The 134093-nt window shown below is 38.3% G+C and overlaps 14 protein-coding genes and 1 pseudogene across 20 annotated transcripts; 8 read left to right on the forward strand and 7 right to left on the reverse strand.

Moving 5' to 3' along the window:
• The first annotated feature begins 5673 nt into the window (after positions 1-5673).
• On the forward strand, positions 5674-11705 carry LOC116199574 (autophagy-related protein 18f). Its single transcript, XM_031529977.1, has 8 exons — positions 5674-6537; positions 7606-8070; positions 8401-8823; positions 9299-9517; positions 9709-10533; positions 10816-10979; positions 11068-11349; positions 11474-11705. Exons 1-7 carry the CDS (start codon positions 6268-6270, stop codon positions 11345-11347), a joined length of 2646 nt encoding a protein of 881 aa, XP_031385837.1. The 5' UTR covers positions 5674-6267; the 3' UTR covers positions 11348-11349; positions 11474-11705.
• Positions 11620-15023, reverse strand: LOC116192085 (disease resistance protein At4g27190-like). The gene is made up of 2 exons (XM_031520515.1): positions 12066-15023; positions 11620-11885 (listed from the first exon to the last, which is right to left on the reverse strand). The coding sequence occupies exons 1-2, from the start codon at positions 15021-15023 to the stop codon at positions 11880-11882; spliced, it is 2964 nt and encodes a 987-aa protein (XP_031376375.1). The 3' UTR covers positions 11620-11879.
• Positions 15024-16019: 996 nt separating this feature from the next.
• Positions 16020-18774, reverse strand: LOC116199581 (transcription factor ILR3-like). Of its 2 annotated transcripts, none has more exons than XM_031529991.1 (5): positions 18466-18774; positions 17521-17583; positions 17089-17166; positions 16826-16988; positions 16020-16560 (listed from the first exon to the last, which is right to left on the reverse strand). In XM_031529991.1, the coding sequence occupies exons 1-5, from the start codon at positions 18603-18605 to the stop codon at positions 16276-16278; spliced, it is 729 nt and encodes a 242-aa protein (XP_031385851.1). In that variant the 5' UTR covers positions 18606-18774; the 3' UTR covers positions 16020-16275. The 2 variants fall into 2 exon arrangements, with proteins under 2 accessions (XP_031385851.1, XP_031385860.1); XM_031530000.1 differs by having other exon boundaries at positions 17089-17160; positions 18466-18740.
• Positions 18775-22344: 3570 nt separating this feature from the next.
• On the reverse strand, positions 22345-27802 carry LOC116199592 (kinesin-like protein KIN-14N). The gene is given in 18 exon segments (XM_031530013.1): positions 22345-22794; positions 22994-23098; positions 23193-23244; positions 23246-23295; positions 23387-23468; positions 23754-23971; positions 24062-24223; positions 24345-24454; positions 24561-24696; positions 24783-24929; positions 25010-25084; positions 25200-25409; positions 25699-25902; positions 25982-26101; positions 26196-26305; positions 26406-26550; positions 27074-27399; positions 27583-27802. Coding segments are annotated over 17 exon segments (2301 nt in total). The 5' UTR covers positions 27269-27399; positions 27583-27802; the 3' UTR covers positions 22345-22614.
• Positions 27803-33811: 6009 nt separating this feature from the next.
• On the reverse strand, positions 33812-35196 carry LOC116199613 (probable histone H2A.1). Its single transcript, XM_031530050.1, has 2 exons — positions 34868-35196; positions 33812-34392 (listed from the first exon to the last, which is right to left on the reverse strand). Exons 1-2 carry the CDS (start codon positions 35054-35056, stop codon positions 34177-34179), a joined length of 405 nt encoding a protein of 134 aa, XP_031385910.1. The 5' UTR covers positions 35057-35196; the 3' UTR covers positions 33812-34176.
• Positions 35197-38491: 3295 nt separating this feature from the next.
• LOC116199597 lies at positions 38492-40903 on the forward strand. The gene is made up of 2 exons (XM_031530024.1): positions 38492-39737; positions 39910-40903. Exons 1-2 carry the CDS (start codon positions 39089-39091, stop codon positions 40551-40553), a joined length of 1293 nt encoding a protein of 430 aa, XP_031385884.1. The 5' UTR covers positions 38492-39088; the 3' UTR covers positions 40554-40903.
• A 3076-nt stretch (positions 40904-43979) lies between these two features.
• LOC116199607 (putative anthocyanidin reductase) lies at positions 43980-46693 on the reverse strand. Its single transcript, XM_031530037.1, has 5 exons — positions 46458-46693; positions 45274-45659; positions 44977-45136; positions 44620-44821; positions 43980-44375 (listed from the first exon to the last, which is right to left on the reverse strand). The coding sequence occupies exons 1-5, from the start codon at positions 46585-46587 to the stop codon at positions 44183-44185; spliced, it is 1071 nt and encodes a 356-aa protein (XP_031385897.1). The 5' UTR covers positions 46588-46693; the 3' UTR covers positions 43980-44182.
• Positions 46694-49403: 2710 nt separating this feature from the next.
• Positions 49404-52021, reverse strand: LOC116199621 (50S ribosomal protein L24, chloroplastic). Its single transcript, XM_031530062.1, has 4 exons — positions 51821-52021; positions 50689-50727; positions 50324-50554; positions 49404-49821 (listed from the first exon to the last, which is right to left on the reverse strand). The coding sequence occupies exons 1-4, from the start codon at positions 51923-51925 to the stop codon at positions 49609-49611; spliced, it is 588 nt and encodes a 195-aa protein (XP_031385922.1). The 5' UTR covers positions 51926-52021; the 3' UTR covers positions 49404-49608.
• Positions 52022-52452: 431 nt separating this feature from the next.
• Positions 52453-57324, reverse strand: LOC116192576 (calcium/calmodulin-regulated receptor-like kinase 1). Of its 2 annotated transcripts, none has more exons than XM_031521158.1 (8): positions 57041-57324; positions 55901-56273; positions 55059-55212; positions 54258-54384; positions 54069-54154; positions 53802-53873; positions 53358-53561; positions 52453-53152 (listed from the first exon to the last, which is right to left on the reverse strand). In XM_031521158.1, exons 2-8 carry the CDS (start codon positions 56212-56214, stop codon positions 52796-52798), a joined length of 1314 nt encoding a protein of 437 aa, XP_031377018.1. In that variant the 5' UTR covers positions 56215-56273; positions 57041-57324; the 3' UTR covers positions 52453-52795. The 2 variants fall into 2 exon arrangements, with proteins under 2 accessions (XP_031377018.1, XP_031377019.1); XM_031521159.1 differs by lacking the exon at positions 57041-57324 and adding an exon at positions 56585-56985.
• An 11365-nt stretch (positions 57325-68689) lies between these two features.
• LOC116213207 (scarecrow-like protein 21) lies at positions 68690-72700 on the forward strand. 4 transcript variants are annotated; one of them, XM_031548059.1, is made up of 2 exons: positions 68690-68844; positions 70061-72700. In XM_031548059.1, the coding sequence occupies exon 2, from the start codon at positions 70181-70183 to the stop codon at positions 71801-71803; it is 1623 nt and encodes a 540-aa protein (XP_031403919.1). In that variant the 5' UTR covers positions 68690-68844; positions 70061-70180; the 3' UTR covers positions 71804-72700. The 4 variants fall into 4 exon arrangements, with proteins under 4 accessions (XP_031403919.1, XP_031403929.1, XP_031403934.1 ...); XM_031548069.1 differs by having other exon boundaries at positions 68695-68844; positions 69835-72700; XM_031548074.1 differs by having other exon boundaries at positions 68697-69023.
• Positions 72701-76040: 3340 nt separating this feature from the next.
• LOC116193545 lies at positions 76041-80007 on the forward strand (annotated as a pseudogene).
• Positions 80008-85636: 5629 nt separating this feature from the next.
• LOC116197597 ((-)-germacrene D synthase-like) lies at positions 85637-89752 on the forward strand. Its single transcript, XM_031527777.1, has 7 exons — positions 85637-85802; positions 86337-86628; positions 86872-87256; positions 87376-87597; positions 88707-88845; positions 88934-89182; positions 89351-89752. Exons 1-7 carry the CDS (start codon positions 85665-85667, stop codon positions 89642-89644), a joined length of 1719 nt encoding a protein of 572 aa, XP_031383637.1. The 5' UTR covers positions 85637-85664; the 3' UTR covers positions 89645-89752.
• Positions 89753-107274: 17522 nt separating this feature from the next.
• LOC116192091 ((-)-germacrene D synthase-like) lies at positions 107275-110954 on the forward strand. Its single transcript, XM_031520528.1, has 8 exons — positions 107275-107451; positions 107921-108212; positions 108328-108727; positions 108859-108871; positions 108946-109151; positions 110254-110392; positions 110481-110729; positions 110898-110954. The coding sequence occupies exons 1-8, from the start codon at positions 107332-107334 to the stop codon at positions 110952-110954; spliced, it is 1476 nt and encodes a 491-aa protein (XP_031376388.1). The 5' UTR covers positions 107275-107331.
• A 1837-nt stretch (positions 110955-112791) lies between these two features.
• On the forward strand, positions 112792-117165 carry LOC116195905 ((-)-germacrene D synthase-like). Of its 2 annotated transcripts, none has more exons than XM_031525323.1 (7): positions 112792-112968; positions 113439-113730; positions 113846-114224; positions 114618-114833; positions 114994-115132; positions 115271-115519; positions 116745-117165. In XM_031525323.1, the coding sequence occupies exons 1-7, from the start codon at positions 112849-112851 to the stop codon at positions 117042-117044; spliced, it is 1695 nt and encodes a 564-aa protein (XP_031381183.1). In that variant the 5' UTR covers positions 112792-112848; the 3' UTR covers positions 117045-117165. The 2 variants fall into 2 exon arrangements, with proteins under 2 accessions (XP_031381183.1, XP_031381193.1); XM_031525333.1 differs by having other exon boundaries at positions 115271-115370; positions 116745-116870.
• A 196-nt stretch (positions 117166-117361) lies between these two features.
• On the forward strand, positions 117362-121346 carry LOC116192121 ((-)-germacrene D synthase-like). The gene is made up of 6 exons (XM_031520573.1): positions 117362-117431; positions 117659-117817; positions 117933-118170; positions 119382-119520; positions 119619-119768; positions 121047-121346. The coding sequence occupies exons 1-6, from the start codon at positions 117362-117364 to the stop codon at positions 121344-121346; spliced, it is 1056 nt and encodes a 351-aa protein (XP_031376433.1).
• Positions 121347-134093: the final 12747 nt, after the last annotated feature.

The raw sequence follows: 134093 nt of genomic DNA on the forward strand, positions 1-134093 counted from the left end.
TATTTTGACATTAAATCCTAAAAGTTTCACTTTAATAAATCAAATTTTAAAATGTTTGGAAAAGTGTCAACGATAGTCCTTTCCGTTACATCTCTTCACGGAGCTGCCAACACGGAGTTAACGGCATTGAGTGTGTACAAGTGGCCATTAAATTGCTGACGTGGCACGTCGGAAGTGAACCCAAGTGGAAGACCTGATCTTTCAACCCGGCTCGTGAAACCCGAAAGCTCACTCACAGAATCGGATCGATTCGGGTCCGAATGTCCCTTTTTCACCCAACTCCCTCCCCACGCCCAAAACCCTAGTGTTGCTCTTCTCCTCCACTCAACCCAGTGTTGCTCTTGCAAATTGCCGATCACGGGCTTTGCGATAATATCTCTTATTGATAATATCTCGGTTGCCTCTGCTAGGGGTCGGGCTTCAGAGCAGTAGCAAACAACGAAGCACCAGTTGTGGGAAAGGAAAAAAAGAAAATCTCCCCGATTAGACTAAGCAGCTCCTCCAATGGCAATGGCTGTGGCGGGCCGCTGAGAGTATGTGAACGCAGCTTCAAAGCTTTCTATGTTCTTCACTTCCTCTTCTTGTTCTATGTTTTATTTTTTGTTTTTTTTTTGGGTGGGGGAATTAAATTGTGTCGTGGGGTATTTGAGACGAAGAAGAAGAACAAAGAAGAAGGGTACGAGTGTGTGAACGCAGGGATTGACAAATTGAGGGAAATGGGGAGGATGTTGTTCGATTTCGGAGAATCTGGGAATTTAGGGTTTCAATTGCTTTGTTCAATTTTAGGGAGTTTGGGAATTTACGGTCTAGTCTAAATTGGGGAAAGAGCGGGAATCCGATTTTGTTGTTGGTAAAGTCTCCAGTTCGAATTCGAGGAAACGATGATCTCATCTGTCTGCTCTGTAAATAGATCCCTTTGTTTTTTCTTTTATTTTTTCGGGTGAACTTTTGATTTTATTACGGTGAACTAAAGTTCATCTTCAGTTTTTGCAAAATTGATTCTGTGAATGCTCTGCAACAAAATCTATGACAAGGAAAGAACTTCCTAGAATCAGAATCGTGTATCCCCTTCTGAATCGTAGAATCGTACGATTCCACGATTCTAATCACGATTCCGACAACCATGGTTGCTAGGGATAAAGAAAAAAAAGTTTGGATGCAGAAGTGTGCTTGCATGTCTTGAAAATCCGATTGAAATTTCAAGCCAAGTCTTGAAAATCGGATCTTCTACTCGGGTCTACTCCTGACGTGCCACGTTAACAATTTAATGGCCACCTGTACGCACTTCACGCCGTTAACTCCATGCTAGCAACTCGGTGAAGAGGTGTGACGGAAATGACCACCGTTGACATTTTTCCAAACATTTTAGGACTTGATTTCCCAAAGTGAAACTTTTAGAATTCAATATAAAAAAATGACGAACTTTTAGGACTACTGGTATCATTTTCCAAAAAAAATAATAATAGGGCAAAATGGAAATTGCACTATACCACCCCCAAACTATGGGAAGATTACGTTGAGAACCCATATTCTTTTTCTTTTGACCAGAAAAAAGGCTTAATCAATGATTTTTTTCTTTTTGGTTTTCAATCAATAATAGAAACTTACCCATATATAGCACAGCTTAACCCGTGCATACCATGTTTCGAAGTAGTATAATTTTTTTTTCCAATATAGTCATGGATAGATTCATTTGGAAAAAAATTAAGGGTAAAAAAAAAAAGAAAAAGAAATGGTGAAAATTTTGAAAAATAAATAAAAATAATGTGATAGCATGTAGGATTAGGAGATTGAGAGGAGAGAGGAGAGCAAGATAAGAAGAGGTTGACACGTGAGAGGAAAGATAGAAAAGAGAATAATATTAAATAAACGATATAGTCCTTCAACTCATCTATTTTAATTTAAATTGATTTTTGAACATAAAATAAGGAGTATTTTCGATTTTTCAGCATGTTCCTACAAATAATATGATAGTAACAAATTGATTTTAGTATAAAATGTACAATTGGATAATATGCAGTATGTTTCATGTGGACAATAGTTCATGATCCTTCCTACCAAAGAGTACAATAAAATTTACTTGATCGTAGTCCCTCTGCTTGAGATGGCATGGAATGCATTGAATTCGTCCCAGGATTTCACTTTGTCGATGTACGTGGTACGTTTCATGTGCCTTGAGCATTGAGGAGAACATATCAACCGCCAATGTTATAGCACGCGGAGTATCAAGTAGGAAAAGATATTGTTCAAACGAGTATAAGCTTGAATTTAATATGTCATAAGTCTGCGGTGCGAATGTACAAATTTAGGGCAACTAAATGTGGCATCAAACGAACACGAGGATGAAAATTATCTGAGAAAAATAACCGTAGTTTTTTTTAAGGAGTTTCACATAGAAGTAAAATGATTTTTAAAAAAAAAATTATGTCTGTGCATGTATATATATAAATTCACCGATTATAAATTTCAAATAAGAAAAAAAAGGGAAAAAAGAGAAAATGCTAGGCTGCCATCTTCTATTTCACCGTCAAAAATATTATTTCATGGCAAAAACCCTCTATGGCATGGTTTGTTTACCCATGCGCTGTTGATTTCGTTGGACTCCCCACAGACAGACATATCAACAGAAGGACAGATCAATCTGTAATAATTTTTTTTCAAAAAAAAAGAGAGAGAGAGAGAAGTTTTTTTTTTTGGTTTATCGTGCCGTGTTTGACATGGTAATTATTAAATTTAAAAAGTAATTTCTACAATGAGAATTTCGATTTGTTTTCTTGGGTGGACAGAATTTCGATCTTTTTTTGGGTGAATATAATTTCGGTCTTTTAATTGCTTTACATCTCCCAAGTCAAATCAATCTTATTCTTTTAATTTGGGGATTTTTTGTTGGTCAAATATAATATCTATCCTCCAATTGGGAAAAAGAGTTGCTAATTCTATTGGAAAACAACTTGCAGGAGATTGTTTTTGATGTTTGCGATTTCTGTCGCACAAAAAATTAAAGTACTTTGTTCTTTTCTCGTCATTATCAAAGCCTCTTTTCTTTCTCTAAATGTATCGATCTTGTCATTGTCAAATTTTACAAGAACCATTACCTGATATATCAATAGTTGTGGGTTTTTGTATATACTTACATATTTATACTAATTTATAACTTTGCCTTTGGCCGAAAGCATGCCTTTTTTTCTTTTTTTAACTGAAGTAAAACTACAGTAAAATAATTTTAATTTCTCTTCATTGATTTATTATATGTTATCTATTATATTAAAGTGCTTCGCGCAAAAGCAAACTATCTTTTTTGAATGGATAAAATCTGTTTCGTTAAAATTTTGATTTGTGCTCACAAAAGTTATATAATTAGGAAAATCTTATAGATTTACACAATTTTCTTCACTTTATCAATTGCGATTTCTTCACTTACTTGAAGTTTATGCAAATATCAATCGCCTTTGCAAAGTACTAGATTTCTTTGGAAGAAAAAAAAAATATATATATATATATATAAATTTGGATCATTTCTCGATTTGTGCGTGTCATCCTTGCGCAGGGGCTCGATGGGCGGTTTCCTTCTCATTGGGTTCACATTTCTTAGTTGCTCCCCCAATTGGTATTCGCGCTCTCCTTGAGGGCGATCTTGCAAGAGCTTCATTATCCCGTTTTCGTGTATAGTAGTTTCTTTCTTTGGGCCTTCGCCCTCCACTATTACCGAATGTGTATATATATATATACACACTTAACTTATATTGCCACGATTGCTTAAAATCACAAGACGAGTAAAAGCACCACTCGCCATCATGTCAACATTGTGTGTGTGCAAATTGCAATGGAAAGGAATTTGCATATAATGATTTTCTTCCCCTCCCCCTCCGCAACCAATATATACTGTTGATAAATAAAGGACCATAATTTTGCGATATCATATTTAACCATTGTAATATTACCCAAGTGTGGTTTTATCATCATAATAAAATTGATGAGCTTCTGATTTTTAATTTCTTTTATTTTAGTACGCAAATACAAAATTCGATACCATCGTTTTGGAAAAGAAGAAGAAGAAGAAGAAGAATAAAGAAGCTAGCTGTCAGGAGTGGGTGAAAACAGTTTGACGCCACATCCAAGGGCACGGACCAGACGTGGGGAAGTTCTCTTTTTGGTTCAACGACGACAGGTCGATATATATATATATAGTGCAGAAAATTACATTTATTTTTCTGTTTATATTAATTTAGCAATAAAAAAGTAGAAGAAATATATTTTAAAAGGAAAATCACATCATTGCATTTAAATTGTAATTATTAGATATACGATACAATGTTTGAAGTTTGGATCGAAAGAAATGGCCTGTTTGATTTCACAATATAATTTTAAAATTTTAACTCTAATTTTAACTCTACTCACTATATAACAAAAGTCAACAACATAATTATTATATTTTTATTTTTCTTTAATTTTTTAACTATTCAATTTAATTTTTAATAATAAATTCTCTCAACTATTCATTATTTTTTCCACAATTCAACAATACAATAATTTTTTTTTTACTTTTTCACACTTTTTCTAATAATTTAACATAACAATCATTACAAACCAATTAAAATCAAAACTCAACTCAACTCAACTCAAAAACCAAACACACTAAAGCACAATAATAGTAGTTTGACTCTTAAACACTAATATCATGTCATCTTTTTTTTGGCCATCTATATCACATCATGTTATCAAAATTCAAAAGAAGAATATGATAATGCAATATTGTGATCAATACACGAAATAAAATAGCTTTTTTTTCCTCATTAAAAGAAAAATAATTTCTTTTTTCAGGAAAAAAAAGCTTTCAAGATTACCTTCTCTTCACAAACACCAAAATGGCTCCCCTCTAACCTCAAGGGGTTTGGCCTAGTGGTTAAAGTGCGTATAAGTTTGCATTCGATCCCGGGTTCGAATCCCCTTGGGCCACCGGAGCGTCTTTGGCGTAATTACCCGCTTTGTGAGCCGCCGAGGGTTCACAGAACTCCGGTATTAGTCGGAGGAACCTTGGACACGCCGGGTTAGCAAAAAAAAAAAGAAGCTCCCCTCTTTGCTTACCAATTTCGAGATTATTGATTATGATTGCTTCCGAATAGAATATGTTCATTTTTGTGTAGATGAATATATTTCAGAATCTCGCAATACATCCCAATTTATCAAAGAGAAATTAATGACTTACTTCTTTTAAAAGAATTACACAGTGTCACTGATAATTTCTATCAATTTCCTTAAAAAATGATGTTTATCGATTTCTCTTAAGCAAATATAAGATAATAGTAATGCATATATTCACAAAACAATATATATTTTTTTAGCCAATATAGATTGGTATAAGCGATTCGACACTTGTTTCTCTTAAATAAAATTTCAGATTCGAGTCTTTCGAATAAGAAAAATTTATATTCGGGATAGTTTTATTTTACACGTTTAGAGGGTCCACCAGCTCGAACTGAATTATACCAGGTCGTTAGGCTTTCAGATATAAAAAGCACACAAAAATATAATATTGTAAAAATATATATTTTTGTTAAAAGGAAATATCATGAATCTTGTAAAATAATTTGGTTTGGAAGTGAAGAAGAAAAGTAAGAAAAGAGGAAAGGGATAGAAGAGAGGAGACGCAAACCAAAGAGCCTGTTTCTTGTATGACATCATCACTTCTTCATTCATTATCCTCTCTCTCTCTCTCTAAAATCTCCTCTTGTTTCTCTCTCCTCTCCCTGGGATCTCTCCCTCCCTCCCTCCGCTTCCTTGTTTTCTGTTGAATTGCAACCCCTATATTCTCTCCTTCTGATTCTGTGCCATACTTGGATTCCGAAAAACTAATTCGTTCTACAAATTTTTTTGATTTTTTTGATTAGATTGTACCATAGGAGCCTTAGCTGCGCTACCCATTTATTGGCAGAAGGGTCAAAATTAGATTTTGTAAAAAAAAAAGGGGGGGGTTGTCAGCTCGTGTGTTTTTAGTATTTCTCGAAAAACCCACAAATTAGTTAGCTTTGATTGATTTTGCCTTCTACAGAGGACTGGTGATTGTTAATTTAAGGAGACCCACAACGAGACGACACAAATTAGGAGCAGTTTTTATCATTTCCTTTTGGTCTGATTCAAGTGGAGTTTTATTGTATTTGTTTGCTTCTTGGCGGTAATTTGGTTATGGAGACAATTGGGACCAGAAATTCAGGCGTTTGGGGCTCTTTCTGAATATTGGGTTGGATAATATCAGAGCTTGAGGGGCTTATGATCATAGCTGAATTTAGGGAACCAATCTATTTGGGGTTCTGGGTGCTCAGGGTGTTGGTCTCTTGGGCTTTGGTGGGGATTATGAGGAATAATGATGGGTCGAAGTCGCCTCGATCGGGTCGTGTTAATGGGTTCATACCGAGCTCGTTCCGTGCGATTTCGAGCTATCTGAGGATAGTTTCTTCAGGTGCTTCAACTGTTGCCCGGTCTGCAGCTTCTGTGGCGTCATCTATTGTGGATAAGGATGATGATGGTGCCCATGATCAGGTACGGGGTGTGCTAAGCTTTTCTCTTGCAAGCCTAATTTATTGCATTGCTGATATTGATTTTAGAAGTCTTGTTTTCTAATGTTATTCTGAAGTTCCTTTCCTTGGAGTTGATGTCGAGTCTGGAATTTGTTTGGGGCAAGGCCAAAGTTAGATACTTTTAGCAATATTTGAGCTTCTTACAGTGTGAACTGAAGTAGTTCTAAAAGCTCCTAATAGGTCTACCTGATGAAAGTTCTGTGAGTGATACATATTACTATGTATCACATACATGATTAGAAGAATTTAAGCTGTGTTCATAATTTAATCTGGTTGTCGGGAATCAGCTCTGGAAGGTTGGGAAGATCATGGAATAGTCTGTGCTATTTGGCAAGTGACTTACTAACCGTCTCTGTGTTCCACTAAGGCAGATCCCATAATTTCTTTTTTATATGAACAAGTTTTGAGTATTCTTGAGTTCAAGGAACTGCTTAGATTTGCTTGTAATTGCAGGGATGCAGCTACCATTTTGCTATGCAGTTATAGGTCTTGTTCCATATATGGTTTACAGTCTTTACAGTTAATTTTCTTGTTGGGGCAAACATAAAACTTGTTCTTGTAATGGTCTTCTCCATTATACTGTTGGAATTTGCCTTTTGTGTTGGAAAATTACTTTGGCAATTATTGGAAGAATGAAGACAAAGATCATTCTTATAGGCGTGCTTTGGTTTTTGTTATAAATAAATTGCTTGCTTGACGTAATAATAGTAACAAAATAAAATATTTTTCATCCCAATAGACATGGATACCTTTTTAGTGAGCTGGAGAGGATACACCACAGTCGGGCTTGTATCTGGATTTTCATGAAACATAGCATATTTGAACATTTTGGATCTGATAAATTTAATGACGGTTGGTGCTTCTCTTATTTGTATACATACATGTAAACCTTGACAAGCTATGAGGGGTGTGAACAATGTTTGATAGTTATTAACATTTTGGACTTATTGTGTTGACAAGGTATTCATGTCTTGCTTATTTAATGCATGCTGTTCGACTAATTCAATGTTCTTTCTTCTGACACATGAAGGTACTCTGGGCTGGGTTTGACAAGCTAAAGATCGAGGGAGGCATCAGTAGGAGAGTTCTCCTTCTTGGGTATCGATCAGGGTTCCAAGTTTGGGATGTGGAAGAAGTGGACAATGTCCGAGACCTAGTCTCGAGACACGATGGGCCAGTTTCATTCATGCAAATGGTACCCAATCCCAGCTCTCTGAAGAATGGAGAAGACAAGTATGTAGATAGTCGACCCCTACTTGTGGTTTGTGCTGACAGCTCTGGGGGCACTAATAACTTCCAGGATGGGTTCACGACTCAAACAAATGGGAGCATTCCTGGCGTCCACAATGACCAAGGGAATATCACGTTTTTGCCAACCATTATTCGGTTCTATTCCCTAAGGTCTCAGACCTATGTACATGTGCTGAAGTTCAGATCAGTTATTTACTCAGTGAGATGCAGCGGTCGGGTTGTCGCAATATCTCAAGCAGTTCAGGTACATGTCTACGAGTTAAAGTCACAAGCATTGTTAAGCCTGTTTCATGGGACATTCTTGCCTGGATTAGATAGACGATATCTAGTAAATTGTCACTGGTCAACATTGAATCTCCCGCAATTAGCTGTTGCAAGTGATTTGATATAGGCATGATCATCTTCTTTTGATTGCTAAGAATCATTATTATCTTGTTCACAGAAAAGGGGATTTCCTCGCATTTCTTCTCACATGAAATTTATTTAGAATTTTAAAAAGTGGAAGAGCTTTTCATTATCAAGGTAGGCTGATCAGCCTCACCAGATATGACATAAGAAGGTTCATTTATTGCAGATTCACTGTCTTGATGCTGCGACATTAGAAAGAACATATACTATCATTACGAACCCCATAGTTCCGGGTTATTTGAGCGCTGGTGGCAGCGTGGGCTACGGGCCTCTTGCAGTGGGCCCACGGTGGATGGCTTATAGTGGGATTGCAATATCAGATTCCCACAGTGGACGCGTCATTCCAAAGCATTTTACTTCCTCGGCAAGTTTCTCTGGGTTCCCTTCGCATGGAAGCTTAGTTGCACACTATGCAAAAGAATCAAGCAAGCAACTTGCTGCTGGGATTGTGACCCTTGGAGACATGGGCTATAAACAGTTGTCTCGGTATTGCTCCGAGCTTCTACCTGACAACAGTACTCTTCATTCAGGGGATTCTGGGTGGAAGGTGGTCAATTGTCACGTGCAAGATGGAGATAATGTCGGAATGGTACATTTAATTGGCTTAAATTTACTCTGAATTATGGTACTTACATTCGTTTTTTCTTGCAAAATTTTGCTTGGTTCCTCTGTATTTTCATAGGGAAGATCAACCTTTTGGTTTCTCTTTGTGAAAGGGGATTTGGTAAACATTGTTTATACTGGATGATGCTCCATTAAATCAGCAGACATTTCAAGAGATGTCGTATCAAAGTGCAGGTCTTGATTTTGAGTCTCGTCAACCTCTAAATTCTCATTTTGCCTTTTCTTTTCTGCTTCATTCAGAACAGTACTACTCTGGTTTGTGTTCTGATCTGCATCTTTAAATGAAGTGTTGAAAATGGTAGATTTGGTTTGTTGATCCATTTAACATCTGTGTGAAGTTGTGGAAATAATTTTCCTGTTTGCGCTTGCCCAAATTGTCTCTTCTTTTTACTTTTTTTTTTCTCAATTTTCTATTTAACTAATTGTTTTGTTTTTTTCAGGTGGTTGTCAGAGATATTGTCAGTAGATCCGTGGTTGCCCAGTTTAGGGCACACAAGAGTCCTATCTCTGCATTATGCTTTGATCCTAGCGGGACCCTCCTAGTGACTGCATCCATTCAGGGTCACAATATAAATGTTTTCAAGATAATGCCTGGCTGCTTCGAGGCAGGCAAATCCTATATGCACCTTTACCAGCTCCAACGTGGCTTAACCAATGCTGTAAGAGCAACAAATCTTTCTATCGATTTATGTTTTCTTGCATTAAAATGCATTTTTTTCCCCAAAGTGCATTACTGTTATGTGTAGCATTTTCTTTTCAGAAACCGGAAATTGGAAAACTAGGACGATTCTCCACCGACAGATTGCAATTTAACTTTTTATTGGTTCTGTTTGCCCTATGCCTTTCTCAGGTTATCCGAGATATTAGTTTTAGCAATGATAGCAGATGGATCATGATCAGCTCCTCAAGGGGGACAAGCCATCTCTTCTATATAAACCCACAGGGTGGGCCTGTCAATTTTCATTTGCCCTCTTCTGGAGTTTCAGCCCAAAATAATGGGTTTAGTTATTCTTGGACAACTGCTAACTGGGCTGCTAATCCTGAAACTCAGATCTTGAGCCAAAATTTCCTCTGTGCAGCAGGACCCCCAATCACTCTCTCTGCTGTTAGCCGAATCAGAAATGGGAGTAGCGGGTGGAGGGGTACGGTAAGTGGGGCAGCAGCTGCTGCAACAGGCAGAATGAATTCTTTCTCAGGTGCTATAGCTTCTGTTTTTCATGACTGCAAAGGGACCGAAAACTTTGGAGATCGGAACTCTGAAAGGGCAAAGTTCCAGCTCTTGGTATTCTCTCCTTCAGGTTCTATGATACAGTATGCATTGAGAATCCCCAGTGGTGGTCTAGACCTGATGATGGGATTAGATAATAGTCCATATGAGTCTGCATCAGATTCTGATGGGAAGATGTTGGTAGAGGCAATCCAGAAATGGAATGTCTGTCAGAAGCAGAATCGAAGGGAGCGGGAGGAATCTCTTGATGTTTATGGCGAGAACAATGGAAACATGGACAGCAAGAAAATATATCCTGAAGGTTTAATTAAAGGGAATTCTTTGTTCAATGGAGTAGGAGAACATGCGTCAAAATTTAGGAGTACTGGTGATGAGCACCATCTGTATATTTCTGAGGCTGAATTACTGATGCATCCTGCTCAGATTCCATTGTGGGCAAAGCCCGGGGTGAGTCATTATTATTTATTTATTTTTAACATTGCAGGGATGTACTTCCCTGCAATCATAACTTCTTTGGAGAATTAGTCACTTAACATGGTGACATAAGGGCAAATATGGAAAATACTCTTTCATAAATCTTGATAACCCCTGGCCCAGTTATTTGTGTTATGTGTCAAGCTCGGCGTGCATGTGGAGGAGTGCCAAACAATTTTTAACATGCATGTAATATTGTTGGCATACAAGTTTAAGCTGTTGTAGCAGTTGTTCATGGTTGTCTGTTGTCGACAGATCTACTTTCAGTCAATGACCGTGGAAGGGATTGAATCGGATGATCAAAACACTTTGGGAGGTGAAATTCAGATCGAGAGGATCCCAACACGCACTATAGAAGCCAGGTCGAAGGACCTGGTCCCAGTTTTCGATTATCTTAGAGCGTCCAAGGATCACGCTGGGTAAATCTCTCTCCCTAGAGTTGGTTTGGCCTTTGAAATTGATCAGTTTGGCACCTTTTGGAGTATGATTTTTCTGTTACTTTTCTAGAGTTCCAAAATTGGAAAAAGCAAGGCTCTCATTGGAGATGAGCCCTCGCAATGGCATCGAAGAGGCTACTTTTGATGGTCATCTGATGCCCCCGCCAGAAGAAATCAAGCATGGCGGACTTGTAAATAACAGTGCCACAATGAACTTAGAGGCTCGACTTAATACTGCTGTAAATAATAGAGAAAAGTCGAAGCCAGAGGTTCCACTTAAGACTGTAAATAGCGATGAAGAAAGCTTGGGAATGGAGAATCATTTTGAGGAGAAAGACGAATTCGATTAGAGGTAAAGATCACATTCAAGATTTATTGGACCCTCGCTAAACTACTCCTGATAGTATATCTCCTACCGTTCGAGTGTACTTATGATCTGAGTCTAATGTGTTTTCTCTGGTTTGTGTCTATCACAGGTGTGCAGTATATTCTTTTATTCTCCACGGAGGCTCATTCGATGCGCAAATCTGTTATGGGTCACGAAGATGTAAAGAAGATAGGGAGTAATATAATGAATGTGTTTGGCTTTTTAAGTCTGTAAACATTTGAAAAACTCTGTAAATAACTGATGAATATTCTTCCAGTATAATTGATATGGTAATATGTAAATATTATGATGTCTTTGTATGTATCACAAACGTTACATGATGTCCCCTTTATTGCCCTGTTCTTGCATTCCTATTTGCCTGTTGAAATGTTTCTGACGTGACAATGCTGCTTCCGAGACTGCAGGCACACACTTTTCTAGTTTTGGACAAAAATTTTCAAGACAGCAACATCGTAGCTTCTTGTTCCTGACTTCCAGCAATCGCATCAAACTCTTCAGCCCTTCAATATTAAAAAATATGGACTCTTTTAGAAACAGTTAGAAGCGTTAACTGCATCATGGCACCAGGGCGGCAGGGCCAGTCCACTGATTCCTGGATCCAGGTTTCCACCCGGTGTGCCCGGCGAACAATGATTAGATAAGCGATAGAATTGAAGTTATGGAATTGGAATGTTCTTTACCTGTGTATCTTCTCTTCTGCGAGGAGTGGTTATGAACACTTGGAATCTTTCCTGAAGGCTGGCTTTGGTATCCTCATCTGGCCAAACGAGGTTGTTCCACCACTCCAAGTCTCCTCTGATCTCTCTAATGGCACATCCCCTGCAGAAGGAGAAAGGAAGCTTCTGCAGCTTTGGGCAGTTGCTCACCTCGATCCTACCCAGGCTCGGGAAAGTCGAATTCCCGTGACAAATGGTCCTTAAGCTTTTCAGGTCCCTTATCTCTATGGCCCTCAGCTTGGGCAGGAACCTCCGAGACACTTTCGCGGAGAATATAAACTTCATCTCCTCACACTCGCTGATCTTGACTTCCTGGAGGTTCCTGATCTGCCTCAGAAGAGCATACGAAGAGAGCTTCTTCAGCTTCTGGCAGTTTGAGATTTCGATGGTTTTTAACTTCCCGAAGCAGCCTTTTGGCACCATTCCGTCTAGGATCTTCTCCAGATTCCCCAAGTGGTATAGGCCGAGGTGCTCCAAGTTCGTTAGGACAGGCCTGAGGATCTTCTCCCCGCTCAAGATGTTTCTGATCCAGGGACAGCCCGTTATGGTGATCGACTTCAGGTTCTGCTGCCCATTCAAGCTTGTCCTAGTAACGATCTCTGATAGTTCGCTGATGCCTCCACAGCTTACAAGGTCCAAAGCGGTGCAATGCTGTAGCAGGACCTCCAGGCCTCTATTTTGAACCATAAGATCCACTCCTCGAAGAATGGCACGCTTCTCGTCCTGCTGAATCGGTAAATATCCCGATTCGCAGCTTCTCATACTAACCCATATCCTGAATTTTCGCAGCCGTTCCATCAAACTATTGGCTCTCTCGGGGAGGCAGTCAAAGGTATCTAGTCTCAAGTGAAGGGTGGAGAGCTTCTCTAGGGGCAGCAACTCGTCGAAGGCTGCCCTCTGCTCTCCGAGATTCGACTTCTTATCCCATTTATAGGCACTAAAGGACATGTCTAGGGCCTCGAGACTTGACAAGCATGACAGAGTCCCAAACTCAATGTGCTCTAAATGGTATGTCCGGGACAAGTTTAAGGTTCTCAACCGGGTTAGTTTACCCATTTCCTTTGGGAGCTCTCTCAAGCGAGTCCCCGATAGATCGAGGAATTCAAGACTGTGGAGAGCCCCAAGGGGAGGTAACCTTTCGATGAGCCAACAGTCCCTCAGGAGGAGTGAATGGAGCTTCTTCAATAAGAGGAGAGAGAGAGGCAAGGAAGTTATGTGCGTGCTGCTTAAGTTCACGTACCTCAGCTGCCTCAGTTCCCGGAAGGATGATTCGGGTATTCTCTTGATAGGGTTGCCCTGCAGGAGCAGGACAGTGAGCTCTTGGGACGTCCACCGGGTTGGCAAGTCAGTCGTGTTTGTGCTCACAAGTGAAACTCTTCTCAAGGAAGGCTTCGACACCTTGTGAGGAGTTTCAGGCGTGTCTTCATACAACGAAACAACGCTCGAATGACAATAAAACCCTCGTTCTTGTTCTGTACAGCAAATATAAAGGGCCAAGTCTCTCCACACGTCATGCATCTTCACAGTCCCAGGCCGATCTCCCTGCTCCAGCATGCACGAGTCCTTCAAACTCTCAATCAGGGCAATCCCGTTATTGAAGGACTCGTCCAAATTCTGATGCCTATCTATAAGCCCATCGGCCACCCAGCACTGTACCAGTTCGTCCACGTTGATCGAAGAGTTGGCTAGGTACAGGGAACAGTACAAAAAGCAGTCCTGGTGAATCTTGCTTGGCAAGGAATTGTAACTTACCTTCAGCGGCAAGAAAACCTCCTTCTCGAGCATCCATGAGCGAGGTGATGGGCACTTCAGCTGGTGGAGAGTGTCTCTCCACAGCTCGATCATCTTCTTAGTTCTCATCGACATGGCAACGGTTCTGATAGCTAGTGGCAACCCACAGCACTTCCGACAGATAGCACGCGCCAAGCAATTGATGTCTTCTCTCTCGACCTCCTGCCCTGCCATCTGTGCGAACAGGTTCCAGGATGCGTCATCATTCAGGACATCGACCTTGATGTCTTCATCGGTCATCATGTCCCGACAGACATCGAAAACTCGTGTAGTCATAATGATCTTGCACTTGCCTTGATTATCCCCCTGCGGGACACCCACATCCTCCAAGTCGATCTTCTGCCACACATCGTCAAAGATGAGGAGGGATTTCCTCCTCAACATCAATCTGCGGTGCAGTCTATTAGCCCTTCTATGCATGCTCTCCCCTGCGTAAAACTCGAGGTTGAGCCGCTCGGCGATCTGTGCCTGGACTTGAGCCAGGTCCATGTCCCTCGAGACTGTGACCCAGATGACTATGTCGAACAACTCTGTCAAAAGGAACTCAAACTTGTTGTTGAAGTTCTTCACCAGTGTCGTTTTCCCGACCCCACCCGTTCCCCAGACTGCCACCCTGTTAACTGAGTTGTCCTTCACGAACTCTGCGAGCCGCCTTAGCATCTCTGTAGCCGCTTCCTGGCCATCAAGGGAAGCTGCCTCTCGTGTCTCGACGGCTCTGATTGGGGACCTCTTGTTTTCCAGCATGACCTGGAAGTTGCATGAGTCCACAAGCCTCTTGACCTTCCCAAGTGCCTCTGCCGATGCTTTACTGCTCCGGTATCGGGCGCTGACACTAGAAAGGCCCAAGATCCTCCTCTCAGGGATCTCCTCGAGGATCTGCTGCGCATCATGCTCAGTTTCCGCCACATCCTCGAGCCACTTGTTGGTCTGTGAGCTTATTGACTTGCCTTCCCTGACACCACAATCGATGCTCTCTAATATGCTGCACTTCCGTGCAGCGAGCTTCAGGAGTTCGTCTTCTAGTGAATTTAAGTTGGCATTCGAGTTCAGGAAAGTCCTGGCCTTCGAAACCATGAGGCCGATCAACTGCTTACTGGCCTCAGTGGTGATGGCACCTATGATCCCTTCCATTAGCCAAAAGGTTGGACGAGGAGAGGAGACATTGAAGCCAGAATTGCTTCTTATGGACTTCTGGGCAGAATGTGGCCAAAAGAACAAAGCGGATCGTTAGAGGTAAGGATAGAGAGATCAAAAAACAAGAACAAGGAGGTGTCAGTTCTTTTCTCTTTGTCCCAATTCTAAGGACAAAAGGATGGAAGTTGCCATAGATTTTCAATTTCTTGGCTCATCCTGTTCTGAGTCTGCCTGTTTGTTTTCAAGGTTAAAATTAACTTTAACTCAACACACTATACAACAAAAATACATATTTCCCAAGTTAAAAATTTTAACTTTAACTATAACTCAACACACTACACAATATTTGTCCTTTTCCATAATCAAAATCAAAGTTACTTTTAACTATGAAACCAAACGCATCGTAACCTGCAGTTTGATTTTCAATTGATGAGTGTGATTTCTATCAGCATGACATGGATTAGACCAGTGAACGAGAGACCAAGAGGGCCGTCTAAACTTGACAAAATTTTCAGTTGAACGTTGTCAAGAAATCGTGACTGAAAAACTTGCAAGAGAAGATATCTTTTGGAATATGCCCATAACAAAGAATTTAGACCAATCTCTGGCACAGGACAGTCCTTCCTTTTCTGAGCATAGATTGGAGGAGAATATATAATCAGACCACATGCTCCCATTCGTCAATGTTCACTTGCTGTCTCATGCGTAGTATTTATTTATTTATTTTTCCTTTTGTGTCAGGGCTTGCCCTCGCCCGACTAAACCCACGGACCTGGATAAATGGCAGAAGCCATGCCGGATTGGTCCTTGAACTCGGGACATGATGGATAATTAAGCTCCCTCCTACCACAAATGGATTGTCTCATGCATAGAAGGTTACAAGAAATATGGCCCAGCGGCAATAGCGTGCTTTTCTTCGGAATAGGAATAATATCTTGGAACAAGATCAATCGAAAGCAACATTCTCAGCGAGGATCAAACAAACAAACAGTCTGAGAATGCACCCTGAGATTCTTTTTTAGAACAATAGATAGCTGCTTAAATGATGTAATTCACGAGCATTTACATGGGGGAGAGAATAAAATTGACACGGTTGATGGAAGTTCAGTCGCCATGGATGGCAAATGCAGTCATTTACCAACAAAAATTCAGTCAGAGAGACTTCTTCTGTCAGGAAAAGAAGAAAAATAATAACAGGCAAATGAGAATGAGATTTGCCGATTGATATAGCCCTTTAATGTGTAATAACTCAAGCCACGGGCGGGCGGAGGACATGATCCTGTGAGGTATCCACAGTGGCAGGAGGCATGAACTGCCACATGGCGACTCCTGGGTAGCTGATGAATGGGACCAATTTGTTCCTGGGAGCAGGAACTTGGCCATGAGGCACAGCGGCAAAGGCAGCAGGGATCACAGGAGGTGGAGGAGCAGGCATGAAGCTCGGCTGCGTACTCATGGTCTTCAGCTGCTGCCCCAGTTTCTCCTTCTCCGCCTTCAGCCTCCGTTTCTCATCGTGGAGCTCATTTTTCTCAGCCTAGAAAAGACATGTTAATGGAAAATAAGAATCATTTCTTTTGGTCCCGAAGAATCAAGAAGAGAATTGTAACTTTTCTCCCCACTCAAAGAAACAGAGAAAACCAATGTGAAGAATCACTGAAAGTAGTACCAAAAGCGGCAAAACCAATTCTTTCCTTAGTTTCCTCAATTTTCCAGAAAAGAGAAAAATGGAAAACTAGAAAACTTTTCAGTACCAAAGAGTTAACAGTGAATTGATAACGTTACATTAGTCATAGACTCACTTTCAACTCTTTGATTTTCTCCTGGAGGCTAGAGTTGGACTCCTTCAATTTCTGGGCTTCACCCCGCAACTGAGTCACCATTCGAACAGCGTCAATCAAGATGGCAGCCTTGTCAGTCTTAGGAGGCCTTCCAGGCTCCAGTATGCATCCCAACTCCGTAAACCTACAAATGCTCCCATTGCAACAAGTTTAAATGGCTAATCTTTTAAATGCTGGTGGGAAAAAGAGAGAGAGAGAGAGAGAGAGAGAGAGAGAGAGAGTACTTGTCATTTAGTCTATCTCTCCGCAACTTCTCCCTACAAGCCTTGGAACTAGATGTTCCGCATGGCTCAGATCTGTTCCTGCAAGCCACATTGTTAAAAGGAGAATCGGATATCATTCATACCAACTTGAATGACCTCATTATCGTTTCAAGATTTAGCCAATCAAAGTGCCAATAAAATAATTGTTCTGTGCTTCGGAAATATGTGGTACGCTGACATGGCTCAAAAGTGAATGAGGACACTCCAAAAGCTATGTCTGAGTTGAAGAACTTCTAATGATCCTCAACCTCATAGAAACTTCACATGAATTCTCAGTTAGACAAAATTCAACATAAAAATATTCACCCAAGTAATCTGAACAAAGAAGATTTCAGAAGAGATGTTTCATGGCCTTCGGATGAAATCTGTGGAGAAATGGATGATATACCATACCTCTTTTTTGAGCCAGTCTCCTTAGGGCCATCAGATTCTCCCAAGGATCCATCAATTTTTGAGCTAAGAATAGATCACATGAAGAGAAAAATCATGAGAAACCATACTAAGCAAGCAGACAACTATTTCACCTATTGGTGGGTAAAACATGGTTCTCCACTATCCATGTCTTATCCTTAGAGACAGTAAAATGAAATAAATTGCCCTGATCCCATCTTGAAAAGTATTTAATCAAAGAAGCTCCTCAAATAATCTGTCCGGATAGTGCCATAAAAGCAAACCGACACAATATAAAGCCCAAGCAAAAGCTCAGAAAATGGGAGACATACAAATGAGGAAACTTAAATAACTGTTCCCCTCCAATATCTAACAAACCCAGCTGCCATTAGGGAGGATTATGCAGAGCTCTCTACAAAAGCCTGTCGAATTATCAGTATAGAAGTTCGCTCAACTGCATCCAAGAAGACCCATGGAGAGAAGAAACCAGAAAGCATCATGCTTTGCCCCGTCTTGTTCCAGGCTAAAGTTGTAACCAATACCCAGGCATTCCACTTACATCATCGACGCCCAACCAATGAACTGTCCAAAGCACAAGATGTGCTCAACACAAACTGCTGTACCTCGCGACGAGGTATGCAGGACCATTCCACCGCATCCAACTCACAATTAGATGATAATTCAGATTAAAAGTACATTCTTGTTTCCCAGGAAACCTATTCGCTTCTTCCTGAGCTATACTTCCTCAGTAATACTCATAAAATCGGAGTACTTCACAGTTTACATCCTCATTTATTTCACATTCTTTTGATAGCTAAACAATGAATAAGCTGAAGGCAGGGGACAAAACTTAAGGAATCAATGTGGAAGTACACCAAAGCTGAGAAGGACCGGAGCCCAGAACGTCTGTTCGATGGAAGGGCATGAAAGCGAGAATCTTTCAATTACCTGAAGATGGAAGACTCGTTCACGGCCTGAATGGGCCACGAGAAGCCCGAACCGGAGACCTGGAAACTCCCATCGGGGACGGTGATGTCTTCAATCAACCCGCAGTCAAACAGCCAATTGGTGCTCTCCGGAGAAACCATTCCGACGGGGGAACGATTGCCCGGAGACTTAACAGAGAATTTTCCGGCAGATTTTCGTTTTTCCGAGGAAGCAGACAGACAGAGACACAGAGAAAGAGAGAGAGAGAGGGAGAGAAATGGTGGCTTTAGATTGGCTCGTCATCCGAGCAGAAATGGGTTTGTGGGTTTGGGCCTTCCGAGCCCACTTGCAATTTTTATGTAATATTCAATAAATATTATTTTTTGTCATATTTTATATTTCTGACAATTTTAAAAAATATCCCATCTTAATCTAACAAGTACAAATTATACTCCTTAGAAAAAATGATGTGTTTATATTTATGTAAGAGTCTTAATCAACAGGGACGAAATATATACGTATATATATGTGGGCTGAAAATTAATGCTCGGGATAGGGAATTCACTATGGATAGTAGTTGCCGCGTAGCTAAAAATCAACGTGTCCGACCAGAACAACGGTGCGCATAGGGTCTAAGTGCAATACGTTGTAAGCCTCTCAAGGTGGAGGAAAAGGAGGGAATATGGTCGACCGATGATAATCCATTAATGATGTGGAACACAACAGCAATACATATATATGTATGTATGTATGTATGAACATTTTGAAGTCATCACTTTAAGCTCATGAATCAGATTCCAGCATTTTAGAATCCATATTAAAATAAATAAATAAATAAATACAAAGTAACGTTATGCAACTAGCAATTTTCAAATAATATATTTTCTGATTGCTAATATGAACAGACTTACATTAGAAAAGAAAAATTCTACTTTCTTTCTTGTTATTAGGCTATGTCATGTTCGTTATTGACCATCTGTATTCGAATACAAGCACCCATACAAGTTGTGACTCGGCAAAACACCTTCGATCATAGAATATGGAATAAATTAAAGGTATATGGACGAATTTGATGCAAAACTTTTACGCGTTCAGTTAACGAGATCAAAATTTTAAATTAGTTGATTATGAGTAAATACGTAAAAATCTAACCATAATATAGCTTTTCCATAGAACCAGGAATGGAATGAGGAGGCTTGAGGGAGGCAATCGATCTCGTAAAATTTTGATTTTTTTTTATGAAGAAATTTATATATTATTATTCAATGTTTTATGGGAATCCTTATATTTGTCCCCTAAATCGAAAGTATTGTCATTTTATTTGTCAATCAAATAGTTCGTCCCCTACCTTCAGAGGTGATGGTCTAGTGATTTCAACCTCACTCCCATATGGTTTGGAGACCCTTCGGACTCGAGTTCGAATTCCTCCGAGGACATATGTTAGGGTGGACTCTTTGACTTGGGCCTGGGGTCATCTCCGGTTTCTGTGAACTATATTAGGCCCCCGGTGGTGCTACGCTGACTGAGCCAATACTTACGTTGGTTGTTCAATTCGTCTGATACGTTCGCGGTTAAACACGAGAGCCCGAACATTGCGTAGCGGGAGATCGTAATGTTGCATCACTGCTGCCCACCATATTACTTATCGAAAAAAAGAGTTCGCCCCCCAATTGAAATTCCGGTTCTATCCCTGCATAGGACGACAGTGACCCGTGGGATGGAACTAGCAAGTCAAGTTATTCTTCGCATCCAACACGTGACCTAGCAAACGATAGCTAATTATATGGTCTTGCTCGCTCGATATCGTATCAGTCTTGGTTAAAACCTGCAAACGATAACTAATTACTTTTTCAATTTGGTTAGTCCTACGTGCTTCTGATATATCGAATTTCTCGTCTAAACGTTTTGTCTGCATTTGACGACCAATTATTCATATTTGGAATCTTATCATTATCAAACACAATGGTAGTTTGATAATTTTATAATTCATGTGTATTAGAGATTCTACGGGTTGTTGACCAGCAAAAATAAACATGACGATTTTTTATTTTTATTTTTCTAACCATCAATTCTCTCAAGTCAGATCCTGACCGTACACGTGTATTAAATTTTTATAACTTAAGATTTACCATTCATAGTTTGATTATTGGTATTTTTGGCCACTCATTTTCTCGTTGATGTTCGATCTCCCCTGTGAGTGGGTCGGATCCGCTTTGATATTAAACCTAACTGAAATGCACTGGTTCAATCAAATAAAAAATGAAATAATAAACAAACACTAAACCGCTCGACCGTGTGCGGGATCTTTCATGATCCATAAAATTAAAAGAAAAATTCAATCTCGGCGATGCTCGGCACCACCACTCGACCGTGCACCCTTCCACGGCTCTGCCTCCAGCCCGCTCCGAGCCCAACTCCTCCCCCTTCCCTCCTGGCGTCACAGTTCGGTAAAGTCTACCAGGGAAAGCTTGAGTCAAGCAACTCCACAACCTCGAGGTTGTGAATTATTATTGAATTGGTGTAAACACAAAAAGAGAATTTGTTGTACAGCATATATATTAGTTTTTGCTATGTGAAGATATCGGTGATCTTTTGGTAAACATTGTTCCTGAATTTTCCAGAAAATCCAGATGATTGGAGCCATTCTTTTCTTCAGCGGGGCTTGATTTCTGGGTCAATTTCTAAAATGATGTTTGCTTTCACTTCAGTTTTCGCAATTTTTTTTTTTTCAATCTTAGCCTAACTGGCACCATGAGCTTGGACTAGGCCCAATCTTGGAGGACGGGTGCAAACGAAACAAATCTGGGGTGGAAAAAAAAATGTGAAATTTGATGAATTTTTTTAATGTAATTTGGCCTTCAAATTGAGCTTCATCAGTACTCAAGGTGTTGGAGTTGCTTGACTCTAGCTTTCCTTGGTACACTTACCGCACTGTGAGGCGAGGAGGAAGGGGGAGGAGTGCGGCTCGGAGCGGGCTGGAGGCAGCCACAGAAGCAAGGGCAATCGAGAGATGGTGCCAAGTATCGACGATATTGAATTTTCCTTTCAATTTTTGGAATTTTACGAGATTAATTTTTTTCTTTCAATTTGAGGGATTTGATTCTTGTTCAATCAGGAGAGTATGAACAGGGACAAAAATTTTAGTGTTTATTTAGTCTTTTTTTTAGTAAAAGTATTTTTTATTTGATTAAACTAGTGAATTTCTATTCGATTTATATCGAAGCGGATTTGGCTCGTTCACGGGTGTGACCAAACATCGACGTGAAGATGCATGACCATAAATATCGATAGTCAAATTATGAGGGGTAAATTTTAAAGTATAAAAATCTACGACATATGTACGGTCATGATCTTACATAAAAAAAGATTTAATGATCACAAAAAAAAATCATGATTATTTTTTTTACCAACCGTGATAGCATTACCCTCTATTGACTATTTGAGTTTTATCTTCGGTTCGATATTATCATAGGCTTTTTTGTTATCTTTAGTGGGGGAATAAAAGCTAATAGGTATCTTTTTTTTAACCTATTGTCTTAAAAGACAGTGGAATATTCTTTATTCCTTTTGTATTATAAATTAGCTTTTTAACGATGGTCGTGAGGCCAAAAACTCGATCTTTGTTATCAAAATAAGAGCGAGAGTGAGATTATAGAAAGAATAATTAAAAAAGGACAGATCATGTGACCAAAGCATCATAAAGGTCCAAGACATGGGTCATGGGCCATGCCGGTTCTGATTGCTCTCTGTTCTCAGCAAGTAGATCTATCCAACAATAAATGCAAACAGAAAAAGGTAATTTTAATCTAACCAAAGTCGTGTCGAGTTGAGTCGAACCATCTCATTGATCAGGATGAAGCAAATAAAAAATAACGATAACTCATTATTGAAAAAAGAAAATTAATGATAACTCAAAAGATGTTATTTCATCCTTTTATCACTCCATCGAGTCTCATTCAGTATGTGCACAAAGGCGCCAAATTTAATATATCAGCATGATATTTTCGGAATCAAGTCCGAAAAAGGCTTATGGGTAGATCTTTCAATTTCATGATTCAAACCCCGCAACAAATCTTTTGCTATACAGAGATACAAACGTCCTATGTTAGAAATCAATCCTCACTCCCCTTTTATGTGGGTTCTCGAGTCATCACCTCTTGAAATCAAAGATCACCCGTAGCTCAGGCGAGACTCGAAAGATCTTGTGCCCATGTGGCGCCGTGGAACCCCAATCTCGCACGCATTCACTCTTGCAGCGAACCGTAAGGAGCAGAGTGACTCGCCTGAAGAGCTAGGGTCCGGAGAGATGTTAGCGAACATCAAAGTCTTCGAGTCACCCCCAAGGCAAGGCTGTTTCGAAAGTGAATTTGAAGGTCAGGATGAAAGCCTGATAAAATCTTCCTTACTCTACCACGTTATCAATGGTCTAGTAGAAAACCCAACTTCGCTCACAAATTTTCCAACTTTCCACTTGCCATGCAAAAAAAATTGATAGCAAGTTATCCAAATAAGTTTTTTCATAAAACGGACGGACAATATATTCACTAACCTGAAGGAGATATGTTAGCTTCGAGTTTCGGAACGGTATATGATCCTCTTTTTTTGCCAAAGCAAATATAACATCGCTTAGGGATGATAAACTCTTGTTGATAGCCTGATTTTATTGATGGCAACCAAATGATCAGTCTCAAAAAATCGCATAGCTAAGGGGAATAATAACTGAAAGTGAGAGAAAGGATATGATATACTTGTGTTTCCTTCAAGCGGTCCCCAGTGGACCCACTCTTAGAGAGGCGCTCACCCCGCGAGATCGATGAGATTCAAAACTCCTTGAACTTGTTGCTCGGTGCTCTGTCAAATCAAAGACATATAAGAGTTGCTGGAAGACAAAGAAATCGAGACTAACTTGGAAAATTGATCAATTCGGAAGTGTTGTTTATACCTCATTAACTCCAGAAATTCGCATTGTGAAAACGAAATGACTTCTAGATGATTGCTCATTCATCTGAGTCCTTCCAACAGATCTGAAAAGAATTAAAAGGTATAAGTCAAGTTCTAGTCTATGTTCAGTTCATTGAAACTGGACAAGCATAAAAAGAGCTGACAAATTGTAATTGGTTAAAATTAGAAGTGAGACTATCCCAATTCGGGTACCTCATTTTCATTAAAAATAGAAGGAAAAAAAAGAACCTCATTTACCAAACTTAAAGTGATCACATTTTATGGTGAGGCAGGTGAACCTTCTTTTGTCATTAGATTACATAGCTTACTAGACCTATCATGGGAAGTAAAGGTTCTAAAACAATCACCTGCTATGAGCAGCATGGTTGAGAAGATACGAGACCTCTCTCATGCTGCAGACATCCACAACTGTAAGATCGGAGACGTGAGTATTCCCATTTGCATCGTGTTTGATTGTGTATTGCTTTGAAGCGCTACCATTCTCTATCCGCGCAACGTCATTGTTTGATCGGTTGGAAGGCAATAGGTCGCGGATTGTTTCGTTGTAAATTTCCAACATTGATACCTTAAAATGAGTTCACAATAGCTTTCAGAGTCCAAGTAAATGCAACACATATTTGTGACACCAGAGGAGTGCGAAGGGCAAACATTTTACCTGCATGTCGTATTTCCAGCCCTGTGACAGAAGAGATTGTTTCGTTTGAAATATTTGTTCTAAACAACGAGGTATCAACCCTTTCTCTTCTGGAATTCCTGGCTTACCCATCATTGTATAGGTTTTGCCTGAACCTGTTTGACCATAAGCAAAAATGCATACCTGGGAGTGGAAATTAGAAAGCTTAGGCTCAATGCGCATTAAGAATTGAGAATCAACAACATATACTTTTGGGCTCCATTAAAAACATGTAGCATTCTAATGAAAATAATATGAAATTCACCTTATAACCATCGAGAGCGCTTTGAACAAGCTGTGATATCTCGACAAAAACCTCCTCTTGTGATGCCTCCGGCATAAATACTTTATCAAACATGAAAGAATGTTTCTGCCCTGTTTAATTCATAAAGATGTCTGAGTTCCAGATTAAACAACCCATCATGTTGATCCATAGAAATAAAATTTGGATCTAAGAGTGCTAAATTAAAGGCATAGATACCATTTTGGACCAAATCAATCCCCCTTCCAAGAGCCTCCATTGATGTAGGGTAGGATGTAGATTTCCCTTCTGCACTACTCTCTTCGGGAAGAAGAGGTCGGACTCTGCAGAACACTCGGATATTTCCTTTTAATTCCTGTAGAGATCATTACATAAATATATTACGAACAATGGCCGGAACGAAAAACATTTCAATTAAAGAATGCTGACAAGGTGCAATACCAGAATTGTGTTATGCAATTTTTTACGCAATTTCTCGCCCTCGATGACCTTGAATTCTGCGTCAGCAAGGCGACTTTGTAAATCACCGATAAGTTTTCTTTGCTCTTGACATTCGGCTTGCGTTTCCACAGAAGATATACCGTATTCCTGGAAGAGAGAACAATAATATGAAAAATGACCAAGACTACAACAAGAAGATTGTTATCTATAGGGCATCATTTTCTCACCTGTAATTTTGTCTCTGCTATCAACAACTTATCTTGCAATGTCCTTATCTGCTCGCTTTGGTTCAAACATCTTGCCTGTTAAGAATGAGAACCATCAAAATTGTAAGAATGATAATACAGAGATAAGAGCCCATCATGAAAGTTAACAAACATGGACTGTGTAGTCGACGATAGAAAGGAAGAGGATAACCTCAAGATCATTTGATTTTAAAGTCAAGTTATCCAATTCAGCAATAGACCTCCCAGTGTACTCCTTGTACTTCACAACTTCCACTGTTAAAGCTTCGACTTGCTCCCGATTTTTATCACGCTCGTCCCGAACCTGTTGAAGGTCTCCCCTCAAGCACTGTACTTCATTTGCCAAAACCTCCTTTTGCTTTGAGGCCTCCTCATGAGAAGCCTGACAATAGCATTGACGATCATGTTAGCATCAAGAAAGTGCTAAATAGAGTCACGTAAAAAATTTCTCCTTTTTTGCTTTATCTCTGAAATTGGGAAATGAGCTAAAATTGAGTTTGCTTACCAATTGTTTTCCATCTTTTAATATTAAGTGGAAGAAAATTCCCTATTATATTATTTAATAGAAACAATTTGGTTCCCAAATAAAGCTTATAAAAAGAAAACTCTAAAAATTGAAATATAAGTCGAAGCAAATGGCCGGTAATTTGCAGAATGTACAATTATCTCACTTTGACTGAAGTAAACTGCTCTTGCAATGAGCTGTGTTGACCTCTCAAATGGCTGAGGTTCTCGACAACAGTTGCTTTTTCTTTCTCAACTCGCTTAAGGTTCTCACTAGCAGTGTTAAGGTCCGACTGAAGCTTGCAGTTGTATTGCTGCAGGCTTGTGTTGTACTCTTGCAGCCTCTTGTACATGTCATTAACCGACGCTATCTGCAAAATCATAAAGATGAATTATTTCAAACACTCAAGAAAGTCCAATGTAAGAATTTACACTAGGATAATGAATTACCCTCTGATTAGCACTTGATAGCTCCAGTTGCGCTCTTGCTAGCTCTTCAGAAAGTGAGGCCTGGGATTTTTCGCTGCTAAGTCTGCCTTCCCTCTCTTTTACAAGAGAGTCGACTGCAGCCTAATGATCATATTGAAGGAAAAGAAATTGAAAAATCAGATTTAAAAAGGTGGCAATTTACTAGTAATGACTGCGTCTGAGTTTCTTATCGAACCATCTTATCTGCTTGTTCTTTCGCGAGTTTCTCTTGTACGGATGAGAGATTCTTTCGGAGCTCAACGATTATGGAACTCAGTTCTTCTTCCTTGTTTAATGATGAAACCTCTACATTCAAATACATCACAAGATGATGATCAGGTCCGTTGAATTTTTGAGCAAGTGTCTCAGTCAATCTATTGCACAATCTCCGCTGGCGAAAGCATACCGATTTCAGCAAGCCTTCGTTCCGCGATTTCAAGAGAAATAGTTAACCTCTCGTGCTCGCTAACGTAGCCTGCCTCCACCTCTTGGAACCATCTGAGGCAAAGTCTCAGCCTCTTTATGTACTCCATCATGTTCTCGCACCTCTCCTGAAACACCCACACAGTTAAATCAGCATCACCAAGAAAATGTGTCAGAAATTGGAATAACCCAACAAAACCATCGGGGACATGGCTACAATTCAGCAACTTTATGACCATTAATCCCAAAGAGAGAAGCTATAAAACACCAGCATCTGGAGCTATTGCTGTTATCACCCGAATTCGATCTTGCTGGTCCAATATAAAAAATCTCGGGTTCCAGGACCGCCTATCTGAAAAGCACCTTCCAGCTAACAGGACCAGAAATCAACATCACAAGAACAAAGAAAACCGTCTCTATATTTTTGCTATAATTGTTACTCCAGCAATCCCAGGAGCAGATATATTATTGGCTTTTCGGCAATGGGGGGAATTATAATACATCCCAAAATGGTCCCAGATACACCAGTTTGAATCAATCATCCAATGATATCCCTATATCCAATCAATCCAAAAATTCGCCAACAACCTTAAAAATTTTCCGAACCAACACCCGGACAAAGAAGCAGATATATACACATAAAAATCTGACCTTGTAGTTGAACTTATTCTTGGTCTTGACCTTCTCATTCAGCAAGGCCTCGACATCCTCCCGGGTGAACTCGATCCCCCCGCACTCGGACCCGGCATTGCTCTGAGGAGCGCTGTTCGGGCAGAGATCTTGCCCTCCATTCACCACCGAGAAAGCCTGCCGTGCTCTCAAGGCTGCTGTAGCTGTCCCCACCATCTTCTGCCGATTTCTTAACTCTCGCTCGCTCTCTGAGAAGCTCTACCTCCTCACTGAGCAGCTGCTCTCATCGCCCTTTACTGTCTACTCGTCATAATAAACCAAATCGCTTCGGTCACGATGTTGACCAACTGAGAACCAAAAGAATCAAGAAAACGTCATTCGGTAGCTAAAATACAAACATGACATCGACCCAGAAAACGAAAGCTGCCATTAATCACTTCAAAAGAAGAAAAAAGAAAAAAAAGGAAGGATAGAATGAAGAAGGAACGAAGATGAACGGATGAATTTGAAAACTGGCCAAAATGCAGTACCACTTATCTGAATCCATCTGATTCAACCCACCAACAAAGATGAAGCAGGGTCGGTCAATGGTCTTCAGGGCCTACCGAGATGAAGCTGAATCAGGGTTATTGGGAAGAAGAGCAGAGGGGGGAGAGAGAGAGAGAGAGAGAGAGAGAGAGAGAGAGAAAACACAAGGATATATTTTGTTTTGATGAGGTTTTTGCCGTTTGGTTCTGGTTCTTCTTCATGGGACGCCATTTTCAAGGACTCGTGAGAGCAGCAGAGTAAAAAAAAAAAAATTCAGAGAGGGGGGGTTGAGGTGGTGGGGCCCGTGCCATAGATTGGATTCAAAGGAATCGAGTTTGGGGTTGGATCAGATCAGAGCCGTTGCTTGGAGGAGCAGGAAGGTGGATTCAACTTTAGATTGTGGGGTAAATTATTTAAATTTGTTTTATTATTATCATCATAATGTTTTGGTAAATATATATATATATATATATTTGAAAAATGGAAAAAGGAAAACATAGGAGAATCAGTGGGACGGCGAAATGAATGTTTCCAAATGGAAAACGAAAGGGAGATTCAAATTTAAAAATTGGAAATTTTCATTGTTTATTTGGAGTGTGAAATAAATAAATAATAAATTGGATTTTCTTTTTTTTTCCCCTATGATAATAATAAATATTGGATCTTCAAGTGGGACTGTGGAGTGTGTGGAGTGAGAGTTCAAAATTTTTTAAATTGGAGAGACCTGGCGGTATTAGGGAAGCTTCGTTGGTCTAATCCCTAAAACGCCCCTCTCCTTTGATCTTCTTGGCCTTACATAAGTACTTGAATAAATATCCTTTTGGACGAATACAGGATGTATTTTGGTAACATACCTACGTCGGCGAAGGTAATAACATAACTTTACCATTGCTCACACTGTTAGTAATTTGAACACCATAACACATTATAATGTACGTCTCCTTTATCGCGTTCACTCTAAACGTACCTTCGACGCGGCTTCCTTCTTTAGGATTAAATAATTAGAGCACACATGACAAATATTAGGAATTTGTCTTTTTTTTTTTCGTGTGAAGGGAGCAGCTTTTATCTCAATGGTTCATTTCATTATTCTCATTAACCCATGTGCTCCCTAGCTAGCCCTCAAAACCTATATTTTTTCATGAAATTAATATGTGCAAGTTTCAACATGAAATAAATTCTATTAGATGGCGTTTGGTTTGTTGGAATAGAATTGAAATAAATTCTATTAGATGGCGTTTGGTTTGTTGGAATAGAATTGATGCTGGATATAATGAACATGGATTAGAATTGAGAGGAAATAGAATTGAAATTTTCATAAAATTTTATATGTTTGGTTGAAGGAAATAGGAAAATTGAAAATTAAATTTTATATTTGGTTAATCAAAATACATGAGAAATACAATATAAACAAAACTTAAAGGACTTAAATGCCCCTCTATATTTTTTAAATAATAGTAAAATAATGTAAAATTAATAAAAAAAAAGTAGTTTTTTTATAATATTATTCATCTGCAATCTCAATTGCAGAGAAGAGATCTCGGATTCCAAGTCATGTGGGTGGGTTCTCCAGGGGCTCATGAACACGCCCAAGTGCTTGGGAGCTGTAGGTGGCTCGAGACCCATGGTTAGGAGGTTCGTCGAGTCGCCTTGGAAGCATGTGTGATGGCAGTTTATCTTAGCGAGGTCATTGCCCCCGCGAGACTTGTCGTGAGCTCAAGCGATCTGAGGACGAGCTGGCCCGTTCCCCTGACAACATGGCAAGGCTTGCGGGCTCACTTACGAGGCTCGTCGTGTGTCATAACGCGGCTAGGGTTTCCGCCATGCTCATGACAGCGAGATCTCACCTCGATTTGACATCGCCTCAACATCACCGGCCAGTTTGAGGTGGCTGCAGGGGAGGGCTATAGGCAGTGGTGGTTGCAGTTGTGGCGGCGGTGATGTCTCTGACGTGAGAATGAAGTGGTTGATTTCTCAAATTAGATGAATAATGTGAGAATATATTTGTTTCTTTTTTTGTCAATTGATCTCCTGAGAATTGCAAAACTGAGTTGAATGGGGGAATGAGAAAGCTCGGTTTGTACGAGATTAGAGATTTTGACAGATTTTTAATTCTCACCCAAAAGTGCAACCAAACGTGGGCTTAGCTTTGCAATTCCGCCCAACCAAACGGGCCATTAGAGAGTGAATATTTGGATTTTCAAATAAAACTTTAATATAATTACTGAAGATTATGGATGATCATATAATAATATGTTTGTTAATGATATAAATAGATTGGAAAGCCACCAGCTATACCTATCATGTTGGTCCTTTTTTCCCTTCATTATGAATTAAATACGTACCTAATTATGTACAATTAATGATCAAATTTTGTATTGAAATTATATGAGTTTCTATATGCATGGACCATTTAATCTCCCTAGCTTAATTAATTGGTTTATTCATTTGGTTGCAGATTTCCCACGAATCCCACCTTTAATTTGCTGCCCACTACTTCATCTCGCTCTGAAATTGAAAAGGTCCTGATGATTGGCATCAAAGCCACTCATCTGTTCTTTTGAAACATAAAATAATATCTATTTACTCGAAAAATATATAATATTGTTCAGAAGCTTATATATATATATAGTTTACAAATTATATATATCTACAATCCCTTGCTTCAAATGGGAGATAAGAACTTTTACTTTGTCTTGCTGGAATAAAATTTATTCTTCAATATATTCTCCCTGCCCCTTGGGAGAATCCATAGATTCCACACTCTAAATTTTCATGCATTCCACACAAAAAAAAAAACATGTATCTACAGACGGAAAGCTGCATAATTAATCACTTTTTAAACTGTATCATCAAAATAGAAAATTCTTGCAATATTCCATGAGATCATTTTGTTGTTTTTATACAATAAAAGATTGTATTTCAACTGTATATGCGACTCTCCTATACCTTTATGTGTAACCAACTTCTATTAACATGTAAAATAGTGAAAAGTAATCTATTCCTATGGGCATAATGAAGATTTTTATATGTAACATATACATGTACGAATTTCAACTGATCAATTACGTAGTATCTAATTATTTTTAAGCTGTGAAGTGAATAAGAGATTATTTCTCCCGTTCTCTTTAGACGTCAATATATCAACGTAAAATCACTTGAAAACGAGTTGACAGAAGATTCCATGCATAAAAGAAGTCTAAAATTTATTCCATGGTCGCATCCATATCAAATTAACTTATCTATCACATATGCTTAAATCAAGTCTATATATGTCACCAAATTATGTATATTGAGTATAGAACCAGAAGTTGTTCAAAAAAAGATGTAGTTTTGGTTGGTCCATCTATTTGTTGGTTCCCAGCCACATTTGTGCATGTCTTTTTCTAATAAACTTCTGATTGGAAGCTTATTTTCTCATCAATCTAACTCTCTCTCTCTCTCTCATTATATCCCAAACGTGTGGGATTAGGGTTTCCACAATTAAATTACTTATTATTATTTACTTTTTTGATAAATTCTGATGAAACATTACTTTTTTGATAAATTCCACAATTAAATTACTTTTTTGATAAATTTTTATATATGTCACAGTGATGTGTGATGCCACATCCTTTTCCTTAGCTTGTTGTATGTAACCTTACGAAGCAGCTCTGTCACCTAATGGAATAAAGACCATGCATCTTCCTTTCAAAGCCTGCTGCTGATATAATTAATTGAATAAATAATTAATTAAGCTACAGTAAAACAAATAAAATATTGAGTTAAGCATTTGTCGTGCAAATAATTCCAAAGCTTTAGTTAAAAGCTGAGGTCATTGAATCCTAAATAAACTACCCTGACTGTAAGGAGTGGGGTTAATTGCATAGAAAGTGAACAAAAGTAAATCAACCCATGGTTAAAAAAAAAAAATTCCCACCTAACGCACTCGGTAGTCTGTCCTATTTTCAATGAGATGAAAGAGGAGACAAAATTTACCGCGATGAAATCATTTTTCACAATATTACCATAGAAAAGATGACCGATGATAAGAGTGTTACAATACACTCAATGTTACATTTTGTATTGGTTTAAAACGAATCAGGTTATACTTTATAGCAAGGCATGAATAGTGAACATGACTCGTGCGACTCGTGGACCATAATAGACATGCCTAGCAGAAACTAATATATAAATAAATATACCTAAGCAAATAGAAGTACACGAAAACATAGTTGCGGATTTCTTTTTCTTTTATTTTGATTATTATAATTAGTTATATTTGCTAATTAATCTCTCTCTCTCTCTCTCTCTCTCTCTTTTTTTGTATAAGTTGTCTGTTGCCATGAGATACAATGCTGAGCAGCACACGTGGCAGAATCTAAGAGAGCTACCGAATCTATAATATCAATGAAGTATGCTTTAGGCGTTTACCTGAAAGAAAAAAAGAAAAAAGAAGAAAAAAAAGACTACGATATAGGCCGGTCGGACACGTAGTTGAGTTGACTGCTGACCATCAGCCAGAAAACGCAATAGACATATCAGTTTTCATCCGTTAATTAAATATAAATGTTTTTTTTTCTTTTTTAAAAGAAAAGGTTTTATTTGGTTTTTATATTTAACCTTTGAAATTGACCCCACGACCTGCAACTGCAAGAATATTATCTTTCAAGGACAACGCGGTAGGGGAAATTGACCAAAGAGTCCGCTGGAGCTATTCACCATCATTTATTTTGACTCTTCAAATGTCAGGCATATTACTGTTTCGTCTGATTTGACAGATAAAATTTTTAAAAAAATCTACTTTAACTTTAAATCATAGTACTATATAATAAAAATACATATTTTTAAGTCAAAAATTTTAACTTTAACTTTAATTCAACACACTACATAATTATTTATTTTTTTTTTCACAATTAAAATTAAAATTATTTTAATTCTGAAATCAAACACATCATAAATGATCCACCAAAGAAAGGCTCGTGCATCTTTAGGCCTTTAGATGTCAAGGAGTTTTGAGAACTCGGGCTCAATGTTTCCGGTAAAGAGTCGGAAATGGATGTTGATGAAATTACGATCGACGCGATCGGAAACTTCCTTTCCTCCCCCGCCAAACAGAGAGGGTCTTACAGTTACTGGGTGTTTTCAGACTCGGAGAAGACAAACTGAAAGGACTAAAAAGAAACTTACAGGAAACGCACTAACATTGGAAAGAAGCAAAAGCTCATCCAGATGGTTATTGTAAAGAAGGGCTACTTTAGGTCCATTGGGCCGAAGTAGCAAAATCTATCCAAAAAAGAAAAGCAAAAAATAAAAATAAAAATAAAAATCCCAGCAGTTAAAACTTAAGTGTGAGGCTCAATCAAGCTACTACGACTTTGAAGAACCACCAAAAAAAAATTAAAAAAAAAACCTACGTTAACAAGAATCAACTATCAGCTTATGTCAGACCACCTTCAAGAATTCGAAAACAAGAAACAACCATTGGATTCTTTACACTTTTTTCAGTTGTTTCAGTGGATCTTTACACTTTGTTTGAATTGAGGAAATCCAACTTCATATGAAACTTTATTATGTGTTTAGTTTTAAAATTAAGTAAAATTGAGTTATGATTTTAATTAGGTTATAATGATTGTCTTGTTAAATTATGAGAAAAAGTAATAAATAGTTAAAAAAAAGTAATGATTATATTGTTGAATTGTGGAAAAAGTAATGGATAGTTAAGAGAATTTAATATTTAAAAATTAAATTAAATGATTAAAAAAATAAAGAAAAAGAAAAAAATAATAATTGTATTATTGATTTTCGTTGTATAATAAATAGAGTTAAAATTAGAATTAAAATTTTAAAAATATAATTATAAAACCAAATGGAATCTCCATATAAAATTCCGTCATCCCTATCCTCCATTTTTATCCATTTTCTTAAAATTTCAAACCAAATAAGGTATTGGACTTCTCCAAATTCTTTTCCCTCCATTTTTCTCAATCCATTTTCCCTCCATATTTCTCAATCGAAATCCATACATATTTATTTCTCAATCCAAATCCAATTCCAAAACCATACGTGTTCGAGTCAAGTGCAAGTACCATTTCATCACCAAGTTCCCAGAATACGAATCCAATTTTTATCCGGATACAGGTGCAACTCCAAATTACTAGAGAAAAACATATCGGGACCTGCATTGATATATGAGCCACGGCCCATTCAAAATCAAAATCTATCTTTTAATGTAAAGATAGAGCATCAAAGTTCTCGACCTCAACATCAATCTCATTGCTTTGATGAACTGAAAACTTCCTGACCAATAAAGGTTCCCTCTTGACAACAGAAGGATCATTATCTTGCATAATATACAACCAAAAGGGACAGTTGCAGATGATGGAACTTTAACAATTTCCTGTATCATCAATAAGCAGCGAACACAAAAGCTACGGAGTTCGGACAAATATTCACAACACTATCACCTGAAAAATCAAACGCCCACCTAACCAAACACCCGAAACAACCTAAGACAACACAACCCCAAATCTTGGAGTGAAAAGCAAAAAACTAAGCTAAGACTAACGCTAGAATGTAAACATCTGAGTGGGGTCACAACACGGAGGCCTTGGAACTTAATCTTCGTCAGCAGAGGCCTTGGAGCCTGAGGTTCCTGTCTTCTTGGGCAACAGGAGATTGTGGATGTTGGGCATCACACCTCCGTTGGCAATCGTTACGTCCCCAAGGAGCTTGCTCAGCTCTTCGTCGTTCCTGACTGCGAGCTGGATATGCCGGGGGACGATTCTTGTCTTCTTGTTGTCCCGGGCAGCGTTGCCTGCTAATTCAAGAACCTGGAAGAGCCAAGAGAAAATGAATATGATTGGACTACACAAAAACGATCATAATTCCACACAATAACCGTCAAGATCCATAGAAATTATGAAAGGTAACCGAAAACAATTCAAGTAATCTAGAATGCAATAAAACATTCACTGAAAACAGCAGCGATCACATCGAAATTTAATTTGACATGGCAACGACAAATATAGACAATTGAATTTCAGGAACGATAATTATAGACAACTATGGAAAGGAGTACGAACATCAACATCAACTTGCAAACCCTAGAACTGGAAAGAAACGAGTTTAAGTCCAAATTCAATTCATATAATGTCAGAAGAATATACGATTAACTCGAAATTCGAGAGATGAAGCAAAATTGAAACTTGAATTGATAGTATGGAGGAAGACAAATCGAAACCGAAACCGAAACCCTAGACATAGAGGAGAGGAGGACAAAAGGTTAAATTCAGTAGAGAGACTCACCTCAGCAGCGAGGTACTCGAGGACAGCGGCAAGGTACACCGGAGCACCGGCACCGACGCGCTCAGCATACTTGCCAGCCTTGAGGAAACGAGCTATACGGCCGACCGGGAATTGGAGCCCCGCCTTGCTGCTCCTCGAAGTCGCTTTCTTCGCCGTACCCGAACCCAGCGTCTTTCCTCTGCCTGCCATTGATTCGATGAACTGAGCGGAAACCCCAAGCAGAAAGAAGTAGAACCGACGGGAAATGCAAAGCTTAGAGAGAAGGAGAGGAGTTGCGGGATTGGAAGAGAGGAGGGATGTCTGCGCGGCGAAGGAGGGAATAGGCGAGGACAGTGCGTTGTTAGGCTTAATATATAGGGAGTACGAACTTTGAAAATCTGGCCAATGGGAGTGAGGTACACGGATCGGGAGCCTCCACCGTTGGATCGGGAGATGAGGGAAGGGTGGAGATTCTGCGTCGCAGTGGGTCTCGTTGCGCTGCGAAATGACAATAACGACCTCGTCGCTCTCTGGTCGTGTCTCAGGTTCAGGTTCTATGTTGCTGGATGCTGACACGTGGATCGCTTCTGTCTTCACTGATCTACGGCCATGACGTAATAAATGGAATGATTATTCATTAAATTTTTACTCTCTTTTTTGTTTTTTTGCCCTTTTTGGTAAATAGATTTTACTTTCTCTAAGCAAAATAAGGCCCAATGGGCTTCACGTATATTGGATCTGCTCTGGGCTTGGGCTTCGTAAGACACGCTTGTCTACTTGTCGATTGACATGAAATTGCTAGTGCCATGCAAAAATCAAGCACGAGAAATGGGAGAGGGAAGTTCATTATCCTCTGTTTTCTTCGTTTCTTTAAGTTGGAGATTGAATCGATTACTTAAGAACTTGTGAGGATTTCGGCTATCGAGCACCAAAAATCTTTGGAGAGGCGACGACATGCGCAGCTCCTGCTCGTGGCTTGAATGTCGCAGAGCCCCGGTCCGTGACTTTGCTCCTTCTATTACCTTCGCATTGAAATAAGCATGCATCCCCCATATGCTATATGTACCCCGAATATTGAATGTCTTGAGTCTTGATATGTGCTAGTAAATTATTTTTATTTATGCATTCGCCCTTGTATCCCCCATATGCTACATGTAGCCCGAGATATTGAATGTCATTATATGCGCTTGTAAATTATTTTTATTTATGATTCACCCCAAAAAAATTATTTTTATTTATGCACTTCCTATTTATGACCAAGAAATGAATATGGTAACACATGGAAATCCCATGCAGGTAGCAAATGATTTCCTGTTCCTTTTTCTTTTGTCTTTTTTACTCGAAAGGTTAATTCAGAAATCTATGGAGCAAAATCACTTTGCCAACAGCCATCAAGAATTGTGATCATGTCCGCAAACATTTTAGCCACGTTTTACATCATGAGCGTGACAAATTGAAATTGCCCTTTTCTGTCGGTAAAAATCCAGAAATCACCCTACAAACACTTTTTTTTCCGAACAATTTCTCTGAATATGAGATTTTAATTTCTTATTGATAAATTCCATTAACCAAATGCCTCAATATTCACCCATTCACTTTGTCATAGGCCCATTGCTGGCACTTCCAAATTGCTTTAGTCTGAATATGGCTGAAATCTATACGTAGTATATGATTATGGGATCATTCGAATTCATCGTACCCCGTCATTTGTACTGAAAACTTAAATCCTCAGTTTCTCATCATCCGACTCTTCAATTACCTTAGCTAGCATCAATTTTTAACTAAGAGTATTTAGGACATAATAATGTTTTTAACGTGCTAATCGAATTTTTAGTTTTACGAGTAATTAATGGCATTCTCAAAAATGTAGAAGAGTTTCTAAAATATTAACAGTCGCGTGTGATTCTCGCTTTAATATTAAGCTAGGCTTCTGCGTTTTTTTTTTGATAAGCAAAAGAGTATCATTAATAAAAAGAAATGTTTACAATAGTAGTAAGGTTCGGATATCCATCAAAAGTACAAAGTGATTGGAAATTTGACATTGTGCCGAATTCGCTTAGATCATGAGCGAGAGAATTATCCGACCTAGGAATCCAAGAGCACAACCATTCAGAGAAAAATATTAAAGAATGAAATAATATTCGACACTATACTCCTAATATCCCAAGGAGAAGTATGGGGATGCAAAATCGCTTCAACTAGAAGCAGGGCGTCAGCAACGTATCCAGATCTTCGTGAAACCTCTGTAGCAGCTATGGTCAAGGCAAGAAGCACTGCTCTGGCTTCTGCCTGAAGTGGTGTGCCTTCGTTTGAGATCTGGAACCATGACAATGAGGGCGCGCAGTATGGCTGGTGCAGAACTCCCAAGAGGCAGGATTTGTTACAGTTCTAGGCCGCGTCTGAGCTAATGATGTACCAATCTGGTCCAGTGGGCTTTTTTGATACTTCAAGTTGTATTGAGCTAGGCTTCCGCGTTGCAAAGGCTTGTAAGGGAACCGATTAAAGTAAAATTTATTGGATATTTATTGAGAAAATATATAATTCTATGTGCAGTGACCATTTAAAGTAATTAATATATATCAGGTCCACATATTTTCTTTTTCATTGAGTTAAGTCAAAACCCCCAGCATTTGTTGGATAAAGAATTACTTTATGTAATCAATGAGGAACACCCAAAATGATATGCTTGTGCTCCGATGGTTCTTGCAATTACAGCAATAGGGGCCATTACATAATTATCTTCGTCCTTGCTTTTCTTGGAAACCTTTTCTTAATTTCAGGTACATATTTATCCCCTCTTTATGTCCAAGGTTGTCGAAATTAAATTCGTGCCACTTCAATCGGTGGTAAATCTATTACGATAAATGAAAAACTTATAGTCGAAGAAAGGGGGACCGAATATGGATTTTATGGGTTCATTAAAAGTAAGGGAAGAATCGATAAGATTATTTACGATTTTCGAGCAGTAAAGAAGCGAGATATCCATTCAGTTCGGTTGAATGGATATGTGCTTTAAATATGACGTGAGATATCGGGGGATAGGATTGGGAAAGTCGTGGAGGCTCTTTCTTTTTTTTTTGGTGAATAATCGTGGAGGCTCTTTCGTATGGCCTTGGGTGGGTTGGTCATTTTGTTAGGCTTCCTCATTAACTGCCATTTATTGGCGCCACTTAAAACCGGTCCTTTTTAATGTCCGTCACTTGTCCTTCCTGCCCTCACATACGAAATGGCCAGGACTTAATAGATCAGGCGTGCTTCCCTCACACTCGAGTGATTGCATATTTGAATTATTAATCAGAGACATATATATGTAATTAGTAACCAGATATTGTATATAATTATAATTAAAACCACGGTACAAATCGTAGTATAATATATAGTATGTAGCTTTTTTTCCTTTGGGCCATGCATACTATGTCCTTTTATATCCATTTGAATCATGCAGAACGATTGAGAATGACCCGCCATTTAACTCGCTAGCAGAGATGAACTAAAGAATGAATTTGGGAATCCTCATGAGGGCGAATAAGGAAAGGTTTCCGATTTAGGAAGAAATACATATATACTTTCATCAAAAAATCAACGAACGATTAATTCATATACAAATTTTTCTTGGAGTATATCAAATTTCAGGAGGTAATATTGCTCACTTCAGTCTCTCTCGGTCCATCCATGCTAGCCGAGAAAGGTGAGCCAGTCAAGTCGACGTGTCTTATGAAATGCCATCTTTGGTTTGGTCCCTCACATTTGCTCTCGATTTGAAGACTCTGCTCGTCTGCACCTTATTTCACCTCTCTCTCTCTCTCTCTCTCTCTCTCTCTCTGCAGCTCCAAAAGTGAGTCTTCATGTGAGGGAAGAAGATATAGTTGGGTGGCTTAGCTTAGCTCTTTAGCATTTGCATTTCTTGGCTTCACAAGAATACAACTTTAGCATCCCCCTTTGGTCTTTGGATACCCCCCCGAAATTCCCCAAGGAATCTCTCCACCAAACACACACATACACTCCCTCCTTTTTTTCTATTTTTTTTCTTCACCCGTTTTCCTATCAGATGCATTTTGTGCCCTCTTAGGTTGCTAGAAGTTGGAGGAAGAAGAAGAAGAACAAGAGGAAGTTCCAAACTTTGAGCTGTGTGTACTGTGCTAATGGGATGGCAGCACTGATGAACATCGCGTTTTCTCAGAGTAGTTCAAGCTTTTAGATCAGTTGTGGGAACTCGGCGACATCACAGAGAGAGACAGAGAGATGCCGACGGTGTGGTTTGCCCTTAAGAGGTCACTGCACTGCAAGTCGGAGCCGTCGGACGTCTACGACCCGAAGACGAGGAGGCAGCTAGCGGCGATCTCGACGTCGAGGAAGTCATCGACAAGGTCGGGCTGCTCGAGGTCCATCGCCAACCTCAAGGATGTGATCCACGGGAGCAAGCGTCACATCGAGAAGCCACCGTCCTGCAGCCCCAGGTCGATCGGGAGCAGTGAGTTCCTCAACCCGATAACCCACGAGGTGATCCTCGGGGGGAACTCGAGGTGCGAGCTAAAGATCACGTCCTTCAACGGCGCCGGGCAGCAGGACAGCGGGACTGCCCTGAGCCTGGCCCCCGGGACCCCCATGCACTGCTTCAACAACCCTTCATTCAGGGTCTCCACCGCTACCAATGGCAGCACTCCTCCTAGGAAGTCTCCTGCTTTCGGGCTGTTCGACCGGGAAGGGCATAACAGTAACTCCTCATCGGTGTTAGGGTCCTGGGGGCTCGGCAGCCTGCGGGGCAGCCAGGGCAGGGGGTCTCTTGACGGAGACTGTCACGGCAATGGGGTCTCCGTTACCTGCCACAAGTGTGGAGAGCAGTTCAGCAAATGGGAGGCTGCTGAGGCTCATCATCTCTCAAAGCATGCTGGTAAGGAAAACAGAAAACAGAAGAATGGAAAACGGAAAACAGACATGTTTCTTACTGCTTTTCCCTTTTCTGTTTCCTTTCACTCTTCAATGCTGACGTTTTACTACTTTACTCAGCATATAAGCATAAATGTATGTTGCATATTTTAATTGCAATTGGTTCGTTCCTACAGTAACCGAACTAGTCGAAGGAGACTCGTCCCGGAAGATAGTCGAAATAATATGTCGAACCGGATGGTTAAAGTCTGAGCCCAACTCGGCCCGGATCGACCGAGTCCTCAAGGTCCACAACATGCAGAAGACCCTGGCCCGGTTCGAGGAATACCGGGAGACGGTCAAGATAAAAGCCAGCAAGCTCCCCAAGAAGCACCCAAGGTGCCTGGCGGACGGGAACGAGCTGCTGCGGTTCTACGGGACGACCCTTTCATGCACGCTCGGCCTCAACGGGTCGTCGAGCCTGTGCAGTTTGGACAAGTGCTATGTGTGCCGGATCATAAGGAACGGGTTCTCAGCCAAGAAGGAGCTGAAGGACGGGATCGGGGTGTTCACGACTTCAACGAGCGGGCGGGCCTTCGAGTCGATCGAGGCCGCTGCAGAGGAGGGGGAGGAGGGGCAGCAGCAGGCGAGGAAGGCCCTGATTGTGTGCAGGGTAATAGCAGGTAGGGTCCACAGGCCTCTGGAGAACATCCATGAGATCAATGGGCAGACTGGGTTTGATTCATTAGCTGGGAAAGTTGGGCTCTACTCTCACATTGAAGAGCTCTACCTGCTCAATCCTAGAGCTCTCCTGCCTTGCTTTGTGGTTATCTGCAAGTGAAGTCCAAAATTCTTAACTCGATGTCGTATCCCGGTCAGTCAAGAACCTCCTCACTTCCTCTTCAAATCTTTTGTGGTTCGTCTCGAATTTACGGTCTATCAGGTGGTTTTAGGTTGTCCATGCCATGCTTGGATTTGAATTTCACGATAGAATGTTAGTAAATGTGCCCATCAAGAGAAATGGCCCTTTCCTCTGCAGACTCTGCAGAAACAAACACAGCTATGGTGTAGTAATATCAGCCCATCTGACAAGTTAATTCAGGGTTCAGAAGCAAGCAAGTACAAAATTTTTGCTGTCACACATTCAAAATTGCAATCTAGCTTCAATTATTTCTTTTTTTTCCCCTTCCTTTTGAATGTGCAAATGTGATTTTGACTTTATTGGGATTTGATTTGAGGAAATTGGTGCATGTGACTCCCTATGTATTTAGAAAAATCATGTAGCAATTAATTAAGTGCAGATAACATATTAATTTTGTTTTAGGGTAATTAGGAAAAGATGCTGAAACAGTGCTTCGGGGTTGCTGATTTCCTGATTTCTATGTCGGTGTTTTGAATAAGAGCAATCCTTGACTTATTTGGTTTTAAAGTGTGATTTTAAAATCACACTTTAATTTAATTCTATCCATAATAAAATAAAATAATTCATACAAAGTTAAAGGGTGGATCCCATTTATACCACTCTTTTTTCCACAACAAAATAAAATAACTCATACAAAGTCAAAGAGTGGATCTCATATATAATTATTTATATCAATAATTTTTAAAATCAAAATCTGATTTTAAAATTATATTTTGAAGCCAAACGCAACAAAATCATCCGAATTCGGAAGTGCCGAAAGATTTTATGGAAAAAGGTACACATTTAATACATGGGAGAGATTCAGAGACTCTTCCTCCGAAAATGGTCGGAGAAAAAGTAATTTCCCTTTGAATAATGTTTCATCGTTAAAGCGATCCTTCGAAGCCACCGAAACCGTTTACTAATCCCAAAACTCCCAAACTGAGACCTAGCAAGGGAAGAGTCGAAGAAAATACTGATAGTGTTGTCTTTCCCTGAGCCCCAGCATTTAGACCACCCGATTGATTATCGAACAAAACTGCAATACATACCGTGTTCTTATGCTGTGTGCAGTCATGACAAAAACGGATCAAGATCTGTATCCGAGAATCCAGCCGAGACGGAATCGAATGAGAGCAGAATCATTTCGTATCGACCCGAAAAGTCGCAGTGTGGAAGGTCCACAAATAAAACCATTAGTTTTATGAGAAAGTGAGGACTTTGTGGGATGATTTAAATCTTATTTATTTAAATGTCCACTATAAGTAAGGAGGGGCATGTGGTCCTGCATGTTCAAATAATGAAAGGGTGAGTCCAAATCATAGGACAAAAAATATATAGGGGAAGGATTTATATTCTCCCTTTTGTGACAGAAGAGCACAGTGAATTTTGTTTGCTTCTGTTTCGTAAGTATTCTACTTGAATACATATTCATACACTATATTTACATACATGTGTAAAATATAATATGCTGCAAGTACATACTGCCTGTGACTCTTCAAGCTTCCTCTTCATCTAACATTCAATGTAAGGCAAGAAGGGGAATGCAGTGTAAAGGGAGCGTAGCGTGCAGCGACACACATTATTGTCTGAAGTCAAGAGACTTCAAGTTCGTTTTTATCGATGGGACTTTCCATAGATCCCTGACCTTTTATTTTTTCTTGTACTTCTACGTAGTACATAAACCTCCCTCATAACCGAAGAAATAGATGACGCGAATGAAGAATATCGAACTCTCTCTCTTTGTGAATTTATTGGGCTTTAGCAGTTAATTGCATCCAACATTTTGGGGGAAATTTCTCACATTGTATCAGATTGATTGATGCTTAGTGGCCACATTTAAGACCAGAGGCATGTCTTGGCATAGGCAGCATCCGTGTAAGACCAAGTGGGTATTTTATATGGTATCAAAGCGGGTTATGCTTTCGCGTGCTCATGTGAGCTCACACTACGCCAGATTCGATTTCGAGGTAGTCAAGAGTGCGCCTCATGTTAATCAGGCCCAAGAGTGGTCTAGTCCAGTTCCGAGGTAACTAAAGGTGCACCTCTAGTTAGGCTCGAGTGTGGAACTCGAGGCCAGTTTGGTATTTGTCCCCCTTTGCCCGAGCACGAAAGAGGATGACCGACTCAGGTTAGTTGTTAAGGGCGGGTGTTTAAGGCACGTGACACGTGTTGGACCACACGTTGCCACGTGAGGGCAGGTTGATCTGCAACCCAAAAACTTAAGCTAATAGGTTACTGGACCCAAGCCTCATATAAGCTTGTGGTTTCTTTCTCAATTTTTCGATGTGGGACAACATATCTCAATAGCATCTTCCTCTTTCAGTCTTTTGTTTCTTTCGCAGTTAAAAGAAAAAAAAATTGACCGGTCAGAGTTCACAGATCATAATAACAAGGCAGGCAAACATTAATTCTAAACTATATAAAAATTATGGAACAGAGAGCATAAATAAGGAAGTTAACAGCTAAGCAGGAATTATAATTTGATGTTCCATCAGTGTTCTAACAAATGGAAAACAAAAATTCATGTTTGAACAGTTTTCTCAGAAATTATAGCCCGTTTGGTTTCAGAGTTTGATTTTAAAATCATTATTTTGATTTTAACTCTACTCACTATACAACAAAATACATGTTTCCCAAGTCAAATTTATAATACTATCTCATTTGTCATTTTCCACGATCAAAATCAAAGTTACTTTAACTCTGAAACCACTTTAACTGTTTGTCGACAAGTTTTTGTATGGGGTTTATTCATTTTCATTGGGAGTGAGTATTTAGCTGAAAACAGGTATCGTAGATGGACATATGATCAAGACAAGCAATGGGGAAGCCCCATATATAGCAAAATCAAAGGGCACATGTTCCTCATAAATGTTCCTACTTAACCTCCTGCAAGTTTGCATGATCGCCATTAATGGAGGTTTCGAACAGTATCTGAGCTCCTCATCCCTCCTCCTCGTCCTCAGGGTAGCTGAGCCAGTCTGACTGTATATTTACTGCTTCATTGAGCTCTAGGAATTGTCTAATGGCCAAGGATGTGACCTGGCTGGATAAAAGAGAGCGCACGAGACCAGTTCCGAAGCATTCCACGAGAATGCATGCAATTGCCGATAACATAGCGGGACATGGCCGTGGCTCAAATTTTGTTTAAATAACGAAATGGGGCCGTGAAGTCGTAAACTAGACCAGACTGAACCCAACGATATCGGTTCTCCGAGGTTCCGAATTTATCATACGTCATTTCTGTAGAGGCCATGTTGCAGAATGTTTAATGAGAGGACGTTAAACGTTCCTGAGAAGTATTGAGAAGTAAAGGCAAGAGGGTGTCGGATAGGAAAGTCATTCGTGCAAAAGATTCTCTAAATCTATTGCCCAGTCTGATAATCTGTAACATTAAATTTCCAACTGCGACAATCTCCCACCAACAACTTTAACGTAACACAGCCCTTGCCCCGTCGGCCTTTCTCCCGGGGATGCAACGGAATGCGGCAAGACCATGATACCGAACTTGGATCGGGACAACTAATGAGTCTAAGGGCGAGATCGGGCTTCAACTACAAGATGTTCTATTATTCTCGAAGGCAGAGTTTCCAATCATCATTTCTCTGCAGAGGAGGAAGAAATCCACAGTCAAGACAGGAAGATACGGTTTCATTTACAATGTCATCGGCTCCAAACTTGTACTTGAAGCCCAGGTCCTTCAATTTATTTGAAGAGATCTCACATGGCACCGAACCGTTCTCTTCCTTCTCCACTCCCAATCTGTTAAAAGTACACAAGTCATAAATCCCGGAAACTTTGCCCAACATCCTGTCCCGAGCAGTAAAGATGGATAACTCGGCTATGGATACCCCGGTTTTCATGTCAGCGAGAGGACTTATTACGAGCTACATTTTTGTAACATCATTTATTGGTCCATAGCTCAATATATTTAGAAAAGCAAATCAGCATCTTGCCATGAACCAACCTATAAATCGGTCGGGATTTCACGTAAAGGAATTCGTACCTTGTCAAGGGATACACTTTAGCTAGAATCTCGACCAACTCAGACAAAGTGCAACTCTGTGCACAGCATAGATATCTTCCATGGGCGTTAGGTTGCTCCATCAGGAATATGTGGGACCTGCAGATGTCTTCAGTGTGTGCCAATGCTATAGACCCCATCCTCGATTTCACAGCAGACAATATCTTGAAATATTCAATGTCACCTGCAAACCAGCAGATGATGAGATGATAATGATAATCAAAATTATTTGAATCGACTCGGTTACAGCTTTGATAGTACAGAATTCCCGTGCTTTTTCATAACACATGTCCGCCGTCAATCATGTATGTGGAGATGATAAGTGGTCAAGTAATATGCCTGTTATTGGTGACAAGAGGACTTGGATGCTCGAAGGAACAGTTGAAGTGAGGAATGGACCCGCAACTGTTGGTGCAATAACAGATACCATGTTGATCCCATTTGCTCGTGCAAATTTGAAGGCTGCTTCCTCAGATAGAATCTTAGACAGGACATAAACCTTGCAATAGCCAAAAAGGCAGAATGCCGTGAATCATCCAAACAGAAGAGATCAGAGCAGTAAAGAGATAAACCAGCATCTGCACGAGACTGATGTGATCGAGAAAGAAAACCAAATTCGAATGGTGAAGTAATTACCCATCCACTGGCTTTGTTCTCCCAGACATGTTGAATGGGAGTCTGGCAATTCTCATCGACCAAAGCTCTCCATTTCCCTTCACTATCTTTGGCTGTAACGGTGCTAATGGAGGAAGTGAACACCACCCTCCTCACTGATTTCTTGGACCTCAAGCAACCCCGAAGGAGGTTCAGGGTTCCTCGGACTGCAGGTTCTAGGATGTTTGATTCGACAGAGTCCTCCCCATCCTCGGGAACATTGAAGTGCATCAAGGCTGCCACATGAAAGACCCCGTCGCAGCCCTCCACCGCCTCATCGAAGCTCCCTTCCTCGAGCAGGTCTGCTTGGAATATCCTCAACCGGTCTCCATGGGACTTCCCGAGTGATTGCAGGTGCAAAGATTTAGCTGACCTTGTCACAAAAGAAAAAAAGTCTTTACTCGCTATCCAGGATGTCTTGCACGTAAAAGTGAAAATTCGCGGCGTATAATGTATATAATTTTTTTCTTTTCGGGCGAAATTCAATATCCCTCGTTATTAAAAAAGAAAAATCAAAATCACTTCAATGGGGCTTCTGAGGCCCAACGAAACTATACAAACATTAGCCCCATGTGGCCAATGGAGGTCCTAACAGGCCCATCAGTCTACATTCCTGAAGCTTCTCCATTGATCAATTTAATCTCTTAATCCGTGACAACTCTTAACACCTCTTTTCTGTTTAATGATATGTTTAAGGGCAATTCTTTCAATTTAAATAGGCAAAACTGAAATATTAGAGCAGTTCATGGACTCCAACAGAATTCTGTAATCAGTGCATGCTGTGAGCGCAGTTAAGATCGGTCATAGGATCGAATATATGGTTTGACGTATGTAAACTCAGGTGATGCGAACGACTCACCTCATCTACCAGGACCTCCATCCAGAAATTGGAGGGAATAGACACGTACTAAAAGGCGTGCAATGTCAATTGAGGATGATTCTTGCCTATATATAGTTTCGGTTTTACATGGCACCAAGATCAACGTCGATCAATATCGGTCAACCGTGAGATCATAGAGTAGGTCGTATGAATTAAGTGCACAAGAAGCCAGCCTCGAACAAGATTTAAGCTATTGAAAGAATTGAATCTTTCAAATAAACAACGATGTATCAAAACTCAACGAAAAACATTATTAACTACACAGACTAACGAGCAAGAAACCGACCTGGATCACGAACTGTGGCATGAACCTTGTGGCCTCCATGGAGCAAAGACTTCACGAGCCAGGATCCAATAAACCCACTCGCTCCCGTCACGCAGTAAGTAACCGACATCATAGACGAGTCGTCCTCCATTAATATGCTGCAAGAGATCGCAACTATGAAAAGCCAGGGAAACTCTGCAGATTATCTCTTCATCAAAAGAAGCAGTAATGTGCTGCAGGAACCTCTCCACACACACAATATTTATTACTCATAAAATGAAAGAATAATTCACTTTACATATATATATATATATATACGTAAAGGTACTTTGTGAAATGTATAGTTTATTATGCACTGCATTATTATTACTGTACTTATTATCACTCCCTAAAATTAAAGAAGTTATTAGATGATCCTATCTCACCACGTAACGTGAAAGCATCAATAAAATGCATGAAATTTGGGATTTGGTACTAATTATTCAAATAATTGTCATAATTATTATTTATTAAAGAATTTTTATTGATTTTTTCTTATCACATCAGTTGAGGTAGGATCGGGTAAAATTTTCTCGTAAAATCATGGTTTATGCATTAAGAAAGAATATAAACTATAAATAATTTATATGAGCTTGTATATATGATATATATATATATATGTGTATGTATGTATACATGTCATAATTGTAGAAACTTCTATAAGGAGGTGGGAGTGGTATGGTAAATGCACATCAGGCGCGCAAATTTGCAGGCCAATAATGGCTACCATTAAATATGGGGATTTGCAGGTTACAATTTTCGGTATCTCACGTTTATGATGGAGAATTATGGATAGATTACTATCACTAAAAGTTTATCACGTGATGTGATACTCTTATACGTGTCAATATGCGATTAGAATTAGGATGATAAAAGCTTAATGAGTGTCGTTCGATTTATCATAAATATAATCATCCCTGTAATTATAGTGGCCGGGAAAGTGAAGAAAGCAAGCATGCACGAGATGACCGGAGGCGTAATTCGCCTAGGGGAAAAAGTATAAAAATTCTTTATTGTAATTTGAGGTCGGAATAAATTGCATTATGTGCTTTTACTATGGACAACTAACCTCCCTGTGGTGTACTATGTTGGATATAAAAGATTACGATGTTAGTTTTTTTTTTCTTTTTTAATTCTCAATTTTTAATCTTTTAATCATTTTGATTTTAAATCTTTTTTGTTTTATCATTTCTATCATCAACTTTTCATTTTTTCGTTTTAGTCTTAGAAAGAAAATTGAAAGGGAATGGGGGTCGGGGCCGCCAATCGGCGACCCCGACTCCTCCACTGAGGTCCTGGCGTCATTTGTGGGTACCGTCGACCTTAGAGAAGGGGTTTGGGTTACCGATTGGTGACCCCAGCCCCCGAATTGACCGAGGGATCCCAATCGGAGTTTTCGATTGATTCGTGAGCTAGGACTGCTAATCGACGACCCCAGCCCCTCCACAGAGCCCGTCGGTATCCACGGAGGTCGCCGGCGACCTCGATGAAGGGGTTAGGGTTGCCGATTGGCAGTCCCAGCTAGCGAATGAATCGGGAACTCTGACCCCGACCCCTCCATTGAGGTCACCAGTACACATGAAGGACTCTCGCCACCTCGGTGGAGGGGTCGGGGTCCCCCTCCTTCCCTTTTGATTTTCTTTTTAGGATTAAAATGAAAAAAAATAGAAAGTTAAGGATAAAAATGATAAAATAAAAAATATTTAGAATCGAAATTATTAAAAGGCTAAAGATTGAGGACCAAAAATGAGAAAAAAACTAACGTCGTAATCCATTTTGACTAATGGAGTACATTAAGGGAGCTAATTGTCTCTGACAAAAGCACAATGCAATTTGTTTCGATTTCAAATTACAAGTGATTTTTTTGTACTTTTCTCAAAAATATATATGTAGGAAAACGTCAAAGTTCACGAGATGAGCTCGAAGAATAAGGCCATGCCCGACCACCGAAGACGTTGTCTCGGCTTTTATTTAGTCTTGTGCTTTGTCTGCCCGCCCAAATTAGAGCCAACTCGTGAATTTTCATGGGACAAATTTATTGGGATGTGTTTCATCTTTCATCATCATCCTCCCTTTTTTCTGGCACTACAACATTCAGTTGGGTCATTGAAGAGTCCGCTCAAATCGTGAAATTTCAGTGTTATGAAATCCATGGATAAGTTGAGGTGAAATCCAAACCCTTCGAAGTATTCGTATTGTTCTCGTAAGTGGGCCCCGCCTGAGCCGACCATTCAAGGTCACCTTGAGGCTCACTATTGCCTGAATATGCATCAAAGTCGCATCAGGGTCAAGTCGACAGTGATAGACCAGTCAGGACGCTAATCGACCTCGGTTGATGATTTTCTAAACCAAAAATGAACTTAGGAATGCAAACCCAATCACTCACTGATCGGTTCTCGGATTACCCACATACAATGCAGCACACATAATAAAAGGGTTAATTACACTGGTGGTCCAAAATGTTTCACTAATATATCAAGTTGATCCAAAAAGTTTTTTTTCCTACTTGATGGTACAAAATATTTCAAAAGTGTAACATGATAATACAAACCGTTATCTCACCATTGACACCGTCAAGTGAAGCTAACGTGGCCGAAACGTGATCGACACATGGCTCTAATATATTTTTAGAAATTGGTGGAACGTTATATGATAGTTTAAACTCTTTTGAAGTTATCACTTAATGGTCCAAAATGTTTTACAGATGTAACATAATGATACAAAATATTTCTTTAATTAACTTAAAGGTCGATCCATATCAATGGCGAGATCACGATCATGTTACAACTTGGAAACATTTTGTACCATCAAATAGCAAAAAAACTTTTTGGACCAACTTGATACATTAGTAAAACTTTTTGGACCACCAGTATAATTACCCCCATGAAAAAAACATAAGATAAGTTCATCGAATGCGTAGATTCCATGTTGGTGAAAATTTCAAGATATATATGATGAAGTGAAGCCATTTTTAGTTCAACTCTGCTTAAGATCTGATCATCCAGTTCACTGACAAGAACCGAAGCTAAATCTACAAAGATGAACAAACGTGAGGAAGGGAAAAAGGATCGAGGCAAATTAGCAAGTAAGATTGATTGATATACATAAAGAGATGAAGGAACTATGGTTCAATCTATGAGGCAGCTGCTGCTGCTGCTGGAACTTCTGTTTTGTCTTTGCTTTCTTTCAATTTCCTCCAATTCTCTGTACTGTCAACGATCTCCCCGGTTTTTATTAGATACCGCACCCGTGTCCCATTATCAAGCACCTTGTGGCCCAAGCGGCTAGCGACATTCTGTTCCTTCGAGTACAGCATCACGTTCGAGCTGTGGATGGGTGCTTCGATCTGAGACACCAAACACTAAGCGTTAAGATAAAAACTAAATAGTAAAAATACTGCAGTGAGGTATAATAAAAAAATACTTATTAAAAAAAAGAGGTACAATTACAAAATAACTTCAACTTCAATGAGCCTCCTTATAAATGATGCCCTCAGATTTCAGATTTTGGTATTGCCACAACAAGCAATTCATGCTACCATATAGTGAACTTATGAAAGCTAACTCATCCCAAATACTAACCCACATAGTTTGGAAGTGGTAATTCCAAAAATGGGTGTATTCGTTTCAATCTGTGTAACAGTTTTCTCACTGCAATTTGACCCTTTTTTTTTTTTTTGACATTGTTGTGTCACGAAATCATGTAGAAACTTGCTAGTCCGAAATAAGATTGCATGCAAATACAATGGAGCTATGTTCTGATAAGCTAAAATCATTTATTGGAAACAAAATAGGAGGGAAAAAAGAATAGGTGAGGTTAGGCAAAGGCGAAATCAGATTTGTGCTGACCTTAATAATTTGTCCTGGTTCACCCTCTTCCCGGCTTTTAACATGTTTGGTCTTCAAATTCACTTCTTGGACGACCACGGTGCTGTTGTGTTTGAAGATCTTTGTGATCTCTCCAATCTTACCCTTATCACGGCCAGCTATCACCTTCACTGTGTCCCCGATCTTAACATGCATCTTGTGTATTACTGGAAGGCTGTTGGGTTTGCATTCCTTTCGCTCCCATCCTTTGAGCTGTTCAAGAATAAATAAAAAGGAATTACTGACCCACTTAGGCATACTAGTCTAAGAGAGTCCTTTTTCTCATCCATTGAAGCAGAGGACCTACAGACTGGTAGCTCAAGGAAAATGGAAATATGAACACTAACCCTTGCTACAATTAGGCATGGCTTCACAGTCGAATTTACCTGCAAATGTACTCAAGAAGTCAAAACGTCACTGTATGAACACGTATATATATCTATGTCTCTTCTGGGTTATGGATGGACGAGACCATATCGTGCATATATGAGTATAGACATTGTTCAATAATAGCTGAGAAAATACTTCAATATCTGATAAAAGTTTAAGTACTGGGACTGTGTGGAAGCTAGGACTACTGTGCTAAGAAATATTGCTAAACTGTTGAAGATTGAGAAGCAATTCCCAACTTTTTCTAGACTAGTCAAATTAAAAGGTAAATGCAACATATCTTTGTATGCAGCAAAGATTACCTTCAAGATCGGAAAAAGAAAGGAGGCAAAGTCGGGAGTCAAGCTTTTCACAGTTCATAAAAAACTGGAGGAGGTAGCCCAGTGCATGTGAACTACAACATCAGCTAGCAAGAACAGGATTGCCTTCTCTAGAAGAGCAATCCTAAGGTAACTTACTAGGACGAGGGAAACTACGATTTTGGTTTTGGAACAATTTTACCAAAAGAAACAGCAGAGGAACATTAAACTTCCGCACCAAGCCACAAGCAAGCGGCTCGGAGAACTAAAGAATCAGAGAGTGCCAAGCCAACCCGACAAAGTAGAACTCACTGGCACCACTCTTACATTCAAGGCAGTGGCAGTACCCCTTCTCAGACTTCCCCAAGGGAGAGACATCGGTAAGACCTTCTAAAGAAGCAAGACAAGACTCGAAACTTATGTGCTTCTCAAGGACGAGGAACAGCAAGCTCATCATTACTCGAAAATGGATGAAATGTGCCAGTGTAAGACCCGCTGCCATCAAAAGAGAGGTTTCACAGGATTGAGCTGGATGGGGTTGAACTCATAAATTCGTCCGCAATCTCACCAGGACTAATCAAGCAAACACCCCAATGCACCAACAGAACCAAATGGAAATAGATCTTTCATCATAACCACTACGCGAACAAGAACAATTCGGCATCATAGTTTAATCAATCATCAATTTAGCTCTGTGAACTATAAAATGAGCGAGCATATGCATTTGGGTATTCACTAAATCTGTTCACCGAGAGATATACTCGTGAGAAGAAGAAAAGTTTCGACTTACGGGAACAGGGGAGACGAAGTGAGGGGAGAGGCGCTGGCCCAAGAATGAGTTGGAGGAGAGGGAGAGAGAAGTCAGCGAGCTCTGAAGAGCAGCCACTGCCGCCATTTCCGCCTGAACTCTTCCCGCTTCCTGCAAAGTTTTGAGCTTTTGTACGCTTCGGGAAGCTGCTTTCTCCTTCTGGTGATACGATGATATGGATAACGCAGAGAGGAACGAAGAAGACGACGGAGAACTGGAGAAGAGCTTATTGCATGGGCCTGGGCTTGCATCGAGTCCTGGGCCTCCACTGGGTCTGGCCCAATCAGCGAAGCCGGAAAACCTTTCGTAGAGCAGGTCCCGCAACCCGGGATGGGTGCTTTGAGCCGAGTCATGTTCCTGTATCGAGACACCGCCATTCGTGTCGATTTCGATTGTGATCCGGAGGCTGTGTTTGCCGGTCGCATGACGATTGATCGAACGACCTAGTTTCCTTTGTCGGAAACAAGGTCCTAGAAACATTCAGTTTGTTCGGTTGTTGAATAATATTTTCTTTATAATAATAGATATTGTTGCCCTGTCTCATTTCCGACGTGTGTAATGGGAAACCCGCATCAGAGGAACTAAAAAATGTTTGAGAAGTTAGCGCGCCGAAGAACAAGAATTTGCAGTACATTTGACAAGTAATTGGATTGCACAGTTCTGACTGGATAATGTACAGTATCTGATGTTTGTTAAGGGATGAAGAGGAAAGAACAAAGCTGGACAAACTATGTCACATTCCCCGGTTGCCCGCAACAACCGATCCTATAAAGCCAAAATATTTCAGCAGTTTCGGCAGACCCGCCTGCCTTTCCTATCTTCTTCATTTTCATCAACTTGTATACACCTCACAGAACACAAAACCGAAAACACAAAAAGAAGAAAGAGCCAAAAGGGCTTGAAACCAAAAGGAAAATAAATGAACAAATGGCGAAAGCGATACTATCACTTGGAAGTTCAAACGTCAAATGTGTCTGCTGTGCTGTCCATGGACTCCTCTCTCCTGTGGGGGTTAGAGATCGGGGTCCCCTTGCCATCTAATTGGTCCACATCGATCGAGACCTCCTCTGCTGTTGCTGCAGATAGCGATTTCTCGTGGTGGCCCTGGTTCTTCTTCCTGCTGTGTCTCAATTTCAAGATCCGGGTCAGGACTTGGACAATGTCTCTCATAGAAGGCCGTCTTCGAGGCAAGCGATTGATGCATTTGTATGCAAGAGCTGCCACCTCATTGAGCTCTTGCACATCGAATACCCCTTCGAGTCGAGAGTCCACGATCTCCTCCCACCCGACTTTGCCCTCACTGTTCATGGCGGCCTGTTCATTAGAACATCATTCTATTGTCACAGACGGGGATAAGAGCAAACTGAGTGATAAGATTGTTTACATTGTCAGAGACATCATTACATAGTTTGGCACATTTTTCAGATATACTCCATTTTCAGCCCTCCATCCTACTCTAATTTCATCAGATCCTATCACACACACAGAGAAAGAGTGAGAGAGAGAGAGAGAGAGTTACCAGTTCGACATATTCCAAGAGACCCTGCTGAGGAGTTCTGCCAGCTATAAGTTCGAAGAGTAGAACCCCGAAACTGTAAACATCACTTTTCTTGGTAAAAGCCCTTGTAGATACGTATTCAGGATCCAGGTATCCAAAGGTACCCCTTACGTTAGCTGCATGTTTGTCAACCATCTCCTCTCTTGAGAGCCCAAAATCAGCAACCTGACCCAGAAAGAACAATTATACTCCACAAATAATGTAAATTATGAAAGTTATTGAGACGTCATAATCCCCTAATTATGAGACAATAAGTTTCTGGTTTGCTCAAGACACAAAAATGTTAAAATTACAGTGTGTCCTAATTCGAGCTAATCCAACAGCTTGATGGAATAAATGCTTCTTTAGTCTTTTATACTTTCTTCAGTCTAATAATATAAACCAGAACCCTTAAAGAAGACTCACCCTTGCTCTCATGGAATTGTCCAATAGAATGTTGGATGATTTTATATCTCGGTGTATTACAGGAGGAACTGCCTGCAGGAGAAAAGTTTGACACTCAGAAGACTCATCATGGTTACGATAACATGAAAAGGCCTAAAATGAAGAAGAATAAGAAGAAGGAAAAGAAAAGGGCATCAAGGGATCAGCTCAGAACATATTAAAGGAGGACAGAGAACACAAAGTAAGTATCAAGTAAAGCAGGTTCCAGCATATAACATAAAATCTTACTCCATCATGAAGATACTCCAAGCCCCTTGCCACATCTAAAGCAATATACACCCGTAAATCCCAGTTCAATGGTTCCTTGTTTTCGCCTGTAAGATATGATGAATGTCATACTTCTGCGCACATTGCACATAATATATTCATCACCGATAAAATGATATAGTCCACTGAGTGGACAGATTGCAGACATACTATATAAATGAGAAGCTAAGCTTCCTTTGCTCATGTAGACATATATTAGCATGTGCTGGCCCTTTTCAGCACAATATCCAACCAAATTCACGAGGTTCCTATGATGTAACCTTCCTAATAGCATAACCTGGAAAGAAAGAAAATATGGATCAATGTCTACACCAAGAAGTGATGACAGAGAAGAGAAGCAACGGGTATAAGAGGAAAACAAAAGGGAAAGAAGACAGAAGAAGTATCTGGTGATCGAATTTATACTGATATTACCAATAATAACCCCAAAAAAGGAAAAAAGAAAAAGGAAAAAAAAATTCATGAATTCCCAGCATTAGCTTAAAATAGAATTGATAAAATGCAAAAACTATTTCAAAAGATGCAGCGTCTTCATTTGATCTCTTAGGTGGACTGAGCTTATCTAGGTAATCAACAAATAACTGTGTGTACTTATATGAAAATAATTCCCAATATCCTGAATTAGGATTAGAGGCAATTTGCTGAAAGTTAATTGTTGCAGGTTCAAGACAATCTCTAACCGACATAGGATTTTAGGAGAGGACTATAGATATTTCAAAAAACAGGTGTCCAATATGCAACCAAGGCCTTCGTAACTCTGGAAGCAGAAAAAGCATTCTAGCCATAAAATATAGAAACCATGTAGCTATTGTGGTTGGCTAATTGATCCACTATACAATCTAGTAGTACGGTGTTCACTTATCACGCTGCCTTCTAGACCGAGTTCTCAATAGAGTGTGAAGGACCATTTTTTTTTAGGTAAGGTTATACCAAACTACAGTTGTATCCTACCTCTGTCTGAAATTCTTTCTCCCCTTGCTTAGAATCAGTTGCAAGCACTTTAACAGCAACTATCTCCCCCGTTGACATCTGAGCTTTATATACAGGACCAAATGCTCCTTGTCCTATAACTGTTGTAAAATTGCAGGTTGCTTTCTGCAGATCCCTGAATTAGAATCATATAGACAAGTTTACCAACCCGAAGAAAAAAAGGAAGCATGGCTTATGCTTTTAGAAAGTTTGTTCTGCAAAACAAAAAATGACTAAACGAACTCAGGACCAAAACACATGAGAGAATACTCCAAGCAATGCAGAAGATGGTAAAATGAAAATAGTTAGATCACAAAGAGCAAGTGAACAGTTCCTCCAATTAGTCTTTTGTATATGACACGGAAGATACAGAGACAAGTAATGGACCACCAACCATAACACCTACATCATGCCAATATTATTGGGTGACACAATGCATACTAGGGATCAAGCAATCTACTTACTTTAATCTGTCATTCATCGTAATAACTCATAATTAAAAATGATAATTTTAAATCCATCTTTACTGCAAAGGGTGCCATCTATGTTATCTTTAAAATGAAACTTCAAGTTCTGTTCTCCATTTTCGGTATAACTTCCCCTCTATCTTCTTGTTGTTACATGCTCACAGGAACTATGATTCTCAAAGACTAACAAGATGATCAATTTGGGGACGAAAAAGGATGAGCACAAACTTCTCAGGACACAAGGCTGTCCAATCAGCCTTCTCTCGAGAACAGCAACACAACACAAGACAGCAGTCTTTCTACTAGCACCATAAGAAGCAATTCCACGGCTCAGGAAAAAGGTTAAGGAACACCTACCTGTAGGAGTACTCCGGTATTCCAGAGACAGAGACCACGTTGCTCCTCCTAAATCCATCCAACCACATCGACATGCCATTCCGGCCAGATTTTACAGGTGATTCTGGCCCAATTGTGGAGTCCGATAGTATAGTACACGAATCAGCACCATTTGCACGGATGGGGATAGCGGCCGCCCTCCTCGAACTGCTGTTTCCTATCTGAGACCGCTTCCTCTGGTACCTAAAGCAAAGAAGTGCCACGATAGCTAAGAGCACCCCGATCACAACTCCAACGGAAAGCCCGATGATCAGCCCCGACGATTCGTCTTTCATCTCCTTCGTCTAGATTATCTCAATACTCATCACTCAGCTCTCCAGTCTATAGCAATTGACTGCAAAACCCACGAAAGCAATCTCTCAGCAAAACTGGGTCAACAACGGCATTCCAATTCCGTAGTCACGAGTCATCAAGTTGATTAAATCAGAGGTCAAATGCAGGAAGTTTCTTTTGAATTTTTCAGCAGTACCAAAACAAAGAAGTCAATAGCGGCTTCGGGTTATAGAATTCATTAACGACGCAAATGCAAACATCATCGCTCATCCGCGAAGAAAAGTCTCCTTCGAAACTCATTGAAATTGACAAGTCTGGATGGGGATGTGAACGTGATTGGGATGATTTCGCAGGAACAGTAATTCATCTTACATCACAACAGCCGTCATCCTACGCTCACTCAGGATCAGCCGCAGTAAAAAACACGAAGAACAGCAAACTCGGGAAAACGGAAGCAGATTTTGAAGACGACTAAAAGTGGAACTGAAAAATCTCTCCACGCGGTTTCGGCTCAGCTCATCGACGGAGCTGCTCGATCTGCTAGCTGCCAAACCAAAATACCTCTCCGTTTCCACCTGCGCTCGTCGGTTTCCGCAGAAGCCAAACGACAGGTCGCAAATGCGCGTGCCTCGCAGATTCGCGCACGAGAAGGTGAAATTTAACGCGGTGGAGACAGCGAGAGCTGGCTTGCGGAGGAGTTGGGGAGCAGAAGCGTGCAGTGAAGGAGAGGGCGAGGACGTGTAAGGAAGAAATTCGGGAGCGGAGCGCCATTGATGGAAGGAAGGAAGGAAGGAACTGGAAACTTAAAAGTAACTCCTGAGTTTTTACCTGTAAGCGCAAGCATGGTTGAACTCCCCATCCCAAGTCCGTTACATGGCGTTTGACGGAGTGAAGCGAGACAGAAAAAGCTCAGACACAGCGTAGAGAGAGAGAGAGAGGAATCAATCGAGGAGGAAGAAGAAGAAGAAGGGAGGAGAAGAGTATCGGGCTAGACTGGACTGGATATGATCTGCATTTTGGCGTTTGGCACTGCAAAACGCAAGCACGGCAATTTTGGCAGATGGCAAAGCAAACGAGAAAGGCATCCAAACAAGTATTAGATATAATACAATACAAGCTCCCAAATATTACATGTATTCCCATTTTCTTATATAAAGCAAGGACTACAATACAAAGGATGTATCCTTAATCATATCTCCTAGTCCCATTTGACATTAATAATTGCATTACTAAAAAGAAGAACATTATTAATTGCACATCTTAAATCACTCGAGTCGATGGCTTCTCCGCAGAATCTAATATGAGTATGACATGTGCAAATATCACAAGTATAATTGCGCTGTCGCGTAAATTACTATAAGATTCGACGGTCAAATACGAAATAGATGAACTGGATCTTTCACTTATAATTCCTCATTTTCTCAATTTGACATTGTAATTTAGTAATGTCTTTTTCTACAAAAACTTTGCTTTTTTATCCTTTTTTTTGGTGATTTATTTATTTATTTTATTGTGTTAAGAAAAGTTAAATCTCTTAACGTAAATGTAAAGGAATTGTTGTTCGGGCCCCAATAGAGATAGCCGCTTTATATATGTTTCTTTTGTTTTTGCTTTCTCGCATTTTCAGAGTGGCGTGAAGGGAGTCGTCGTCTGCCGCAATTGAAAGTAAAACCCGCTGTCCCCGGGATGCGATTCCCAAACTGACATCCGCTTTTCCTGAAATGACATTTGTATCCCCCTTTTGGTCTGCCCAACCCAAATCCGGAGCGGGTCTCTTTTGTATCCTCGAGATTTCATTAATTAGACATATTTCCCTGTACTTTGTGTTATGTTACAGTTCCACCCAATTTTTTTAAAAAAATTATTTTTATGTTTGTGGTTTTGGGATTTTTCGAATTTGTAGTTGGGGTCCCTTTCCTTCATAAATCATAATGGCTACTGGCTGTGGCTTTACTTTATCAATTTATTTATGGGGACTGTGGTGCCATTGTGTTAAGTGTGTTATTTTACATGGGGCCAAGGCACGGAGGTCCCAACATCTATGGGCGCAAATAGAGCAATTCAATGGGTCAAAGATTATTTTCAGGGAGTAATTATAGTTATGGGACCAACTTGAACATTTTTCTTTACTTCACCACAAATAAGTTAAATTTTTAAAAAGTGAATTCAGTACAGTGACACTCGTTTTCAATTTAGAAATATTGAATCAAGAGACATTTTAGTTTTCATCTCCATGTTCGAGAAATTTTGCTGCATATATCCTTGGCTTCAGAATCACTACTTCGAAGTTATATTATAGCTTCTACGGAAGATCCTATTGGATTTCCCATAAATGACGCACAAATGAAAGAACATTTAAGAGGGCATTGACATGACATGACACATGGGAATGGTGTGGTCCCAAGATTACCGTCAAATTAACTTCCATTAGGTAAGACTTTCATTAAATTGGACATATATTAGGTTTAGTAATTAGTATGCATTTTGGTAGTTCTAATGTGCAGCAACCATAAATGGGGAGTTTGATGAGCATGATTTGGGAGAATTTGATTAGATCAAATATCAAACTCGATGAGGGATATACTTCCCATAACTTTAACAAGTCTCCATTATTAGATTCCAACCTCTTTCTTTCATTTGCTGCATTATTTTCACTTTTTTGGGGATAATTAGACTTAATTATTTTTTGCAATGTGACTCGTGCCATGACTATGACAGTAACATTGACTCCAAAATTTGTACATTCGCGTTAAATTATTATAATATATATATATATATCATGATAAATTTTGGCATATTCTATATTCTGAACACTAAATTACCCTCAGTAAATTACTTCAAAAAAAGAAATCAAGGGGGAGAGGGGTATGTTGGGTATAGTAAGCAACTATCAACCTAACGCACCTAATCTGAAAGGAAATAAAGAGACAACATTGTAAACAAACCAAGAAATTGGAGGTGAGACCAAATCCATCCCATCCCCATGGGCTGACATGACATCAAAATGAAAACGACTGCTCGAGAATTATTTCATGTCACTTGGAGCATTAGGATTTCAATTAAGCATAATTTTATATACTTTCGATTTAATGCTTGTCACAATCATCAGCCCTGGCTAGATGATGAGTTCATCTCTCGTATGCATATTAATATCATCAATAGCATTGAGAATCATAATTGAGTTTTTATGCTCGACATAGGTTTTATGAACTTTTTTTTTTCTTGTAAGAATGAGAATCTTATGACGAGTACGAGAAAACCATACTAGAATAGAGAAATAAGAATTGTTATTAAGAAATAACATATTCTTAGTACGCAAATAGTGAGTATAATTATGTTTTCGGTGTAATTTGAGATTTTAACATGACTATCTGGAGCAACAATACGGAGTGATATATATGTACCTCAAAATCTTGATCTAAAAGAGTCCGACCAAGAACTGCATTATTGGGATTTCAGTCTATATGTACGTATTAGCAAATTTCATCATTCAATAATATGTTGATCGGATATTTCGTGTAATGTCGTGGTGCGTGTGATTAAATAATTGGAATGACCAAAGGGCAACTCTCTTGGGACGACACCTATGTATATAAGTTTTTCGTTATCTTCCATTCCGCATAAAATAATAATAATAATATATGAATTAATTAATGTGTGATAAAAATCATAAATAAAATAATGAAGTACCACCCTGATCATATGACGATCATATCTCGAAGAGACTGGTAAGAAGAAATGCACAAGGCAGAGAAGAGAATTTCTCAACAACCCCACATCGCAATATATATAGATTTCTGGTTCTCTCAGCAACCCCACATCGCAATATACATAGATTTCTGGTTCTCAGGTGATGAAGATCACGACTAGAAATGGGAAATAATAATAATAATAATAGTAGTAGTAGTAATAATAGTAATAACAATAGTAGTAATAATAATAATAATAGTAATATATATATATATATATATTTTTAAATGGTTTTAAAAGTCGGATCAATTTTTTTAAAACAAACAATTTTGAATTTGCGTAAAAATCATGAGACGCCTTTCGAGCTAGTATAAAGATTTTCTTTTTTTCTTTTCTTTTTTTTTGGCTCAGATGGTATAAACTATAAAGAGTCGGAAGCTTCACTTATTAAGATATAAACACTTGGGATTAATTAGAGATTATTGGAGATTAATTAGAATAGAATTTTATGCGGATGTTTACATGCAATAGTGGAAGGATAGTTATTCTATAATAGTGGATGTGCAAGACTACATATGCCAAAGCCATTCAATTATCGACTTCGAGTGAGCAATTGAGTTTGTTTCCGTCCGTAAAAAGAAAATCATATTAATATATTCACATGATAGTTTCATAAATATAAAAAGTAAGAAAAACAAACTAGAATATACAATACACAACCTATTCGATCTTTTACGCACGCTTTGACGAAAATAGAATGCCAAACCTTTTGATTTTAGAAGAAAAAAATAAGAAGCTGAAACTGAAAAACCAAAACCGACTTACTAGGAATTCTTTGAAGACTTGGGGCTACTTTGGTAATTCGACTGTCTTTAGATTCATGTAGCAGGGGAATGTTTGATTCACGGCGGAGCGGGGAGACCAAAGGCTTTTGCCTCAAAAAAGTCAAACCAGCCCGCCTCTATGAATCGACGAAGCGACCGAAGTGGGCGGCAACCTGTTCGTCGTCTGTTTGTTTGTTTGTTTGTTTTTTTCTTCCCTCCATTTTTTATTCTAAAAATTGCGCAAAAATTACTAATTTCCCAATCTCACAGCTTCTGAAATATGATTATTATCCATCATCGATTTCAGTAAATTTGGAATAACAAAGGGAATTATGGGGACAAGGCTTAAGTATAATATGAACGGTCAAATGATTTGAACCCAAACAGCGGTTAAAGATTTTAAGAAAGCGGCTTTATGAAAGGCCGCGTTTGTCCCCACGGCGGGTGGCGGTAGTACAACTGGAAAGTTCCCGAAAACGGGCAAAACTCAATTGGAAATTAGCCAACTTTCTTGATAATTTGGGCCCCTTAGTTGTAATTTAGAATCTGCTTAGGAGATCTACTTTTCTTCTTAGGTGTACTGCAATGGACGCAAATACATTTCGATATAATGACACGTTACCAATGCCCTCCGATAGTTCAGATTTTCCATCTCTAATTCGATATATCTGATCGCCTTTCCATATATATTAAGTTAGAGAATCGGGGCTTATATGGAGATGCACTATTTCATGCCAGCATGAATATTATCGTATCTTTGCCCCGTATGCTCGTTTTCTCAGTCTACACACTTGATTCGATCGATGACATTAATTTTTCTCACTAACGTAAGTCTTCGGTTGCTCAATATTTATTTAACTTGAGTGTCAATTTCTCCTCCGATTGAGACTTAATTAGAATATAATGTAACACGTGAAAGCCAACGTTCATTCATTAATTCATTCTCAGTTCGGCCGGCCCAAAATTTACGCATGTCTGTGTGTGGGGTCCACGCACCATAAGGGTTACGGTTAGAGGGACAGGGGCACGAGATCTTCGAACGGAGGGCCAACCCCACCTCCACGTTAAGTTATGTTCGTAGCGCGCGCGCATACATACATAGTATATGTATGTGTGTGTATGTATGTATTCTCTTAAAAAAATATATTTAAGAATCACCTCTAAAAACTTGAAGGCAAAGATACATATATGTGTATTTTATTTATTATTTATATGTTTTGATAACAATAAGTTCCGATCTGTATTTGGACTAATTTTCACGGTTCACGTGAATACCTTATAAATTCACAAAATATGTTAATTTGGATACACAGACCGTGCATATGGCCGCTAATATGAAGTAATTTTTTCGTATGGTTTCTGGGATGAATATAATTTAATACTTTGCTAAGAAATTCACTATCGGGTTATATATTTATTTATTTTCCCATTTGGGGTTATTGATTTGGATGGCGTGGGATTGAAGCAATCGGCAACTGTCCCGGGAGTTCAATAAGGGCATGTGAGAGTCCACATGCAGTCGCATGTGCACTTGTCCTCCATGACCGTATGCAGATCTCCCCCAACCTCTTTGTATGATTGTACTCATATGCCCGAGTCCAATTCTTAAGGTTCATTATTTATATAGATAGAGTAAATTTCTTTTTTTCCTTTCAATTTTTTATTTTCGTCAACATTTTATCAAATACGGGTACCGCGATCTCGTGTAGATTGTAAGGAGTTGACATGCAGTTATCTGTTTTTGAAGCGATAACTAGTTAGGGTTGAGATATATACGGGCATGTTCTATGTCGAGATACATACGAGCATGTTTTATGAGAGCTCTCGAATCACACGTATGAAAAGCAGTTTTAAGTGGAAAAAAAAAAGGGTGGAAACTGGTTAAATGCTCATGAACCAATAAATTAGTCTATATGAATTCACTAGTTCCACTAATTAATCTACATTTAAATTAATATCGGGCCTATACTTCAACGTATTGGTTTCCCACCACTTGGCCTGTATTATTTGACTCGACCATTACTTCAAGTTCAAACACAACATGGTTTTTAATTTTTTTGCTGTTAGAAAACTACATGAGTTTTGCGCAAATGGCTGTCTGTTGGGTGGCAACTGGCAAAGTCAGCGCATATAGGACAAAAAATAATAATAATCGCATGTTATATGTTTACTCCGACAAAAAAAAAAACTGCAGCATGATCTGTCCGAGGTTCGTTTTGTGCTATTATCAAGTACAAGTTAGATCCTTATCTCTGATCTCCACTTCCGTAGATCATCAGATATAATCATTATCATGGTGAACATGGCTCCAGTCCAGACATACTACTAGCAACATAATAAAATGATCATCTCGACCGAACTTTACATGCTGAATATCTCATGGAATTGGAATCGAGCGACTTTATCGGGCTTCTGGGCCCCAAGTGCATGGCTCTCTCTCGAGACGAACCTTCTCAAATTGGCATATTAGGCCCAAAGAAAACTGGGCTGGTTCTATGATCTGGAACCTGTGGACCTACTTGCCTTTAGGGCTAGGCCCAAGTTAATTTTAATTGTCCATCTATGATCTATTCACTTAGATGTACTATATATTTTTCGGTTTAGAAAATTTCATAAGGGGATATGGGTAATTCCGTCATGAGAGTCAGCCCGAAACTTTTAAATTATCATACGAGAACATATTTTACTGCACTATATATTTTTATGTGGTTTTTTTTTACATACATTTTTATATATTGATGTTGTTACGGTTAAATTGAGGCATTGACTGCTCACTACAAGCATGGAATTCATTCATCCAGTATGGTGCTTTGCATCTTTAGGACCGAGATATTAAGTCGACATGTTGCAGTTGAGGAGGATTGATCACGTATGCGTGGACTGACATGATTCTTAATTTACATATTGAATATTTTCAACTCACGTGGGGGTGGATATATATGTATATATTAATACCAATATTAGCTGGCAGTTCCGTACATTATCCTATCAAGTGTCAACTTCATGAAGAGTCCTCAGCGAGGGTGGCCGGTCAAGAGAATGTTCTACATATCTTCGGTGTCCAATTTTGGTCTACGAATCAAGACGCTATTGTTTGACCATGTTCCAACCACCTGCATATACAAACAAACACGCATATATAATACTTAGAAACATATGGTAATTTACATGTGGCATTTGGTTTTGGAAGGTCAATTGGAGTTTCCATTTTGGAGGGGAAAAAAATGCCAATTCTATCTTTATTAATATATTCTTTTTCTGTTTTTGGGTATTACAATTAATATAACTTCTATGCAACCTGATCCTTTCCTCATCCTAATTTTTACATAGTTTTCCTTAACAAAACCACAAGATAGAAGAGGACCTTGTTGCACAATGGGGCCTTTAATAAGATAACAAAAAATTATAGTTTTGTCAATATATAATTAATAATGATTGCTCGAACGGATAAAATTCCCGCAGCGACCATATCGGGATTGTTGGTGGTACATGCAAGCATATATCCTCTCTTGATATTTATTTATGGATCTTTTTAACCTGTGTATTTACTTCATATGATAAGATCTGATCAGTAAAATAAACTTTCTAAATTTACAACTACATGCATGTATTAATCTTCTCTTTCTCTTCGTAAGAACGAATTACTATGTCTATTTAACATCGGAACGTGAAATTCATTTTGAAATCGTCTTACGTGTGTACAGAGATGAATGCATGTACAACTAGGATTCACCCAACAGTGAATAACAGCATCACAATGACTGAGCATGTGTCTGTACTTTAGGCCACTATAACTTTTATGGTCACGTGGGGACGAGAAATGAGAACACAATCTCTCCTTGCAATTTAAAATGCCTCCTTTCATGATGTTCAATTCACACGTATTTACAGCTGGGATGATCCATATGGGATGAATTTCCCATTCTCATATCGAGGGGCTACTTTAATTTCTCTGTCGGCTATGGCTTTTATTAATCAAGATAAACGGGGACTTTCCATATTTGTCTACAAATTTCATCTTTTTTTTTTTCCATGCAAAAAAGAAAAGAAAAAGAAGAAAAAAGTTAGAAGGTTACATACTTGCATACGCAGATGGGTCCTCTATACACACTTTTCTTTTATCTAATTGACATCGATGAGGACTGGCCCGGCTGACTTGATACGACGAGGGGCTTACATAAAACATCACCAGTAAGTAGTAACCTATTCAAGGAGTTAGCCCTTAAGGCCGTTAAAAAACCTCTTGATTTCTTGGAGGACACGAAAACCAGCCTTTCGGCATTGCCCCGATTTCGGAAACAGTATAAAGCCTAAGCTCTAGTGTGAACAGATAAATTCAGCTTAAGATAAGTCACGCACCCTACCATAACCCGGGAAGAACGGCTTAAGAAAGCTTTCATCCCTTTTGTTTACTTCTGTTCCTTTTGCCACTTAAGCTTTTGTGCCCATCAGTCACTATCAAGGCTATCAACTCTGGATGGATGAAAATTGTTTCTCAACATGTAAACAAATAGATAATTAATCTCTACGATTATCCGATATGCGGCATTAATAAGATCTAACTTCCGTGTAAGTTGCGGTCTCTTTAGCTAAAATATGATATGATGCGAACATTCTTGGTATCCTTTATCTGGGTCTGGACACCATCTACTACCCCACGATGGGAGACTTGGGAGCTGACAGCTTGTGCGTAAGGAACTGGGTGATCGGAGGTGGCAGAGAGCACGGGCAGAGCATCGGGAGCAATGGTGCCGACTCTTTTCATGAAATCGTTGGATTTTAGGGTATTGTTGGAATTTGGGGATTTCGGGTCCCTGCTGTTGCACTTTGATTTGGCGATTTAGGGCTCATGGTGCTCCACTCCGATTCGGGCATTTAGGGAATTAGGAGCTCTCATTGGTGTTTTGGATTTGGAGATTCTGGAAATGATGATTTCTGATGATGTTCTTCGATGGAGAACTCGGCATATTTGGAGCTTTTTTTTTTTCGTCTTAATTTAATTAAAAACCCACATTTATTACTTTTTTTTTTTAAACTTTTGTCAAGCAAAATGGCAACCTCACAATTAATTTCTGCCACGCAATTCTTCAGGATGACAATCAGAAAAGAACTAACGCCGCCGTGTCCGCGTTGGCATGGCATTTACACCCTTTCACGAAAAGGACTAATCTGCCTAACGGGGCCTAACATATAGGACTAGTCCGGCAGATATGAAATTTATAAGACCAAAATTGTCTGAATAATAAATTTATAGGATTTACTGTGTAATTTTTCCGTCAGAATATGTTGAGGTATTAGATTAATACCATTCATCAGTACTTTGGGAAGTATCAGATTCCATCTTTAATTGGATTTCTGTCGAACAGGAAGCCGCCCACGAGTTTAGATTAGTAATATCCCACTTTCTGCGTACGAGCCCAAAAATAACAATGAATTAATAAATTTAATTCGTGTACTGAGTGACTATGACGATGATCTGTCTCTCACCTTTAAGTGACTAAATTAAATTCAATAAAGACCAAAAAAGAACAAACTTGACATTTAATATGTAGATAAACTAAGTTATATACATATATATGGATATACAATTAAGCTGAAGAATTGATTAACAATCTAATAACATAACCACCGCAAAAAATGAACTATTTCAAAGGTTCAATTTCATTAGATGAGACCATAAAGTGCCATCAATTTATCGTAAGTAATTAATTTTTAGTTAAACATTGGCTTAATATTGATTACGTGATCCTTTCATTTTGACATTCGGTTTGGTCATTAATATTTTTGATCTTTTTCTTTCCTTGTAAATTATTATATCAATACATAAATGAAATGGGTTAGTGTTGAATTTGGAATTTTCCTGGATGAGGAAGCGGTAAACGCGTGCCGCGTAAGCGGAAGACAGGGTCAAAGGAGTCAAAGACTCAAAGGGGACAAAAAGATTCTCAAACTCTCATCCACGTGTCACCGCCGAGCTGTTTATTAGTGGCATCAAATTAATATCTGCAGCTCTTGACGGCCCCCACTATTACTCGCACCTCGCACGCGTGATGTTCACAGCCTAAGCGGCTGGAGAACCACTTCTCTTTTTCCTTTTTGATTAATTGCATTTTCTTTTTAATCGATAATATGTGAATGATAACTAAGACTAATTACTACTATTATTACTACAATCATTGTTACTATCATTAAGCCTGTTATTGCTATTATTAGTGATATACTATTATTGTAGTTATAAATAATAATTATTCTTAAAAGAAAAAAAATAAGTCAAACACTTCTTTAGAGACGGAAACTGAACAATTTATACAATAACGAAGATGATTGTTATATATTAATTTGTCAGAAATACCATAAATCTTTGACAATAATATAGTTTGTTAAATCTATAATTGGCTCGGAAAGGAATACATGACACCACATGAAGATTTTAGAAGTCCACATTCATCTGCAAAATGGAAAATCATGAAAGAAAGAAATGAATCCTCTATACTTTTGTCTGTCTATATATATATATATATATATATACACTATTATATAAAGAAAATATTTGATGTCCCTTGATAGTTATTTTAGTTGAGATTTTACTAAACTGTCCTCAATACCTCTAATTATATATTGAAAACAAGGAAAGTAACATGTCAAATGTAGGAATGAAACTGTAATTTCTCATAATTTTATGTTTCTCTTATTCTTATGCCACGTGTCCCACTTTCCCCTTTTCCTCTCATCCCCTCATGTTTTTCATTTTAATATAAGTTTTCATTTAAAAAATTTTAATAAAATGATTTAATTAGTTTATCAATCGTGCGTACTGCGCGGGTGCAGGCTCTAGAATTGAAGAAAAGAATTTTTAAGATCAAATAATACTAACAAGTAACGACAATATAAAAGGCATAATAGCAGTAATAATAATAGTAGGTTTGTTTTCCGGAGAAATTGCTATGTATTTAGTTTCCTTTAATTAAATAAGCACTATACGTTCGGCATCGGAGACTATCGCTGCACGTGGTAAAAAAAAGAAAAAAGAGAGAAAGATGATCACTATGTAGGGACACCTATAATAACCTATGCGACATGTAAAGTTCATTTAAGGCTGCAAAAAAAAGACTTAAAAATTATGTTATCTTGCCAAATGGCTATGAAAGAGGAAAAAGAATATAAAAAACATGGTTGCGATCGCTGTATAAGTTATGAGAGATCTCCATGGAGCTCGAGTTTTATCTTCTCGCAAAATTGGATTGCTAAAATGACATCGTATTTTATAATCCTATAACTGCCTAGTTTGTTTTTCTGGTTTTTTTTTTGGTAAAGTAATAACATAATAATGAATAAGAATGCAACATTTGATCAATTAATCTTTGGGACAATTTTTTGTTCTTAAAAACATGATTGCAATCACTGTTTAAGTTATGTTGTTTTAGCTATTAATATATATTTCCCTTTTCTATCAAAAAAATCTTTAATCATGCATTTTTTTCCGTAATAAGGAAGACACATAAGGTTAGTACACGGAAATGAAATAAAACTAAATAAAGGATATATAAATCTCACTGGTGAAGATCGAATTCAAGACATCTTGATTTTGGACGGCGCCTATCATTTTCTCTTTAATCAGGCATTTATATTTATTACAGTCTGTTTTTTGATTTTTAAAATTAAATATTTTCGTTCTGTCCGAGATCCGAATAGATAAATGCAAAAACGTAAGTTCTTACGAAAATTTGCGTCCAACGGCCAATGCCAAAGCGCGTGCCTCCACGGCAAAGACGGAGAAACCACCTGAGAAAGTTCTGCGCGTTGGCATGGTCAGCGCGTGCGTAATACCCCGTTAATCGCTTCCCGTCAGAAAACAGCTCTCCCCGCCAGCACGACACAGCCGTCAAATTCTCCGTTACCGTCATCTTTCCGCATGCGGGTCCCCGTCAACTCTGTACTGCTTGGTCTCGTCTTCTATATATCCGACCAGCTCCATCGTCCCCCCGAAGCTCTCTCGTCAAAGTTCTTCCCCTCGCCCATCAAAGTCCAATTGGCACCTAGCATCACAATTGGTCAAAGCTCCCTGCAAAGGCACCAAGCAAAATTGTCAAACTTCCGGTTCCTCGTGGAGTTTCCGAGGTAATCACGGCAGCTTATTCATATGCGTTCTTGATTCCATGTGCAAATGTTGAACATTCTTCGAGCTTCGTGGGGCTCCGTCATCGGTTTTCTCTTCATTCGGTTGATGGGTGTTTCATTATGAGCTTATCTCTGTCGACGGTGATGGAAGGCTGAGTTTTCTTGGTGAGATTTTCTGGGTATGTTGGTCAAGCTTTGAAATTTCGTGTTTCGTAAAGTTTTCACCTTTCTTGTGAAGTAAGCATAGATCGTTCTTCACATGAAGATAGTTCACGACCAGACATGCCATTTCCTCTTGTTCCGTGCCCTGCTGTCTGTCTGGTATGGTTGGTTGACCGAATACTTGTTTGTAAGTGCCATTGCTGGCTGCCTAATTGACTGGCGATTTCACTTACGAACGTGTTCAACTCCTTATCTTGCATAGTTATAGGGTGGGTGATTCCATTTTGAAAATTACCGCTGCTCGAGGTTGAATCTCATTTGCTCTCGAGATTCTTATGTTTGATTCGAGTGACTTCCACTCTGCTCTTTGATTTGCCCTTTTCTGGGGGGCAGCTGGGATTCTGTCCCAGTGCCTGTGATCATGTCCACCGCTGCACAGTTCTAGGATTTCGTTTCGCATAGAAGGTTATTAGTTGCCAGTAGTTGCCGATAAGTCAGTAGGGAATATTGTAGTAAGGAAGGAGAAAAGGCCAACATGAATCAACTGTTCAATTCAATATGGACGGCTGAGAATTATCCAACACGAGTCTTCTACAAAATATTTCAGTTCTGCCTTTTCACGGTGGGAGAGTTTGTTTTGTTTTTGTCCAATTTCATAAAGTCAGAACTTTAACTTATTAGAAAATTCAACTTTATTTCCTGGGTATGTAGGCCCGAGAATTTTCTGGCATCAATTCTATTCTCACCAGCGTGTTTTCTCTTTCGTATACACTTTTCTTTGGGCAGTTCTAGTTATACTAAGTTGTATGGTATCTCAACTTCATGTAGGGTTGAAGTCGAACAAAGAATGTACACGAAACTTTTGGAGAATTAGTCGTTTTGACGTGCATTCCTCTTGGAACTTTGAAGTAACCAGACTGAGTTTGCATTTGCAATCACAGAAATGTCTTGCACAAGATACTTCATGCTGTCTTTTGCTTTGAGTTTCCATTTTCCTCCGTCACTTTTACTTTGTTAGAATGACTTGCAGATTTATTTTTACTTTTGTCCGAAGATAAATTGCAGGGTGATATCATCAAGAGGGAAGAAAACCATTGTTGAGAGGAAGAAGCTTTTAGTGTTGGTCAGTGAATTTAGAGCTTCGGTAAGATAGAGCTTATGCTAACTTCTTAGCATGGACTCCCACCCATTATACAGATACAGTGGCGCTGGTGCAGGGTTACCAAGTAGGTTTGAGACTTTGAGATTTGATGTCAACAACTCACTGAATTCGCCATTTTCGGCAAATTCCGATAGTGAGAATGCCACACCTTTGAGTGAGAGCAGGGAGCAGCCCAGCTCAACGGACAACTTTTCCGGGGTGAGCCCTTCTTACAACTCCTCCCTTGACACAAGTAGCTACTTTGAAAGATCAAGCCCTTCCGTGGAGGCCTGTGAAGTTTTTTCACAGAATGAAAACTACACTTTATGGGAGCTTGAGGAGGTTTTAATGGGTCCTCAGATGAGTGGACGAGAAGAAAAAGAAGATTTGGCAACTCCACCAAATGTCTCTTTCAGGAAAGATGCTAGTATTCCCGAGCCAGAGGGCAAGGCAACTACTAGGAAGTGGGACTCGGAGCAGCCAGGGTCGCAATTTCTCGTAGCTGAAAACCCATCGCCACAGGATATTCCTTCTGGTGATCTAAAGCAACTTCTTGTTGCCTGTGCAAAGGCTATTTCTGATGAGAAAATCAAACAGTTTGATCAGTTGATCGAGAAGGCAAGGAACAAGGTATCCATCAGCGGAGAGCCCATACAGCGTCTTGGGGCATATCTGATCGAGGGGCTTGTTGCGAGGAAGGAGTCGTCAGGCACGAACATATACCGGGCCCTCCGATGCAGGGAGCCTGAGAGCAAAGACATGCTCTCCTACATGCAGATCTTGTATGAGATCTGCCCTTATCTGAAGTTCGGGTACATGGCTGCAAACGGGGCAATTGCTGAGACATGCAGGCATGAGGATTACATCCACATCATTGACTTCCAGATTGCCCAAGGAACCCAGTGGTTAACGCTCTTACAGGCCCTGGCAGCCCGGCCTGGTGGCCCCCCTCGGGTCCGAATCACAGGAATCGATGATCCGGTTTCGAGGTTTGCCCGTGGTGCGGGACTTGATGCCGTAGAGGGGCGTCTAGCAGCAATCTCCGAGAAGTTCTGCATCCCAGTGGAGTTCCATGGACTTCCGGAGTTTGCTCCGAAAGTCACCTTGGAGATGCTATGTGTGAGGCCCCGGGAGGCCCTGGTGGTGAACTTCCCGCTCGTGCTGCACCACACGCCTGATGAGAGCGTGGATGTGAACAACCCGAGGGACGGACTACTTCGATTGGTTAAGTCCCTATCTCCCAAGGTGGTCACTGTCGTGGAGCAGGAGTCCAACACAAACACAGCCCCCTTCATGAACAGGTTCGAAGAAACCTTGGACTACTACCTCGCGATGTTCGAGTCCATTGATGTGACCCTCCCCCGTGACTCAAAGGAGAGGATTAACGTGGAACAGCACTGCCTCGCCCGAGACATCGTCAATATTATTGCGAGCGAGGGGAGGGAGCGGGTTGAGAGGCATGAGCTCCTTGGAAAGTGGAGGTCGAGGTTCACGATGGCAGGTTTCAGGCCGTATCCACTGAGCTCTTTTGTGAATTCTGTCATCGCGAATCTGTTGCGGTGTTACTCCGAGCATTACTCACTGGTAGAGAAGGACGGCTCAATGCTTCTGGGATGGAAGAGAAGGAATCTGATCTCTGCCTCTGCCTGGTATTGACTATCAGAACATACATAAAACTTAAAAGGTGATGCAGTAGTAGATTGGCGTAGTTCGTGTTTATTTCACCGGAGGTAGCTCAGAGTTGATCGATGTCCTTTCGGGTCCACACGTGTTCGTTAATTTGTTTGTTGTTCCTTATAGGCTTCGCTTACTTTGTAACATGGTAATCATGCATATTTACTTTGGATTATGAGCTTTCATTCGTCCATGCTGAAGAGGCATCTACTGTATCTATCCTCTGCGCGATTAGATCTGCATGTGCACATTGGCCATGCTCGAGCATTGATTGGGCAGAGGGTGACACGGCTGAGCTCCGATCGATTTGGCTCTCGAATGGTAACTGTTGGCCGAGCTTGGGCACGATATATTTTGAGGTCATCCTCTTTGGTGAAAAGCTTGAAATTTGAGGCAGGCAGGTTGGCGTTGAAGAGAAGTCCGTCCACATGGAAATGGAATAAGCCACCAATCCACTGGAAAGAAGCCCACTAGGCCCAGAAGCCCAAAACAATATCCAGACTATTTCGTTGGGGTTGTCCAGGTTTATCTCTGCATGGCACTGACAATCAGCAAAACATGTAAGGTGATAGCACGATAGTAGATAGGATTGGAGTTGTTCGGTGTTTATTTATCCTAGGTAGCTTAGAGTTGATGTAGAAATGCACATGTTCGTTGCTTTATTCTGTTTAGATTTCATTTTGTGATGTGATATTCATAGATAGTTTGGATCAGTTCTTGGCTGAAGAGAGACCTGGTGATTTGATCCTCTGCATGGTTTGATGTACACCTTCAAAATTGGCCGTGCTCGAAATAAAATGGGCAAGGCGACATGGCTAGTTTCTGAGTGATTTGGCGCTCGAAATAAAACGGGCAAAGCGATGCGGCTAGTTTATGATTGATTTGGCTTTTGAAAGGACTCTGCTATGACCGTTCGAGCAAAGGATAAATAATTGCTCAAATTTTCAGCGACGCATGCACACTTCGGGGCAAAATTCTTCGGTGTACGCTTAAAATTTCATACTGGATTTCATGAAAGAGAGGCCCATGGAATAAGCCATACATCGACAGGACATAAGCCCACTAGGCCTAGAGGCCCAAAAAAAAACCCAAATGTAACTCTTGATTTAATATTTTTTTTCCAAAAAACAAATAAATTAGTAAAGTAAAAGAATGTAATTGTATTATCTTGATTTATAAGGGAATAGGCTTAGTAAGGGGTAAGGGAAAGAGGAAATAAAAGGGGTACCGAAAGCTTCATTCATAATAATTAAATTCGAAATCTCTCTTATTTATTTATTTTATGAGTTTTGATAGATTTTAGTTTCCGCGATGATAGTTGGTTTATGAAGTCCTCCACGTGACAATATTCCGTTAGTCTAAAAGACACGAGAAATAAAATTTGGGATTACAGTCTGACTTAACTCTCAAATGCTTAAGTAAATATCGATCTGAGTGAAGATAACTTTTTCAGAGGAGTTTCCAGAAATAGAAGTTAATTGAGTTAAAAACGTATATCTCTATAGGGGAAACTGAAACTCGGCACGTCCGTGGAATCATTCTTCACGCGCGTGAAATCAAATCAATCTTAATGGGCGATGTCGTTTTACCTTATCCTTGGAGCCAGTCTCTTTTCCGGTTGAGATATCAGCACGTCTTGGCCGATTCATGAACACCTCTGTTAGCTATACTGTGCTAATTGTTAGGTGAGAAGTCTGTTCTGTCCGTCCATGTGGAGTATAATTAAGTTTTGATTCTCCCATAGGACACGACCCAATCCGAAAAGTGGGACGATGTCGATTGCTCTCTCCACCCTCGTCCGTAGTCTTTAGTTACAGCAACAAATCTCTCTAACGAACCAAAACAAATCTAGTTAGGCATATAGCAACAGACGTGTGAAGGGACAAATGTCATAATTAAGAGGTTTCTATTTCAATTCTTACCGATGGAATTACCTATTATTATTTTTTCCATTTAGAATTTACATTCTAGTTTTCTTTCACTAATTTCTCTTAGAAATTATAATCTGCAGTACTTGCGGATTTTCTACAGGGCACTGCTAGATACTTATGGTGAATTTGAGAAGAATTTAGCTGAGCAGGGGAGGACCTATCGCCTCTTCTATGCAAAAGAAGCTGTAAGCGCCTCGCGAAATTACATTAAATCACGAGTATTATATTTTTGTCATATTTTCGTTGCTTCTGATACCATTTTCTACTGCTTCTGCTGTTGTTTTCTCGCATTATTGAATGAGAATCCGATCATTAGATGACTCGTAACCCACCTATCGGGTTAAGACGATGGATGACTTGCACGAGTACGCTCATTATTTTTCAGGGGTCTATCCTGGAATATCAAGGATTTTTCGCACATCCAAGTTTGAGGATTCAGCTGATTAGAAGCATCTCTACAACTCCATGGCCTTATTGGTTCAGGTACTAATATTTACTGGTATTTAGATTTGTCGTCTATCCCTTCCTTTCAGTCATGATATTCTTCGATTTTCATCACTTGCCAAATTACTCGACTATATATACGCTGCCTGATTAGTGTAAGAAAACTTTCGGACTATATATTAGTTCTGACATGCAAGGGTTTGGTACAATTAATTTTTGCTCGTAGTTGATGATATACATGCAGAAAGCAGATGTCATTCGAGACTAAGACGTTGTTCGAGACTATCTGGAAGATGTACAGGAAGCACATGAGCCGCGTCGGTTATGGCCTCGTTTTATTTGGGGGAAGAACGCAAACAAACTGGAGGTGTGCCTCTTGCTTCCCACAGAAGCCTATATGTTTGTCAATTAAGGTTGCTTTTGATTGTCTCTTAATTTCTTGGACAAAATCTTCAGGACACATGAAGATTTATAAAAGCAGTTCAGTGCCTAAATGAGATGGTCACGAATACCCTGACCGACGTGGAAGATAGCTTGAAGAATTTGTCGTCCTTATAAGATCCTGTTGAGTTCCGGTTTTACGCACTTCATCATGCAGGATAAAAACATTTACGAAGATGAACGGTACGATTGACAGAGTCCTAGAAAAACACATTTATAATTGCACGAGCTTTTACTTGCGAATAATTGGAACGGCGGGACAAACTTTCATTTGAGGACAAAGATTTGGTCCCCATATATGTTCACTGTCAACAGTGGAACTGGTGTCCATAATATAACCGATAATTTTACATTCAAAAAATAAAAAAAATCTGATCGAAAATTTTTATCGAATGGGGTCGAAAATAGAATATAAATGGTTTTGCAAGGGGAAAGAAATGCATGGCATTTTGACAACCACAACCACTCATGTCGTATTCTAGTTGGATCTGAAGAAATGATTTCCATGTGGTCGGTTCCCCACATGCACTTGTCGGAAATGTGGTGGCTATGAAATAAGGAAGGAATTATATATGCTCTCGCTTAAAATCGAGAATCCTCATTAGTGGGGTTGAAAAGACATAATTATCCAGAAGGGTATAATATAGTGATGCACGCGTTTATTTAATAAGCAAGAGGTTTCAAGTACGATACTCAAGTGAGATTATTCGTATCATTTTATTAAATATTTACTTCTTGAACTTCATTTGAGATTATATGCACCCTAAACTTCCATGTTAGGCAACGTCTCTTCTACCATTCAATTTCCTTAAAGCACCCTACTAATATTATCAACCATATGTGCTCACCCTTAACAAACCGGTCCAAGTCAATGGGCAACATTGTGACTATGGATATTAGTAGAGACTGCTCCAAGTCTTGGCTAGGCCAAATATCAATATCGTAGCGTACTTACGCTCATTAAGAGCTCCGGTATCAGTGCTTTGTCAAGCCACCAAATTCATAATCAGTTACACGCATGTAAATGTAATTAATTAAAATCTCGATCGACACAATCCAGTGTTCCATGGAAAAATAAGGCATCTGCCATTTGATTGTACGTATCCGTTTGGGAAAATTTATTTCATATATGCGTGAGTTGGCATAACCACAAATGTATACGAGTATATATATATATATATATTTCAGTGAGATCATGAGGCGTCTTCAATAAATATATATATATATATATATATTAGTAAGATCATGAGGCATATCTTCAGCTTATTAAGGAGACTAATTTTCACTAATTTTCACTCGGAAGTTGGGTTGGTGTTGTCGATTTATTAATAGCGGCTCTGGCCACATATTTTGTCGGTGATGGTTGTCCTGGTGTCCAATTACTGCCTATAAATACATGGCAAAGCTCTCCTTTTGCCTCACCACAAAATCAGAAAATAGTTTCAAGTAGTTGTGCTTTCCATCAAATTTCCTTTCCCCGCAAAACCTAGTCTACTGCGAGAAGAATGATAAAAAAAAAAAAATGTCGTTCGAAGTTTTTCCGGCTCTCGCTTCTGCTCAAACTGGTGCCACCCACGTTGTCAAACGCCGCTCTGCCGGTTATCATCCGAGTGTGTGGGGAGATCATTTCCTCACTTATGCTTCGGGATCATTGGTAAGTAAGACAAATAACCCTAACTTGGTCGATAGCAAAGTAATAAATCCTCAAATATTATAGCAGGAGGATTTAATTCAACATCGTAAAAGGTCCTAAAAAGGATTGGAATTTTTTTTTAAATTATAAGAGAGTCTTATGGGTCTAGTAATTTAACATTGTAAAAAAACCTGAAAAGGGTCGGAATTTTTTTTTAATTATAAGAAAGTCTTATTAATCCAGTGTTCCATGGAATTTTTTTAATCATTATCCACTGCCTCTCATATTTCATTTCTGTTGTTCAGACTATCAACGAAAGAGCTGATGAGCAACGTATTGAGAAACTCAAGATGGAGGTGAAGAGGATGCTAACTGATCATGCTGATGATTTCGATAAGCCATATGACAATAAACTAGATCTGATTGATCAAATCCAGCGTTTAGGGATTGGCTACCAGTTTGCTGGGGAGATTGATGAAGTCCTTGAGCACATTCACATTCGGCATTCCAAATGTGACAATGGGGACAACGCTTATGATGACCTTCGGACCGCCGCTCTTCGGTTCCGCCTACTTCGTCAGCAGGGTAATGGGATTTCATGCGGTAAAATATATTTTCTCTGGTTTAAGTACACTTTCTTTTTTCGGTTATAAGGAAGACTCATTACTCAATATAAGAAAAGAAAATAAAAAAGTGCTGAGCCAGTGTCTTAAATGTTTACGTATTGCACTTTTTTTTTTGGGTGACATAGGGGCCGTAAGTACACTTCCTTTTGCATCTTTAATCCCCCCCTTTTTTTTTTTTTCCCTTTTCCTAAGATATAAGAAGAAAGAAAGCCAATCTACCGGGGAAAAAAAAGAAGAAGAAAGAAAGTCAGCGGTCCCCGACACCAAATGCTATAAAATAGAAGGATAACTTGTCTTTCCCCTCCAAAACCAACCTTTTCCCCTCTTCTGTTTGGTAAATCAACGGAGCCGAAGCTCAATATATATATAGAAAAAGAAACTAAAAAATACAGAGATGGAGTATGATGTCCAGCCCCAACAATATCGCCAAATAGTAGTAGCCTTTCTAAGGAAGTCGGAGGATGTCCAAAGAAATGCAGTCCAACCGGCATCTGCAAAGCCCTTCGTGCTAACCAGTACATGCACGCGCTTCCCTCCGATACGTGTGCATAACATTAATAACCTGTCTTTGTCACATGGACATATTAAGAAATGTGACATATTTTCCTTGGAGGAGACCATAGTGAACAAGATAACATGACGGAAAAAGACCTTGGGCATATAATTAAGTCCAACAACTCTGGCACCTAACTGAAAAGAATAAGTAGACGCGTCCCTAATGAAGAATTACAATTTCATGCAGCTATCTTCAATAAGTTCAAGGACAGCGAAGGGAAATTCCGTGAATCGCTAGTCGAAGATGTGAGAGGGCTGCTGAGTTTATATGAAGCCAGCCATCTTAGGGTTCATGGAGAGGATATCCTCGAAGAAGCGCTAAGTTTCACCGTTCGTCACCTCAAAGAGGCCGTACAGGAAAACGATGACCTGAAGCTAAACCCTAATCTTCTAGCTGAAGTGAAACATGCCTTGGAGCAATGCCTACGCAAAGAGCTGGTAAGACTAAACGCATGGCACTACATCAAAACTCTACGAAGAAGATGCTTCCCGCAATGAAGTGCTGTTGGAGTTGGCAAAATTGGATTTCAACTGGTTGCAGAAGTTGCACCGAAGGGAGCTCGGCGAAATCACAAGGTTCATATATATGATCTCCGGCTTTTAGTAATAGATTTTATTAGAAAACTCAGTCGGTCAATATATCTCTCACATTTCTTCAGGTGTTCAAATCACTTCAGGCAAATGCTCCTCGGAGTTTAAAAACTACCAAGAACACCGGTTGACTATTCTCAAAGATCACAGCAACTAATATTTTTGGTGAAAAACAGTGATTTTTCGGCGAACTTGAACTTGTTGTTTCATTTGTATATGTATGTAGGTGGTGGAAGGATTGTCTAGATGTCGAAAAGAACTTGCCCTTCGCGAGAGACAGAATTACAGAGTGCTATTTCTGGATCTTGGGAGTTTATTTTGAGCCGGATTTTTCCCTAGCAAGGATGATGCTAACTAAAGCCACTGCACTGACATCGATTTTGGATGATATCTATGATGTGTATGGGACACCTAAAGAGCTGCAACTCTTAACCAGTGCAATAGACAGGTTAATTATATATATGTGTATATATATATATATAAGAATCCCGATTAATGAATCTGCGTTCTCTTTATTTGATTAAGAATGAACTCAAAAAGTTTGAAGATGAGTAAACTAGCTGGCTTGATTTCCTTCGTTTTGATTCCATGACGTTAAATTTTGAGTCAAGTTAGAAGGGAATATCCATTAATATTCACATACTGCTAACCAACATGAGTTAGTTCAACCAGTTCGACGTTTGTTTCTATTAAGGAAAGTATCGAATTCGAGTGTTCTTAATGGAGAAAATCCCGGATCTCAGGGGAATTTATAAACTTGCTTCTCTAATTTACCAGGTGGGATGTCGGAGCTATCGACGAACTCCCGCAGTACTTGCAGATCTTCTACAAGGCACTGCTAGATACTTATGGTGAATTTGAGAAAGTTTTAGCTGAGCAGGGAAGAACTTATCGCTTCTTCTATGCAAAGGAAGCTGTAAGCCTTTAGCCAGCCTCGTGAATATACATATATAGCTACTGTATATATAATATTCAATTGCGAGTTTTATATTTTACTATTTGGGACTACTATTTAATTACCCCCTTATTGATCAGATGAAAAATCAAGCAAAGGTCTACTTTAAAGAGGCAACTGGTTCCATCAAAACTACACACCGACACTGGAAGAGTACATGGCCCTTGCATTGGAAACGGGTGGCTACGGGATGCTCGCGACCACATATTTCCTAGGAATGGGAGATGTTGCTTCCAAGGATGCCTTCGAATGGCTGATGACCGACCCCAAGATCTTACGGGGTTCGAAGATCTATGTACAGTCGTAGCCTGACAACTACCAGACCATCACTAGAAATTATTGATCGACTCTTTGTTTGTTTCTGAAATTACGCATATATAGTTTGAGCAGAAGAGAGGGCATGTGGCTTCGGCAATAGAGTGCTACATGAAACAACATGGTGCGGCAGAGCGAGAGACAGAGAGGGAACTCCAGAAGATGATCAGTGATGCATGGAAGGATATCAACGAGGAGTGCCTCCGGCCGACTCCCTTCCCGATACCGATTCTCACTCGAATTCTCAACTTTGCACGAGTGATAGAGGTGCTCTACAAGGGTAAAGATCGATACACCGACTTGCAGACTGACATGAAGGACTATGTGGCTGCTTTACTCGTCGATCCAATTCCACTATGAATTACGATCACTCAAAGAATTGGCTTAATCTGGAAACGGGATGACCTCTAAAGCTACATGAATTTGATTATATTTTCTTAATTAAGGTATTAGAGTGCGGTAATATAAAAGAACTAGGTCGGAGGTTGTGCGTGTTGCGCAAGAACTAGTATTGCATATGAATCTCTCATCATATTCTCAACCGTGCCTGATCGAGCAAAAATTAATAAGGATTTTATTCCAAATAAATAAATAAATAAGTACAAGAATGTTTTCTTTTGCTTACAAAGATAATTGAAGTAAAAGAATGTAATTGGATTTTTTTTTGGGTGGAAATTGTATTATTTTTTCGGTTATATATATTGGATTTTATAGTGTTTGTGACGGCATAGCAATAGCATTAGTAAGGGGTAAGGGAAAAAGGAGTAAGGGAAAAAGGAGATAAAAAGAATGCAGAAAGTCTCATTGATTAAAATTTTTTACTTTCACGAGTTTTTTCTTAGGTGGATTATTTTCATAAGTTTTGATAGGTTTAAATTAACTTCCCCTACTGATAGTTGATATATGAGGTCTTTGACACGGCAACATTTCCTTAGTATAAAAAACACGAGAAGTAAAATATGGGGTCATGGACCTCATGGTATGACATCGTCGGATGCTTAAGTAAATCTAAACTCTGGGGAAGATAAATTTTTAGAGAATTTTTAGAAATGGAAGGTGCTTGAGTTAAAACATGTACCTCTGTCGGGGAATCTGAAGACTTGGCACGTCGAAATCATTGTTCAGGCATGCAAAAAGAAAATCAATCTTACCTGGACGATGTCATTTTACCTTGCCTTATCCTTTTTATCTTTTTTGGCAGAACGTTTTGCCCTATCTTGGAGTTGGCCTTTTCTGGTTGATATATCTGCACCAGTCCCATTATAATGTGCCATGGTTGCCCGGTTTAGTCAATTCATGAAGACCACAGCTATTCTACTGTTCACAATTCGATGTAGTCAGTGTAACTCTAATTTTTTATAGGTGAAAAGTCTATTATGTATCCGTCCGAATATATAAGGTTGATGCTCGCTTAACTAGGACACGGGCTGATTTAGTCGGACGATTATGAAATGCTAGTTGCTCTTCACCGCTCATACTCTTAAGATACAACAACAAATCTCTCCAACGATTCAAAACAAATCTAGCTGGGCAAATAGCAACAAAGATGTGAAGGGATAAAGGTATACGCATATTCGTAAGTATATATGATGAATCTGATCCGCTAGTCTCAATTCTTTCCGATAACCGAACCAAGGGATCATATGGAAATATCCGCACAGAACATGGGGGTTCCCCAACATTCCAATTCATCATGTAAATTCCAACATATGACTGGATCCATCCCGATAGACACACCAATAATGGAATAATAATATTATAAATTCATCATTCCTGTAAAAATCCCACTGACCCCATATGGACTTGAGCCCATATACAACCAAAAAGTTTAAGCTAATAGATTACTGGATCTAAACCTCGTATAAGCTTGTGGTTTCTTTCTCAATTTTTTCATGCGGAATAACGTATTTCAACACCCACCATTACGTGGCAATGTGTGGTCCAACATGTGTCACGTGCCCTTAAACACTTACCCTTAATAACTGACCACGAGCCGGACATCCTCTTTCGTGCTCGTGCAAGGGGGATAAATATCAAACTAGTCTCGAGCTCCACACTCGAGTCTAACTAGAGGTGCACCTTTAGCTACCTCGGAATTGGACCAGGCCACTCTTGGGCCCGATTAACATGAAGCGCAATCTTGACTGCCTCGAAACTGAATATGGCGTGGTGTGAGCTCACACGAGCGCGCGGAAGCATAATCCGCTCTGATACCATGTAAAAATCCCATTGGGTCTATATAGACTTGAGCCCATCTACAATTCAAAAACTTAACCTAATAGGTTATTAGACCTAAACCTCATATAAACTTGTGGCTTCTTTCTCAATTTTTTCACGTGAAATAACATATTTCAATAGTTCCCAATGTTTTGGTTGTTGGAAAAAAAAAGTTTTAATGTTTTCAGAATTTGCCTGAAATGGGGCTCCCTCTTCTCATTTATTTGCTTTTTCATGTCCCGTGCCTGTTAAACTTGGACATTTGAAGTATCGATCGATGTGGCTTGTGACCGAGCACACCGCCTTTTGTTGAGGTCACCGTTAAGATCTGTTACCTCCACACACATTCACCATAATTTAATTTCTTCATATCACGTCCTCTTCTCGTTTAGCAGAATCGCCATAAATGATCTTGTTTATCCAATATATGTTCAACCACGTGAAACTCACAGGGTTCCGATCGATTGCCCCAAAAGTTAGTGTTCCATGTCATTATCATTAATCGTTATATATATATATATATATGCATAATATCTTTTATCCAACGACGTTCCTTTTCCCTTAAAATAATATAACAGCAACATGGGGACAGGTGATTGAATTAGTGTATGCATGTCCCATGTTGTTTATTTGTCCAGCTTGAAAACGAGGTTAGGGCAAACCTGTCGATAGGCGTGTTTCACGTGGTACTCTACTCTGGCATATTAGAGGAAAATCAAGAGTTTTACATATTCGATTAATGTTTTTTTTGTATATACAAATATTCGTATTACAAGTGAAGTCCAAGATCATGTATAAGTTAAGGATAAACGAAAATAAAGGATTATGGAAAAAAATTTCACCAGTGATAAAAATTTCTAACCTTAAACTCTTGAATATAATTCGAGTGGAGTGCCTTTACATTAAATCCCCTTCCTTATATTCTAATTTATATATATAATCCTAAGGAAAATAGCAATGTTATATTGAAAGTTGAAACAGCTGAAAATTTCTTTATGTAAAAAATGAAAAAGAACAATATGAAAAGTTTTTTTTTTCAGTGGGCAATATTTTAATTTAGGGTTAATAGCGTCATATAGCCTAACGTTTGAATAAATTCTTAGTTCTAGCCCAAACTTGATTTTTTACCTGAGATATCCCAACGTTGACGTGTTGATTTCAAATCTATCCCGACACTAACTTTCCGTCCAAAATTGACGGAATTGCACACGTGACACGTTAATTTCACATTTATCCCGACATTTGTTACAAAATTAACGTGCCACGTGTGCAATTCCGTCAATTTTGGACGGAAAGTTAGCGTCGGGATAGATTTGAAACCAATACGTCAACGTTGGGATATCTTAGGTAAAAAATCAAGTTTGGGCTAGAACTAAGAATTCATTCAAACATTAGGCTATATGACGCTATTATCCCTTTAATTTAACAACGTTATCCGACTGACATCACCTACTAAGAGTGTGTGGATCTGGGCATCTTATTTTTTTCACAATACCTGAACCCTATTCTGTGATGGACAGTTTCCAAGATTTTGAAACCGGACTCTCCCTTGTCAAGTCATGGAACCAGAATCTACCCGGAACCTGTATTATATCATAGGTTCTGAGTATTCTGTTGGAACTTGTAAATTTTTTTGTCTCGCTAAATAAAACCGAAAATGTCTCATCTATAATCAGTAATAACACAAAACAGAATATCGATATAGATTGAGATTTTTTTAAAAAAGATTAGTGACTATATTTTTTAAATATATGAATATAATTATATATATATAATGGAAAAATTATTATCCGGGTCCGAATATCGATTCTGGTTTCGATTTTAGATGCCCCATATGCAAGAACCGGAACCGGTTTTCATGGATTCCATATTTTAATATCCGGATCCTATCATATTTTCAGTAGGAGCTACCACCCTACCCTAATGGGTAGATTCCGACCAGTTCCGGATATTCGGTATTCGTGCACACCCCTATCACCTACTATTATAAGCTTTGATATGAAATGCAAATGCAAAAACTAAAGGCACGATCAATATTTGAATTAGATTGGAAACTTATAGCTTGTTTGGTTTCAAAGTGTGATTTTAAAATTACACTTTAACTTAATTCAACCTACAACAAAACAAAATAACTCATACAAAGTCAAAGGGTGGGCCTCATACATAATCATTTATATCACTCTTTTTCAAAATCAAAATATAAATTTAAAATCTTATTTATTTTGAAGCGAAATATTAACTTTTCAAATCCAAATCCAATTGGATCTTCTTTAAAATATTATATTCCCTAAATAATACCTTAATCATTTTTCACCAATTAATCCTTTTCTTCGTGAAGATATAAGGCATTTTTTTAAGGAAAAAATATAATATTTCTGATCACATATACTACCACACCAATTAATCATTCTTTTAGGGAAAACAAATATAAAATATAAAAAGGTAGACTGGGTCAGGGAAAACCATCCAACCCTTTTGCGGAAAGTTCCATGAAAACTCTCCTATTGATACTTTAGGTAGATATAGTGTAAAGTTCTTTAATCATTGGGAGCTGAGGCAACTATCACCCCATTGTCAAGTTAATTCGTACATAATACAATGAGATCTTCACCCACCTGCAAATCAAGTGGTTCATATATGGAAAACGCTTCCTTGAATTGATCGTATATATCTGTTTGGTGGAAAACTATACGTACGGGTCATCAACAATCAAAATCGTCTATATGTAATATTTCATAGTAACTCCAGAAGTACCATGGGAAATCGTCCTCAGCTACCAACTCCAGTAACAAATCGATCTTCATGGTCCACCTCTAGATACAGGACAGTAGAGTACTTCTAATATGGCTAGATTTAGGGTTTGCTATATATCGGAAATAAATAGAAATACACGTAGGAGCAGACATACACATATATAGGAAAGTTCTTTTAGGACTCAAGTTTTTTTTTTTTAATCTCAATAACCTCGACGGCCACGTTTGATCGTGGGTTAGAGATTTGGATAAGGTCGGGATGGGATGAGATTTAAAAAACCCATGGGTATTCAATGTCCCAATCAAGTGTTTAGAGCATGCCAAGATTTGAGTTTAGGATAACAAAAGAAGTTATGTACCCCAAAAAAAAAAAAGAGACCATATGTCCTATATTTAATATATTTATTTTTTAAATAAAAGTAATTTTGAAATTATAAGAAAAACACTTGCCAAGTAACAGAGGGCCAAAGAGGAAGGGGCAGTGGTTGCCCGAGGCCGGCGACCATTGTCCCAACGTTGCTGACCCGCCCAGGGGTCGCCTGCGACCATGCCTGGAGCGGTGGTGGCCGACGACCCTTGAGCGGGCCGGCGACCTCGACGATGATGGCAGTCACCGCCCCTCTTGCTTCTCAATATAACAGAAAAAAAAAGTTCAATGGGTTCATTTGAAAATTCCATAGAAAGTTAGGGGCATTTTCATCTTTTTATAATAATATCCTAACCCACTCTTAATCCACTCCCTCCCTGGGATTAGCTCCTTAATACTTTTATCCACGTATATCCCAAATCTCGTCGCCACCAAACATCGGATTAGGATTTTAGAAATTCAATCCTTCCTCTAATCCGGTCTACCAAACATGCACGAGGAGTTCGACCTCAAGTATTAATCAATGAAGAATATATGTGCTTAATTTTTAGTAGCCCTAAGATATTAGTATCATTAAAGTTTATTTTAATTCCTTGTAAATAACAAAGCAATTACTCTTCAGCAATTTTGCTTCATTTGGTTTCCTGCAGTACGTAATTTGCAAACTAAGCCTATCCTCGATCAAATTTACTCAGGTTGAAATTAGTTTTTTCTGGGTGATTTTTTTTTTGGGTGAACTACTCTTGATGAAATTAATTAAGTTACTTTCTGGATGCATAAATCTTTATGGTGACACATTAATTTAGCTAAAAATGCGTCGTTGTCAGACACTTTATTTGTTGCATGCAAAAGAAATGTTAAAGCAAGTTATGCACGAGATACGTGTTACAGGTGCTATCTATATAGTTAACTGTCTTTAATTCCCTCGTGCAATAGCTGCCTATAAATACATTAAGCCCTCTCTCCTTTTGCCTCACCACAAATCGATAATTAACTCCATACTCAAGTAAGGAAAATGTCGATTGAAGATTCACTTCCATCAACTCTCACTTCTGCTCAGACTGGAGCCACCCATGTCGTGGGACGCCGTTCTGCAGGATTTCATCCCAGCGTGTGGGGAGATTATTTCCTTAATTACACTTCGGGATCGATGGTAAGTACGGCAAATGACCCGAACTTGCACGTCAGTGGTAGCTAGCTAGTACGTCGGTGCGTGCTTGCTAATTGCATTGCATGGCCATATTTCTTAAATGCAAAAGTCTCATATGGAATCAAAGAGGGTATAGCGCTATAGTGCACACCTTCGCCTGAAATCAAGAGGTACAGGGTTTGATATTCTTTGTAGAACTACCAGTACCATTTTGTTAGCTTTTAAAATTTCTATAAGATCAATGGGCGTTCCTTGTGACCGGAAAAAAAAAGTCCCCTTTGAACCATAAAGAATTGGCCCAAGGACAAAACCAACTCTCCCTTTTTTTCGGGGCGTACCCTGGTATCCGAAAACTTAATGGGTTTCGACTAATTCAGCTCAAGCAGGGTCGGCCTATTAAGGGGTTAAAACTCTCACAACATAAATTTTCTATATTCACAAGACTCAAACCCCGATACTTTACTTGAGGGGAACAAATGTCAAACCGCTTGAACCAACTCTCTCCGTTCGTTAATAGTATTTTCTTCTATTATACAGATTACCGATGTAAGAGCAGAGCAACATAGAGAGAAACTCAAGATGGAGGTGAAGAGGATGCTAACCGATGCTGATGATGATTTCGATAAGTCATCTGACAATAAACTATATCTGATTGATCAAATTCAACGCCTAGGGATCGGCTACCAGTTCGGCAGAGAGATTGCCGAAGTTCTTGAGCAAATTCACAGTTGGTACTCCAACCGTGACCATGCAGACTACGCTGATGACCTTTGTACCGCTGCTCGCATGTTTCGCTTACTTCGTCAGCAGGGCTTCAGGATTTCATGCGGTAAATAAGTCCGATTTCGTCTTGTTTTGTAAGCGCACTTTTTTTTTTTTCATCTTCCATCACCAGCCTCTCTTATACGTAGAGGAATAATAATATAAGAAATGTCACATACTCCCTCGGAGGAGCATAGCGAAACATATAGCACGAGAAAGACCATTTGGTCAATGGTCCAACGGATTAGATACCTAACTGAAAATGATATACATGTATGGTACGTCACCATGTCCAACTTTATGCATGCAGATATCTTTGATAAGTTCAAGGACAGCAATGGGGAATTCAGTGAATCTCTAGTCAAAGATGTGAGAGGGTTGCTTAGCTTATATGAAGCCAGCCATTTTAGGGTTAACGGAGAGGACATCCTCGAAGAAGCCCTAAGTTTCACCATTCATCACCTGAGATCCGCTGTGGAAATCGATGACCCGAAGCTAAACCGTAACCTTGTCACTGAAGTGAAACATGCCTTAAAGCGATCCCTACGCAAAGGGTTGGTGAGACTAGACGCATGGCACTACATCAAACTCTATGAAGAAGATGCTTCCCACAGTGAAGTGCTTTTGGAGTTGGCGAAGTTGGATTTCAACTGTTTGCAGAAGTTTCACCAAAAGGAGCTCTCTGAAATTACAAGGTTAATATCGTCTCCGACCGACTTTTTAATAGATTCATCAGAAAATTCGGTAAATATGATCACTGTACATGGGGGTGACTAATTTTATCGGGTCTTGCTTAACTGACTTGTATATATAGGTGGTGGAAAGATTGTCTAGACGTCGAGAGGAACTTCCCGTACATAAGAGATAGAGTTACCGAGAACTATTTCTGGATCCTGGGAGTATATTTTGAGCCGGAGTTTTCACTACCAAGGATGATGCTCGCCAAAGTCATTTCCCTGCTTTCGATAATGGATGATACTTATGATGTTTTTGGGACACCCAAAGAGCTGCAACTCTTCACTGATGCAATTGACAGGTTAATCCACTACAGGGAGAAGGTCCTTTCGCGACGTTTTTTTATGGCTTTAGGCAACGCGTAAAACGTGGGAAAAACACCGGCGACGTAACTCCCAATGTTTCCATTTCTGTCGTTGTTGACCCTGTTGGGAGATCCTTGCCGAGGTTTGTCAGAAAACGTCGGCAAAAACCAGAATTAGCCGACGTTAAAGAAATGTCGGTTTGAATGGATAAAAGCCAACGTCCAGAAATCGTCGGGAAAGGACACTCAAAGTCAACGTCGTTGACGCCGGTCTCGTCACGAACAGCCCCGACGTTTTACATGTCAGGATTTTTTCAAGCAAAACCGACACTACGCACGTCGGGTCTAGCAAAACCGACATCTGGGCCGACATCAGTGGAGTCGGCTTTTGCAAATTAGAGCCGACTTACAAATTTAGGGCTCGTCGGACTTGGCCCGACGTTAGTTGTGTTGGCCCAGAACCATTTTAACATGCAGTCACTGTAGTATACAAAAGATGTTATGATATTTTCAGTCTTTTTTAAATGAAATATTATAACTAAAAATAATTTCAGAAGATTTTGTTACTAATTTCATAATAAAGATACTTTAAAATTTTAAAAACTCAAAAAATCGAGAAAATTTCATTCAGAAACGGAGCGTTCCGAGGTCACCTGGTCTGGTCCACCTCGTACCATGCTTTCATATATATTTATATATATATGCAAAATAATTGATATATATATATATATGTTTTTTTTGAATGTGCTTGCTACTTATATGGCCATGCAATATATATTTGTAAGAATTGATATATATTCTGCTTTATATTCTTAAAAAATTTCTCTAATACATAAGCGATGACGTGGCAAAGCGAGAGAGCTTCGTTTTTTATTTTTGATGATGTGGCGGCGTGAGAATTCGGTTCATGCTTTGTTTTAATATATATATATATATATATATATAGATATAGATTAATATAATTCCTTATCTTTTGTTGTGTAAAATGAACTAGCTAGAAAGTTAGGTTATAACATAAATAATTGTAATGGTATAATGATCTGCCGGTCGCGTATGAAGGTTGGTTAAAATTCCTAATTTTTTAATTTCCTCCTTTGATTTACTAGGTGGGACATTGGAGCCATCGACGAACTCCCGCAGTACATGCAGATATTCTACAAGGCACTACTAGACACTTATGAAGAATTCGAGAAAACATTAGCTAAGCAAGGAAGGACGTACCGCCTCTTTTATGCAAAAGAAGCTGTAAGCCTCGTGAATGTGTCTACATATACACACGCTAGCGCGTAATTAATAGCAATGAAATTTATTAAATTGGGGATTTTTAAATCAGATGAAAAATCAAGCAAAGGTCTACTTCAAAGAGGCAACCTGGTTCCATCAAAACTACACCCCCACACTGGAAGAGTACATGCCCCTTGCGATGGAAACAACAGCCTACGGGATGCTAGCGACCGCATCTTTCCTAGGAATGGGAGATGTTGCCTCCAAGGATGCCTTTGAATGGCTGTTAAGCGACCCCAAGATCCTTCGTGGGTCGATGATCGTGTGCCGACTCATGGACGACATCGTCTCTCACAAGGTGCACATATAATCAAATGAAATTTCATCCATATATAAATACCGTTTTCCTGTCACCCAAATTAACTAATATCTAATTCGTTTGGATTATTGGGAAGACCTGGCTATGAATGAGCGTCATACGAAAGAAAATTAATCTCATAATTTCTGTTTATGAAATTACGTATAGTTTGAGCAGAAGAGAGGACATGTAGCTTCGGCAATAGAATGCTACATGAAGCACCATGGTGCAACAGAGCAAGAGACGGAGGAGAAACTCTGGAAGATGATCGATGATGGATGGAAGGACATCAACGAGGAGTGCCTCCACCCGACCCCAGTCCCCATGCCACTTCTCACGCGAATTGTCAACTTTACGTGTGTGATTGAGGTGCTCTATAAAGATAAAGATCGATACACCAACTCGCAAACTGACTTGAAGGACTACGTGACTGCTTTACTCGTTGATCCAATTCCACTATAAATTACGTTAAGACAGTGTTTAGTTCAAAGATGGCATGGTCTCTACTCTCTATGTCTGTCTCTATATGAATTTGATTGAGTGAAGTTTTTGCTGGTAGTGTTTTCCTTGCGTGCACCATATATGGCAATGCATGATAACTGAAGAATTTCTCGAGAAAACTAAGTACTATTGTCGAAATAGGTGACGAATATTCAGCTTTGATGGATTGTGTCGGTTCCATGCAAGAGGCCCATAAAATTTGGCCCCGCCAAAGTGCAAGAGCTGGAGACCATTAATTTCCTACTTCCAAGCAAGCATTACAAATACGTCTATCCATGTTGCAACATCCCGAATATTTTAAAATAAAAGATAATAAATACAATAAAATTAATATATATAACTTTTGAAATAAAGGTTTATACAAATTTCAAATATTTGATAAATATAAGTTTGATTGAGTAACTGAAAATCCGATAAAATCTCGTATTTTTTATGACACTTGACCTATAAAATAATTGAAAAAATATATTTGAGAGGTGAGCGCTTGATGCTCAGTTAATAACTACAATCTAAACTAACAGGATCATTCACGGATTTAATAATATTATAATTGATTATATAAAATATATGCATGATCCGTAATACTGATAGAGTCCTGATAATGTGGCTCTAAAAAATAATCATAACGGTAATAAAGATACCAATTCAGCAATAGATTACTGACTTGTCAAATCGCCGACCCCCCGGAACATTGAAAATTGATTGATTCCAAAATTTTCATTTTTTTCCTCTCAAATTCTTTCTCAATTTTACTGAAGCTCCCGACCTCTCTGTTATTGAGAATTTGGCCGAATGAATTTGAAAAACGGCCATTTATAAATCACCCAATAAGTCGGTGGAATGAAGAAGACATGGATAGCATTTTGACACATGTAAAGCTTAGTTTTGAAGCTTATCTTACATAAAACAAAACTTACAGTAACTATTCAATTATTATCAAGATTATTGAGAAAATCAAAATCATGAAAATGTACCTGGATATAAGTTTGGAATTGCACTCATCATCCAGCATCTCTCCCATTTTTTGTCAATGAGTTTGCCCCACCACCGTTCAAGTTTACACAAGGACTGGCTCTAATAACAATTGTAACATCCCGAATTTTTACAATAACATCCAATATACGATAAAATACATATATAATTCGTAACACTTAAAGAGGTACTCGGTTAATTCTCAAATTCCATGCAATGATATCGTTCTTAGTATGAAATTAAGACATGCTCGGTTTAATTCTTGTGGAAGTTTTTATACCTTTATATTTCTTCTCTCTAATCTATTATCTTCTAAAATTTGTCTCCTTTGTTAAGAAACGTTTTTTTTTTTTTTTGTTTTTGCCCTTTTTTGCCAAGGAGACATAGTACCCGACTGTGTATCACAAATAACTTGCGCGCCACTGGTGGCTAATGCGTCGCTGCTTGCTAATTGCCATGAATGTGTTATCGGAAAAAAGAAAAAAAAGTATCCCTTCACCCGGCGGGGGTGGGGGAATCAATAGGTTCGGCACTATTATTCTTTAAATAAGATTTTGAATTAGAGGGCTGTCAATGTAAAATATATACGTCGGGAGAGTTTTATTCCTTAGAGTTATCAGGATCGAGTAAATAGACTTTCCTATACCAGATATGGTGCACACCAAAAAATACAAGTGGGACTTTATTCTCACTAATAGCTAAGACTCATGTACGGACCCGAATGTGGACTCTTGTCAGGCCCGCATTATGCAGTTTGACTTGATGAGTTAAAATGGAGTGCCGACAGCTCATATGCTCATTTATTTTCCTTGTCGCGTCATATTTTGGACTCATAACTCTCGTTTATTGGAAAAAAGAGAGAGAGGGAAATAGACTCTTTTTTTTTTTGTGAATAATATCATTGTATTAATAGCAAACTTAATTTACAACGGATAACCGACAGGACATTGGTGGACACAACTATTTTGAAATAGGGTAGAGCCCTGGACCGAGGTGCTAGTGGTGAGAAGGAGTCAACTTACCTTCCACTGTAGGTTTTTCTTGACATCAGGCAGAACTCTTACGTACCCGCACAAGCAGTGGGTTTAATTTGTAAAGCTGAATGCAGTTCATCTTTGCAAGCCTACGATGGACTGGGTCCATTCAATGTCCATATTCAAATCGTAAATAGGACGAGTCCAGGAATTTAATTAGCTCACAAGCGACAGCCGAAGACCATTACAAAATACCTTATCCATACAAAGCCCATGGATTTGGGCCATATAACTTTCCTTCCTGTCAATCCCTTTCCCATAGATATTGGCTTGTCGATGGAAAGAAACAGAGAATCAATATTTAGCTGTCAGTGTCACCACCTACCAGTTACCACCTTCTCCTCTTTTTTTTTTTTCCCCCCTCTCTGTTCGGCCACGTCATTACCTCCTTAATCCCATACTTTTGCCTCATATTTATTGATCTAAAGCGTCCGCGACATATGATGTTACATAAAGTCAATTTCAATGTCCATATTCAAATCGTAAATAGGACGAGTCCATGAATTTAATTAGCTCAGACCATTACAAAATACCTTATCCATACGAAGCCCATAGATTTGGGCCATATAACTTTCCTTCCTGTCAATGCCTTTCCCATAGATATTGGCTTGTCGACGGAAAGAAACAGAGAATAAATATTTAGCTGTCAGTATCAGCTACCACTTACCACCTGCTCTTCCTCCTCCTTTTTTTTTTTCGGCCACGTTATTACCTCCTTAATCATATACTTTTGCCTCATATTTGTTGATCTAAAACGTCCACGACATATGATGTTACGTAAAGTCAATTTTTAGATGATCCGAAACGATACCTACTGATATTGGATTGGCAAAAATATATCGATGAAAGTAATGTTTTCAATCAAATGTTCAGCTCAAGAGCCAATGCAAGTGTAAGGGTTCTGCATACAATTCCGTTTTACATCTATACAGTCGTGAATTTCTGTATTCATATATAGCACACGTACCTCTTGATGGGGCCATTCTATGCGCGTGCAAGCACATGAATATTGGAAGGGTATGTATGTGTGTGTATATATATATATACACAATTGATCATAATTCCAAAAACTAAACTCCCCTTATCAATAAATAAAATTGTTACTCATAAAATTTCAATTAAGTAAATTTCTTATTGAAGTAATTGGCTCATCTTATCTAAATTTATTCAAATTCACAAACTTAAATGGAATGTGAATGAGAATAAAATACCAGGTGGTACTTAACTTTAAAATTTTATAGATTTTATGATTATTTTATTTTAAATTAGATTGGGAGTTGCAATTATGTATATGACATAGTTTACACGAATTATTTACTTAATTATGAGCACTCGAGTTAACATTATCTAGCGCGAGTGTGAAATTTGTCGTATTAAAAAAAAAATTCAAATTTATCTCCAATTTTTACTCTTTGTTTCTCTTACCTTTAATTTTTTTCTTTTAACCTTTCAAGTTAATTTATAGAAGAGATCACTATAGTTGGAGCATAATATCGTTTTGACAAAGCGAAAATTCTGTTAGAAGGATCATTGAATAACCAATGATATGTTTGGGAGGTAAACGGTTGACGTTCAGTGAATAACCACAATCGAAGCAAGCAGGATCATTGAAGACCATTAATTTTCAATGTTCAGGGATGCATGGAAGGACATCAATGAGGAGTGCCTCCACCCGACCCCAGTTCCCATGCCACTTCTCACGCGAATTGTCAACCTTACGTGTGTGAGTGAGGTGCTCTATATAGATAATAAAGATTGATACACCAACTCGCAAATTGACTTGAAGGTCTACGTGATTGCTTTGCTCGTCGATCCAATTCCACTATAAATTACAATTAGATAAGACCGTGTTTATCCCAAAGATGGCATGGTCTCTATTGCGGCAGAAGAAGTAGCAAATTGGTACTTCGAGAAAAATAGGTTCTGACGACCATGTCTTAAGCAAATCCGGAGCACAACTCACAGTCATGGCTGTGAAAAGACGAGATTTGGGCCGAATTCCATTTTTTATGGCCTCAAACGAGCATTTTTATATCATTTGGGCGTCTTTTCAATTTTCAAAAAAGTTTATGTATTTCGTGTAATTTAGATGTTTTAATTCTTACTTAAGCATTGTAAAACCCGAGGGTTTGATAGTTGTCTTTTTGATTATTCAATAAAAGTTTGGAGCTATCGCACTCTTTGCCCATTCTAGGATTTGATTCGAGTTGGATGCCAATTTCCTAAGAATTCGAAGAATCAATAGGGATTGAAGATTGTAGTTCCGGTATTCTGCGAAATCAACGGGTCTGTGACAGGTTCTTTGCGTGTACTCTGTGTCAGTCTCTATGGTCAGTCTCTATATGAATTTGATTGAGTGAAGAGTTTGCTGGTAGTGTTTGCCTTGCATGCACTGTTGGGAAATTGGTGGAGACGATCAATCCGAAGGCGATGTGGGGTTAACACGATAGGATTCGAAGCGCAAATGACGCTTTCCAAAGAGAACTATTTGCCCCCACACAAAGTTACTAGAGGGTTAAGGTAAAGGTCCTCCCGAGATATAACGAAGCCTTATGAATTCCTTCAACTAGCAAAATCGAGAAATTCCCTAACTCTTACTCTGATTTATGGAATTTTCTTAATAATTAATTTGAGCACTATAGCATCTCTATTTATATGCACTCAATGGACACTATCAAAGTGTCAGAACTCTTCGTATTGGACGTAACTCTTAGATGGAACATCACCCATGGATAAGCAATTAATGATCTTACATGAACACTTAGTTAATGTAGACACTTCCATATACATTACTTGTCTTGCACTCAAATGTATCAATTGAATGAATGAACCTTCACTTCGTAACCCGAATTCGTCCAAGTACTCATGAATCACACTAAGTGACCCATTAATAAAATCCAATGAATTTGCAATCTATAATTTCCAACAATCCCCCATTAGATTGCTAATTTTAGAACACAAGTACACAATGATCATGCATAAAGAAGTGGTGTCCGCAGATTGAACCCTTTCTTAGTGCAAACTCTCAAAGTATCAACAAAGTGATTGGTGGCTAGTCGCTTGAACCATCACTCTTAAAGTCAATACCGGAAAAGTCGCACACATAATCGTAAAGTATTCGAGTAAGAGTTTATTTGCTTTAGCACCGTTATGGCTATGTGCTCATCTCGTTTCATGAACATGTACGAGAGAGAAAAAACCATAAAGAAAACTTTCGTTGAAGCGGCACCACTTCATGTCCATATAGGTGGATTTCATGACAACTAATGTCCATCCATTAAGAGTAAAACTCATCATCCTAAAACTCAAGCACTAAATCCTAATTCTTAGTGCACGGTGTCATTCGATTACATCGCTTTACACAATCAATGCGGCATGGTTTGTATACTTTTTGGGGCACCGACCTGTTAACATATTTATTGGACCATTTGAAACATTGCTTTATGAATTAGAGATATTAGGCTTACTTTGATATATGGGCTGACCGAATAATTAATGTAATAAAAATAACCCATAAATGGGCAATGCACGTGTTATTCCACTAGTTATTCATATATATATATATATATATATATATATTTTAAAAGTAAGCGTTGCACGTTGATTTGGGGTGAGGAAGAGAGAGATTGAGCGAGAAATGCTTATGTGTTGTAATTCAATTACAAGTTTCATCAGCAGTTTCGTTACCATCAGGAAGTCAATTCTGTACATGAATCCAGTATTCGTGTGTGTGTATAATTAATATACACCACTTGCAGAAAATTAGTTAGCATATTCTCAGACTACTGAATATATGTGTCGTAATAAAACCACTCTTATTCAATCAACCCAATTAGTCTGCACATGAATTAATGAAAGACTAAAGAGATAAATAAATAGCTCAATCACTAGTTAGTAAGCATATTCTTAGAGTCCTGGATATCGTCGTCCTAATCAAACCGCTCTTATTAAATCAAAACCAATTCTGTACATGAATCCAGTACTCATGCGTGTGTATGTAATTAATCTACACCACTTGCAGCCAATTAGTTAGCATATTCTCAGACTTCTGAATACACTTGTCGTCATCAAATCACTCTTATTAAATCAAACCAATTAGTCTGCACATGAATTAATGAAAGATTAAAGAGATAAATAAATTGTTCAATCACTAATATTAGGTGATAAGATAATTAAATATATGCTGATCGAATCATGAAAACAATAAAATATTAGGTGAAGCTATCAGGAGCTAGGAATGGACTCAGGATTTGGATTGAGGAGACGAGATAAATTCTTAAGGGCATAAAAAAGAAAATCTGCTGAGTTGGGGAGCGAAAATGAGTAATTTCTTAAAAGAAAAGAATTGAAGAATAATATAAAAAATTCCTTAGAACGATAAAATTCTGGGGGAATGACTGCCTACTCAATTAGGCATAATCTTGGGTCTACAATCTCATTATTAGAGGAATTCCAAGATTTTACAGCAAGCACCCTTCAAACCCCATTGAATTTGAAACTATCGAATGAGAGCCTGATCCACTATCATAAGGAGCTCATGAATTTCCGGATAAGTAAAATGGTGGGTAGCAGTGATGGCAACATTTTTGCCCCCTGCTACGCAATGTTCGGGCTCTCGTGTTCAACCGCGAATTGACACTCGCTTTCAACTCTGAATTAAGGGATCTTAGGTTCAATTCGCACAAATTGGCTTCCTAAGCCCATTATATATCCCCTTCCGTTGTTCTCATACTTTCATTTTTTCGGTTATAAAGGAGGTCGATGATTTCAATTCAATGAAATATAAATCCTAATAACTATTAAAGGGGCACATAGTTCCACCAAATATTGAACTTGAAATATGTTCGTTACCAGACGAATACGTGCACTATTGCACCGCACTTTCTTTTTTTTCATACTTTCATTTTAGAAGGGACTAAAGCAACGTACCCGGGATACGCACATAAAACATATAAAACATTTTTAAAAAATCAAATAAGTATAAGAGCTTCTGAAATTAGTCAAGAAAAATAGAGATGTGAGAGTGGATTTGAATGTATCATACTTATAAATAGGATGCTAATTACATGGATATTTTTCATAATTATTATTAATTGAAAGAATCCTATTGATTTTTTTTCACTATATTATTATGAGGTAAGATCATTTAAAAATTTCTCGGCTAAAAGAGTTAGCGGATAGTTATTAGAGGAAATTTACAATTGTGTCCTCAATCTAATGATCGTCATTAATTAAACGTATGTGTAGCGTGAGCGATTTTGACAATCAAAAGTGAGACAAAAATTGCCTTTCGTATATATTTGACAATAGTAGATATTCTCATACTTTCATTTTACTAGTGAATATTCTCCGGCTACATTATGTGCAATATGAGAAGTACCTTCATTTTAAAAGTGATTATTCCTCTTATAGAAGGCCGTGATGAGTATTCCCACTGATTTAATACGTTTAGAAAAATCAATAGATAGTCGCTAATTAGCTGTTCTCAGGGTTTTGATTCGCCGTAATCAAACTATGTTCCCTTGTTTATTTCATCGAACCAAGTCAAGACTTGTGTCAGGTAATATTTTATCCTTTCACGTAATAATATTTTTTCGTAATAATTAACTCCTGTTTAAAAATTCCTAATTAAGATAATTGTTGCACCAAAAAAAAAAATATCAATCTCAATGGTTTACAACGTGAACCTGCTCGACGACATGGGAGGCGACCAATTTAAATATTATTAATCATGTTTAGTGGCTGTGCTAATTTCAAAATAGCTTGTTAGGAAGTGAACTTGACCTAAATTCCGTGCTAGGGGTGTTATTTCCCCAAATAAATAATCACATTAACCTTCTTGCATAGCCTGAGATACAAATAACATGAGAAAAAGCACTTCAGTATCCATCTCTATTATCCCTTGCTGCCATCTTTCCTTCTTGGCTAATTCAGTGCCTTCCCAAGATGCAAGATTATGTGCTATAAAGTTGTCACACCTATGAATTTCCCAGTGACAATAGCCAATATACAAGCATAATTAAGTCTAAAAAAATTCATGTACAAAATGAGAAGTTTTAATTGGCTACCAGTGTATCAAACTACCTGAAGTGTAACGTCTATATATAACATCCTTCGCATCACCGTGGAAAGAGAGTGCTAACATTGAAGTTCCCAGGCACACCGAACCGGAAGGATAGCAATTTCAACTTCCCCGACGAGAGAGCCAGAGAAAGAGTTTAAAGTCCAAGCATGCAATAGAGCTCCCGAGGAAGACGTTGCGAGCAATCCTCATCCAAGAAGATGATCACCTGTTGGTAATGTCGAAATGAAATCTGACAGAAGAACCTCGATAGGAAGGGCAAGGACTATGGAGTATGTGCTTGCGATGCTTCTTTACCATGCATTTCAACTGGAAACTCCCCGGTCAATTGAAGAATCAATGAAGATCTCGACATGACGAAATTATTCAGATTTCAGTAAGGAGGAAGCATGATCTGTGCTTAATTCCCACCTGTTACCATCCTTAATTTCCCAGTAATTATAGGGTGATACTGGTGTCACCGTTTAGGGAATTTTTAATATCAAGCAGTGCCTAAGTCTAGGGTGTGTCTTTCACAATAAATGCAAATAAGTTGCTAAGAGCAGCTATATAAACCCTGTAAACATCATGATAGATCTCTCCAATATTCTAGAAATGTTTGATTCTTAACCTTCAGAAATAGTAAATTTGCACTGTTCGGTGCAAAATTTCTTCTTTTTTGTTCGCAGGAGCGACCGAGATCGCTAGACATCAGGTCGGTGAACGAGCCAAAGATCAAAATGAGCCACATCACTGTGATGTTCCTACTAATCAGTCCGTTCGACAGGAGCAAGAGAGAGGCAGTAAATAGTTGGACGTGCTTGCTACTATGCTTTGGCACGACTCTCATTGGGCTGCCTTATGAAAACATAAAGGCTGAAGTTTTGCTGGTCCTAACATTATTGATGGCTCAAAAAGAACCAGATCTTGGATTGATCTAGTGGCTTTGAAATATCACATGTACAAGCTATTGATCTCAATCGATTGATTACAGCGCTTTACACAATCAATGCGGCATGGTTTGTATACTTTTTGGGGCACCGACCTGTTAACATATTTATTGGACCATTTGAAACATTGCTTTATGAACTAGAGATATTAGGCTTACTTTGATATATGGGCTGACCGAATAATTAATGTAATAAAAATAACCCATAAATGGGCAATGCACGTGTTATTCCACTAGTTATTCATATATATATATATATATATATTTTAAAAGTAAGCGTTGCACGTTGATTTGGGGTGAGGAAGAGAGAGATTGAGCGAGAAATGCTTATGTGTTGTAATTCAATTTCAAGTTTCATCAGCAGTTTCGTTACCATCAGGAAGTCACCGTGCTGCAACTTCTCAATCTGTCGTTGCTTTGCTTAACAGGATCCGTCCCCCTCTGCTCTATCTTCCCGATGCTATGTGGCAGTACCGCCATTGTTCGGGGGATAGATGGTTCGCTCTTTCTCTTTCTGTTGCGAATGCAAGAGGCATCACTCACTACGCAATATATCAAAATAAAAATCAACAATATAATTATTACTTTTATCATTTTCTTTAATTTTTTAATTATTTAATTTAATTTTTAATACTAAATTATCTCACTATTCATTACTTTTTTCATAATTAAATAACACAATCATTACTTTCTCTCAACTATTCATTTTTTTTTCATATTTTTTCTCATATTTTAACAACACAATCATTACAAACTAATTAAAATCAAAATTCAACTCTACTTAACTTCAACGGGTAAGTTTCGACCGATTTCGGGTATATCTGGTATTTGTGCACACCTTTAATTGAAACAGGGGACAAACTTTCATTTGAGAACAAAGGCTTGGTGCCCATATGTGTCCACTGTCAACAGTAGAACTGGTGTCCATACTAAAACTAATAATTTTACATTAAAAAAAATGTGATAAAAATTTTTTATTGAATGTGGTCGAAAATACAATATAAATGGTTTTGCATGGGAAAAAAATGCATGGCATTTCGATGACCACAAATAACTTTAAAAGTGCTTTTCGATGGTCATGATCATCAAGTTTACGACGTTGGAAATGGATCAAATGCCACATGTTTTCTGGTTACTTCGGAAGAAATGATATTCACGTGAATGCGGTGGCGATGAAATAAGGAAAGAATTATAGTACAATAATATATGCTCTCGTCCAAAATTAAAAGTTCTCACTAGTGGATGGACAAGACATAATTATTAAAGAATGTATAACATAGTGACGCATGCGTTCACTTAGTAATCAAGAGGATTCGATACTCAAATGAAATTACGCATATATCTTTATTAAATATTTACTTCTTGAACTTCATTATAGATTATATGCACCCTAAACTTCCATGGGAGGCGACGTTTCTTCTACCATTCAATGTTCTTTAAGCACCCTGCTTATATTATCAACCATGTGTGCTTACCCTTAACCAACTGGTCCAAGTCAATGGGCTACTAATAACATTAATTATTAAAGAAAATTATAAAAGGGAATATCTTGTATACATACAAACCAGAATTTCCGACGGTCCTACCTAATAAAAATGATAAATATGGAAATTAAGGAGGGAAAAAAACTGTATGCCAACTCCAATAATTGGCATATATTTCTTGTGCGATGCAAAACATGAATGACTTCGGAAAAATGCTGAAATCTAACAATTTGTGAGATTAATTACGAATATATAATTCAACAACATATTAAGCTTACAGAATATAGAATTTATCGGCCATTAGTTGAGGGTTCGAAAACCACTAAATATACCACATGGCGAAGGCCACCTAATTATGAATAGCTGGATTTATCTCAACTATCAGACTAAAAACAACAGTATTTCATTAAAAAAATCGTGGGATTCATTTTCAGTTAACAAAATTGTAAAAGATATTTCTTTCACAATTTCAAGATATCAAATATTAAAGGTTATTTTCCTTTTAAGAATGTGCTATTCAGAATTTGAACTTGTGATTTCCTCTTTATGGTGATTAATGTTACTTACAACACAACCAATAGCTTGCTGTTCGATCTCGTGACATTAATTACTAGTGGATTTTATATAATTTAAGGTAATCCTTTTATCGATCACTATTTTCTTATAGGCACTTCATATATATCTCTATAATTTTTTTTTAAAAAAAATCCCTCGTACTGTGCCTACTTAACAATGTTGTCATATTTGGGGCAAAGATAGAAAAATGGCAGCCTGAGACACATATATAGAGATATAGCACTGGTCTCTCATGTTTTAACTATGAATTATCGACGATCTCAAATTAATAATTTCCAGTGGACAATTTTTTATTGTTGGTTGGGTTGGGGCGGGATTTATCATTTGTCAAGGACTCACAGAGACTTTTTTTTTAAAAAAATTGTAACTTCTCATTGTGATACTGTTTTTATGATTCCTTGTGATAAATTAATTAACCTGTAGGAAAAGTATAACTAATAATACACCTCCCGGCCGGCGAAGAAGAGAGTAGAAAAGGAAGAAACAATCAAATACAAAAGATAAATAATGATAAAAGTTCGGTGTAAACATCGTCTATATATATATATAGCTCCAATATAATGTTACTTTGTATGGGCAATATATATCTTCAGTTATATATATACACGATCCTATAATATATCAAACTACTGTATATATATATATATTATTGCTGCTAAAATGAAAATTACGATACATATTTCACCATATCAAAACATATATGTATTCCTTTAGTGCAAGATTGTGTGTTAGTGTAAAAATGTGTGTTATCTTTAGATTCTATTATGTATTGCACATATATTAAATATATATATATATATATATATATATATATATATATATATAAAAGGTGGTTGGCTTGTTATGTACACTATCAAACTAATATATTAATATATATTTTTTGTCATTTTGTTGTTCCGTTTCTATAATTAAAAAATACTTTCATTGCCTTCCTATCAAACAAAGTCCATTCAAAATCCAGATCATTCATGCATAATCAGTCAGGGAAATTCCTTACGGAGCTTCAAAGGATTTTCTGAAAATAAAATTTCTTTAGGAAAAAGTAAACTTTTATAGTTTAAGAAGTTATTTTGTTTTATTTGAGTTCTTACCACTGGTTTGCTTGTTTCTTATTCAAAGTTGTTCCCTTGCCATAGAAATGATAAGTTATATATTTGTTAGCGTTGAAGTGCTTTTACGGATGTTCCATGTGATGTAAGTCAAGCCATTTAGCCTATCTAACGCTGATAGAACATGCAATAGAACTACAAGAGCAAGAGTAACCCCTCTTTCAAATTTTCAACAGAAAATTGCTAGATTGCTCTATTTTTTTTCCCTTTGAATTCGACACATTCGAGTGATGTAAGGTTTGAGGTTATGACTCTTTAGTCGTCACTTTTCAATTCTATTTGTGCATATTTGTTTACTAATGAAGATTTGATGCACTTTAAAAGATTATTAGTCTAATGTAATTCGTGTTATCTCAAGAATAGAATAAACACAAGCAGCTCACGTGCAACGCACATGCTATTACTCTAGTAAAACTTAAAAAGGTGATGCAGAAATAGATTGGAGTTGTTCGTGTTTATTTCACCGTTGGTAGCTCAAAGTTGATCAATGTCCTTTCAGGTCTAAAAAGCACATGTTCATTAATTTGCTGTTCCTTTTAGGTTTCACTTACTTTTAACATGATGATCATAAATAGTTTGGATTATGCGCTTTCATTTGTTTGAACCATCTTGAGACTATTTCTATGGATGAACCTGGCCGGTTCTTGGCTGAGGAGGCATCTGCTGGATCGATCCTCTGTGCAGTTTGATTTGCACGTGCACATCGACCATGCTTGGGAATTAAACAGGTAGAGGGCGACACGGCAGATCCCCGATCAATTTGGCTCTTGAATGGTAACTTTTTGCAGAGCTTTGGCACGATATATTTTGAGGTCATCCTCTTTGGTGAAAAGCTTGAAATTTGAGGCTGGCAGGTTGGCATCTAAGAGAAGTCCGTCCACATGGAAATGGAATAAGCCACCAATTCACTGGAAAGAAGCCCAATAGGCCCAGAAGCCCAAAACAATAACCAGAGTAGAAGTAGATGTGATTTTCACCCAAAAAGAAAATAATCTGTTTGGAATCTTAAAAAAATACAAAAATTTAATTAATCTTATATAAGAGTTCAATTGAATATTGTTGTTTGGTAACAAAATGACACGAATTGTTTTGAAAATACAAGATTTACATTGAAACTTAAATCGGGTCAAAATCAATAAGATTTAGTCAGAACTCAATTCATTGGAAATTAATCACCTCAATTTTGAATTTTAAGATCCTTTGCAAGTAGATTACTATCTTTCGACTGTTTCAAACAGCTTGCTGAAAAAAATGCATTTCAAACAAAATTATTATTCAATTCATTTCGATTAAATTTCTTAATTTTTCAAACAACATAATTCGTTTACAATTGAATTGAATCGAATCGAATGGAACTGAATGACCTAAATTGAAATCATTTCTCACAAGAATTGATTTCAAATGGAACGGTTATTATAATACTTTTCGTGTAATTTTTGCCGGACGGATGAATTCCACCACAATTCCTTCTAAAATTGCACTTCCCGACAGAAATTCTCTCAAAGTCCTAGAAAAATACCACTCTGTTTGGTTTGTGAGTTATGGTTTTAAAATTTTAACTCTACTCACTACACAATAAAAATCAACAATACAATTATTACTTTTATCATTTTCTTCAATTTTTTTAATCATTTAATTCAATTTTTAATACTAAATTCTCTCAACTATTCATTACTTTTTCCACAATTAAACAACATAATTATTATTTTCTCTCAACTATATATTACTTTTTCACATTTTTTCTCATAATTCAACAACACAATCATTACAAACCAATTAAAATCAAAACTCAACTCTACTTAACTTTAACGAGTAGGTTTTGACCGATTCCGGGTATATTTGGTATTTGTGCACACCTTTAATTGAAACGAGGGGACAAACTTTCATTTGAGAACAAAGGCTTGGTCCCCATATATGTCCACTGTCAACAGTAGAACTGGTGTCCTTACTAAAATTGATAATTTTACATTCAAAAAAAATGTGGTCAAAAATTTTTATCGAATGTGGTAAAAAATACAATATAAATGGTTTTGCATGGGGAAAGAAATGCATGGCATTTCGATGACCACAAATAACTTCAAAAGTGCTTTTCGATGGTCATGATCATCAAGTGTACGACGTTGGAAATGGATCAAATGCCACATGTTTTCTGGTTACTTCGGAAGAAATGATATTCACGTGAATGCGGTGGCGATGAAATAAGGAAAGAATTATAGTATAATAATATATGCTCTCGTCCAAAATTAAAAGTTCTCACTAGTGGATGGACAAGACATAATTATTAAAGAATGTATAACATAGTGACGCACGCGTTTACTTAGTAATCAAGAGGATTCGATACTCAAATGAAACTACGCATATATCTTTATTAAATATTTACTTCTTGAACTTCATTATAGATTATATGCACAGTAAACTTCCATGGGAGGCGACGTTTCTTCTGCCATTCAATTTTCTTTAAGCACCCTGCTTATATTATCAACCATGTGTGCTTCCCCTTAACCAACTGGTCCAAGTCAATGGGCTACTAATAACATTAATTATTAAAGAAAATTATAAAAGGGAATATCTTATATACATATAAACCAGAATTTCCGACGGTCCTACCTAAAAAAAATGATAACTATGGAAATTAAGGGGGTAAAAAAAATATTGAATATATTCTGACTCTCCATTGATCCAGCGATGAATAGTGCCATAGTGCCAGCATTCGTCGTTTTGGAGTTCGCTGCTCGTCTGCTTTTCTGGTTGCCCTCTGTATCATCCTAGTGGCCCCTGCCTCTCTTATGTAGTCCATGTCCCCAAGGCCGTGTGTTCGATTCCGTCAGCCCGACCGCGAATAGTAACCCGGGCTTCAGTTGGGTGATCTCTGTTGGAGTCGGTGGGCAAAAATGGGGTGTTGACATATATTGTTATATTATTTTATATATTTCTATTCTTCTATATTAGTTTTAAATTTATGGAATCTTCCATCTAGATAAATATTATTATTATTCTATATAATATCAGTTTTTCAATTCATATAATCTTCCTTTGTTGGTAAGGATTATTATTGTTCTATATAATGAGTCATTAGATATATTATTTATATACATATATTAACTCAATTTTTTATATATGCTTTCTATATTTTTCTTATTTTTTATAATTTATTAAAAGGTAATTATTTTCATAATTCATGATTCATGATTCTTTTTTTTAAACATGTTGAATTTTACTTTTCAATATGCTCGTACATATATATGCTTAGTTTTTATGATAAATTATACATGTACTTCATTCATTTACATTTATCTCTTATATATAATTAAGTTAGGCTCAATTTTTATAATGTTACGTTAAGTTAATGGTTTATATACATTTATCTCTTATATATAATTAAGAAATTACAACAAAAATTTTCTCTTAATTGTATTTAGTAAGAGATTTAGGTACATTTAATTGCATTTAATAAATATTTATTATTATTATTCTTTTGTTTTAATTTTTTTTCCATATTCTTTTAATTTTATTTAAATTTAAATTATTATATATAGTGAGTAAGAGATTTAGATACATTAATTGCATTTATTAAAAGTTTTTAATTGTTTTCTTTATTTTTATTTTTTTCATATTTTTGAAACTTTTTAAAAGTATTTATTATGCATCCAAGGAAATTTTAGTTATATTTAGAAAGTTATTGTTTTAGAATTTATTGACCAATTTCAATAAAATAGCGATCATGTTTGGTGCATGGGATCAAAACAGTGCACTGGGGAACTAGTCAACACACCTGTCGATCAGGTGTAAAAGGAAAAGCAAAGGGTACAAAAGGAAGAGGGTGACATCAACAGCATTTGAAGGGATGGGAGAGGAGCAGCAGATGGCGTGAAGGAGAAGGAGAAGAAGAAGAAAGGAAATGAAAGAGTTGCTTGCTCTCCACCTTGTTCAGCCATTGAAGAAGAAAAAAAAACAGAAGAAAAGGAGGATGCAGGGCTATGATCAACGGTTCATGGAGATGATCTGGATATCCGAACTTTTAATCAACTTCTCATGAATTTTTCGGTATATGTGATATTTTTCCTTGATTCTACACGGGTTGGGCTCATACTTGTAAATTTCAAGATCATTCAACCTCGGGAAGTATCCAAAACAATTTTTCTTCAACAGCTGGCCAAAACCGAGTGATTTATTTCTGATTTGTGAGGAAATCTTCGATTCTGTACTAATCGAACTCAAAACATATCCCATTTTCTTTGACTTTATGAACCTTCGGTGAGCTCAAAATCTAACGACGTTGGCAATGCTTGAAAATACGAAAAAATGAATTTTTTATGGATTTTCTCCCTCAACAAGCGGAACCTGTCTCGGTTTAACTGTCTCGTGCATAGTGCACTTGAAAATTCATAACTCTCTTCGCATTGAATCTTGGGACAAGTGACCCCCAAAATCGAACGTAACTCGATTTCCTAGGTCAAACATATGGGAATCACCCTTTTAGGTTCAGATTGATCATGATATGATCCATCAAATCCCATGCTCGAGCTGCTCTATTCACTGTTTGGACACCTCAGCTCCCACGAATTTTATCTTTATGCTCGAATGGGCTCTCGATGTGATTTTTATGTTGAAATGTCCCTGACTCATCAAATCTTGATATAAAAATATAGAACTTGGCTCTGGGATCCATGAAGGTAGTTGTACTCACCGAAGAAAACGGTACAGAGATGTGGGTTCCTCTTTATCCACGGCTTTCGGTTTCGAATATTAATAATTCGTATCTTACTCTTCGGGATCAATTGTGTGCGCCACAAAATTTCATATGTTGTACTTGCCATTTTTTGCAAGAATATAATAGGAGAGCCTTATATGTTGAAATTAATTCATCAAGTTGATGATAAATAGACAGAGAAGTTCGGCTGCCAACATGGATCCTATTCCATCTTTATCAAAAATGGGATAGGAATCCGTACAACGAGAAAACGAAAGGCGCCGAGATATTCTATGACCAAAGGCCTTGTTATGAGCGGCATTTGAACTAGCGCTTTCCAGATGCATGAACCGAATTTCAGCCTTTCTGATTGTGACTTGAAAAAGAAGAGAAAGAACTGGGAGTTGCACCTACATAAGATTTTATTCTTGAACAGAAATACATTTTTTGGTTATCTTGATGATCTTCGAGTATCGGTGGACCAAAACGGGATGTTAACACATAAGTGACAACATGGCAGAGCGAGAGAGCTTCGTTTTTTATTTTTGATGACGTGGTGGCGTAAAAATTCGGATATATATATATATATATATATATATTAGAAAGATGCTTTTTCACAGTGACAAACATTCCGTGTGAATATGTGCGTTCCAACTTCCAAGCCGGTCCTATAAATTCCCGTCCCACCAAGACTCTTTTAATCAATTCATCAGCTCCAAAAATTTGCAATCTTCCTGCAGTAGAGTCCCTCAGCTACACCTGATTAATTAAGAATGAGTGAGATGTCTGCTCATCAACAACTTCCATCCTTAGCTGCTGAACGTCGTCGTGCAGACTATCATCCTAGTGTGTGGGGAGACTTTTTCCTCTCAGACGATGCTTCTCAAGAAAGGGTAAAGTATATATACATAGAGACCTATTTTGTACACGCGCTGTATGTATGTACGATTACAAAAGCTCCGTGTTTTTTCAAATATATGTACGATTATATATATTTATATATATAGTGACATGATACATTTTCCTAATATATGTTCCCAAATGGTATTATTAGCTCCAGGCGGATGCCTCATCCTCTCGACCACTACTGCCAGACCCACCCGGAAGAACTAATGACCTATAAATTTCCAATGGACTTAAGAAAATAAGCTTCAACAGAAAATACATACATACATACATACATATATATATATAAAAGGAAAAATGAAAACAGCCCCGAGAATTACACACAAAGATGTAGAGGACTTCATGACAATTGATTTTTATATTTTGGGTGATTTTTATATGTGTGTGTATATATATATACATATATATATATATATGCATGTATGTATATATCATTCTTCCCATACTTTTTTGTAGATGGACTTTGATGACACGTCAAAGCAACAAATTGAAGACTTGAAGAACGAGGTGAAGAGGATATTTGAAGTTGCTGCTTCCGATGATAACCGGAGAGAGCTATTAAACTTGGTCAATCATACTCAACGTCTAGGCATCGGTTATCACTTTGAGAAAGAGATTGATGAAGCTCTGAAGCAAGTTCACGAGAGAAGCATCGAGTCTGTGGATGGTCCAAGCTTTGCCAGTGATCTTTACACCACTGCCCTCATGTTCAGGTTGCTAAGGCAGCAGGGTTACAAGATAAATAGCAGTACGTATTCAGTAATCAATTATAATAGTTAAACGTGGCTTAAGGTGGCTTTGGGTTTCCAGGTCAGTTGTCTTTTGATTTATGCCAAAGTGCGTGCATATGTGCACTCATGCAGGTGCGTTTAGCAAGTTCAAGGGTCCGGACGGAAACTTTGATGAGTCACTTGAAACCGACGTGAGAGGTTTGCTGAGCTTATATGAAGCTAGCCATCTCCGGACTCACGGAGAGGATGTTCTTGAGGAAGCCCTAGCTTTCACTCTCACCCACCTTGCCTCCACGAATGAGAAGCTCGGCCCTGCCCTCATTAGAGATGAGATAAGCCGCTCCCAAAGGCAGTTTAACATTCGTAAGGGGTTAACAAGACTAGATTCACGAAAATATATTAAAATATATGAAGAAGAAGCTTCACACAATAAAGTGCTCCTGAAGTTGGCAAAGTTAGATTTCAACCTGCTACAGACGCTGCACCAAAGGGAAATAGGCTGCATCGTGAGGTTAATGATATATCATATATAGTTATATTTAATTTTATCTTTTGTACGTACGTAATTATGTCTGTCTATACATATATATATCTTGTAATTAGCTTTCTTTCCATACTTTTCTTTCACAAATTACCTTTATTTCACCCTATAAATATATGTAGTTACAATTTACTCGTTCGTCTATCAGTGTTCTTTGCTTGAATTTGCTATTTCTAGATTCGTTGCTGATTGAGCGATCATAATAAGAGATAGACGTCGAGAGGAACTTCCCGTACATAAGAGATAGAGTTACCGAGAACTATTTCTGGATCCTGGGAGTATATTTTGAGCCGGAGTTTTCACTACCAAGGATGATGCTCGCCAAAGTCATTTCCCTGCTTTCGATAATGGATGATACTTATGATGTTTTTGGGACACCCAAAGAGCTGCAACTCTTCACTGATGCAATTGACAGGTTAATCCACTACAGGGAGAAGGTCCTTTCGCGACGTTTTTTTATGGCTTTAGGCAACGCGTAAAACGTGGGAAAAACACCGGCGACGTAACTCCCAATGTTTCCATTTCTGTCGTTGTTGACCCTGTTGGGAGATCCTTGCCGAGGTTTGTCAGAAAACGTCGGCAAAAACCAGAATTAGCCGACGTTAAAGAAATGTCGGTTTGAATGGATAAAAGCCAACGTCCAGAAATCGTCGGGAAAGGACACTCAAAGTCAACGTCGTTGACGCCGGTCTCGTCACGAACAGCCCCGACGTTTTACATGTCAGGATTTTTTCAAGCAAAACCGACACTACGCACGTCGGGTCTAGCAAAACCGACATCTGGGCCGACATCAGTGGAGTCGGCTTTTGCAAATTAGAGCCGACTTACAAATTTAGGGCTCGTCGGACTTGGCCCGACGTTAGTTGTGTTGGCCCAGAACCATTTTAACATGCAGTCACTGTAGTATACAAAAGATGTTATGATATTTTCAGTCTTTTTAAATGAAATATTATAACTAAAAATAATTTCAGAAGATTTTGTTACTAATTTCATAATAAAGATACTTTAAAATTTTAAAAACTCAAAAAATCGAGAAAATTTCATTCAGAAACGGAGCGTTCCGAGATCACCTGGTCTGGTCCACCTCGTACCATGCTTTCATATATATTTATATATATATGCAAAATAATTGATATATATATATATATGTTTTTTTTGAATGTGCTTGCTACTTATATGGCCATGCAATATATATTTGTAAGAATTGATATATATTCTGCTTTATATTCTTAAAAAATTTCTCTAATACATAAGCGATGACGTGGCAAAGCGAGAGAGCTTCGTTTTTTATTTTTGATGATGTGGCGGCGTGAGAATTCGGTTCATGCTTTGTTTTAATATATATATATATATATAGATATAGATTAATATAATTCCTTATCTTTTGTTGTGTAAAATGAACTAGCTAGAAAGTTAGGTTATAACATAAATAATTGTAATGGTATAATGATCTGCCGGTCGCGTATGAAGGTTGGTTAAAATTCCTAATTTTTTAATTTCCTCCTTTGATTTACTAGGTGGGACATTGGAGCCATCGACGAACTCCCGCAGTACATGCAGATATTCTACAAGGCACTACTAGACACTTATGAAGAATTCGAGAAAACATTAGCTAAGCAAGGAAGGACGTACCGCCTCTTTTATGCAAAAGAAGCTGTAAGCCTCGTGAATGTGTCTACATATACACACGCTAGCGCGTAATTAATAGCAATGAAATTTATTAAATTGGGGATTTTTAAATCAGATGAAAAATCAAGCAAAGGTCTACTTCAAAGAGGCAACCTGGTTCCATCAAAACTACACCCCCACACTGGAAGAGTACATGCCCCTTGCGATGGAAACAACAGCCTACGGGATGCTAGCGACCGCATCTTTCCTAGGAATGGGAGATGTTGCCTCCAAGGATGCCTTTGAATGGCTGTTAAGCGACCCCAAGATCCTTCGTGGGTCGATGATCGTGTGCCGACTCATGGACGACATCGTCTCTCACAAGGTGCACATATAATCAAATGAAATTTCATCCATATATAAATACCGTTTTCCTGTCACCCAAATTAACTAATATCTAATTCGTTTGGATTATTGGGAAGACCTGGCTATGAATGAGCGTCATACGAAAGAAAATTAATCTCATAATTTCTGTTTATGAAATTACGTATAGTTTGAGCAGAAGAGAGGACATGTAGCTTCGGCAATAGAATGCTACATGAATTTTTGAAACTTTTTAATTGTTTTCTTTATTTTTATTTTTTTTCATATTTTTGAAACTTTTTAAAAGTATTTATTATGCATCCAAGGAAATTTTAGTTATATTTAGAAAGTTATTGTTTTAGAATTTATTGACCAATTTCAATAAAATAGCGATCATGTTTGGTGCATGGGATCAAAACAGTGCACTGGGGAACTAGTCAACACACCTGTCGATCAGGTGTAAAAAGGAAAAGCAAAGGGTACAAAAGGAAGAGGGTGACATCAACAGCATTTGAAGGGATGGGAGAGGAGCAGCAGATGGCGTGAAGGAGAAGGAGAAGAAGAAGAAAGGAAATGAAAGAGTTGCTTGCTCTCCACCTTGTTCAGCCATTGAAGAAGAAAAAAAACAGAAGAAAAGGAGGATGCAGGGCTATGATCAACGGTTCATGGAGATGATCTGGATATCCGAACTTTTAATCAACTTCTCATGAATTTTTCGGTGTATGTGATATTTTTCCTTGATTCTACACGGGTTGGGCTCATACTTGTAAAATTTCAAGATCATTCAACCTCGGGAAGTATCCAAAACAATTTTTCTTCAACAGCTGGCCAAAACCGAGTGATTTATTTCTGATTTGTGAGGAAATCTTCGATTCTGTACTAATCGAACTCAAAACATATCCCATTTTCTTTGACTTTATGAACCTTCGGTGAGCTCAAAATCTAACGACGTTGGCAATGCTTGAAAATACGAAAAAATGAATTTTTTATGGATTTTCTCCCTCAACAAGCGGAACCTGTCTCGGTTTAACTGTCTCGTGCATAGTGCACTTGAAAATTCATAACTCTCTTCGCATTGAATCTTGGGACAAGTGACCCCCAAAATCGAATGTAACTCGATTTCCTAGGTCAAACATATGGGAATCACCCTTTTAGGTTCAGATTGATCATGATATGATCCATCAAATCCCATGCTCGAGCTGCTCTATTCACTGTTTGGACACCTCAGCTCCCACGAATTTTATCTTTATGCTCGAATGGGCTCTCGATGTGATTTTTATGTTGAAATGTCCCTGACTCATCAAATCTTGATATAAAAATATAGAACTTGGCTCTGGGATCCATGAAGGTAGTTGTACTCACCGAAGAAAACGGTACAGAGATGTGGGTTCCTCTTTATCCACGGCTTTCGGTTTCGAATATTAATAATTCGTATCTTACTCTTCGGGATCAATTGTGTGCGCCACAAAATTTCATATGTTGTACTTGCCATTTTTTGCAAGAATATAATAGGAGAGCCTTATATGTTGAAATTAATTCATCAAGTTGATGATAAATAGACAGAGAAGTTCGGCTGCCAACATGGATCCTATTCCATCTTTATCAAAAATGGGATAGGAATCCGTACAACGAGAAAACGAAAGGCGCCGAGATATTCTATGACCAAAGGCCTTGTTATGAGCGGCATTTGAACTAGCGCTTTCCAGATGCATGAACCGAATTTCAGCCTTTCTGATTGTGACTTGAAAAAAGAAGAGAAAGAACTGGGAGTTGCACCTACATAAGATTTTATTCTTGAACAGAAATACATTTTTTGGTTATCTTGATGATCTTCGAGTATCGGTGGACCAAAACGGGATGTTAACACATAAGTGACAACATGGCAGAGCGAGAGAGCTTCGTTTTTTATTTTTGATGACGTGGTGGCGTAAAAATTCGGATATATATATATATATATATATATATATTAGAAAGATGCTTTTTCACAGTGACAAACATTCCGTGTGAATATGTGCGTTCCAACTTCCAAGCCGGTCCTATAAATTCCCGTCCCACCAAGACTCTTTTAATCAATTCATCAGCTCCAAAAATTTGCAATCTTCCTGCAGTAGAGTCCCTCAGCTACACCTGATTAATTAAGAATGAGTGAGATGTCTGCTCATCAACAACTTCCATCCTTAGCTGCTGAACGTCGTCGTGCAGACTATCATCCTAGTGTGTGGGGAGACTTTTTCCTCTCAGACGATGCTTCTCAAGAAAGGGTAAAGTATATATACATAGAGACCTATTTTGTACACGCGCTGTATGTATGTACGATTACAAAAGCTCCGTGTTTTTTTCAAATATATGTACGATTATATATATTTATATATATAGTGACATGATACATTTTCCTAATATATGTTCCCAAATGGTATTATTAGCTCCAGGCGGATGCCTCATCCTCTCGACCACTACTGCCAGACCCACCCGGAAGAACTAATGACCTATAAATTTCCAATGGACTTAAGAAAATAAGCTTCAACAGAAAATACATACATACATACATACATATATATATATAAAAGGAAAAATGAAAACAGCCCCGAGAATTACACACAAAGATGTAGAGGACTTCATGACAATTGATTTTTATATTTTGGGTGATTTTTATATGTGTGTGTATATATATATACATATATATATATATATGCATGTATGTATATATCATTCTTCCCATACTTTTTTGTAGATGGACTTTGATGACACGTCAAAGCAACAAATTGAAGACTTGAAGAACGAGGTGAAGAGGATATTTGAAGTTGCTGCTTCCGATGATAACCGGAGAGAGCTATTAAACTTGGTCAATCATACTCAACGTCTAGGCATCGGTTATCACTTTGAGAAAGAGATTGATGAAGCTCTGAAGCAAGTTCACGAGAGAAGCATCGAGTCTGTGGATGGTCCAAGCTTTGCCAGTGATCTTTACACCACTGCCCTCATGTTCAGGTTGCTAAGGCAGCAGGGTTACAAGATAAATAGCAGTACGTATTCAGTAATCAATTATAATAGTTAAACGTGGCTTAAGGTGGCTTTGGGTTTCCAGGTCAGTTGTCTTTTGATTTATGCCAAAGTGCGTGCATATGTGCACTCATGCAGGTGCGTTTAGCAAGTTCAAGGGTCCGGACGGAAACTTTGATGAGTCACTTGAAACCGACGTGAGAGGTTTGCTGAGCTTATATGAAGCTAGCCATCTCCGGACTCACGGAGAGGATGTTCTTGAGGAAGCCCTAGCTTTCACTCTCACCCACCTTGCCTCCACGAATGAGAAGCTCGGCCCTGCCCTCATTAGAGATGAGATAAGCCGCTCCCAAAGGCAGTTTAACATTCGTAAGGGGTTAACAAGACTAGATTCACGAAAATATATTAAAATATATGAAGAAGAAGCTTCACACAATAAAGTGCTCCTGAAGTTGGCAAAGTTAGATTTCAACCTGCTACAGACGCTGCACCAAAGGGAAATAGGCTGCATCGTGAGGTTAATGATATATCATATATAGTTATATTTAATTTTATCTTTTGTACGTACGTAATTATGTCTGTCTATACATATATATATCTTGTAATTAGCTTTCTTTCCATACTTTTCTTTCACAAATTACCTTTATTTCACCCTATAAATATATGTAGTTACAATTTACTCGTTCGTCTATCAGTGTTCTTTGCTTGAATTTGCTATTTCTAGATTCGTTGCTGATTGAGCGATCATAATAACATTCCAAACTGCCTGCCATGCATATTAATTAACCTGTGACCAATTTTAAGTTTTTAAAAACTGGAAAAGAAGGAAAATGCTTTTCAAAAAGCATTTTTCGTCTTGACCTGCGACTGGATTTACATGACATGATTTTCGACCATATCCATTACTTAGGTGGTGGAAGAGCCTATATGTCAAGAAGAATTTCCCTTTTACAAGAGACAGGATCGTCGAGTGCTACTTCTGGAGTATGCTAGCTTATGAGCTAGAGCACGGATCTTTTAGGATAATATTTACCAAAGTAATTGCCATGATCACCATTATTGATGATATCTTCGATGTCCATGGCACATTCGAAGAGCTGGAAGTCTTTACCCGTGCTGTTGAAAGGTCAGGCTCTTATACGAATAACCCAAACTTAGAATCGACTGTAATATGTAATGGTATCATATATATGACATGGTCACAAGGCTAGTGAAAGCTATAGATAGAGCTTGAGATCTAAAAAACCAATTATTATTTTATCGATGACTTTCATTTCGGTTGTCAGGTGGGACATGGAGGTCATAGACGAGCTGCCTGACTATATGCAAGTGTGTTACAGAGCATTGCTAGATGTTTATAGAGAAGCTGAGCACTTGTTGCCTGAGGAAGTAGGATCTTATAGCATATACTTCGGTATAGAATCGGTACGTTCATCTTCGCTAATTTTTTTTAAAGCACCTGTTTATTACAGCGTGTAAGCTTTTTCTTGAAATTTTTTTTCCTGAGATCAGAGAAACCCATATATATTGTTTTCTTTTTGACTTTTGGCATGACTCTGGCAGATGAAAGGTATGGTGAGAGCATATTTTGCTGAAGCGAAATGGTACCATCATCAATATACCCCAACAATGGAGGAGTACATGCAAGTCGCATTGGTCTCAGGTGGCGGTTTATTCCTAGCAGCTACAGCCTTCGTAGGGTTAAAGGATGTTGTAACCAAAGATGACTTTGAATGGCTGTTCAAAATTCCGAAGATTCTTAGGGGTTGTCAAATCGTAATTCGATTAGTAAACGACATGGTCACTCATAAGGTATCACAACTTGTTAAATTTTATTTCTCCTGTCATAATTAAGTATCTTCTTTTTTGGGTAAATATAATTAAGTTTCTTTGTTAATCAAAAGTCAACACCTTATTCTTCTTTTCCTAAAAGCGGATAGGAGGAAAAGAACAATGAGGTACACAAGGACTCATCATTTTTTTTTTCCAATTAGAAGGGAGAATGTTGGCCTAGTATAATGATCACTGATCACTCTTTCTCTAATTTTTTTCCTCTCATTTTTTTAAATTTTATAACAATCGGTATCCAGGTTCCACCAGCTCAATAAGGCAAAAAGTTACTCTACTTTATAAAAAATTATGATAAATTTCAACGACATCTCTTATAATTTGTAAAATGGCCAGTGACATCCCCTCCTTTCAAAATTAGCCACACATTACCCCTCATTTCGCTGATTTCCATTATTTTTTTCTTAAAACAGATCAGATTTTGTTCGAATAAAAAAATCAGGTGATGGGTCGATCTGTACAGTTCGGTACATGGGATCCACATAGCAAAGTGAATGTTCTCTTGGTGCCACTTCAATGAAATGAGGGGTGGTGTGTGGTTAATTTTTTAAAAGAGGATTGTCTTTAACCATTTCACAAATTATAGGGGGTATCATCGAAATTAACCCTAAAAATTATTATTTCAAATTATATTTAATAATGAAAAATATTTTTTTGAATGAGAAAAATTATCTTTCTAAATGTAATTAACTAAAATAACATTATAACCGATATATGAAAACCAATCAGTGTAATGTCCGCGATAGAACACTAGTTAAGACGAGTGGAACCTCTCCAACGTTACTGTTATAGAGAAAAGATGAGGAGAGAAAATGCAAACGTTCAACATTTGTCAATTTCTTCAAGTTTAATCTTGAACATTTATTTTCAAATCCTAAATTGTTGCAACATATTTCATATTGAGTCTCTTAAATCTAGTGCACTATTAAGTTTACCAATTAACGCAACTCCCGAGGCAGCGTCTCCCATTTGGAACTTTCTTCGCATCAATTAAACAGCTGGAATTGATCATCTTCATTAGAAAAAATATATATATATATATATTTCATATATAAGTACCTACATATTATATATATATATATATGTATATAAGCATGCATGTGAAAGAAATCAATATATTGCATGTTGGAGACCTTAATTGATTTATATATATATATATATATATATATATATATATATGATCATGCAGTTTGAACAGAAGGTAGGCCAAGTGGCTTCAGCCGTGGAATGCTACATGAAGCAATATGGCGTCACTGAGGAGAAAGCAAAACATGAACTCTGGAAGCATGTCAATGATGCCTGGAAAGACATCAATGAAGAGGCCTTACACCAGACGGTCGTCTCGGCTCCACTACTTAATATGATCGTCGACATCGCCCGTATGATTGGTGTTTGGTATGAAGATATTGATATCTACACACATTCAAGCACCAGGATGAAGGATGGCATTACTTCCCTGTTCATCGATCCTTTTCCCTTAGATATGTAGCAGTGGAATTATGAGATTCGGGGTCCCCGAAATATATGTTTGAGTGTGTGTTTCTGCCCATGTGTGGAGTGAAAATAAAACTTTATGCAGTGAGTATGCTTTGTAATAACACGTGTTGCACATTTCATGTTTGTATTTATGTCCTCGTTAATGATAGATTTTAGAGAAAACTAGTAAAATGGTCATTGAAAGATTTTAAAACTAATAAATTACTACTTGAAAGAATTTTTTGAACAAAACGATCATTCAAAGATCAGAATCCATAACGTTTTGATACTACCGTCAAAATTCTGTCAGTGCCGTTACGAAAAAATGAAATGGACGCCTATGTGGCATCTAGTGGACAAATGACTCCGATTAATGTGGCACTTGCTCAAGAGCAACGTTGTTTGTTCTTCTTATATAAAAAAAAGGTTACTTGCCCAAAACAACACCGTCCTCGCCCCACTCTCCTCCCCCAACCAAACGGCGACGTCGTTCCTCTCCCCCGCCCCTGTCGAACGACGTCGTCACTATCATCCCCTCCCTCCCCCATCTGCAATCAAAATTAGGGCAAGAAATCAAAATTAGGGATTTCCTGCCCTTAAACTTGGTCAATCATACTCAACGTCTAGGCATCGGTTATCACTTTGAGAAAGAGATTGATGAAGCTCTGAAGCAAGTTCACGAGAGAAGCATCGAGTCTGTGGATGGTCCAAGCTTTGCCAGTGATCTTTACACCACTGCCCTCATGTTCAGGTTGCTAAGGCAGCAGGGTTACAAGATAAATAGCAGTACGGATTCAGTAATCAATTATAATAGTTAAACGTGGCTTAAGGTGGCTTTGGGTTTCCAGGTCAGTTGTCTTTTGATTTATGCCAAAGTGCGTGCATATGTGCACTCATGCAGGTGCGTTTAGCAAGTTCAAGGGTCCGGACGGAAACTTTGATGAGTCACTTGAAACCGACGTGAGAGGTTTGCTGAGCTTATATGAAGCTAGCCATCTCCGGACTCACGGAGAGGATGTTCTTGAGGAAGCCCTAGCTTTCACTCTCACCCACCTTGCCTCCACGAATGAGAAGCTCGGCCCTGCCTTAATTAGAGATGAGATAAGCCGCTCCCAAAGGCAGTTTAACATTCGTAAGGGGTTAATAAAACTAGATTCACGAAAATATATTAAAATATATGAAGAAGAAGCTTCACACAATGAAGTGCTCCTGAAGTTGGCAAAGTTAGATTTCAACCTGCTACAGACGCTGCACCAAAGGAAACTAGGCTGCATCGTGAGGTTAATGATATATCATATATAGTTATATTTAATTTTATCTTTTGTACGTACGTAATTATGTCTATATATATATATATATATTGTAATTAGCTTTCTTTCCATACTTTTCTTTCACAAATCATCTTCATTTCATCCTATAAAAATATGTAGTGACAATTTAGCCGTTCGCATGTCAGTATTCTTCGCTTGAATTTGCTATTTCTAGATCTGTCTGCATTGCATATTAATTAGGGTAAATTACAAAAAAAAATCCAAATTTTGTAAAATGTCTCAATTTTGTCATAAATTTTGTTTTGTAACAGAAAAAACCATAAGTTTTTTAAAATGTCTCAAAAATAACCTCCGTTATAACTTCCGTCAATTTTTGCCTACGTGTGACCTACGTGGACTGTTAAAGGGACCCACCATCAGCAGCAAAAATTGACGGAAGTTATAACGGAGGTCATTTTTGAGACATTTTAGAAAACTTATGGTTTTTTTTGTTACAAAACAAAATTTAGGACAAAACTGAGACTTTTTATAAAATTTGGGTTTTTTTTTGTAATTTGCCCTATTAATTAACCTATGACCAATTTTAAGGTTTTAAAAGCAGAAAAGAAGGAAAATGCTTTTCGAAAAGCATTTTTTATCTTGACCTGCGACTAGATTTGCATGACATGATTTTCAACCATGTCCATTACTTAGGTAGTGGAAGAGCCTAGATGTCAGGAAGAATTTCCCTTTTATAAGAGAGAGGATCGTCGAGTGCTACTTCTGGAGTATGCTAGCTTATGTGCCAGAGCACACATCTTTCAGGATAATATTTACCAAAGTATTTGCCATGATCACCATTATTGATGATATCTTTGATGTCCATGGCACATTCGAAGAGCTGGAAGCATTTACCCGTGCTGTTGAAAGTCAGGCTCTCATACGAATAACCCAAACTTAGAATCGACTGTAATATGTAATGGGTATCATATATATGACGTGGTCACATGTGGTCACATGGCTACTGATAGCTATAGATAGAGCTTGAGATCTAAAAAATTAATTATTATTTTATTGATGATTTTCATTTCGGTTGTTAGGTGGGACATGGAGGTCATAGACGAGCTGCCTGACTATATGCAAGTGTGTTACAGGGCCTTGCTAGATGTTTATAGAGAAGCTGAGCACTTGTTGCCTGAGGAAGTAGGATCTTATCGCATATCCTTTGGTATAGAATCGGTAAGTTCAACTTCACTAATTTTTTTTAAAGCACCTGTTCATTACAGCATGTAAGCTTTTTTGTTGAAATTTTTTGACTTTTGGCATGACTCTGGCAGATGAAAGGTATGGTGAGAGCACATTTTGCCGAAGCGAAATGGTTCCATCGTCAATATACCCCATCAATGGAGGAGTACATGCAGGTCGCATTGGTCTCAGCTGGCGGTTTACTCCTATCAGCTACAGCTTTCGTAGGGTTAAAGGATGCTGTAACCAAAGATGACTTTGAATGGCTGTTCAAAATTCCGAAGATTGTTAGGGGTTGTCAAATCGTGATTCGATTAGTAAACGACATGGCCACTCATAAGTTATCACAGCTTGTTAATTTTTCTTTTCCTGTCATAATTAAATATCCTTTTCTTTTCTGGATAAATATAATTAAGTATCTTTGCTACTCAAAAGTCAACACCTTATTCTTCTTTTCCTAAAAGAGGATATGAGGAAAAAAAATATTTTCAAGTTAGAGGGAAGGTTGTGGGTCTAGTATAATGATCACTAATCACTCTTTCTTTAATTTTTATCTCCCCATTTTTTAAAAATTTTATAAGAATTGGTATTTAGGTTCCACCAACTAATTTAGGCAAACAATTACTCTATTTTATTAAAAATTATGATAAATTTTGACAACACCCCCTATAATTTGTAAAATGACCAACCATCTCCTACTTTTAAAATTAGGCACACACTACCCCTCATTTTGATTCCTCCCCTTAAATTGGATCAAATTTGGTTTGGGTAAAGAAATCAGATAACGGGCCGATCTGTGCAATTTCGTATATGGGATTCACGTGATAAAATAAATGTTCTCTTAGTGCCACGTTAGTGAAAAGAGAGGTGATGTGTGAATAATTTTTGAAAAGAGAGTTGTCGCTTGTCATTTCACAAATTATAGAGCGTGTCATCGAAATTACCCTAACAATTATTTGTTTCAAATTGTATTTAATAATAAAAAATATTTTTATTTTAAACGAGAAAAATTATCTTTCTAAATGTAATTAACTAAAATAACATTATAACCGATACATCAAAATCATCCGGTGTAATGCACAGGATAGAACAATGGTTAAGACAAGAGGAAGCTCTCGAACGTTACTGTCATAGAGAAAAGATGAGGAGAGATAATGCAAAAATAACATTTGTCAATTTCTTCAATTTTAATCTGGAACTTTTATTTTCAAATCCTGAATTGTTTCAACATTTTTCACATTGAGTCTCTTGAATCTTGTGCACTATTAAGTTGACCAATTGACGCAACTCCCGAGGCAGCCTCTCTCGTTTGGAACTTTCTTCACATCAATTAAACAGTTGGAATTGATCATCTTCATTAGAAAATATATATATATATATATATATATCATATATAAGTACCTACATATTACGTATATATATGTATATAAGCATCGTGTGAAAGAAATAAATATATTGCATGTCGGAGACCTTAGTTGATTTCTCTAGATATTTATATATAATTATTTATGCTCATGCAGTTTGAGCAGAAGGTAGGCCAAGCGGTTTCAGCCGTCGAATGCTACATGAAGCAATATGGAGTCACTGAGGAGGAAGCAAAACATGAACTCTGGAAGCATGTCATTGATGCCTGGAAAGACATCAATGAAGAGGCCCTACACCAGACGGTCGTCTCGGCTCCACTGCTTCATATGATCATTGACATCGCCCGTATGATGGGTGTTTGGTATGAAGATATTGATATCTACAAACATTCAAGGACCAAGATGAAGGTTGGCATTGCTTCCCTGTTCATCGATCCTTTTCCCTTAGATATGTAGCAGTGGAATTATAAGATTCGGGGTCCCAGAAATATATGTTTGAGTGTGTGTTTCTGCCCATGTGTGGAGCGAAAATAAAATTTATGCAGTGAGAATGCTTTGTAATAACACGTGCTGCACATTTCATGTTTGTATTTATGTCCTTGTTAATGATAGATTTTATTTTTCTTTAATTATTATTGTGCGCACCTGAATTTTATCTCGTCTGGACACGCGTGCGCGCGCCTATGCAACGCGGCTTGGGAGTGTCCACCTTTCCGGGAACGCGCGATGGACGTACGTGAGAAGGAGTCGCCATTTGCCATTTTACGACCCGAAGGTCGAGGACCGGTAAGTTATTCGGATCTAGGGGTACCGGGTACACCTACTTGCTAATGCATATGGTCTGCGGAACCCGAGGTTTCGAATTTGGGGGTTCTGTTACGTGCGAGCCTATATCTCGCACGCCCTATTAGTACTCTAGCTTGTCTAGGCTTGCCATTTAATTCAATTACCGCTTAATTAAGTTCCGCTCATCTTACGCGTTTTGACACTGTAAATTCGAAGAAATACTCCCATCGTCCACTCTCCGACCGGGATTCTTACATGAATAAATGTACAACATGAATCATTATATTGTCCTCTCAAATAAATAAAATACAAATTACAACAACTGAATCACAGTCGGTTCGCGTTCGGTTATTATTCCACTCGTGCTCACCGTGTGGTTTGAAAATACTTGAATTGAAATTAAGATGCGCGCTCAGTGTTAGGGGATTGGACCCCGTGTTCTACGGTTGGGGCGTTGGACCCCCTATGGATCGTATCCTAAAGGATCGGGCTCGATCCGCATAACAAACAAGTGCAAGAATGTAACAAAATAGCACAAATAAACAAACAATGAGGTTCTGTTATTACCGAATTTACGTGAATTAACCGATTATTAATCGGGATATCTTGACATGTAAATCCTACCCTAAAGCAAACAAAGTGGGTACAGAGTGTGAATCGATCAAGAATAGCCTCGGGAAGGTATTTCACATTTGGCATTATTTTCCGAGGACCTGATGTACGTGACGTCTATTATCAAGTCTTGTGTTTGTGGGTTGCTTTTAAGATTTATTCTATGTTGTGACACTACGGTTGTTATAAGTTATTACCGAACACGGGTTCCGCCCGTAAGTCTTAGAACCTAGTGCCTATCCCACTATTGTCCGCTTTGTCATAACCAAGTATATAATTAGTCCGGTATTTGTATTTTGAGCCAATCCACCCGAACTAATTACCCGAGATTATGCTAGAATAATAAAAACTCATCGGTTGGATAGAGCGGGCTATGCAGATGAACTTGCGCCTAGACAGATAGCTCATCCCTACCTTGATACCGTAATGTTTCTCTTATTCTAACTCTAGGGGTGTCGCTAAGTTGCAAATAGACGATTTTACCCTTGAGGTAAAAATTATTTTCGGGAAAGAGAGATTACGGTGTGCAGGCTACCTCGGCCTATGACCGGCACTAATCGGTCCCTGGACCTTCCAGGGTTGTCAAGAACCCTAAAAAGTCAAAGAATCGATTAATCTGTCCAGAAGTGATCTAAGAAGAACTTCCATGCCCCGACCTGAGTTTCCTGAAATCAGGTGAGGCCTCGAATCAAGACGCGCAAGTCCTTCCTAGACATCCATGTCACTTCGAGCCACGTGTCTCGGGTTTGATAAAATTTGCAAGTTTTGAAAAGGGCACCAACGCATGTTTGCAACCTATCGACGCGTGTTATCGGTTTATTACCAATTTGTGCAAAATTATTATGGCCAAGTGAGTTAATTAATCGCATGAACATCCCAATTATCCCGTTAGTGGAATTATTGATTAAATTAATTAATGTTTTGCCAAATGCTCTAAATATTCGGGTTTCAGACCGTCGAGCTGATCATTGATGGATCGTCCGATGCGAATCCTAATTCCCGATCACCTTGGGATTTAAAAAAATTAATTTTAGGTCGAGTTTGCATGATTATCCGATTCATGTGAGGTTTCGATTAAAACGAGAAAATAAAGCGTTTAAACACGGATCAATAATACATTATCACGTCAAACACGACAAACATACATATTTACACAATCGGTGCCGCCATGATCATGATAAACACATACAAACATACACACACATAATATTAACGGAATTGATAAAACGGCACCGATTCATGGAAGCGGAAAATCATGCAAAAAGTACGTATTATCATGTTGTATACGTATAATTACAGAAAACAAAATATTCAAACGGGGCACACGCCTTGTCGGTCGGGGATCCAAGTAGGAAAGGGTTGGGTATCTTCAAAAAATGTCCAGGGACTTATTTGAATAATTTTAAAAGAACAGGGACTGATTTGAAAATTCGGATAAAGTTTCATGGAACTAATTTGAAAATTCTGGAAAAATTGGGGACTGTGTAAGAATTACTGAAAAAATCCAATGACTCATTTGAAACGAATTTAAAAGTTCGGGCTGATCTGAAAAGTGAAAAAATGCCCCAAGGACTGAACTGAAACAACATAAAAAGTTTCCGGAACTGGTTTATAAATCCTGAAAAATTCAGGGACTGATTGGAAAATGCTATAAATGGCTGGGACTCGGCTGAAACGAATTTTAAAATTCGGGTCAGATCTGAAAAAGGCGGAAAATAGCCCCAGGACTAAACTGAAATAACTTGAAAAGTTCCTTGGAGTGGTTGGAAAATTATGAAAAATTCAAGGACTGATTGAAAAATGGTAAAAATGGCTGGGACTTGAATGAAACGAATTTTAAAATTCGGGACAGATCTGAAAAGGGTGAAAAATAGCCCCGGGACTAAACTGAAACAACTTGAAAAGTTCCTTGAAGTAGTTAGAAAATTCTGAAAAATTCACGGGCCGTTTGAATTCAGAGTTAAAGTTACTTTGATTTTGATTTTAATTTTGATTGTGGAAAAAGACAAATGAGATTTAGTTATAAATTTGACTTGGAAAACGTGTGTTTTTGTTGTGTAGTGTGTTGAGTTAAAGTTAAAGTTAAATTTCGGGAAAACAAACGGGGCCTCAAGTACTGATTGGAAAATGGTAAAAATGGCTGGGACTTGAATGAAACAAATTTTAAAATTCGGGACAGATCTGAAAAAAATAAAAATGCATCCTCAATTGAAATGATACAAAGTAGATAGTTCGTAAAATCGAGTTCGGGACATATCTGATCACCCACGCAACCCAATAACGCTTATTTCACGTCATATTCATCAAAGCAAACATTAATATTCAAAATGGAGCCTTAAACATGCTACTAAGTCGGGAATTTACCTAGTTCGGGAAGTTGATGGGTGATTCTGTAAATAAAAAAATAATAAAAGACAAAATGCTGGACGAGTTGGGCCGGGCTGTGACGGGCCGAAATCCAGTGGGGTGGACTGGGCCGAGTGGACCGAACGAACCGAACTGGACCGGACACTGGTGGACCGGGCCGCTACCGCTGGATTGGGCCGCCGCTAGGGGAGGCTGTTGGGCCGCGGGATCTGGACCGGGCCACGTTGGTCTACTGGGCCGGGCGTATCTATTCAACAGGGATCTGGACCCGATTAGAAAAAAAAAAAAAAAAATGGAGAAGAAGGAGAGGGGTGGCCGAGCCGAGGGAGAATCCGAATCGGGCGATGATGTCGGCGTCGGGGACGAGTCGCGTGCGAGGAGAGGAAGAGAGAGTCGGGGAGTCGAGCGGTGGGAGCTACGGGCTCAGCTGGGAAGTTGGGTCGTGGGAGCCGAGGGTGTGAGAGTTAAGCCGCCGGCCGGGATATGTACGGAGACGAGCTGAGGGCAAAGTCGGCGTGGGAGCCGAGGTTCGCGGGTGAGCTGGGGTGTTCACGAGCTCGGGGTTTTGGGGGTCGAACCAGCTGTGGGGAGTTGCGGTTTTTTTTTTTTTCGAGAGAGAGCCAGAGAGATCACCGGTTTTCGAGAGTCTGAGCTGCGGGATCCCCAGTCCGGGGGCGAGTTGCCGGTTTTTCGAGGGAATTCGTGAGCTGTGGGGTTTTCTTCCGAACGGCCGTGAGCTGCGGGATCCCCGAAATTTTGAGCTGTCGGTCCTTTTTGAGCATTCGTGAGCTGCGGTTTTTTTTGAAAAAACCGAGAGAGAGAGAGAGAGAGAGAGATGGCGTGCACGGTTCTCTTGGCTTGTACAGAGGTGGCGTGTGGCAGGCTTGGGTCAGGAGACGCGTCACGAGCTCGATTTTACGCTGGCCGGGAGGAGAAGAAGAAGAAGAGGAAGAAGAAGAACAAGAAAAAGAAAAGAACAAGATAGAGGCAACGGTCAGAAAAACTTCTGACCGATCCTCACATTTTTTTTTGAATTCGACGTGCGTACAAATTGAAAATTTCGTCTTCTTGATCGAATGTCGGAAAAATAATTCGAGACCGCCATCGTACTTAGAAAAATTCTTCGATCGATATTATGCGATGAAATTATTTTCAATCTCGAATTTTGTCCCGAATTTTTGAAAATTGATGTCGATGTACGCGAAATTCGAAAACGTCCCAAATGGTATTATTTTTTAAAAAATCATAAAATTGGTGTTAAATTAGGAAAATTTTCTATTTTTAAAAAGTCGTGAATACTTGAGTAATTAATCGGAAATACTTCACTCATGAGTGGCAAAATGACAGTTTTGCCCCTCTGGAGTCGGTGGACCAAAATTGGGTGCTGACAATTATATATGGCATTTATTAAAGTAGATTGGTTTAAGTGATTCAGTGCTCTCTTAAGCAATGTTTAAGATTCAAATCTTAGGATTAAAAAAAATTTACGATAAAAGAGTTTTATTTCTTACTGGATCGATCCGATTTAAACCTACAAGTTTGTGCTCAATGGACCGGATACCATGCGAATGGCATTTGAATTAGCATAATATGTCTTGAATTAGTAATCCATATTCCCCTTGTCTTCTCTTTGCTATTTATCCCAGTATGATTATCATTTGTTTCTATATTGCACATCAAATTCTGAAATACCCACTCCATCAGACTATTAAGTTTCTTACCTTTTATTTTAATGTTCTAATTCTAATCTGTGTATGCTGTTCGGGATAGTTATGTGATCGTATCTAGGTCTATTAATCGTGATTTTATGAAATTCTCTATCCATGCTTCTTCTTTGTATAGAAAAGAGGCTCAACAATTAATTATTCCAAGAAAGGTCATACACCTATTGAGATATGGGAAGGAGTAGATTAGTTTCAGGAATAAGAATAATCAAATTCGCAACCTATCAAATATCTCAGGCGAAAGGCGGGCATCATTGCTCAGAATCCTATTTCAACACCCCGCTTTGTCATCTGATCACTTCTTCGGAAAACCCATTACATATTATTCTCAATATATAAAATCTATTAGATTAAAGATGACATTAATAAATCTAGATTTAAAATGAAAAAATACAAATCTTGATCCGGTTCTCAATATTTGTCAGTTTCTTTAATGTTATTCTCAACCTTTTGTTTTGAAAGGCTAAATTGTTTCAACATTTATGTTCCAGCTCCAATCTTCTCGAATGCGATCCATTATTAAGTCGACCAATTGATATTTTTAAGAATTCCAGTACAATGGTAATATTTAAAGAGAAGCCCGGATTATACAAGAGGATTGAATACCACTATAATCTATCACTTAAGCTTTCGGATTGGACTTGACCTCATTCACTTAAAGATAGGATTAGATAAGCCATTCAAAGTTTAAGAGACAACATTATTTTCTAAGTACATATTCGGTGAGTATTACTCAGTCACTTGTCTATATTACATCCTATTATCAGGTGGTTCAGTGCGCTCTTAAGCAAAATCTAAGATTCAAGTCTAACATAATTCGTCTTGAGTTAGTACGCAAAATTTTCATACGTTAGGTGACACAAGTATGTTAAGATGATGTTAACCAATTTATTTATTTATTTTAGGGCTAATTACATAAAAAGGTACGACAATTACTCAAATTCTCAATTGTGCCATCATTAATACTTAATCAGCCAATACCATTAGAATTGACGAAATATTTAACGGCGTGCTAGATTTGAAACTAAAATAAAAAACTCGTGCCTTTCTGTGCTATTTTCTAAAGATTGTGCCAAAATTGAGAATTTAAGCAAAAATCGTGCATTTTTACGTAATTAGCCATTTATTTTATCATGAGTATAAAAAGAGAGTTACTATGGTGCAAAATCTTTTCACTTTACAATAATAACTTTTAATACTCGATTTCTCGAAATTGCAAGAATAATTCTCACACTTTTATTTACCAAAATAAAATTAGTTGCACTATATAATCAAGTAAATTACTAAAAAATTACGTATATTTAAGTAAAACTCTTTGAAATTTATGTAAGTTTTACTTTGAAATTTGTTTCGTAATCTATGTAAATTACTTTATTTGTTAGTAATATACAAAAAAATGGAGTGATTTATTGCAAATTGAAGTGATTTGTTTTGATTACATGGTAGTCACTTTAAAGTGACTGCATGATAGTTCTTCTCGTACAAAAACTAATGGTCGGGACTCGGGACCCATCACCACCCCGGATCAGAACCGAAGACGGGAGAGACGATATGCTAATAGAGCCATATAGAGTAACAAAATGTTAGCCCAATATTGAGTATTATAAACTAGAAAATTGTCACACCTATGAATGAAATCTCTGTTTCCAGTGGCCAATATACAAGCGTAACTCTACAAATTCATGTACAAAATGAGAAATGTTGGCTGCGGGTGTATCGATCTTCCTAAGTATATATAACGTCTATATATATAACATCCTTCGGATGCCGTGGAAGCAAAGTGTCAAAATTGAAGTTCCAACGCACACCGAATGTCGCAATAACATGATTGCAACATTGGCATGTCTTATGGGAAGAGCGAGAGATTGTCCGTCTAACTCACAAGTATGCTTTCATTTTCCCTCCGACTAATGTTCATGCTTACTCAATGATTAAAACATCAATGTGTTGTTTTCTTCATGGACTGAGGCAAGTACGAAGAAATGGAAGATGAAGTAATTTTGTTGGCTATTATGTGTCTATATGATTCTAAGTTATGTCACTTTGATGAGCAAATTTAGATAGCTGTGTATATAATCTATCTAAAACGTGTTACGTGAGGTAATTTGTTAGACAATTTGAAACTTGTATACTTGATTTTCATGTATTTTGTGGTACTAGTGTGGTGACTAATTAATTTTTTAAATTTCCAATGACCAGCAGACTATGTGTTATATCTGTTCTGTTATCTGTGCGTTCGGATTTTTAATAATAATAATAGTAGTAGAAGAAGAAATAGAATGGGGGTGAAGATTTCAATATGCATTTACGTATAATCCAATAAATGCTTACGACATACAGTCATTTATGAACACAAATTTAGTTCTCTCTCTCTCTCTCTCTCTCTCTCTCTCTCTCTCTATATATATATATATATATATATTTTAAAGTAAATATGTGATGACACTCATGCCTCTTCCTAATTCATGCAGCTAATTATAAGATCATATATCATTCTTTTCTATATTGTGTGCATAGATGGACTTTGATCGAAAAGCAGAACGTCAGACTCAAGAACTGAAGGATGAGGTCAACAGGATCTTAGTGGTTGCGGCTTCCAACGATAACCCGTTGAGCTATTAAACTTGATCCATCATATTCGACGTCTAGGATTGGCTACCACTTTGAAAAGGAGATTGATGAGGCTTTGCAGCGAACTTACAAGAGGTGGTGCTGTGAGTTTGTAGATTCCAGTGAGAGCTGCACCAATGAGAACGACCTTCACACCACTGCCCATGCGTTTCGGTTGCTGAGACAGAAGGGCGAAAAGATTCACTGCGGTATATATTAAGCAATGTAGAAATGACCATGATTACATATGCTAATGAATTTAAGTTTCTGAATACGGCTGGTATATATGTAGTCTCAAAGTTCGACTAAATATGTGCAAGGACTATCATGTGAGTTACGTCCTTCTACATCCACACTCATGCAGGTGTCTTTAAACCAATTTAAAGGCCTGGACGGAAACTTCGATGAGTCACTCAACACCGACGTGATAACTGAGTTTATATGAAGCTACCCATCTCCGGGTTCATGGGGAGGACATTCTTGAAGAAGCCCCATCGTTCGCTCTCACCCACTTTACCTCCATGAAAGATAAGGTAAGCCCTCCTATTGGAGATCAGATACGCCATGCCCTAAAGCGATATACCAGTCATAAGGTGCTCAGAAGACTAGAGGCGTCAGATTTTATTAAAGTTTATGAAGAAGAAGCATCACACAATGAAGTGTTGTTGAAGTTGGCGAAGTTAGATTTTAATGTGAAAGGTGAATGGTGGTCTGTGCTTTCCTGTGCTAATTTCAAAAAAGCGTGTTAGGAGGTGAAATTGACCTAAATTCCGTGTTAGGGTGTTATTTCCCCAAATAAATAATCACATGAACCTTCTTGCACAACTTTCATTCTCATGACCAGATACTAGCTGAGATACAAATAACACGAGAAAAAGCACTTGAGTATCCATCTCTATTATCCCTTGCTGCCATCTTTCCTTCTTGGCTAATTCAATGCCTTCCCAAGATGCAAGATTATGAGCTAGAAAATTGTCACACCTATGAATTTCCCAGTGCCAGTAGCCAATATACAAGCATAATTAAGTCTAAAAAAATTCATGTACAAAATGAGAAATATTAATTGGCTACCAGTGTATCAAACTACCTAAAGTATAACGTCTGTATATAACATCCTTCGCGTCACTGTGGAAGCAAAGTGCTAACATTGAAGTTCCAAGGCAGACTGAACCGGAAGGATAGCAATTTCAACTTCCCAGACGAGAGAGCCAGAGAAAGAGTTGAAAGTCCAAGTATGCAATAGAGCCCCCGAGGAAGACGTCGCAAGCAATCCTCACCCAATAAGATGATCGCCTGTTGGTAATGTCGAAATGAAATCTGACAGAACCTTGAGAGGAAGGGCTAGGACTATGGAGTATCTGCTTGCGATGCTTCTTTACCATGCATTTCAACTGGAAACTCCCCGGTCAATTGGAGAATCAATGAAGATCTTGACATGACTGAATTATTATGCTCCGTTTGGTTTCGCAGTTAAAATCACAAAAATTTAAACTTTAACTTTAACTCAACACACTACACAATAAAAATACATATTTCCCAAGTCAAAAATTTTAATTTTAACTTTAACTCAACACACTATACAATCAAACGCACTATTAGATTTCGTTTAGGAGGAAGCATGATCTATACTTAATTCCCACCTGTTACCATCCTTAATTTCCTAGTAATTATAGTGTGATACGGTGTCGCCGCTTAGGGAAACTCTATCGGTCAAAAATGGTGCGGTCCATATCGCTTAGGGAAACTCTGTCAAACATGGGGTGGTCCAGATCGGGTCCAAGTAGATATGAATTTCCCTAGTGAATTGTTTTTCTAGAACTTCTAATATGCATGAATGTGCTAGAATTGTGATGTGGCAGACGTAGCGGCAAATCGGTACCTTGAGAAAAATAGGTTATGATTACTCTATCTCAAAGGAAACGGCCTCCTGAGCAAAACTCACGCTTTGCTGTGATTTTTCGATATTTATGGCAAATTCCATCATTTATGGCCTCAAACGGGCATTTTATAGTTATTTGGGTATTTTTGTAATTTTAGGAAAATTTATTTCTTTTCATGCAATTTAGGTTTCCTTAATCCCTATTTAAGCTTTGTAAGCTCTAGGGCTGAAAGAGTTAATTCGGATTTATCAATAAAGTTCAGAGCTTCCGTGCTCTTTGTCCAATCTCGGAGTCGATTCGAGTTGATGTCTATTTCCTGGTATTCGTAGAATCAACAGGTAGTAGAAGGTTATAGTTCCGGTATTTGTGCACGAATCAACGGGTCTGTGATAGGTTACTCGCGTATACGCTGCGTCAAATTGCAAATGGCCTTATGGGCCCAAACTAACCGCTAGCTAGTAATCAAACCATAATCTCGAAAAGTTGAGGACGTTTCGAATTTGCTTCCATATAGACGTACAGGAACAATAATTTCAATTACATTTGATACCAAGAGGAGGATGTGCCACAAGTCCTGTTCGCGGTAGCCAAAATGGAGAACCAATTCACTATGATGCATTCTAATTATGACTGGAAACTGCACTTGTATGGAATGAACGACATAGATCTCGACGCGAGTGAGTTGGTGATGCGGCAGACGAGCTGGAAAATTGGTACTTGAAGAAAAATAGGTTTTGACGACCTTATCTCATTGGAAACGGCATCCGGAGCAAAACTCACAGCTTATAGCTGTGAAATTTCGAAATTTTAGGCGAATTTCATCGTTTAGGGCCTCAAACAGACAATTTTATGTTAATTAGGGTGTCTTCGCAATTTTATGAAAGTTTATTTCTTTTTGTGCGATTTAGGTTTTTTAAACCCTATTTAAGATTTATAAGCCCTAGGGTTAAAGGAGTCATCTTTTGGATTATCAATAAAAGTTAGAGTTTTCGTGCTCTTTGCCCAATTCTTGGATTCGATCCGAGTTGGATGCCAATTACCTAGGTATTCGAAGAATCAATAGGGAGTTAAAGGTCGTAGTTTCGGTATTATGCGGAATCAACGGGTCTGCGATAGGTTACACGCGTGTACGCTGCGTCAGTTGGTATCAAAGTCGTGTTCGTTCTTGGATCAACGATGCCACCCCGAAGAACGGCTAATCAACGTCGTGTTGCGGAGGAGGACGAACTGGATTGGAGGATCAAAGACATATCATATGATGAAGCAAATCCAGTTTTCAATATATATCCAGATGAAGATCAAGAAGAAGTTACAGAATTTGTATTTGATGATCAAGGAAAACTAACGTTTGTTGTCAACAAATCTGTATTAAAGGATATTGGAGGTGATAAACTTTTTCATTATTGTGCTCAGATTAAGGATATTCTAGATGAAGAAATTTCCAATGCAAAGAAAGATGCATAGCTGCTTACGGTGCCGATTTCAGAGGTTATTCAGTTGCCAAAGTTGGTCGAAGTGTACGTGTCTCGATCAAGAAAGCAAAGATTCAATGAAAGTGTTTATTGGCTAATAGGTGTACGAAATTTTATGTACGAAGAATTAAGAGAAAGAGTTCACAAAGAGAAGAAGGCATTCAAGTATCAAATAAGAAAGTAGCAGAAGCATATTAATCTCTCTATTCGTGAAGATCAAGGTGATAGCTCGGACGATGACAATTCGATGGTGAATTCTCTTCATCCATGGGAGAATGATGCGGCAAACGAGTTGGAAAATTGGTACCTGAAGAAAAATAGGTTATGATGACCTTATCTCATTGGAAATGGCTTTTGGAGCAAAACTCACAGCCATGGCAGTGAAATTTTGATATTTTAGGTAAATTTCATCGTTTAGGGTCTCAAACAGGCAATTTTACGTTAATTACGGTGTCTTTGCAATTTTAGGAAAGTTTATTTCTTTTTGTACGATTTAAGTTTTTTTAAACCGTATTTAAGCTTTGTAAGCCCTAGGGTTAAAGGAGCCATCTTTTGGATTATCAATAAAAGTTGGAGCTTTCGTGCTCTTTGCCCAATTCTTGGATTCGATCCGAGTTGGATGGCAATTACCTAGGTATTTGAAGAATCAATAGGGAGTTGAAGGTCATAGTTCCGATATTATGCGAAATCAACAGGTCTGAAACAAGTTACACGCGTGTACGCTGGGTCAGTTGGCCTTCCTCCTGTCAAAGTAGTACTATCCCGATGCGATTTCGAGAAAAGTGGTTACATATAAACCCGAAATTTAACTCAAAATTAAAATTATTGAGAAAGCCCCTAATTTGTTCGTAAAATAGAATATGATTTGCACTATCAATTAAAGAGTCCAATTAAACAGTACATCGGGCAAGCCCATACTATTGTACCAAAGCTCATACTATTCTACCAAGCCTATGAAATTTGGCCCAAATGCAAGGGCAGGAGACCGTTATCCGTACAAATATTAGATAATAACATCATACTATATATGCAGACGAAATGAATGGCATGTATACAGTTCGCTATATCTCAACGGGTCCACGTTTCCGCAGACAATGAGGTCGATGTATTGCCCGCTTATCAACCAATATTTAGAAACCTGACCAGACTAGTTGGTCCAGCGCTAAAGAAAATCGAAATTGCCGTTAAGACACATTAGATGTAGACCGATCAGTTTACTGGATGAGCGAAATCAATCTCCTGCACTAGCGAGTTCCAACTTCTTTTTGTTAAACTAACTGGGCTCAATACTTCAATTTACGTACAATTTTCATTTCATACCGGTTTTTTCCCTCGAACTTCGACTAAAACTGACGAATCCATCAAGAATTCCTTTTAAGAAACAAAAACATATTATAAAGATTATTCATAATGACACACCAATAAAAAGAAAAAACTGTACGGATTTTAACTCAAAATAGCAGACATAATGAATGTAAGCTTATGCAGGCTAGAATATTAATGGCGTTGGAGAAAATGTAGGGATAGCCGTCGTGACAGAAACTCCGCTGTAAAAGACACACCAATTATCAGAGATATAGAAGTATTTAATTAAAAGAAAAATCCATCATCCGGCAATATGATAGTTTTGGCCGACCAATTGACCATGAAGAAAGACAAGAAAATGGAGTCATCTCTCATTGTATGTTGGAATTAAGAAAGGCCAGAAACCAACGGAAAGGCCCAAATCATAATAATTTGCCAAAAATGCAA

This window comes from Punica granatum, chromosome 1 (assembly GCF_007655135.1).
Source record: "Punica granatum isolate Tunisia-2019 chromosome 1, ASM765513v2, whole genome shotgun sequence".
Taxonomy (NCBI): domain Eukaryota; kingdom Viridiplantae; phylum Streptophyta; class Magnoliopsida; order Myrtales; family Lythraceae; genus Punica; species Punica granatum.

Excerpts from the sequence above, each read along its gene's own strand:
- LOC116199574 (XM_031529977.1), top strand. The coding sequence starts at position 6,268 with ATGATCATAGCTGAATTTAGGGAACCAATCTATTTGGGGTTCTGGGTG. Across the intron at positions 8,824-9,298 it reads ATGGAGATAATGTCGGAATG|GTGGTTGTCAGAGATATTGT; the intron begins GTACATTTAATT and ends TGTTTTTTTCAG. Across the intron at positions 10,980-11,067 it reads GCGTCCAAGGATCACGCTGG|AGTTCCAAAATTGGAAAAAG; the intron begins GTAAATCTCTCT and ends TTACTTTTCTAG.
- LOC116192085 (XM_031520515.1), bottom strand. The coding sequence starts at position 15,023 with ATGGAAGGGATCATAGGTGCCATCACCACTGAGGCCAGTAAGCAGTTG.
- LOC116199581 (XM_031529991.1), bottom strand. The coding sequence starts at position 18,605 with ATGGTTTCTCCGGAGAGCACCAATTGGCTGTTTGACTGCGGGTTGATT. Across the intron at positions 17,167-17,520 it reads GAGACTGGCTCAAAAAAGAG|GAACAGATCTGAGCCATGCG; the intron begins GTATGGTATATC and ends TGTGGCTTGCAG. Across the intron at positions 16,989-17,088 it reads AGAGATAGACTAAATGACAA|GTTTACGGAGTTGGGATGCA; the intron begins GTACTCTCTCTC and ends GAGCATTTGTAG.
- LOC116199613 (XM_031530050.1), bottom strand. The coding sequence starts at position 35,056 with ATGGCAGGCAGAGGAAAGACGCTGGGTTCGGGTACGGCGAAGAAAGCG. Across the intron at positions 34,393-34,867 it reads TCGAGTACCTCGCTGCTGAG|GTTCTTGAATTAGCAGGCAA; the intron begins GTGAGTCTCTCT and ends TGGCTCTTCCAG.
- LOC116199597 (XM_031530024.1), top strand. The coding sequence starts at position 39,089 with ATGCCGACGGTGTGGTTTGCCCTTAAGAGGTCACTGCACTGCAAGTCG. Across the intron at positions 39,738-39,909 it reads TCATCTCTCAAAGCATGCTG|TAACCGAACTAGTCGAAGGA; the intron begins GTAAGGAAAACA and ends TCGTTCCTACAG.
- LOC116199607 (XM_031530037.1), bottom strand. The coding sequence starts at position 46,587 with ATGGAGGACGACTCGTCTATGATGTCGGTTACTTACTGCGTGACGGGA. Across the intron at positions 45,137-45,273 it reads AGAACAAAGCCAGTGGATGG|GTTTATGTCCTGTCTAAGAT; the intron begins GTAATTACTTCA and ends GGCTATTGCAAG. Across the intron at positions 44,376-44,619 it reads AAAGTGTATCCCTTGACAAG|ATTGGGAGTGGAGAAGGAAG; the intron begins GTACGAATTCCT and ends TACTTTTAACAG.
- LOC116199621 (XM_031530062.1), bottom strand. The coding sequence starts at position 51,925 with ATGGCGGCAGTGGCTGCTCTTCAGAGCTCGCTGACTTCTCTCTCCCTC. Across the intron at positions 50,555-50,688 it reads CATGCCTAATTGTAGCAAGG|CTCAAAGGATGGGAGCGAAA; the intron begins GTTAGTGTTCAT and ends ATTCTTGAACAG. Across the intron at positions 49,822-50,323 it reads AACCAGGACAAATTATTAAG|ATCGAAGCACCCATCCACAG; the intron begins GTCAGCACAAAT and ends TTGGTGTCTCAG.
- LOC116192576 (XM_031521158.1), bottom strand. The coding sequence starts at position 56,214 with ATGAAAGACGAATCGTCGGGGCTGATCATCGGGCTTTCCGTTGGAGTT. Across the intron at positions 54,385-55,058 it reads AGAAAGAATTTCAGACAGAG|GTTATGCTATTAGGAAGGTT; the intron begins GTAGGATACAAC and ends CTTTCTTTCCAG. Across the intron at positions 53,874-54,068 it reads TGGAGTATCTTCATGATGGA|GCAGTTCCTCCTGTAATACA; the intron begins GTAAGATTTTAT and ends TTTCTCCTGCAG.
- LOC116213207 (XM_031548059.1), top strand. The coding sequence starts at position 70,181 with ATGGACTCCCACCCATTATACAGATACAGTGGCGCTGGTGCAGGGTTA.
- LOC116197597 (XM_031527777.1), top strand. The coding sequence starts at position 85,665 with ATGTCGATTGAAGATTCACTTCCATCAACTCTCACTTCTGCTCAGACT. Across the intron at positions 85,803-86,336 it reads ATTACACTTCGGGATCGATG|ATTACCGATGTAAGAGCAGA; the intron begins GTAAGTACGGCA and ends TCTATTATACAG. Across the intron at positions 87,257-87,375 it reads GAGCTCTCTGAAATTACAAG|GTGGTGGAAAGATTGTCTAG; the intron begins GTTAATATCGTC and ends TTGTATATATAG.
- LOC116192091 (XM_031520528.1), top strand. The coding sequence starts at position 107,332 with ATGAGTGAGATGTCTGCTCATCAACAACTTCCATCCTTAGCTGCTGAA. Across the intron at positions 110,393-110,480 it reads TCTTTTATGCAAAAGAAGCT|ATGAAAAATCAAGCAAAGGT; the intron begins GTAAGCCTCGTG and ends TTTTTAAATCAG. Across the intron at positions 110,730-110,897 it reads ACGACATCGTCTCTCACAAG|TTTGAGCAGAAGAGAGGACA; the intron begins GTGCACATATAA and ends AATTACGTATAG.
- LOC116195905 (XM_031525323.1), top strand. The coding sequence starts at position 112,849 with ATGAGTGAGATGTCTGCTCATCAACAACTTCCATCCTTAGCTGCTGAA. Across the intron at positions 113,731-113,845 it reads GGGTTACAAGATAAATAGCA|GTGCGTTTAGCAAGTTCAAG; the intron begins GTACGTATTCAG and ends GCACTCATGCAG. Across the intron at positions 114,225-114,617 it reads GAAATAGGCTGCATCGTGAG|GTGGTGGAAGAGCCTATATG; the intron begins GTTAATGATATA and ends TCCATTACTTAG.
- LOC116192121 (XM_031520573.1), top strand. The coding sequence starts at position 117,362 with ATGGACGCCTATGTGGCATCTAGTGGACAAATGACTCCGATTAATGTG. Across the intron at positions 117,432-117,658 it reads ACTTGCTCAAGAGCAACGTT|GCATCGGTTATCACTTTGAG; the intron begins GTTTGTTCTTCT and ends CTCAACGTCTAG. Across the intron at positions 117,818-117,932 it reads GGGTTACAAGATAAATAGCA|GTGCGTTTAGCAAGTTCAAG; the intron begins GTACGGATTCAG and ends GCACTCATGCAG.